The sequence below is a fragment of the Meriones unguiculatus genome, chromosome 2, assembly GCF_030254825.1.
Source record: "Meriones unguiculatus strain TT.TT164.6M chromosome 2, Bangor_MerUng_6.1, whole genome shotgun sequence".
NCBI classification, from domain to species: Eukaryota; Metazoa; Chordata; class Mammalia; order Rodentia; family Muridae; genus Meriones; species Meriones unguiculatus.
The window spans coordinates 13353070-13491152 of NC_083350.1; the positions used below are offsets into that span (position 1 = coordinate 13353070).

A 138083-nucleotide genomic window follows, 5' to 3' on the forward strand; every position below is an offset into this window, starting at 1 on the left:
AAAGTGAGAGAAAGGACCAATCAATCCAGAGGGAGAAGAATTTACAATCACCACACACCCGTGTCTTAACTGTGATGGCCTTACTGATCAACACTCAGTGATGACTTTATCAGAAGGCAGGCAACCACCCTCAGAGGTTGGGGGATAGAGGACTTGTGTGCTTAGAGGGAAAGTAAAGGGTGTGTGCAAGTTAAAATAGAGTTCTCCATAGACGGAAGTTAGTTGATAACTCTTTAAATGGAGGCATTAAGAAGACGCCAGAAATTTCAAAATCTAGAAGCAACTAGCTGACAGTTTGGAGAGTGGTTTCTTTGGGGATGGGAATTTAGGGTAGCAAGAGGCTGTTCTTTTCTATAGACACCCAGCCGTACTTCTTGACTAAGAAGCTTGCTAAACAAGGAAAGTAAGTGTGTTTTTCTCAACAACCCCAAGGCAATTCCGGGTTCCTTTTTGTTTGTTGTAAGGAGAGGAGGGGGCAATGGCCGAATATAATAATTCTTCCAAAGAGGAATTCGGAGGCTGGTAAATGTTCTGAGTCCTTATTTGTCTGATACGGCTTCATTTTACCCTCACACTTGAATGATAATTTATGTTCAAAGCCATTTCTTCTCGGTGCTCTGAAAACATCGCGCCATTATTTTCTTGTATCCAATTTTGCTGATGAGGAGTGTGACAGCAATCCAGTCCTTGTTCCCTCATCTAGCAGGCTAAATGAATGATGTCCCCTCAAAATAAATTCAGGTCCTCACCCAGCACCAGTAAGGATGTGCGCAGGTCAAGAAGTTCTGGAGATGGGATCCTTTAGTACAAGACCTACATCCAACGACCAGCATCTTTGCAGGGAGAAGACAGAAGATAAAGACCCAGCGAAGGCCACATTTGGATAGAGTCAGAAATGGGGCCACTCAGCTACAAGCTAAGGACAGAGGAGCTACCAGAGAAGGGGGAGGGACTGGAAGAGACTCTCAGAGCCTCTGGGAGAGACCATGCACAGCTCCACTTAACACTCTGGCCCTGCTGGGATCATTACAAAGCCCTGCTAGTCACTTTCCTACAGCAGCTCTAGAAAATGAATATGCCACACAAAATACCTATCTATCCATCCACCTAGCTAGCTAGCTAGCTATGGTTTTTCTTATACCTCTAGTATTCCAAAATTTCACAATGAGTCTATGCTTTTGCTTTTTATTAACATTTTCTATCCATGCCCAGGTCCTTTATATCTGAAAAGTACAATCTTTCTTTGGTTCTGCAAATTCTTGACAGTTGACTCTCCCTCTTCCACGGTTTCTCTGTCCCTGTAAAGGGAAGTGTCCTTTATAGTGGCCAGATTTCCCTTCCTGGTCTCCTCTTAGCATTTTCATTGTGTTGCTGAAGAAGTCTTGGTCATTTTGACTGTCCTTATTTCTTCAGCCATGCTCATTTTGCACTTTGATACATTGCTTCTGAGATTTAAAAAAAAGATCAACTACAAAATTGTCCATTTCTGTGATCACTCATTGATTCTTAGTATACAGATTCAAGGCCTCCATAACTTTTACAGAATATTAATTGTCCTTATCATGTTGCTTTCTACTACTATAGCAAATACTTGAGGTAACCAACTTATAAATAGGTTGGTTTGGGTTCATAGTTTTATCAATTGGTCTATTGCTTTGGTCCTCTGTGAAAAGGAGCATACAGAAAAGTAAAGTGATCATTTATGAGTGGGGGGAGGGAAGAGGGGGAGGGAGGGAGAGAGAAAGAGAGAGACTGACTATTGCAGGTAATCCCCCAAAATCTAAGAGTTCCCATGATGTGCCTACTTGTAAAGGTTTCCATAGCAACACGGTGATGTCCGGAACACCTCCACTCAAGTCTGATAGTTGCTGTGTCCTCCTTCCCCTCATGGCCAGGTCCTTCATTTGTTGAGCTCATGATGTCACTTGACAAGGGCTCGGAGCGTCTTGATTGCTCTTTGGTCTTTGAGGAGAGCACCAGAGAACCTGAGTGTTCAGCCTGCTAGAAGGTTAAGGGTACCTCTGGGTGTGCCACTGTATCTGGTCTCTGTGGAGAGCAGCACAAGTGTGTGGCCACCCTCATCTGCCTCAGAGACACTGAGACACATTCCTTCTAGAACTTTCCAAGCCCCAAAGGGACATCCTGTGCCTAGTTCCAAACCTCCCAGTCTCAGGTGTCTATCCCTATGGACATTCGTAGAAAAGGAAAAACAAAATGGACAGGGTCCATTTGCTCTCCCCAGCTTGCCTCTCTGCCTGGTGTCCCCATGAGCCCTTGTCTCCACATACCTCTTCTCTGGGACCTGTAGGCATCACACCTACTGTAGCCTTTTAGTCAATGCAGCCAATGTTGCCCTCTCATCTAAGACTTTGAGTATATCCCAATACTTTGTAAAAAAGTGTTTTCTGTGTTCTTAGGGTTATTGGTTAAAGGATGGGATGTTGGAGTGTGTCTTCCAAACACGATCATCCAGCATCTTGCTTAGTTCCTCTTCACTCTAATCTGAAGAAGGGTCCCACTCTGTCTTCAGATGGTCTCTACTGTTAACTGAAGCCTTGTGGCACCAGGAAGTCTCCTAAACATTCAGCATTTATTATGGTCTGCCTCCAAAATGTGAGCCCTTGCCTGCTGGGCTGGTTAGTCTCTGTCAACTTGACACTAACTTGAATCACCTGGAAAGAGGGAACCTCCACTGAGGTTCTGAAGATGTGCTCATTGGTCATGCCTCCATCAGAATGACCAATGAGCAACTGCCTCCATCAGAATGACCAATGAGCAACTGCCTCCATCAGAATGACCAATGAGCAACTGCCTCAACCAGAATGACCAATGAGCACATCTATGGACTATTTTATTGATTAAGATTGATGTGGGAGGGTGCAGCTCCCCATGGATGGTGCCGTACCTGGGCCAGTGGGCCTGGGCTCGGACAAGCAAAGCAGCTGAGCAAGCCAGGAGTGAGCTGGTAAGCAGCATCCCTCCGTGCTTTCTGCTTTAGTACCTGCCTCCAGTTTCCTGCCCTCGGTTTCTTCAATGATGGATTGTTACCTGGAAGACTAAGATGAAATAAACTCTGTCTCCCATGTCCCTTTTGGTCAGCGTTTCATCACAGCGACAGAGAGCCAAACTAAGGCAGACCCTCAACTGTACTGCTCATATCGGTTAGTTAGAGTTCTTTGTTCCATTGCTTTGTTTCGTTTTGTCAACTTGACACAAGCGACAGTCATTCGGGAAGAGGGAAGCTCAATAGAGGAATTCTGCTATCAGACTGGCATCTTCTTGACTAATGACTGGAGTGGGAGAGCCCAGCCCATTGTAGGTGATCCCACCCAACAGCAGGCGGTTCTAGACTGTATAAGAAAACAAAGTGAGCAACCCCCAGTGAGAAAACCAGTAAGCATATTCCCCATCGTTTCCTCCGGTGCTCTTGCTTAAACCCCTGCCCCACTGTAAGCAGGATATGTAAGCCTAGTAAACCCTTCCATCCTCCAACTTGGTTCTGGTCAGTGTTTTATCACAGAGCAAAGGAATACAGCCTTAAATCGTGGTCCCTGCGTCACATGGCATTTCCAGATAGCAGCCTGTGTAACTGTTAAAGGAGACGAGGTTAGACTGCGTTCTCACTAGGAGTGACTCTTTCTCATAGGACATATGACAATCTGGGAAGACATGTTAGATGATCACAAGGAGGGCAGCAGAGCTATGACAGGGACCCTCCGATGTTAGCAGTGTCTGTCACTACAGGGAGACAATCCCACCCCCGGAGGAATCTGAGCCTTTTCCTACCACCAGGGTCTGCGGGCCATTGCACAGCTCCTGGTCAGTAATGTCAATGATAGTGTAGTACGGTCCCCAAAGACATGAGTGGCCCGGGCAATTTCAGAGAGAAAGGACTTCAAAAGGTGAAGGGCATACATGGCTTTCATGCAGTCACGTCTCTACTGTGTGGCTTCTCAGCCTTGTGGACCTCAGGCCTCACACAAGCCCTTTGTGTGTGCTAACCACCCCTGGAAACCCTGAGCCAGGCTTTACCCAGGTTTGGCCATTCTAGTAGGTAGCCAGGCCCTGGTGGGCTTCTCACTCAGGGGGCGTTTTCAGGGTGTCAAAGTGGGAAAGCCCCTCCTGTCTCCAGGAAGAGAGGAAACAGCAACCCCAGTACCCCGAAGGTCTACTGGGCCGACTTGCCAGCTGGAATTCGTGGGGCAGACCTTCAGGGCACCTACCTGAACACCCTCCCAGGCAGCCAGACGCCCTGACAGACACATGGAGCACCTCTCTCTGGCTCTGGAGCTCCAAGAGGTGCCACGCCTCCACGTTCAGGCAAGAGCTATGAACACGAAGCGTCCTTCTACCCTGCCTGAACTGCTGGGCAAGGCAGGGACATTAGGGAGAGCAGCAGCAGAAGCTGTCTACAACAGCATGAGCAACAGCGACGTCCACACGCCCTCCCTCCACTCCGCCTGTCACGGAACACGGTGGCCTGCCAGCCCCGAGGTTCCCGGCCTTGCTCAAAGCACCTTCCCACCGTTCTGTAACCTCTGACTCCCACTGCTTGCTTCCCCTCTCTCACCTGAGAAGCCCTGTCTGATCCAGACAAACAAGGCTGAGAAACAGAGGCCCCGTGGACCCTTGTCCTGGACGCAGAAGTGGCCAGCCCCAAAGGGGTCGCGGGAGGTCTAGGCCTACTTCCTCGAGGCTCCACCTACCGGTGAGGAACCATAGGCAGGAAGAGACCATGTGGCCAGACTCCAGACCAAGTCCCATCCACGGATCTCTCCGTGTGGTCCGTCCTCCCAGCACACCTGGTCTCCGTCCTGGCCTTGATCTGCGCAGTGACAAATGGACGGCGAAGTCTTAGCTTATGACCGCCCCGGTTTTGAACTCAAATCGCATTTCCCTATTGACCCACAGGACGGCTTTGGAGATCGTTAATCTTCATTTCTGATCGATTTTCTGTCAATATTTCCCTGCCGTGCCCACCAACCTTTCCATCAAGTGGTTAATGAGCTGTAACAGCCCCTTGGATGCACTGGGGGAGTGGGTTTCTGAGAGGCCCTGGAACAACGAGATCTTGTCAAGGACCCAAACAGTTCTCTTGTTTTATTCTGGTGGGTTTGTGAGATCAGATTTTCTCACGGGGGTTCCCGGGCCAGAGAAGAGAGGACCATTCCCTGGTAATCCAAGCAAAGTAAATGGCAACTACCCAAATGAAGCGATACCTAACTGTTTCAATGGGCCGATGGTTCCAGAAGGTTCTGCCAAACAGGAAGTGGTTGGGCCCAGGAGTATGGCGTGGGTACCAAATCCCATCCCGGCATGCCCAGGTTTGGGGGAGGGGGGGATCGAATGGAGAAAAGTTTGAAAACTGCTTTCGTGAGAGGGGAAGCCCAAGTGAGGTGCGACAAGGGTCCTGCTTCAGTCCTGGGAGTTCCGAACCTTAAGACATGAAAAGAGCCCAGCAAGCCAGTGTCAGCCCTGCCACTTTCTCAGCAATCAGATGGAGAGAAGCGTTCCTTTATTTCCACCTTGGAGGGGGTAGCGGTCCAGAGCACACCCTAGGGAAGCCTAAAGGTGCACAAACACAAGGGAATCCATCTGCACCACCCCACACACTCCCCGGGATACCCCCTTCTGCCCTCGCCACTGACAAGGTACAAGTTTCTCTGCAGCCCGCCTGCATGTTAACACGCAGGGCAAACTTCAAGGAAAACATACAGCTGATAAAAATTTAATGCTATATGTAACAAAGCAGAATGAATATTTAATCCGTGCTTTTATGCGAAACCACATAACCAAGCAGCCCCTGGCGGCGGCCCCTCCCGGCGCCCGCGCCTGGCAGCGAAGCAGTTAAGCTGCTGGCAACAAGCAGCTCCTAATAAACACTCGGCTAATTCTGTAGGAAAAGCACTAATTAGAAAAGCAATAATAATCGGTGTAATTGCTCTAAATTACCCTCCTAACAGAGAACAGCGCTCCGAGCCGGGAACGCAGCTGCCGCGCCCAGGCCCGTGCGTCGCCCCGCAGTCTGCGCTCTGCTGCCCCCCGGCGGCCTCCGCGCGCCCCTGCCCGCCTGACCGCAAGCAGACCCGGCGCGAAGCCCGACGCGCGGGCGCCCCCTGGTGCCCGCCCTGCCGCATGAACCCGCGTCTGGACCCTGGATTTTCCTCGCTTCCCCAGGCTGCGGAGCAATAACCACCATCACACTGTTGGAACCCAAAGTCGAGAAGCCAGGGCTAAATTGTGAGTCAAGAAAGGACTTCCACACTGTCCTGCTATTCGGAGCATCGTTTGGGAATGGAGTGGAAACAGAAAAGCCTAAACAGGAGGGAAGAACTGCAGCAAAGATAGAATGCTCTAGTGAGAGGGTTGTGACAGCTCCCCAGAACGCAGACTCCATCAGTATGAGAGCCCCCGATGGGTGGGACTGCTCTCGACCTGGCACAAAATGCACAAGGCTGACGTCATGGTGCATTGGCCAACGCTGAAAGGATCACTTCCAAAATCTGTCCATCCCTGCCGGAAGCCCTCCTGCAACAGCCAGTTTTCAGAGTAAGTATGCATCAGTCGTTTTTAGGCCAAACCACACCACAGGAAGTGGTTGGGCCCAGGAGTATGGCGTGGGTACCAGATCCCATCCCGGCATGCCCAGGTTTCGGGGGGAGCGGGGGTCGAATGGAGAAAAGTTTGAAAGCTGCTTTCGTGAGAGGGAGTCTGCCCAGCACCAGCATACGCACACATACCAGCACGCACGCACAGGCTTGTCTTGCTATGCGCAGATCCTGACGCCTGCAATACCAGTCAATGAATGTTTAATGGGCAAACACCCAGAGCTCACTGGGCATCCAGCTGGAGGCAGAGGACTCCATGTGATCGGGAAGCCAGAACGGAAGCAGCCAGTGGGGCTCAGACAAGAGTTCATGCGCTCTGTCCACCCCGGTCACAGACGAGTCCCCCAGGGGACACGAGCCTCGGCCCACGCAAACTGATGCTGGGGGTTGAAGCTAAGGACTTGGGAGGTCAGAGGGTTTCCGGAGCCCCTCCCCACTGCCAGGAGCACAGGAAATGGTGTACCCCAAAGAAAACCAAAATACTGCTCCCCACCTGCCAAAACTCACATTGCTCTAGTCCCGCAACACAAGAGCACCTTCCCTCACTGCAAAGCAAGCTGAGGGGCAGGAGGGCAGACTGGAAAGGGGCCTGCCTGGCCTCCCTGTGCCCAGCTTTCTGCTACACACATGCACACACACCCCACACACACACGCGCGCATCCACACACACCCACGCACACACACACATGCACACACACACGCACACACTCTCTCTCTCTCCACAAGCCAGAGTCCCGAGAGTCTTACTCGTCTCAGCAGCCCTCAACCTGGGACCTGGCCATTCCTTTGTCTTGAAGAAAACCAGGAAATCAAAGTTGCGGACCAAGGATAGGTCTCCCTCTGCCCCTCCTGAAGGCCAGGCTCCTGGATAAAAACACCCCAAAGCTAGAGGAGTGGTTGATGACTGGCCTTCCTCCAGGAAGCCTTCCCTGACTTACGACAGCTGCAGAACAACTGACACCACACGGTGCAGCCTGAGGACCAGACGGTGTGGGGCCTTTGCCGAGTGACCAAGGACAAGGGGGCCTTATTTTCCTATAAAATGAGGACACGGGTAGTGTTAGCCCCCTTACAGTCATTGGGGGGATTGCCTGACCCTGCCGTACAGTAAGCACTCAATATGCATTTGCTGTTAAAATCGCCCAACTTCTTTAACAGAATCCCCCATGGCGGGTTTGAACAAGCCAAGACATGCCCGAAATCTCCGGGGCCTGATGATGTCCGAGTCCCTTCCGGCTCTGCAAGTCTAGAATTCCGATGCCTCCTTTAACGCGGTGGCCTACAAGCCAACGCGCCTGCCTTTCTCCAGTCCTTTCCCTGCCTTCCGGAAGCTTCCCCCTGCCCTTCCGGTCTGCCGTCAAGAGTGTTCTCCCGGGGAAACTCCACAGAAGTCAGGCCTAGCAGGGCAATGGCCCCCAGCACTCCTCGCCCTCAGCCTCCGCGGCCTTGCCGCCTGTCCCCACGCCGCTCTCTCAGGAACCGCTGGGGCCCGAGGGGTAGCTCACCCTGCAGAGGCTCATGACCAGCTGAAGCGCATGGAAGCAAGGAGACTCTCACCAGGCCAGGGAGTGAGAGACGCTGGGCCTTCCGGCTCCCCAGCTCCCTCTGATGCGTGTCAGCTCAAACTCTCCTACCCTAGGCTGGCAAGGGGGCCTCCACTAGAGGAGGCTGAGAAGGGCTGAAGCTGAGACCAGAAGCTGAGAACACCTCTCTCTCTCTCTCTCTCTCTCTCTCTCTCTCTCTCTCTCTCTCTCTCTCTCCCCCAGAGCCAGCGTGTCTAGGAACACCGCCTCACCCCGTACCTGCAGCCCCCTCCCCGAGTCTCCACAACGGCGCCCTCCTCTCGGGGACCCTACCTCAAGAAACAGCCCCCGCCCACTCCCTCTCCTCCATCACCGTTTCTTCTCACAGGACTTCCTCGCTAGCGGTCCACCTCTCTGTCTTTGTTTTCATTTCCTCCACTGGACGAAGGCTCTAAGAGAGCAGGAACTTCCCTCTCCTGAGCATTGCACCTGGGTGCCATGGTGCCAGACACAAGGGGGGCCGGAAACCAGTCAGAGAATGCTGGGCCTTTTTGGTGGGGTTGTTAAGGACCTTTGCTGCCCGGCCTTTCAGACTGGTGGCCTGTATGAAGGGAGAGAGCACCTCTCCGTCTCCACGATGGAGGGCTCACTGAGGTACCCAGCGTATGGGCTTTCCCTCTCCCCCAACTTTAGGTCCCCACACCCAATTGTTTCTGGCTGACCAAAAGGAGAATTTCGTCTCCAGCTAATTAGCTTTGAATTAGGTGCCCCTCTTCAAGTTAGGAGGCTATCCTTGTCCCGGGGGGAGAGGTGTCTCTGCACACACGTGGCCACCGTTTGACACTACTCTTTTGGGGAAGAGACAAAGGCCTCGGCGGGCCAGCCATTGTCTCTTTGCTGAGTTCACCGTCAGGCTGACACAAAGCTCGGATGAATTCTTCATGACTCCCTGAAAGCCTGGCCCTCCAGGACCCCTCCTGGCTTTGCCCACTGGTGGGTCCTTGAATAGAGAGACATGATCTTTCCCTGAGAACCCACTTTTTTCTGGAATTTAAACAGGGCTACCCTCCCTCCTTCACTCCCTCCTCTCAAAGATGCCAGCTTGAAGGTTGGCGGAAGCCGGAGGTCCCCCGCCCTGGATGAGGCAAGGTCGCTTAACATCCAGAGCGCTTCCCCAGTCGCCCAAGCCAGCATCTGCTGCTCGGGCAGGCTTCTCAACAGACTGTCCCCTCCCTGCTCTAGTAAGGGTCCCTTCTTTCTGTGAGGAAGGGCCTGGAGTGGGCTCCCTGCTTCATCTCCACCATTGCCGGAGTCCTGCGTCCAGGGTTGGCTGGGCCGTGCCGCCCTCTGCCGGTGGGATTCAGGCAGTGCACGGGCTGCGGCGTTCTCCCAGATCCTGACCCCTGCACCTGTGTCCCCACCGCCACCTCCCAGCTAAACTCAAACCCCTTCCTCCGCCCGCCCCTCAAGCCTTCAGAAAGAAGAGGCAGCAGCAGTCTGAAAGGGGGAGGGAGGCAGGCCAAAGCCTGGGGGAGGGGCTGGGATTTGAGTTAATGAGCTATGTATTTTCCTCTCCCTATAATCCACGGTATTTGATGCAGCAGCCAATTTAACTTAGCAGTGGATAATTTGTCATGAGGTTGTTAGGATTCGGAGGGAGACTACATAGGATGAGGAAGGGTAGCAAAGGCAAAACCGGGCCAGGCAGAAGAGGACGCTCTCCCTGGTGCTTCCTAGAAACTGTCGCAGCGGCACACTTCATCCAGGGCGCTACAGTCAGGAGTATGGACGGAGCTAAGGGCGTCTGGCAGCCAAGCCAAGGACGAAGGAGACCCACCCACAGCAGGAGCGACTCCCCTGCCAAGTGTGAGGGAGCCCCTCCCTGAGGACAAGAGCGTGCAACCTCGGGGCCTGGGGTCGTCGTTTCCTGCGCACTGATCAGGTCTGCTGTGAATCTCACATCACATCGATGACTGGATTGGGATGGCTTGATCCACGAACCAAGGCCAGAACTCCACCTAAATCTCCGTGCATCCCAGAGGAAGGCAACACCCAGATCTGGCCTCACATCTGTTACCCTTATGGCCAGAAATCAGAGGGTCCAAGGCAGGAGGTCCTGATAAAGCCACCATTGTGTGGATAAGTTGAGAGCACGCCTGTTCTGGTTTGCCCAGGGCAGTGTCCCAGGTTTAGCCTGCTGTCCAGGGCGATTCTTTGGTTGGTTGGTTGGTTGGTTTGGTTTGGTTTGGTTTGGTTTGGTTTTTCAAGGCAGGGGTTCTCTGTAGCCTTGGCTGTCCTGGATACTCTTTGTAGACCAAGCTGGCCTCAAACTCACAGAGATCCCCCTGCCTCTACCTCCCAAATGCTGGGATTACAGGCGTTCCCCAGGTCAGTTTTTAACGCTACTCCTTTCACATACTAGATCATTCTGTCACAGACAACAAATGTGCTTATCCTCCAGAAGGGGAACTGAGTCCGAGTTAAAGCCACTGCCCACAGATAATCCATGACCTCTCTTAAGGTCTCCTGACAGCCTGCGTGGTTTGGATTTGTTGTTGTTTGTTTGTTTCATTTTGGGGTTTGTTGTTTTGTTGTTGTTTCTTTTTCTTTCTGTTTTGTTTTGTTTCCTGGCTAAGTTAAAGAAGCACTGAGCACCAAGGTCGGACACCTCCAGGTTCTCCTGTCAGGGACCTCCTCCTCCAGGAAGCCCTCTCTGACCTGCAAAAGACACCATCCATACACACCCATCCATAACTGGTTCCTACAGATATGGGACATCCCAACCTTGCAGATAACACTGAAATTGTATTCTCCATCAGCATACAAGTTGGCCAGCACAGAGAGGAAGAGGTGTTGAGATGATGTTTTGCTGACAGTATAGCTGTGAAGACCATTTCACTGCTCCCCCCAACACCTGAACCCCACCAATGTAGGGCACCTCTAAAAGATAATGGCAATGGACCCTGCACATACCTGGTCACTTACACACTATGATCCTGGGCAGGAAGACAGGCAGGCCCTCTCCACCAAGAGCCTGCAAGGATGCTTCTCTGTGCTGGCCCTGTCTCCAGTCCACCCAGAGCTGTGGCCAGCAGACTGCTCTGTTGGCTTCTCCACTTATGGAGAATTTTCTGACTTCCAGGCTTTCTGGGCAGCAACATCAGGGACCGGTGAAGGCAGTAACTGCTCCTCTCTCTTCTCTCTTCTCAAGAGGTGCAAGTGGTTTCCTTCCCCAAGCCTCCCAACTAACAGACCACCCGCCTCCTCTCCCGCTGTAATGACAGTGGAGACTGAGGATCGGCCACTGTCTTCTCGCTGGGATGTAGCGCCATCTAGTGGCCACCTTCAGCCTGGCAGTGCCACGGGTAAAATTTCAGGACAAGAAGGTTTTATGTATGAGGCATTATGTCAGGCCACTAAGAGTACACAGAGCATCACAACACACGCACAACACACGCACATGCACACACATACTCACACACACAACTTATCACATGCTTCTTGTACCTGAAAGTACTTGCTCCCCAGCAGGAAATTTAGCCTAACACAGTGCAACAGAAATAATGCAACACGATGCTCACAGGCACAGTTTCCAAGTAACACTATCCAGGGTTCAACCTGGCACTGCCACTCACAAATTGTGCGGTCCAAGGTCTGTCATCCAGCCCCTGTGAGCCCGGGTGCCTCTCTTGTAACATGGGAGTAATTAAAAGTAAAAATGTCTCTCTCACCCGAAGGTTGTAAAAAATTTCACCACAAGTATTAAACACACTGACGGTGCTTGGCAGGCAAGAAATGGCTTCTAAAGGCATGGTGTTATTACTACTGTTTAAATGATAAAATATTTATTCAAGCTAACTGCTATAAAAATTCAGGGAAAAGGTCAGCCTCGATGGGAACTATACTGAAGACTGTGTTGGGGGAGGCAAGAATTGAACTAACCCTGGGGAAATGCAAGTTGTGTGACTGACCATGTGCCAGGCAATGACTCTTTCAGGCCTCCTCTGAAACAAAGGACTTAAATATAGGGACTTGGGCCAGATAAGCCATTGGGTAATGTCTGCGAGTGATAAATACAGCTGTGCTGTGTGAGGCTGTGAGGATCTGCAGAACAGTCGCTGATCTCAAAGCTACAGTCTGCCTCACATCACAGAGGAGAGATGTTGGGCTTCTGATCTCCTCTGGACCTCCGTAGCAAGCCCAGAACGTGAAGGCCAAGGGCGTTGTTTAGTACGATGTGCCCAGAGGACCGAAATCTCCCGCCTCTATCCCAGCTTGGTTGAGAATGACACCCAGCTGGTGGAACTGTTTGGGAAGGATGAGGTGTGACCTTGTTGGAGAAGGTGTGTCACTGGAAGTCAGCTTTGAGGCTTCAAAAGACTCAGACTATTTCAGTGTGCTCTCTCTCTCTCTCTCTCTCTCTCTCTCCCTTTCTCCCCATCCCCTTCTAGCTCCAGCTCTAGCTCTCTCTAGCTCTAGCTCTCTGTCCTCCTTATGGATAAAGATGTGAGGTGTCAGCTGTTCCTGACTCCATGCCTTCATTTCACCATCATGGACTCTAACCCTCTGAAACCTTAAGCCCAGACTAAACATTTTCTTTTATAAGTTCCCTTGCTCATGGTGTCTTGCCACAACAATAGAAAAGTAACTAAGACAGGACCCAACCCCTGTCACCAAAAAGGAGGTGAGTGTTTGGGAAGGTCAGGTGGTAGATAATGATTAGATGGCGAGTCCAAGCCCAGTCCTCCGAGGCTTCTGCTCTCTGACCCTCACGCTCAAGCACACATGTGCAGACGCAAACACATACAGAGACACACACAGACACACACATATCACCCTGTTGCCTTGTTTGCTTGTTTGTTTGTTTTTACTGTGGGTTCCTGAGCTACTTTTCAATAAGACTCAGAGAAGCCAAGTGCAGAGTAGTATAGAGAGAGGACCCCGAAGCCAGGACTTCCCTTCCAGATTTGGACCAAGACTATGCTCATCCTCTGATAGAGAAGGGCAACTACTCGGATTTCAGAAACTTCTTCAGCCTTCCCTAAGGCCTCACCAGACAAGAAATAAACTCAGAGGCTACAATACATCCACACGCTACCAGGTAGCCCCCCAAATCAGCTACCACTTGCATCTTACTCTTGGGGCTCTGGAGACAGTAAACTATCTTACAGGACCAGATGCCTAAAAGCCAGTCCAGCCCTGCCCCCAGACATCTAGAAGTCACAGATCTCTTTGAGGGCCCCATGAAAGCTATGGCCCTCTCCACAGACACTTGCACTCCCCAGCACGTACAGCCAGTACCATCACACATTCCTAGAACACCTTGTAATACTCAAACATGCCCATAGGCGCCATAGGATCTCTCCTAACTCAGCCCAGCGAGCCTGCCTTGACCTTGGCCATACCCTTGCCATCTATGTAAGCAGCAACCTAGCACCTCCACTCACTGAGCGCAGACCTGTGTTCATCCTGACCAAATCAACAACACACTTGAGCAATGAAGGCAGATTAGCTTGTTCAGAATAGAAGACCAAGCACGAGGAGGGCCTTTGAGGTTTGAGGGACTGTGAGCTGATGGACTGCAGTTCTGAGCCTGACGTGTTTAAAAATCAGTCAACAAGGTTCCTTTTCCCCGCCACTCTCCCACTGTGTCCACAGATCAGGGTAGAGATGGACCAGGAGTACTAAAGAAAGAAGACGAAGGAAGCTTAGACACAAGCACACGGTGCTCCTTTGAACATCCTGGAGGCTGTTCTGAGGTCTCCATGAGCCTGTGAACTAAGAACAGGCACTGTGTCTCAGTGGACATCCCCCCACCCAGGGTGGTGGCGTTACCACAGACAAGTTTGCAAAGTGACCAGGTCCAGGAGAAGGAATAGTAAAAGTCAAGTGTTAATGCCGGGAGCTTCATCAAGGACAAAAGGTTCAGTAGAGCTAGGGAGCCAGGAACCTTAGACATCATCTGTCCTCCTTTCAACACCTTCCATGTCACTCAGGCTGGAACAAGAGTCAGTCATCACTGTGTGCCAGGAGGGTTAACATCTCTCAGGTGCCAACGTCTTGGGGTGTGCTGCTGACAGAGACTCCCACCCTGTCCTTCCAGAGCTGTGCCCGAGAACTGCGGCAGGAGCAGCTGAGGGGAGAGCAGCCTTCCAGCTGGTGCAGGAAGAGCCCATAGCTACATTACTAGTTATCTATGTATGTTGAGAAGAGACTGGACGGATCAAGAAGAGTTCGGGTTAACACAGCAAAGGGACACTGCAGAAGATGAGCAAGAGGGCTTGTATCTGGATATGAGATAACCAGGTAGACAGATAAGAGTAAGGACGGGTCCCTGGGCCAGGGAAGACAGTCTGGCAGTATCTCTTCCTCCCCCAAAAGCCCTTGAGGGACGCATGTAAGGCCTTATTGTCCTCTCATAGTCTTGCTTCTAATGCAGGTAATTGTAGTAGGTTAAATAAAGACAGTTTCAGAGAAAAACTCTGCCTATTTCCAGAGACCACCCATAACAAGACACTAAACATGATGTAACCAAGAAACACTGCAGCTGCCGGTGGTGGCCAGGTCTGCAGCAATAGAGCTACAGGCAGATGATGTAAATGTGAGGGCAACGAGAACACAGTATAATTAACAACACTTGAGACACTGCAAGATCAGAGGGCAGTGACGCTGGCCTAGTTAATCATGGCGGCCAGACAGTCAAGGCCAATAATTATCAAAGCCAGAGTCTGTGACGGACAGTGGGTGGGCAGCTCGTGAACAGTGCCCCATCATCTCTCTGGCTAGGCCAGGACGGCATAGAGAGAGTGTGTAGAACTTCCATTGGCTCGGCGCATGGTCGCCCAGGCAATGAACCCATCAGAATAGAGATTGCCTCAGTCTTTGCTCAGTTTCTTCCTTGGCCCTATTAGAAATCCTAAACAAAGGAGTTTGAAGGCTCTTTTCTCTCCTAGAGATTTTCCCCATGCTACAGAGTTTCTTCCACTTAATTCCTCCCTGTTCTGGTGGTGGTGGTGGTTATCACTGTTACTGAGACAGGGTCTTACTATGGAATCCTGGATGACCTAAAACTCACTATGTAGACAAGGCTGGCCTCAAGGTGCAGAGATCTACTTGCCTCTGCCTCTTGAAAGCTGGGATCAAAGACACGTATCACTGTGACTGGCGAGTTCTGTCGTTTGGAATAAAGCTTGCTACTACTTTGCTCACTCCAGTCAGTCTGTGTGGTCAATCACTATTGGCAGGAGATGATGAGCCCACAGGCATTGTCCTAGATCACTCTTAGATGACCACACCAGGCATTTTAGACCCTCAGGGCGTGCACAGCTGGGCTCTGAAAGGTCCTGTCACACTGAAACCCTGTACTCTAGCATCTTGTCAGGGATAGCAAAACAGTGGAAACAGGCCGTGACAAGACAGGATCCTTCAAGTGTAGTTCAGGAACCATATCAGCAATGATGTAGAGTCCAGAGAACTGAGCTGGAGACACCGAGACAGAACACAGGACATTCTCCACGTCATCACCTTTGTTTTCCACCAGAAAGTCCTGGTCTCCTTCATTGTTGTCCACATCGGGGAGGGGGGTCTCACTAAAATGTGTTCTGAGCAGCTCCATCATAGGGCATGCAGCCCATGGGTTTTCATGCGCATTTTGCATGTTAGGTATTATCCAAGGCACTGTGAGTCTCAAGAACACCAGTTAAAGGAAAACAGTATCTTGTCCTCATTTACACAGGACTGTTTCTTGAACTTAGATTTCTCTTCCAACCCCTTCCCCAGCTTCAGCCTCCTAAGTTTATGGTAGCCTTCTTGTATCTCTCAGAAGTGGACCCAGAGCTTTAAGTCCTGGCCGTGCAGAAGGTCATAGGCTGTCAGCTTCCCTTGGTCTCTCATCCTAGACATAAATAGTTGGCAGAGCGCTCACCCCTGCATCTGTCAATTATGAGCTGAGATGAAAAGAGAAAAGTTTCTAACACAACCTTATGGATGAGTGAGAGTGACTCTTATCAAATGGCATGACAACAGGTATCCAAATAAGCCATTAGAGAGCTGGTTCAGCCTATCTGTAGGTTATGCCTGGTGAATTAATGATGAAATACAAGGAATTATGGGAATACATGGCAGGGTCATCTATCAATCAGATCCCCTGAACTAAAAATATTCACATTCATATTCATAAATGGTGATCAATCCATGTGACAAAACTCCATGATGGCCATTGTCACTTTTCCAACTCACAGCATGATGCTGCTTCAACTGCAGCAACTACATAATGACTTCATTGAGAACAGGCCAATAATACCATGAAACATCAGTTGTCACCATTGTAGCTCTTCTTCACAAACCAATCATTTACAAACGAATCATCGACCGTTCTGCTTCTTCTTTATTTTGTTGTTTTCCTTCTCTGCATGTGTCCCGGGGCTAACATTGAGCTACAATCCTGCCTCAGCCTCACCAGTGCTACATTATAGGCATACACCACCCTGCCTAGCTCTAGGTCCTCTTAAGGGGAAAACACCGGATGGAGTACAGACTTTTCTCCACCTTTCACAGTGATTCTTACCTCCTCAATAGTTTAGGTAGGTGGCAGCTTTGTGCCAGGCACCAGGATACAATAACAACCAACAACAAACATATGCACCCTGTCCTAAAACCTACTGAAACAAAATTAAATTGGGGTCTGGAAAGATGCCTGAGCAGTTAAGAGCACTTGCTGCTCTTGAAAAGAACCGGAGTTTGAGTCCCAACAGTGTCACATCAGGCAATTTACAACCACCTGTAACTCCAGTTTTGGGGCATCTGATGCCCTCTTCTGGCATCCTCAGACAGCTGCACACACATGATGCACATACATACACATAAAAAAGAATTGCACTCATGATTAACCACAGCCAAATGGTAATCATCGCTGTGTTAATATAAAAGAAGGGATCTGAAAGAGGAGGGGATTTTTTTTTCTTGAGAATATGATGCTAAAGCTGAGACCTGGGAAAAGTAAGAAAAGGCAAGGTGGAGAAGAAAGGGAACGGGGCACTCCCAGGGAACAGGTAGGAAAATACGTGGCTGGTGACGGCTGACATGGGGGGCCCAGAAACAGTGGCCACTGGTCTGCCCTGTGCTTTAGAGACACCTCAAAGGTACAGAGCTGGCGAGTCTACAGAGACAGAGGTAGGTAGGTTTGTGACAGCAGTAACCGCAGTGGGGGACATAGTCACTACTGCTATTGTCCATGCTAGGGGGAGCCAGAGCTTACGTTAGGGTGATGAAGATGTTTTAAAATGAACTGTGGCGACTCTGGGAACACAGTAAAACCACAATACTGTGCACTTTCAACGGGCGAGCTGTACCGTATGCCAACTGTATTCCAGTAAAGTGGCTATAGAAAGTGTCAAATCCCATTTACTTAATCTGGAGGAGACAGGGCTGTTGTTTTCTCTAGAGCTCGTGGTTTCAGTTGTTTTCTCTATTTTACCCCATTTGTCTGCTTCTTCCCTCCAATTTGGCTCTCTGCTGCCTCCCTCCTCTCCAGCACCCTTCCCCCTTCCCCCTTCCCCCTTCCCCCTTCCCCCTTCCCCCTTCCCCCTTCCCCCTTCTCCCTTCCCCCTTCCCCCTTCTCCCTTCCCCCATTCCCTTTCTCCTCTCTCTTCCCCATTCCCCTCCCCCTTCCCCTTTTCCTCTTTCCCCTGCCTTTGGGACCCACCTCTAGGTTATGAAAGAGCTCAGGCCTCAGGCAGTGGACATGTGTGCGCTCCAGCCAAGCATGGATTGAGAAGCCTCCACATGACTTCATCCTCAGCCTCGGGGCTACCCCAGCTGTCAAGAGAAAAGGGCATATTAACCCGAGTCCTTCCAGAGCTGCAGATTCCCGAGGCATTAGCTATCTGTGCCGCATAACAAATACGTAAGTTTGTGGCCAAAGACAAAGCTGGTTTGCTCTCAGCCTTTGTACGAGGAGCACATGTGTAAGTTAGCTGGGATGGGGTCAGGGCCTTCCTCAGGCTGAGTGTGTTGTCTGGGTATGTCACCATCTCAAGGCGCACTGGAGGACTCTCCCCCAGGCTGTCACCCACAGCTGCTAATAGGCTTCCTTCCCCTGGGGACTGCTGAGTTCTAGCTTTCAGCTCTGTCACTTGGGCCTCTGTCTCTCATGGCAGCCTACAAGAGGACAGTGAGGCAGGCATAGGGAATGGTTTAGCTTAGGGCCCCATTTGGTTTGGGTTATTCACGTGCACCTTTTGTGGGTAAGGACGCTCTTGGCAGCCCAGTTTCTTCATGTGCACACACTGTATACAGCCCCCACCCCAACAATGAGCTTGGCAACCACAGAGCTCCCTCAAACCCTGATCCGCATCGAGCTGCTCCTAGTCACATCTTGGAATGATGGCATGAGTTTTGCCCATCTCTAGTAATAACCATTTAGACAATTTATATTCAAGCATGCTCCCGATGTGTCTGGGTATGAGGCATAGAAAGGCCAGCCCAGGGGTTGGGTCCGTGCACAGTAGGGCAAAACTGTGTCTTCTAGGAACCTTTTAGGGAGGCTTCTTTGTTTACCATCATATGCCTACACACAGTTAATTAATGCATTAAATTAAAACCAGATGCATTATGGGAAACAGAAAAATTATCAACCAAAATAGAGAACAGGCTAAATCATAGCTTTTAATAGCCAGCCCCTTCTCTTGAATCCCATGAAAGGAAGTCCCATATGCTAATCAGAGGGGCCCTTGGATACTCTCCTGTAGCCTGCTGCTTGACAGTGTCTTCCTCTACAGCCCAAACTACCACTTTGATCTAAAAAAAGCTATCTGGCCTCTTCAACAAATCTGTGTGAGTCCTTACTTTCAATTACTGGGCTAAGAGAACAAGAACTTGGAAACATCCAGCCCAGATCCCAGCCACCAGTAACAGCAGCAAGACCACAGACCCAATCCCTAATAAAGGAGCCAAAAACATTCCATTGCTCTTGTACCTTCCATTCATTGGAGGCAGCTGGTGAAGTGCGGCCCCTCACAGGGACAAGTAAGTAGCCCATGGGAACAGCAGCCGCCGCAGGAGAAGCCCCCTTGCTGAATGAATGCTCTGTCATTCCAATCCAGAGGTTTGGGGATAGACAGAAAATAGGGAGTAGGGGGACACGCTACGGAGGATAACTGTATCTGTAGAATGTTTACACTAAGACAGGGGCTTGGAAGGGGGGTGGGAGCGGTGTGTGGAAGTCACCACAGCTGAGCCAAATGAGAATAAACAACTCTCCTGGCTCTGGGACCACTGACCTTTCTCACTTTTCCACTCTACTTTCTGGGCTCTGGAGAGACAAAAAGTTCAAGCCTTCTGAATATGCGAAGAGTGTTTTATGTACGCACACATGTGATTCTTTGTACCACATGTGTGCTGGTGCCTCAGGAAGCCAGAAGAGGGTCAGTGCCCTGGAACTGGAGTTGCAGACAGTTGTGAGCCACAACAGACAACCGTGTGGTTGTGTGGGTGCTGGGAACTGAACCCAGATCCTCTGCAAAAGCAGCAAGAGTTCTTAATGACTTTCTCCATCCCCTCAAATCGTGTCTTAAAGATGACTTCATCTCCCGTCCCTAAATTTAAGCAGGCAGAGGCTATTTCAAGGCGCTCTCGTTACACACAGCCCTTCAGCTCTGAGTTATGAAAGACTGTCCTCTTAATGCAATTCTGTATTTTATAAAGCTGGCAGGACCGGTGCACCAGGCTTAGCTGGATTTTCCTCCATAAAAGCAAGCTTTCGGGAATACTATCGCTTGCCCATGGTGAGGACATAGATTCCAGGAAGCTGGTTTCAAATGCTAAAAAAAGCACATGAGGCGGCCATTTGCTGGAGTGGGGGGAAGCTAAGAGCCAACTGAGCCTGCTGCTGCTGCTTCAAGCTCACCCACCCCTGCAGAGGTGACTCAGGCTGAAGCTGGACGGACACACACACACACACACACACACACACACACACACATTTGTTGAAAGATGCAGGAGGTAGAAATGCTGATTTTTCATAACAAATGCTTGTATATGGAACTTAAAACTTTTTACCATGCCTGTTAGCACCTTTTAAAAAGCCTCCTTAGAAATTGATCATCTTTGGTCGGTGAAAGATTCCAAAGGAGCCTGAGGCACAGGTCCGGATGGAATCCATGGCTGCTGTGTTCTCTTTGGGCTGATTCTGAGCTGCTCTGAGCATCCAAGGTGAGCTGTAGCCTGGGTGCCCGGCAAGAGCAGGCACCCAGCCTGCTTAGAAGCTCCTGGCTCCTGGGTTGCCGACACCCCAAAGCCACGACCTGGGCACTCAGACACTGAAGGATGCTCCAAAAAGGTGGATCAGATCAAAGCATGGCCCCACTTTTATACAGTGTATGGTGAAGATGGTGGAAATAGTAATGAGAAGAGTGATTTTTTTATTTTAAAATGTATTTAAAATACCAGATATTTCATTGATATTTCCTCCTCCCCTAACTCCTCCCAAATCTTGCCCACCCCCCTAACCATCCAACTTCATGCCATCCCTCAAAAAATGAAAAATTCAAATGAACAAACCAATAGGACTAAAATTACCAAAAAAACTCACTAAAAATAATAATAATTTTTAAAGAAGGAGTCTGTGTGTGTTTCATGTTGGTCAACTTCTCCTGGGCCTGCCTTGGGGTGTGGTTGATTCGCTCAGTGACACTCCACTGGACAAAATCCATTTTCCCTTTCCCAGCAGGTATCACTGCAAACAGATTCTTGGTTAGGGGTGGGACTTTGTGTCCACTTCCTCTTCTCTGCACTGGAATCTTGTCTGACTCGAACCTGTGCAGTCCTTGTGCGTACACGCTGTCACAGACTCTGCAAGTTCACACGTGCTGCTGCTGGGCTGTGTCTGGAAGACGCTGTTTCCTTGCAGGCATCCATGTCTCTGGCTTTCTTCCTCCCCTGCTGCACAGGTCCCTGCGCCTTGGAGGCAGGATTGTGGTAGAGACATCCCGTTTAGGGCTGGGGGCTCCAAAGCCTCCTCTCTGCACACCGTCCAGGAATAGCAACTTCATAATTGGGCTGAATAATAGATTCCAACTTAATTATTAATGTGATTGGAATTAGATCTGCCATCTCATCATTTGCTCTCAGTCTGACCGCTCTGATTTTGCTGTTGTTCTGGTTTGATCAAGTTTGGGGATTGTGCGCCTCTGTTCCCACTTTCCTTCCTGCTTTGCACTGTTTGAGCACACTTTAGAATTTCATGTGAATGTATCCGGTGCCTTTTCAACGTTAACCATTCCCGTCACTTTTAGAGGCTGCTCCAGGGGTTACAGTAGAGGCTTTTGTTTCTCAGGAGTTACTTTCACACTCCTTGTCTAGACATTTTCCAATACTACAGTTGCATTTAGTCCCTTCTTCTACCCCACCCACCGCGGTCTTCAGACCGGTATGCTCATGGGTTAGGGCATTCTTCCGTTTCTGACTGACACAAAACCCACTGCAGCAAACATCCTTGTGCAGATTCTTCACACATTTAACCAAAAATACAAAAGCCTCAATATGATGTCACCTGCGTAGAGACCACGTGTAGTTTAAGTTTGCGTTGCACCCTTCGAAAGATTGTGTTCGACCCCCATGGTCTTCCAAAGCAGCATTTTCACTTGATCCTGTGAGACCGATGACAAAAGACCATACAAGCATTATGCTTTCATTGCTGGATTTATTTCCCTATAAAGATGATGATTATACTGAAAATATTTCACGTATACACTAGAATTGAGCAAATAAGAGAAGAAAGCAAAATTTCTTACTGCTGAAAGGTACAGAAGTTACAAAGAGGGGAGTTGGAGAGCCAGCTCAGCAGTTAGGATCATGGGCTGTCCTTCCAGCGGACCTAGGTTCAATTCCCAGCACCCACATGGCAGTTCACAAACCATCTGTAACTCCAGGTCTTGGGGATCTGACATCCTTTCTGGCTTTCTCAGATGATACATGCTGTGGCGCACGGACATACGTGCAGGCAGAACACCCACACAAATAAAATAAAAATGAATAAATCTTTTTTTTTAAATAAGCCAGGGGAAGGCTGGGGTTGCCCCTGTTGTGCTGGATTAGCACTACTCACATGAGCAATAAACTATCTTATTATCATCATCATAATTTTATTATATCATCATAATGGGACAAGCCAGAGAAATGAGGGCAACAGGCTCACACGAATAAATATGCATGCCTACATACAGCCCTGGCTCTGATTTCTGAGGGGATCAATGATATCCCAATAGTAATGACCCACCAGGTCTGCCAGTGGCCAGTCCTAAACACCAGTCTCCAATAAAAAGAAACAAGGTTCCTTAGAGAAATGGCTGGAGAAGAGAAGATAAAGGATGAACTGAGTGCCTTAAGTTATTAGAAAATAAAGTTCTCTCTCTCTCTGAGTGGGGGGGGGAGTGTATCAAAGGTCAGGTACCACTCTGAAAGTGTTCCTAGAATAACTTTATTGTATTATACCCCAAAGAATAAAATAAATTACTATTAGTCCACTCTGCTACAAATAAATAATTGATTAAGTAAAATAAGAGTTTATAAATATTAGAAAGGAAATGTCAAAGAATATTGTATAAGAATATCCTCTGAATTGAAATTGTTTTCATCATGTCAGGGGGCTTGTTAAGACCCCAAAAGTTCCAAGTTGAAGCCATCCATCCTAGAAGGAGGCTCCTTAAGACTCAGGAGGTAGACAACTGACAAATCCCAAGAAGCCCCTGAAAATTAAAAGATTCACAAGACCCTTCACTCCCAAGGTTATATAAGCAGTAAAAACTACTGGGAGAGAGGAGACTCTGCATCATGTCCATCTGTCTGTAAGTCATCCAAACAGCCTCAGGGCTTTAGCTTTCCTGAGTCATCACCCACGATAGCTTAGGCTCTTTGGTAAGACAGCTACCTTTGACTCATCCATACTCTTACCTAATCCTATAAGTAACCCCAATAAACCTATTGGTTCACCAAGCTAGACGCTAGTAGCATCTGGATTTGGGGGAGGTCTGTTGATGATGCCTGTCTGGGGTAAGCTGTAAATGTTTATTTACATTTCCCAGCAAAAGTCACCCAACAATGTACTGTTGCTCCCAATGGTTCCAGTTAAACTATATTGAATTACACCCCAAGGAATAAAATAAACACCAAAGAGTCCACACTGATGAAACCAAGAGATTGAACAAATAACTGGGGAAGATGGACCACTCTTCCTTTATAAGAATTCCAACTAACAAATGTAGAACAAATAAGGGAACGAGGTCACCATTACATCATCACCACAGCAATGGCTGCGGGTGGGGCTGTGGGTGGGATCCAGCAATAAATACTAAAATTAATGACAAAGGTTTAAGGAAAAACAGGCAGGAGCTTCAAGAAACCTTCCTCAAAACATCTACTAATTCCATGTGAATATGAATGGTCACATTCACAAACTCTGACACATCTCTTTCTGGGAGGCACATTTTTAAATCCCATCCCTTGGAGCATGTGTTGGATTTAGAGAACCTGTTCTAACAAATAGCATAAAAAGGTAACCATCATGGTGGTATAATGGAGCAGCTTAGCTGACACCATCTTCAACAAGTGACGGAAGATAAAATCACCTGCATTAAGGTATCATGACATCATGTGCTCTTTGATGAGAACAATACCTCATTTCTCTACCCCTCTTCCCCAAAACCTATAATCTTGGTCTAATTGTGGGGAAGCATCAGAAAAACCCAAACTGAAGACTGTCCTCCAACATACACGAACAAGACGTGATGCTTAATTTTGAGTGTCAACATGACTAGACTTAGAACCACCAATGAGACCTTCCTCTGGGCATGTCTGGGAGGCACTGCCAGGGAGGTTAAGTGAAGGGAAGACAGGAAGAGGCCGGGGAACATCACAGTTTGGAAGGGACTGAGGAAATCATGAGGATCAGTGCATCGAGGTGTCCAAGGTTGCATCCTGGAACAGAAGGCAAATGTTGGCCTGAGACAGGTGGTCATCTAGGGGATCTGTCAAGTTCGTTCCTGGATCAAGCCAGGGATTGGATGTCAGGGAGAAACACAAAAGTAGCAAAGGAGACGACCCACAGGCTGCAAGCACAGCACACAGAAGGGCAGAAGCAGGGAGAAGGAACGTAACCGATAAGGGAGCAAGGACCTGGAAGGAAGCAGCAGACAGCAACAGCCACAGAGAGAGAAAGGAGAAAGAAAATGACATTTGATTATGGCCGACAAACCGCTCCCATCAGGGTGGGAAGAACCCCAACAGTGGGAATCTACCAGGGGACTCCAGGTTGGTCATTCTGTAGGATCTCAGGATTCTCCTCTTCCCAGACTCCCTGTTGGTCCCGCCTAGGGTGTTCTCTCTTAGAGTGCTGTTTTCCTTCTATGGGGGCTTTTCTTCCAGCTAGCCAATAACAACTGGAGCAGCTGGGTAGTGCACAAGAAGTTATCCCTCTTAAAGAGGACTTCCTTGCTTTCCTAATCAGTCTAAGGTCCCTTGACCCTCCTTTGGAGACAGAAACTGGAAAATCTAAGTTAAGACTTTGCCATTGTCATATTGGCTTGGGTTGCTTAGATCATTAGCTATGTTGATCTCTCTCTTCAGATCGAGGCACTGTGAGACTATAGGTTACTAGTGTTCAGAGACACCAGGTGAGGGATGAAGACAAACTCCCTGTGCTCCACAGCAACTCCTCTATAAATAGGAATTATTTCAGAGTAAATGTTTTTCTCATTCCTCCACCAAGAGTAGATAAGAATGTCCTCTTTGTCCTCTCACCAACACTAGAGATCATTAGCCTTTGAATCTTTACTAGTTTGATGGGTAAAATTTATCTGGCTCTTTTGACACATAATTCATCATTCCGGGAGACCCTAAGCATTTTTCATGTGCATTGTATCTATTTGCATTGTGTATATGTGTTTGTATGTATGTGTGGGTATGTGTGTGAGTGTCTATATGTGTGTGTTGTGAGTGTGTGTGATGTGTGTGTGTGTGACTGTGTATGAGTGTATGAGTGTGTATATGTGTGTGTATGTATATGTGTATATGTATATGTGTATGGGTGCATATGCTTGTATATGTGGATGTATGTGTATGTGTGTGTGTGTTGTCTGTTCAATATATTATCCTTCATTTCTTTAGCATTCCTATTCAGTAATTATTACTCAGCTCATCCACAGCTGTAAAAACTGAGGCTCAGTAGGGCAAGAATCTAACCCCTGAAGTCCCTAGCAGCAAGCAGTGCAGTGAGCTTGAGCCAAGATGCACTCAGCTCCAAGGCCCATGACCCTCCAGTATCCTAGTGAGCTGGGCTTTGGCTCTTTATCATACTCCCCTGCTTTCCAGTACCTCATGGGATGAAGGTCAACTAAATGCTAAAGGTTCCACAGTCAGTCTGGTGGGTTTTACTTAAAACAGAAAGCAAGCAAGGAGTAGAATCGTATCTGTTGGCTCCCGGCCATGGAACCCCTGGCAGGGAGCGGCCTAGGCCACAAAGTCTCTACGTCTGTCCCCACACGCTTGGTGGTGGGAGTCTTCCCAACCTCCCATTACCTCACCCAGCAGCACTGGGGCTGTGTTATTTATTTTGTTTCTCTACAATAAAAGTTTTCTATTTCAGGTCAAGTGTTGGATTGAAAGTTTTAACAAAGACCTTCATTAAACCCTAATTGTATGAAAACAGATGCTACGGTGGCTGCAGAGATGGAGCTGTGGTTAAAAGCATTGGCTACTCTTCCAAGTTCAATTGCCAGCGCCCACATGGCAGCTCACAACTGGCTGTAACTCCAGTTCTGGGGTATCTGGTACTCCCTTTGGCCTCCTTGGGCTCCAGGCACACACTGGTGTGCAGGCAACACATCCATACACAGAAAATAAAATAATAATAATAATTTAAAAACAAGTTTAAAAAGATTTTACAAACGGAAATGGATGCTATGGATTCCTTCTCTTGGTGGTCGTCTGGTACCTCTCTTCTTGGGATTCAAACTCAAGGTCATCTGACATGGGAGAGTTTCCATCTTCCACTTGCTGACTTTCAACCTCTGCAGCCATTGTTCTTGCACTGACATGTTGCGTGTGGTATTTGCATATGTCTTTGTGCTGAATGTGACTGTCTTCCCACTAAGACATGAAACTCTAACCATCAAACAGTCACTTCACTCCAAATATTTAGCAGGCCACTTCAGCACCACCTTGTTGGCACATTCAAGCCACAACTCCAAAGATTCACAAGAACCAACATTTATTGTGCACTTAATGTATGCCATACAGTACTTGGAACTTTCCATAGACTTTGCCATTTAACATCAGCAGCTCCATATTGCAAGTGGGGCACTGAGCAACAGACAGGTATGTTCTTTTACTCAATATCACACAACCAGAAATTGGAAGAGCCAGAGAGTCTGGCTTCAGAGCCTACACGCTCTGTGATGGTCGGTCTATAGGGAGTTTTATTGAATTAGTGCTTTGAGAAATCAGGAAAACCCATTCTAAGAACACGTTGAATCATCAAAAGCGAAAGCCATAAATGTCAGAGGAAGCAACATTGAGAAGAAATTCTCTGAAGCAGCCCACTCTATAGCCTTGTTTCCCAGGCTTTTGTCATCCAGCAGCCATCTCCTCAGCTTGGTTTCAGATAAAAACCTATTCTGTTAGCCACTTAATATCTTTCAAACTGACTCAATTGTTTCTGCTTAAGCAAATTATTTCAAAAGGAAAGTGACCTCATGTCACTATTGTAAATGGAAAGGCAGTATCACTTACTTTAAGTAAATGGTAACCTAAAAATAAATACTATGGAAATGAAACAATGCCAATAAATTGCAGTCAGATGCCCTTGCCTGCCAAAGTACTGAGGCTTGCTAGATCCAAGTCTCTCTTTGCTAAAATGGGAGATTTAGCAAGCCTTAAGAGAGGTAGTTGTGACAGATTTATCAAAGATAATCAGAAGTGCAAGAAAATGAAAGGAATGATTCCCTGCAAATTCAGGCTTTGGGGACAGAAACATCCATGCCCTAGCCCATCACTGAGGGAAATCAGGGCATGAACTCAAGGCAGGAGCCTGGAGGCAGGAGCTGAGGCCTTGGAGGGGTGCTGCTTATTGGCTTGCTCCTCATGGCTTGCTCAGCCTGCTTTCTTAGAGAACCTAGGACTGCCAGCCCAGGGGTAGCACCATTCACAATGGGCTGGGTTGCCCCACATCAATCATTAATTAAGAAAATGTCCCACAGACTTGTCTAGAGGCCAGTTGATGGAGGCAGTTCCTTAATAAATATTCTCTCTTCCCAAATGCCTCTGCCTTGTGTCAAGTTGAAATAAAACTAGCCAACAAAACAAACAAAAGAAGAAAAGGGTCCCAAGAATTACTAGAGAAGGGGGAAATTGGTTGGATGAGAGTGGTCTATGTGGTTTGAAGTTTTTCTTCACTGAACCCTGGTGTTCCACAATCACCTTAGCTATTACATACGTCCACCCAAGCCCAGGTCTTCAGCTGTCCCCAGCCCCTGCCTCCAAAGTCAGCATTAACCCCATAGCTGCTCAAGACACTGTTCCTTTAGAGCTGAGGAAATCAACTCTTTCCCATTTCAGGTCCATTTTATTCTTATGTCCCTGGAGGGCTGCCCTCTGGGATCCATGGATGACAAGTTCTTCAGCCAAAGGGCCTGTGGTGCAGTATGGTACCATTATGGAGGAAAGCACTGATCATGGGCCTCATTTTTCTTCACCAGGGATCTAACAGTCTTACTCTCTGTGCCTTTTCCTTGCGGCACAGGAATCTCCAGTCACGAGCTGGAAGAACTCACAGCCCCAGATTCTGGATGACTATGGCTGTAACTAGCCTGGTGCTGCAGGAATTTCATATCTTAACAGGAACATGTGCCACCTCATCATGAAGGCATACATACGGAAGCCAGTCTCAGCAGCCAACGATGGCCTGACAAGGGTCAGCAAATTGGAGAAGGAAACTCCCAGGTCAAGTGAGCTTGAATTATAGTCTGCGGCAAAAAGAAGACATACATATTTCTTCCTCTAATATTATGGCTCCCGTCTTTGATAATTCAAAATATTTTTAGTTTTTTAAATTTTTAACATTTATTTTTATTTTTTATGTGAATTGGTGTTTTGCGCACATCTGTATCTGCGTGAGAGTGTTGGAGCCCATGAACTGGAGTGACAGACAGTTGCGAGCTGCCATGTGGGTGCTGGGAGTTGAACATGGGTCCTCTGGACGAGCAGCCAGTGTTCTCAACTGCTGAGCCATCTCTCCAGCCCCCAGAGGGTTCTTTGTAATAGAGGGAAGTTCCAATCTTGACAGCTCAGAGATGAGTCACAGGTGGTGGACACCTTCTCTCTAGATCATGGTTTGATTAGGAAAACTTCGCTACAGCTTCTCATACGTGGGTCTAAGTTACTAGACAAGTTTTAGGGAAATGACTGGATGCTGAGGGCTTGGCCCATAGGTAAAAAAATTCCTTGTTAAGCATTATTAGAGGTGGTGATGAGTAAGAAGTTGAAAGATTCAGGTCACTGGATCCATGTCCCTCGCTCTTTCCCCCATACCTGTTTCTCTGCATCCAGGCTTTCATGATCTGAGACACTGGGCTTCAACCATGCTCATTCTCAACCATGACAAACTGGCACCCCTGCAAACCGTGAGCTAGCCAAATAATTCTCTTTAAGTTGTTCTCTGGGTGTTGTGGTCACCGTGATGGAAAAGTAGTTCAATCACTGAGATGGGGGCGGGGTGGCTGAGATGGGGGTGGGGTGGCTGAGATGGGGGCAGGGTGGGCTCCTGGAGCAGGAGGTAGGTGGAAGGCCTGGCCAAGTAGTTGCACTTTTTTTTTTTAACAAAAACATCTTTAAAGCTTCAATTTCGAGCACTGCCTTTTAAGAAGTTCTTTACCAGTTAAAGAACAAGTTTAAGATCTGTGTACATTTCCTATGTTTCCACCTAAGATACGGATCTGCTGTTCATAGAGTCTGGTGAGCCTGACCCAAAAGATGCTAGCATTCAAGCAGCCTCCTCAGACCCATGTGGAAGGAGACCCAGTACTATAGGGAGGATTTCCTTCTTGGATTTTCATCTATTTGCTGTGTGTGCATGCCTGCCCTGTGGAGTTCAGAGGTCAACCTGTGTGAGTTTGTTCTCTCCCTCTACTCTGTTGGTTCAAGGAAACTTGGGTCATTGGCCTGGGTATCGAGTGCCTTTATCTACCTGAACTACCTTGCCAGCCCTAGTTAGGATTCTTAGAACACCCAAAAGAGTGGGTTAAGCCAACCTACCCTTGGCATCTTTTACCATCTCTGCTGACCTCTGATTTCCTTCAGGGTTGGAAAGAACTAGTTGCCAGCTAACCACAACCCACTAGTCTCACTATTAGTGAGAATGCTGAACACAGCAGTACATGGTTTGTTGAGGCCAAACGTGTACAGCTAGAGAGATGGAGACAGGACTGTGTCCTGGATCTCCTGATGCCTGCCCCATCCTTCCCAGGTCTACACACAAATTTCAACCATAGTTATGACCATGTAACATGGGTACAGCTAGACTCCATCACAAAGAACAGCTCCCAGAGGAAGGCACTCAGGACCATACACACCCAAGGAAGTAAGAGATTCCGGCATCAGAAGGCCAAAGCCATTCCATTGGTGTCATAAATTAAGCAGCCAAACATGACAGACTTGTTCTAATTACCTAGAAGGCTGACGGAGTCTGAAGGCTACAGGCTTAAATGGTGGGGTCATGGCGTGTGTCTAGCTTGTTATATGATCTCTGAGAAGTGATAAGTGAAAGTGTTGTTTTTCCCATCTAGGTGAACCTCAGAATTAGACCACCCAGAAAGTGCCTGTGCCATGTCACCCTTCATAGAATACATTCAACACATGTTATCCCCAGCCTGTGATGAAATGCTGACTCACACAGAGAACTTACCCATGCCTGTGGTGTGGACAGAGAAGCCAGGTGTTAGCTTTTTGTTCTCAGGTAATATATGTCCACAGCTCTCAGAGGTTCAGATCCTCAGCCCCTCAGTCGTAAAGTGCTAGATTAGACCTTGTGTGTGCCTGCTAGAGCCACTATAACAAAGTACCAGAGGCAGGGAGCCTCAAACAACAAAAAATACATTTTCTTAGTTCTGAACACTGGAAATTTAAGATCCAGGTGTCTGTCAGCAGGGTGAGAACTTGTTCCAAGTCTCCTCTCTCCTCTCTCCCCTCTCCCCTCTCTCCTCTCTCCCCTCTCCCCTCTCCCCTCTCTCCTCTCTTCCCTCTCCCCTCTCCCCTCTCCCCTCTCCTCTCTCCTCTCTCCTCTCTCCTCTCTCCTCTCCTCTCCTCTCCTCTCCTCTCCTCTCCTCTCCTCTCCTCTCCTCTCCTCTCCTCTCCTCTCCTCTCCTCTCCTCTCCACTCCTCTCCTCTCCTCTCCTGTTCTCCCCTCCCCCACCCCTCTTGGAAGATTTGCCGGTAATCTCAGTATTCCTGGCCGGTGTACCAGGTACCCTATCTTTGCCTCCAACATCACTTTATGTTCCCCTGAACTTGTGTCTGGGTCCCAATTCCCCTTTTGTGTAAAGACATTGGTCACACTGGCTTGAAGCACACCAAATGACCTCATGTTAACTAATCTTCTTTTCAGTGACCTCATTTGCAAATGATGCCTCACTTTCCAAGGTGAAGCACAGGAAACCACCCTACCCTCTGCATCTCTTATCATCTCTCCTGGCCTCCAACCTCCTTCATGGTTAGAAAGAGATAGTCTCCTCACTGTTGCCCTTGCCAGATGCAGCCTTTGTATTTGGGCTTTCCAGCCTCAGGAACCATAAGCCAAATTCTGTTTTTTAAAGTCTAAGGACTGAAAAGATGGCTCTGCTGCTAAAAGTACTAGCCACTCTTCCAGAGGACCATGGTTCAATTCTCAGCACCCACATCCGAGCCAAAATCCAGCCCTAGGGGATCTGCCACACCCTTCTGCAGTTCACAAGCACTGCACAAATGTGGTGCATAGTCAGACATGCAAGCAGAGCATCCATACACATTAGACCAAATTTTAAAAAGTGTCCAGTCTATGATTATTGTTATTGCAATAAAATATAGTGAGAGTATCAATATACCTTTTATAGCCACCTTTTAGTGCATGTTTAAGACTTTCTAAAATGCCACCTGACTGGAAGTTCTTTCCGCTCGTCAGTTCATCTTTGTGACATATTCCTGTTGGTACACACATTTATAGCTCATTCATTCTAGTTGCTATATGCATGGGCAGCTAAATAACTTCTGTGGGGTCTTTTCTTTCTTTTTTTTTTTTCTTTTGTTTTGTTGTTGCAGCTGGCCTTGGAAGAGGATTCTTTCCTACTAAGTTTTCTTGTTCTTCTCAGCAACCTAGAACCAGGATTGAGACACCTGGAATGAGAGGAATATCCTCAAGCATCTGGCTGCTACTGCAGTGGTCTCTGTGGCTTTGCACTCCTACCTAGATACCTGGAAACCCCACCCCCATGCCATTAGAGCTGGTTTTATCAGACCTTTTATAGTTTTGCCAAGCTAACGAGTATGAAATGGTATGTTGATAAGATTTTAATTTGCATTTTTCATTTTCAGCAGGGAAGTTAAGCATTCTTTCATGGCTATATTTAAATGGTCTAGTCCTTAGATATCTCTCCTGGTAAGATTAGATTAAGGGAAAGAGCAGATTAGCTTTAAATTGAGTTGTGGCTCTCAAGAACTCCTACAACTCTTCTGATCCATGGGAAAGAAATCCGGTTACCTGAATTGTCTGCACCAGTTTGCCTTACGGAGGTTAAAAGGTAGAAGGGGAGGGGGGTAGTTCCACCTAGGTAGCTGGAAGCAGCCAGTACCTCTGGTAGTAAACTCTGCTATGGCAGGTGCTGTAAAGTTTAAGAAAATTAATGTCAGCCAGGCTCCATGACACACTGCTGTAATCCCAGGAATTTGGGAAGCTGAGGCAGGAGAATTACAAATTCAAAGCCAGCCTGCGTGTACTACATAGAAAAACTCTGAAAAGAAGGGGAAAAAAGGGAAGGAGGGAAGGAGAGAGAATGAGAGGGAGAAGACAGGGAAGGGGAGAGAGAAGGAAAGACTATCTTGGTTTCAATATTTTATCTTAACTCCTGCTAAATGCTGACATAGCCTGTGGTGCTTTGAATAGATGTGCCTCCTCCCCAACCAGAGATTCCTATGTTTGAATGCTTGACTATAAGAGGAGGCACGATTAGGAGGTGTGGCCTTATTAGAGGAGGTGTGGCCTTATTAGAGGAAGTGTGTCACTGTGGAGGCGGAGCTTTTGTCAAAGCACCCCAGCGTGGTACTCTTCTTGATGCCTGTGGATAAAGATGTAGAACCGTGTCTGCCTGCACACTGCCATGCTTCCCACGATGATGATAATGGACTGAACCTCTGAAACTGTAAGGCAGCCCCAGTTAAACCTTGTTCCTTATGAAGAGTTGCCGTGGTCATGGTGTCTCTTCACAGCAATGAAACCCAGACTAAGACACAGCCCCTGACTAGCTGACTTTTCCCAAGCTGGCTTTACCTAGAGACACATAGAGTCAGTCTGTGAGACCTAAAATAGCATGGCCTGAAACTTCAGGGTGCTCCCGAGCCTGTGGCTCCTGCCCCAGCTAACCTGAGCTTCACACCAGGCTCCTGTCGTTGAGGCTGACACACCAAGTTTTGTTTTGGTTTGCTTTTTAATATTTTCTTCTAAATGCTCATTTAAGAGAAGAAGCAGGAGCCAGGGTAATGGGGCTAGCAAGGACCACTCAGCCTCGGAAAGGCTGTTGCATGATTCCTCATGGCTCCTAGGTCAGAGCTCCAGCTGGAAATGGGGCCTCAGGGGTGTCCATTCACCTGAGGGCACACGGCGCTTTCTTGTTGGTCTTCTCCCAGTCCAGGGCATTGTAAGTGGACAGATGGAGTTTTGGACAGGAAATCTATTCCTCCTGCAGACACAGAGGACTCTCTCAGAGAGAAAAGATTGAAATGATGGTGCCTGCCAGAGCACACCAGGCCTGCCAAGGCCGTCCTCGCTTAGCTGTTGCTCAGAACAGAACTTGGCTTTGACCGAGCCCTAAGCAGAAAGCCAAAGTAAACAATAGCAGGACCCCCTGCCCCACCCAGGCCCTTGCCAGAGTACCTGGTGACTCGGATCTCCCCAGGGAGCTGTCTTTGCAGGAAATGGCCTCAGAGCACAAAGGAAGAGCTATGTGCGGATGAGTCTCAGGAAGGCCTGGTCTCCAGGAAGGAAAAACAGAGACTGGATTAAAATCACAACACTTGGCAACGGGCAGTCGCCATGGCACCAGGCACCTGGTGAGTGACAAGCAGGAAGCGTGCAGGGGAGGGGTGTGTGCTTGGCTGGGTCCAGTCCTTGTTTCTCCCGGCATGTCGGGTGGGACACCTTCTCCAGCCTGGTGGCGGAAACAAAGACAGAACTGGACTCAGGGGTCCTGTCTTCTCCGATACGACAAGATCTTGTGTCTGACTTGCCCAAGCTGATGTACTCCAGCACAGCCTCAGGACAGAATTTTTTTCAATACTATTGCCCAAGGCTTAGCTTTCTAAAGCTTTGTTATAGATGTATGCTGTGTGTGCGTCATCTCCGCTTCCCTCCAGTTCCTCCAGTGTTTCTTCTTCTTCTCAAATGTGTGGGCTCTCTGTCCTTAGTATTGTTACAGGTATAAACAAATAAAGTACGACAAATAAATAAAGGTGTAAGTGCAATCTGCTGAGTCCACTTAGTATCGCTTAACCGCATATTGCTTTACGGCTGACCACTAGGATAATGAATCAGGGGGCTCATCTCTGGAGATGACTGATTCTCCCTCCCCTTGGCAGTCATTAATTGCCTGTGGTGCTTCGCTTAGGGGTGGGGCCACAAGGTTAGTACCATTTCCCTAAACTTTTTTTTTTGGTTCTTTGTGAATTTCACACCATGCACCCCAATCCCACTCATCTTCGCATCTCCTCTAACCCGCCATCTACCCTTCCAACCTCCCCCAAATGGGAAACTATTTTTTTAAATCTCATGGAAACAGTAGTGTGCCATAGTGTGCCCCACAGTATCCTTTGTCCACACATCTTTGCTTGCGAATGTCCATTGCTGTGAGTCATTGCTCTGGCTCAAGGCTTCTGCTACATTATCAGTACTGGAACCTCCCTGGGACTCCTCTCAGACATCCTGCTGTTGCCCTGTGTTGTGGAGATCCTGCAGCTTTGGATCTGCAGGGTGAGCCCCTTCATGCACTCCTGGCAGTTCATAGATGTGATAGATGTCGGGGTGGGCCAACTCCAAGCCCTGGATCTGGGCCTGGGAGGTACCTGAGCTGCCAGCTCTCCCCACCAGGGTGAGCTCGCCAGCTCTGCCCCAGCTAGCTCTTCAAGTGCGGTCAGGGGGCTCCTGCTTTTATGCCCTCAGGGCTGGCCCACCCTTGCCGATACCATCTGGACTAGCTCTACTGTGCTGTCCAGGAGAGGTACAGGGCCCGCTCTCACAAGACTAGCTAGGCACAGTGGCGCATGCTTGCAATCCAAGCACTCAGGGAGGCAGAGGCAGGCCGATCTCTGTGAGTTTGAGGCCAGCCTGGTCTACAAAGTCCGGGACAGACAAGACTACACAGAGAAACCCTGTCTTGAAAGAAAAAAAAAAAGCCAAAAAATAAACAAACAAACAAAAAGTCTAGCATCTTTTAAAACTTATACTTTAGACTTCTTACCATAAGAATAGGGGCCATCTTTGTAGAAAGCCACAGATACCATAATGGCCCAATGAACAATGCAGGCATTCAGTTGGATGCCCTGAAAACCTACCCTGTGTTCTCAAAACTCTTATCTGAGGCCACATGGCTCAGGTCGTCTGGAGAGAATGATGCTACTACATCATCAGGGTCCAGAAAAGCTGCTCACAGCTGGAGAGGGGAGAGTTCAGGACAGGATTTCTGTCCTTTCTCCAATGGCCCCATACACCGGGAACTGAGCACCAGCCCTACCAGGCACTGTGGTGGAGGAATACTACACAACAGAACAAAGTCTCTGCCTCCACACCCACGGTGATGGTGCTGTGTGAGGAAGCTTCTAGAGACTGAGGAGAATGAGGGAAGGAAGGAGGTATGGAGAGACAGCAGACCAAGCAGGCAGGTCTGATAGCTTTCCTGGGAGAGAGGAGCCCTATACAGGTGACCAAAAGAAAGAAGATGAAATGAGGCTCAGGTGGGCCCTGAGGTCTCATCCTCGTCAGGACAGAGCTGGAGGGAGGAGCATACAGAGCTCCAAGAAGCAGCCCCTCACTCTACTCCCTCTACCCACCCCACTGGCAAATTCTTGCTTAGCCAAAACCCCATCTCCTACCCACTTAGGACCCACCCTGAACTCTTTTCTAACCAGCCTTGAGGGTCCTCTGCCCCCCTCGCCCTTCAGCCGTGGCCATGTCAAGGCCTGAATGTGCTTTAAACCCAATCCTGTTCCCTACCTCTCCTTGGCCCTGCACCCAGGCCAGCCCCACTGCTGGGGGACGGTGTTGTCTTTGCTCTGGTCCAGTGAGGCTAATGGAGAAGGGGACACAGGGCTGGCCCTCTTGTTTTGGCCACCCACTCCCGCCACTGTGACCCTCTCCTTCCCACCCACACAGAAAAGTAGGACCAGATTCACCCCAGCCTAGGACTTCCCCTCAGGACCCAACAGTAGGCACCAGGGTGAAGAAGAACACAGGAATCCCAAAAGCCAGGAGCTTCCACAGGAGCACCTCAGCCCTGTTTGGGGGACCTGAGCTACACTGCACACACAGCCAAGAACAGTGTCCCTTCCAGCTCCAAAGTCACTTTTTGGTGGGAAAATATATAATGCATGGTGTATGGCTTGGTATCTCACTGATCTGCCTCCCCGGGAAGGCAGATCCCATCACCCCAAATTTTCACATTATCATCGGGGTCTTCACACCCACATGTTCAGAGAAGAAGAGAGGCTGGGTTGTCAGTCCCCTGCCTCAAGAGCTGACTGTCAGAGATGCGGAGAGGAGCTGGGGCGCACAGGCCCACCCCAATGCGCAATGTCAGATTGATTAACTTCATCATGGTCCTGAGCTCCCTAATGTTTTTCTCTGAAATGTTTCGCCTCTAAACGATCGTGACCCAAGGCAATTTACAGTTACTTCCATTTTTTTTAATGAAGTCTGATTTAATAGTCGGAATGGTTAATGGCCTCGTCTGTCACACATAATAAAACAGAACCTAATTGTGTTTTAAAAAGGCCCTTTTGGTATGAGCAGAAGCAACTTGATTGAATTGTGAGAGGGCTTTGGTGTGCGCTAAGATGGATTCCCAAGGGTGCCGGGCAAGCTCTTGCTGAGTTGCCATTCCATTCTCCCCTCACCCGCCATCATCCTTTCCTCAGCAGGAATGTCCAAACTCCCCAAACCAGTTCAAACCCAAGCTGTCTGCTGGCCTCCTCAGGATGCCCCGGTGCTGCCAGGAATTTACACAGCCTCTCATAATTACAGGCCTTCAGACCATCCCACAGGCAGCAAATGGCCTGTACCCATTTCATACCTGGGAAAACCAAGGCTGTGCTGGCTTGTGCCCAAGTCTCTAGGGTAGTGGTGAGTCAGGGCCTGGGAAGCTGGCCCTCCTGCCCAGCTAGGATCCTGAATAGCCCTCTTTCCCTTGTGGCTGGAGGAGGCCTACAACCAGGCAGGTGTTGCCATGTGTCCTGACCTCTGAGAATCACTGTAGTGAGCCACAGACTCTAAAAACCATGCGGAGAGTACAGCTACCAGAAGCCATTCTCTCAAAAACTCAGAGCTCATTTAAAGGGGCCTGAGAGTTGTTCTGAGATCCTTGAGCAAATTGGTTTCTATAAAATATATAGATGGTGCTCTCCTATGGGAGAGTCACAGAGGCAGGATGGGGCTGCCTCCCTGCCCTGCTACTGCCCCTGATGTCCAAGGACCTCCTGTGTGAACCTAGCCTGGCACATTGACCAGGCACAGCGGTCTGTGAAGACCAGCGGCTCAAGGGAGGTCTGGCTGCCATGGCTCTCCCTGGAATGAGGGACAGTGAACAGCACACTGGGCTCAGGATCCTAGGACAGGACTGCTCCTGGGTTGCTCTCTTCACCAACCTGTCCCGTGTCCGCTGGTGAGTACCTGATGGTGAGGACCAGCCCTGTCTGTAAACACACCTTGGTCCTTTCTGCATCAGTGGACTTGGGAGGGGTCACTTACACACACCTTAGAAGACCATGGGAACATGAAACAGCATCTTGGAAGATAAGATTACCCTTTCCACCCAATAGCTGTGGAGTTACCTAAAACATACCTCCAATTTCAGGGAAATCCTGACTGAGGGTGAACAAGGGCCTGGGCATTCATGGACCCAGCCTGAGGATCTACTGAATACAATAGCTGAAGGACAAAGGAACATGTAAGTCTTTGGCCAGAGGGACTGGTGGCTCAGGGAAGCATCCAGGCATGACAGCAAACTCCCTCTGCACATGGCTGAGCAGAGGCAGTCTACACCTGAGCAAGGCCCCCTCCATTCTCTAACGAGGTGATGAGGGCTGTGCAGAAGGGGAGCCTTGTGATCCCAGGCAGCTACAAGATATGGACACAGAGCAAGAATGGAGCTGTAGTCAGACAAAATGGGGCTGTAGTCAGGGTGGGCCTGAAGTCCATCAGGGTTGGGATGTAGTCAGACACAGTAGGGTGGTAGTCAGTCAGAGTGGGGCTATGGCCAGTCAGAGTGGGGCTATAGTCAGACAAAGTGGGGCCTGGACAATGCAGCTTCCATGATGTGACTTGGACCCTGCTTCTGTCTGGATGGATGTGGAAGGTGAGCAACCTCACAGGACCATCTTCACCCAAGAATATGGGTGCAGTGCAAAGAGCAGAAATCCCACAGCATGCAAGAAGATTGTTTTTCTCCCCTCCCCGCCCTCTCTCTTCAAGATACTTTGGCTGGCTAGAACAAAGGCTTTGCAAGAAAGATTAAAATGAAGGCCAGGCAGTACTCAGTACCCAGGTGGTAGCTCATTTGGGTAAGAATGTGAGGATCTGAGTCTCAATCTGTAAGATGCCAAGTACAAGAACTGTCAGGAGAATGAGTTCCTATTGCTCCAGCACTTGGGAGACAGAGGATCACTGGTGCTTGCTAGTAACTAGCCCAGCCCTAGGCTCACTGAGCGAGTCTGGGAGGCCCTCAGAGAAATAAAGCAGAGGATAGAGCAGGTCACTCCGGAGCATCCTCTGGTCTCTGCACATGCACACACACAGAGGAGGTGGAGACTCTGTCCTAGTTAGGCACAGTGGTGTATGCCTGTAGTCTCAGCTACTCAGGAAGCTGAGGCAAGAGGACTATCTGAGTCTAGGAGTTCAAGACCAGCCAGAGACATCACCTCAAGGCTCCAACACCAAAACAGAACAAAACAAAAACTTAAAAAAGAAAGCCATAAGCTTTGTCTTTTGATGCCAAAAGTTCTGACTGGACACAAGAACATGTCTCCTTGGGGACCTGAGCAGGGAAATGCTTTGTTCCGGCTTGTCTCTGGCACCATCTTCAAAACATAATGTCTCTGGGGGCAAACCTGACATTTCATTTGCTTTCTGTTTCCTTACTTAGCCTCTGATAAACATGCCCTCGGTTTCAGTGTCCTGTTTCCCGTGCCCCTTGGAACCCCCTTGTTGTTTATAACAAGAGCCCCACCACCCCCATACTGTGTACAGACGAAGAAAGATGGCTGAAGAGACCTCCAGACAGGTGGTCTGCATTGCAATTACTGTCGAGGCCAACAGCTCCAGAGCTCAGGTCTGTCATTGATTCCCAAGGATCCTTCATTGAATTCATTGAATCCCAAGGATTCTCAGATCCTTGATTCCCAAGGATCGCTTGTCCCTTCCACCGTGTCCAGAGCACTGGGCTTCGGCTCTTGCCCTGACGATCTTCACTCCAGCACCCAGGCTGACAGAGCAGCCTCCCCTGAGACATGGAAGTCTTGAGCAAAGGCTCAGGGAACACGGCATACTCATGTCCCCTCGCAGGCTCCGGCCTTGCATATTTCTGTGCAAGTTCAGCGCTCAGGGGTGGTGTCATCAGGCAGGTCGAATGGTTTCTCCTCAGAAGGACTGTGCAATGTCTTCGTCCAAGAGTTGGACTCTGGAGGCACCAGCAACCTTCCCCACTTGTCTGGTCTGCTCAGTTCCCTCACGCTTCCATCACTGTTGTGCGTCTTCTCAATGTGTGACACCCCTCCCTTTCGCTCTAGCCAGTTAGAGATTCTTCCTACCCAACCACAATAGGGATGTGTTCACATCCTCAGCAGCAGTTCTCCAGGGAAGGTGCGCGTGCGCGCGCACACACGCGCACACACACACACACACACACACACACACACACACACACACACGCTGTCCTCCTGCTCCCACTGTGCGTTTGTGCTCCATGCTTCCACGCTTGCCCTTATCCCCCACGTCAGCCCCTACTGAGCACGGCAGGCACATCCCACTGCTTTCCATTCTCTGCTGAGTCCTTCTCTGAGAACCAAATGTGTGCTTCCTCCAGAAACCTCACTCATCTGCCTCATTTCTCTCTACAGAGCTCCTTGGAAGCTGTTTCACTGTGCCAAATTCCTCCACTCTCCTTCTGTCTAGATCTATGTCACTCTGGATTTCTGTCCACTGTCCACGGAAACTAGTCCACAATTCTAATCTAACAGTCCTTCGGTTCTTTTCATTTTTACTCACCAGTACTATTTGAGGCTTTCTTTCCTCCATGAAATGGCATCTTAGTATTACTCTCTGTCCTCCAACATCCCAGCACTTGGAAGGCAGAGGCAGGTGGATATCTGTGAGTTCAAGGCCAAGCTGGTCTACAAATCAAATTCCAGAACATCCAGGGCTACACAAAGAAACCCCATCTTGGAAAACACACACACACACACACACACACAGAACAAAACAAAACAACAACAAAAACACCTCAGCTCTGGATTGTGGCCTTCATACTACACCCCATCTGCCATTTTTCTAGTCTTCTGGCTGACTGGATTATTGGCACCTCAATATTTCCAGTGAAAACACAAACATGTTCCCAACTGATCAGCTAGTCTGTTTGCCTCATCTTCAGAGTACATCCTAAGTCTGACTCCTCTTCACTGTCACTACCATTTCATCTTGACCATTTTGGCAAGAGCCCCTCAGCTGAGCTCTCTGCTTCAGAGTGATTCTCTGTGATGAATCAATGTACTTCTTACAGTTCCCCAAGGGCTTGAGATATGGAATGAAATCCGCTGTGTTTACCAAGGCTGACAAGATCTGGTCCATCTCTGCTGTTACTCTTTTTCTCTCAGCTTGCTTCCAGTTACATGCCAGCCATCCCAAAAGTCCTCAGACTCCCTCCTCAGCTGTAGCCTGTACTCTTCCCTCAATCTGGAGTGCTCTCCTGCAGGGCCGCATGGTTTGCTATGATGGGCCTCTGCTCACACGCCCCTCTGTCAGAGAAGTCTTTGCTGACCACTTCTTGGCCTTCTGGCTAAGGTGGAGTACAGCCAAGCCTTTCCTGAGTATTCTCTAGAGAACGGTCTCCTCCCAGTGTCAGCTTACTTGCCCACCCAGCTGATCTATTTGTGCATCGTTTATCACTATGTATATGTCTTCTTCTCCTCCTTCCTCTTCTTCCTTCTTCTCCAAAATAGAACGTAAATTCCAGCACATTGCAACTGTGTGCCACAAAACTCAGGAGCCACCGGGGCAATGGCTCCAGGAAGAGAAACAAGGTCACCGTGGAATACACAGCCCCTTTCCCCTTAGCCCTGTCTCATTCTATTGCAGGAATCAGCTCCGTGTTGGCTTCTCCTCTGGAAGAAGATAGGAAGATAGCCTGGTGACAGCAGCAGCTGTTACCATGAGCCACATCCATTGCTCTTTTGTGCTCTGTTGCATTTCCCTTACATTCTCTTGTGATCAGGTTTTCTCCTCCATTACTGCGCCAGCTAAGGTCCCGTGTGCTCACTGATGACCTCCACCTCCCTTCTTCATCTCACTTGGCCTGTCAGTCATTATCAGGGGCATTTGACCGGCTGACTTACCTGTTCTTCCTCCAACCTGCCGACAGCTCCATCCCCTGGGCTGGTTCCTCCTCACCCTCCCAAGCTTGCCGCAGGGACACCCTTGAGCAGCATGCCCTTTCTCTCTTTATCTAGAACCTTGGCAACCTCAACCATGCCAGGACTTTATACATATGTATCCAGTGTGGCTTATCCCTTACTAACACATTCTTCTCAGCCTGAAAAACTACCTTAGCCAGCTAGAGTTGTGTGACTCTTACACAACACACTCTCTAGTTTTCTGGGCATTTGAACTTTTGTTGACGAAACACATTTTTTCAGGATGTGGAATTCTAGGTTGACATAATTCAGTTAGGTTGTTGTTGTCTTTTAGCACTTGAGAATTCATTGTCTAGAACTTACTTTTGTGATTAGAACCTAGCCATCATGGTCCTGGCATGGCTCTGGTAAGTTAGCTCTGGTAACTTACTTAGCAGTGTAACTGAACGTGCTTAACTATGGCTTATTTGTGCTTGCCTTGATTGGATTTTCTGAGATTCCTAGACCCACAGGATGCTATTTTTGAGGGAACTTGGAAAATTTGAAGAAAGTATTAATTTACTTTTTTCTGCTGATTTGTTCCCCTCTCTTTCTGATATTGCAATTATATGTGGGCTATATCTAATGATCCAGAACAATAAAGTTGTTTTCTTTTTTCAATTACAAATTTTGAATTTATTTTATTATGTTATGGTGTAAATGCTTCATCTGTCTGTGTGTTTATGCACCACCCACTTACCTGGTATTCTCAGATGCCAGAGAGGGCATTGGATCCCCTGGGACTGCGTTTATAGACGGCTGTGAGCTGCTATGTGGACGATGGGATTTGCACCTAAATCCTCTGCAGGCTTTTTATTTGTCTGTATTCTTTGTTTAAATGACTTCAAGTTTGCTGATACTTTCTTTGGTTAACATCTGCCTTGGTTATGGCTACTATTGCTGTGATGAAACACCTTGACCAAAGCTGCTGGGGGAGGGGGCATTATTATCCATATCATGGCTCAGCATGGAAGGAAGTCAGGACAGGAACTCAAACAGGACAGGAGCTGGAGGCAGGAGCTGATGCAGGGACCATGGAAGGGTGTGGCTTACTAGCTTGCTACTCATGGCTTGCTCAGCCTGCTTTTTAGCTGAGGGTTGGCCCCACCCACAATAGGATGGGTCCTCCCCCATCAATCACTAATTAAGAAAATGTCCTACAGGCTTGCTTGTAGTCCAATCTTATGGAGGCTTTTTCTCAATTGAAGCTCCCTCCTCTCTGATTACTATTTTATGTCAAGTTGACATAAAACTAGCAAATACAATGTCTTTTGTTTCTTTGTGAATTTCACCTCATGCCGTTCATCTCTATAAACACTGTCTACCCTTACAACCTCCCCCCAACAAACAAAAACAAAACAAAGCACTAAACAATAATAATAAAATAAAAACAAAACAAAAAATAAACTATCTAACTGTGGAAGCTGTGATGTGTCACAATGTACCACACAACGTACCCTTTCGCCCAAACAGCTTTACCTGCAAAACGTTAGGCCTCTGACTTCTGCTACACTCTCAATACCGGATCTTGACTGGGACTCCTCTCGGATATCCTGTTGTTTCCCTGTGTCATGGAGATCCTGCTGCTTTTATCTGTAGGACCAACCCCTTCACACACTCCAGCAGTTCACAGATGGGGTAGCTGATTGGGGCGGGCCAACTCAAAGCCCTGAATCTGAGCCTGAGTGGTAGCTGAGTTAGTCAGGCTGCCAGCTTTCCTGTGCTCACACCGCCAAGGCAAGCTCTCCAACACTGCCCAGGAGAAGTGCAGGACTGCTCTCCACTGGTGCCCAGGTGAGGGGTAGAGCCACCTCTCCAGTCTGCTGAAGACTGTGAGGGTCAGGGGGGGGGATCTCTCTCGACCCATACCACCTCACAGCTAATGAGGAGCAGGAACAGCTCTTCCAAGCTCACACCTTCTGGCAGGCTCACCAACAATCCTGCTCACCAGGGCCAGCTCTACTGTGCTGCCCTGCCTAGCTGTAGGGCCTGCTCTCCTGAGTGATACCTCAGGCAAGGGGCAGGGCTAGCTTGGTGCAGCCCTCAGATATTACCATGGCCCCAGACAGCAGCCCAGACCAAGCACATCCTCATGGCCTTTGGTGGTAACATAGACCATGGACATCAACACAGACCACTGCTGCTGCAGTGCCTTGGCTGGCAGCAGCCTGAGCCGGGATCTCACCACGGCCTCACTCTCAGCTATAAATCAACTGGTGACTTTCTGGTTTATTTTATAATATTTTTGGTTTCTATAGAGGGAGGAAGAAGCTGGGTATGGTGGTGTAATTCCAACACTTGTGAAGAAGAGGCAAGGGACTGGGAGTTCAAGGTCATTCTTGGCTACATAGTGAACTAAAGGTCAGTATGTTGGATAGCTGGGTTTTGTCCTTCAACTTGACACAAGCTAGAGAAAAAGGAACCCAAATTGAGAAAATGTTCCCATCAGATCAGCCTGCAGGCAAGCCTATAGACCATTTTCTTGACTGATGATTGATGTGGAAGGGCTTAGCACACCGTGGGTGGTGCCATCCTGGACACGAGGTCCCTAGTTGTATAAGAAAGCAGGCTGATTAAGCCATGAGGATCAAGTAAGTAAGCGTTATTCTTCTAAGGCCCCTATACTTGTTCCTGTCTCCAGGTTCCTGCCCTGCTTGGGTTCCTGCCTTGGCTTTCCTCAGTGATGAACTGTGATTGGGACATGTAAGCCAAAAAAAGAAGAGGCTTTTCTCCCTAAATTGCTATGGTGATGGTGTTTTACCACAGCAACAGAAGCTTAACTAAGACAGTGGGCATGGGTGACATAAGTCCCTGTTTTAAAAGGCCAAAACACACACCACTTTTATAATAGTTTCTAAAAAGTATTGTTCTCTTGCTTGTAATTAATCATAGTCTTCCACAATTTTAGATTTGTTTTGATGTTCTACCATGATTACAGTGGGGTTGTGTTTTGAAGGAAAGTGACTGAAGTGATGTCTCTTTCATATTTCACAGCAGAAGGCCATACTGGTTACTGTCCATTGGATTGCCATATCCTTTTATGATCAAAGAATACTTTTTCACTTATAATTGACAAATTATTTGTGCAATTATCTAGATCCCCAACGTGTCTCACCCACTGGTTTTGGTGTTCACTGATGGTTCCAGCCTGAATCAGTTATTGTCATGGTGGTTAGGCAACAGCAAATTCCACGTTTAGTAGCAGGTGTCATTTGTGAGGATGAGATCTCTTTTCTCCTGTTGGAGAGCATTCTAGGGCTTGATATTAATATCAGTTTCTCTGAGATCCGAAGTTATGGATTTTAGATAGAGATTAATAGACTATGGGAGATACTAAGCTCAAATCCGAGGATGGAGGACCCAGTAAACCCGAAAACTTGCTGATAGGACAAAGTTGACACATTCAAGAGCAAACAATAAAGTCAGGGAAACTGGCTTTACATACACAGCACTGTATCCAAGGGGGACCGTGAGGGGTAAGGTCAGAGAACAGCATGTCTAGGTCATGGGGAGCTTGTGGGCCAGGTTGAGGGCCTTTGGCTTCATCTTAGAGGAACAGGAAAAGAATAAAGGTTGTGAGCTGAGCTGATTTGCTTTTTTTGAAAGATTATATTTATCTTACTAATTTTCCATCCCTAGGAGGAGAAAACTTGGCTGAACTAGTTTTTGAATGCCTTGGGTTAAAGAGGGCATATACCCTTAATCATAGCTGGTGTTGTTATACAATGGCATAGCTTTATGGAACGCAATTCTGTAGTAACTCAAAATTGCAAACAATATGGTCCAGCAATTCTACCATGGAGAATTTGTCTTATTTGCATATGCAAAATGACATAAGTATAATGTTACTCAATGAAACATAATTTATAATAGTAAAATACTAGCAACAATATGTGTTTGACAGCAGGGGACTAATTGAATATGTTATAATGAATCCACACAGTGGAATATTATGCAGTTGGCAAAAGAAATGAGTGCATCCTTCACTTGCTAACATGGAATAATTTCTCAGAAAGAATAAACGACCCAGACTACAGAACAATTAGAGCATTTAAGGAGGGATGAAAAGCACAGCTGCCTCTGTGGTCATGAGCGAGATCTTGGTAGGGTATAACATAAACTGGTAATGGTGATTGTTTTGAGGAGGCATAAACAGACTTTAATGGCTACTCTCTTACAGACTTTTCCCATTCTGTTCTCTATAAGTTTATTTCCTAATAAAAAGTTGGCTGAACATTAGAAGAGCTTCTGTCATGTAGGTGGAAAGCAATAAAAGGGAGCGATCATTTGAGGTCCATGTGACACAGCTGATGGAGGCAGAGGGGTAAGTGTCCTGTCCACCATGGACATCTGGTCCTCAAAGAAGCCATCTCAATAAAATAGCCTTGCAGTCCCTCAGACAAAGGCTTTCTCAAGTCCACAGGTAAGTAGTGATGAGGCAGCGAGAAGGAAGCCTTCAGCCTCAGCGTGCCAACCTGGTGCTTGACCCCGTTCTTGTTATTATCATTAAACCCAGTCCACCTGTCCCCACTTCCCAGACCTCCTTCTGTGCTCCAGGGTCTGCAGCCTGGCATCCTCTCCCTCCAGCCATCCTTCTTGCCTGACCCAGCTTTACCTTAGAAACAAGTTAACCCACCACCTCTTTTCTGATACCTCACCCGACTCAGTTCTCTCAAGAACTACCACCAGTGTCTTTCTCATCCCAAATGACCAACCAGGGTGACCCTTCAGATCCCTAGCCCCTCTCTCACATACCCGTGAACATGTTCTCTCATTCACCAGGCTCAAAATGTACGTATCCCACATCTCCACTTCTAACCCAAAGTGGTAACTCTAACCAGTAACAATAATTCGACTTCCCACATGTGAAATACTGTTCACTTCCTCTTTGCTCTGGGTAGGTGTGTAAAGGGAGCGGGAAATCTTAAGTCACCCTTTCCACACCCAGTACTCTTGGCCACATTCTTCCACTGTCCCTGCAGATGCTCAAATCTGGGTCCACATCCTCTGCACCCCATTCTGTCATACTTTTTTTTTCTCGTGCCTCCTCTCACATTCAAGTTAGAAACTCAGGGAGTCCTACTCTTCCCCATGCCTGTCTGCAGGGGGCCAGAGACTCTGGGAGGCACAGATAGGACAATCGACTATGGGAATGGCTGTTTCCGAGCAGGCAGACCGGGATGTTTCTGGGGTAGGCAGCCACTTAGTTTCAGTTCTGAATTCACGTCTCCACTCTGCCTGGGGCTTTGCAGGCCTTCGGGCTCAAAGGCAGATTTATACTTTGGGAGACTTTCTGTGTAGATTTGGACATGTTCCTACACTGACAACACTTTGACCCTGGTGGTACCATCACAATCAAAGTATAACAGAATGGACAGGCTCATTGTGAGAAAGGTAGAAACCATAGACCTCGAGGTGAAAATCACTCCCCATGTGCTCAAGGAAGCATGGGCTCTCAGTCCTTCCCTTGCCTAGTGTTTCACAGAGGGGCCCACAAAGCCACATGGGAGAAATACATAATAAATGCCTTATTGATAACTAAATGTATATGTCCAATGTCATTTCACAATATGTTTATTGCCTTATTCTTCATCAAAATGCAGTTCACTCTTCTGGGCAAAATCTCATACCACATACTACTCTAACACAACACTTCCCTTCCACCTGCAATTCTGAGGTGCTTTCCTTGGATAGCATACATCTTTGATTTATGCTAAATAAGCTTTTCCTATAATACGTCTCAGAAGGCAGCTTATTCTCAAGAGGAATGAGTCCACAAAACAACATGATTATCTACACTTACATTTTTTTGGTTATTTTTAATTTTTTTAGACGTAATTTCTCTAAGTAGTCCTGGAAGAACTGGAACATGCCTTGTCGACTAGGCTGGCCTCTAAGTCCCAGAGATCCTCTCTCCTCTGCCCCCAAGGGCACTGCGCCCAGCTCATTACCCACATTTAAAACTTTATTCCACTCACTCACCAGCTTGTAAGTCCCTCTGGAATCATGATGTGTTGCTCCTGGTGTTTCCCTTATCACCTTGATCCCAGGAAGAAGCCAAAATTACTTCAGTCTCCTGGAGACATTAAGCAGTCCTAAAAGGCTCGAAGCCATACCGCCATTGCCTCTTGCTCCTTTGCATACAATCATGGCCATCCTCCATCATCTTTCACATGACTTCTTAGGTCAGAGAAGCCACCTAATTTATTAAGGTCATGGGAACTTAGTTTGGATGACTCCATTTTGATTTGTTTTTTCCTTTGGGGGGGGTGTTGGGAGGGTGCTGGACTCCAACTCTGTCCAAAGCAGTGGATTTTATCTGCCAGCTTTTAACATATCTGGAACATGAACACCATTCAAGACCACCTACACATTTCTGTGCTCAAAATATTTCTAGGCTTCTCTGTACAAATGATATAAGGGTTTATTTATAAGCCACAAAGAAAGGCACTTTATTTCCACTTTTATTGCCAACACCAAATGACACCGTATATGGCAACCACCTGAAGAAGTTGTGGCTGTTCCAGCATTCTGGTTTCTTGTTCTGGAAAGAAATGCAAAAAAAAAAAAAAAAAAAAAAAAAAATTCAAACCGTATGTGTGTGAGAATAAACTTGCCCAGCTAAGCCATTCCTGTTCTAGAACCTTCTGAGCTTTCCCTTTGCTCCAACCCTCACTTTTTGCCCCATTCCCATCATCCGGCTCACCACGCCCAGAGCCTGTACCTCCTTGTAAGCAGGACTCTCAGCCACGCCTCCCATCCTTCCTGCCCACTCTGGCCATTCTGACTGCTCTCCTGTGACCTCTGTGCTGCATGTGCCTCACTCTCTTAGAATTTGTCCTGGTGGCACCGATGGGAGCAACCAAGGTTCTCCCAAAAGGGAGTTATTTCTCCCACAGGGGCCTGAGACTTACCTATCCTGAAAAAGACTGACCAACTAACACAGTTGATTTAGAACTAAAATTAAAATATCCTCATGCACAAGCATGGCCCCTGATTGAACCCTCATACTTTCTATTAGATTTGAAAATTTTTGTGTGCATATGTGTGGGCGCGGGGTATTGTGTGTGTCATGGTGCACGTGTGGGGGTCCGAAGACAACTTGCAGGAGCAGGTTCCCTTACTATGTGTCTTGTGAATTGAACTCAGGTGGTTAGGCTTTGCAACCTGAGCCATCATGCCAACCTACTCACCACGCCCTTCCAGGACCCTCACTCACACTCTTGCACCATTTTTTCAACTTGGCAGAATTCCCTTATGCCACACGTTGCAGGTCCTGGTTTATCATGCCAAAACAAAGTCTACACCATTTTGTTTTTCTAAAGATGGTGATTACTAACTTCCGTCTTTCTGTTGTAGTCACACTTCTATATCCCAAGTAGTAGAGGGACATGGCGTGCCATTAGGACAGTGGTACAGGCTGGGACGGAGTTCAGTGGGAGAATGATTGCTTAGCATGCACAGGCCTTCATTTTGATCCCTAGCACTATAAAAACAACAAAGCACACACATACAAAGGAAAAGGACCAAGCTGCAGTGGCTGCAGTTTTAAATAACCCATGCGGCCTCTAGCTGCCACTTCTATATGTGCACTGAAGACAAGAATGCAAACCTAGAATGTTTATGTTGGGTCAGTACTTTGACAACCTTTAACATCTCATTTCCTTTTATTTACTCCCCATCTTTTCAGTAAAGGTAAGCCACAAGGCTTAGAGTCATGGGGAAGGAGAGAGTGAATACTGGAGTGGTCATCACAGCCAATACTCAGCGGTGATGGCCAGAGCATTTTTCTTAATATTCTGTTTTCTTTGGGGACATGATTGGTGGCAGTGAAATACTAGGGATAAAATCCAGGACCTTACTCATGTCATGCTAATGTTCCACCAATGAGCCATTAACAAATTTCTTCTGATAATTTTTTACATGTATATGATGTATTGTTTTCATGACTACCCTCTTTTCTTCCCATTCAAGATAGGCCCCTCCCAACAAGCCTCTTTCACACAGCAGTATCTTTATTTATGACTCACTGATTTTAACCAGGATTATCTGTGAAGACAGCTTTGGAACTGGCCATTGGAACCTGATAGGTTCACTGTTGGACCATGCAATAGAATACAATGGCAGTCTCTTCTCTTTGAACACAGTAGCCAATAGTCAACAGGAGTCACCTTTGGAAGAGTAAAGGCATTCCTCACTGATGGTCGCACGGGACTAGAGATCAGCCAGCTTTCCTTGAGTATGTTAAACCACTGAAGAAATGGGGAAGAAAGTGAAATGCTGAGATGGAAGGGAAATCTTTACTACTCTCGTTATGAGATTTTTTTAATGTAATCATTTTTTGAGTTAAATTTTATATTTGCCTAAATATATCTAGATATATATCTAAATATATTTATCTAAATATATACATTATATATATTTATACTTATCTAATATATATTTAATATATCTAATATTTATATAAATATATTTATATATCCAAATATATCTAGATAATATATCATCTGTGCTTTGATTACTATTCTATCGCTGTGAAGAGCCACTATGACTAAGGAAACCCATTAAACAAAAAGCACTTAATTGGGGGTTTGGTTCCAGTTTTAGAGGGTTAGTCCATGATCATCATGGTGGGAAACACATAGTCATGACGCTGGAGCAGTAACTGACAGCTTTACATCCTGATCTGCAGGCAGCAGACAGAGACTCTAGGACTAGCAGGGGCTCATGAAGCCTCTAGGGTCCACCCCAGTGACACACTTCCTCCAAGGCTACACTCCCTAATCCCTTTCAAACAGTTCTACTAGCTGGGGTCCAAGCATTCAAACCTATGAGCCTATGGGGGACATTCTCATCCAAATCACCAGTCTGTGTATTGCATTCATGCAGAGCCTGTGGGCGTCAGAAAAGGGTATCAGATGTCCTGGGACTGGAGTTATACATGGTTATGAACTGCCATGTGGGTGCTAGGAATTGAACTTAAGTCCACTGAAGAGTAGCTGGTGCTCTTAATCACTAAGCCATCTCTTGAGACCCTAATTGTGCAGCTTTGGAAAACATCCAAAACCTAATACCCTAAAAGTACTTTTGGGATAATACAATTGCAATTTTTTTTAAATGACAGATTCTTTCCTAATTATCTGAACAACTTATCAAAACCTTAACTAGAAAGTACCCACAAACATTCTCATGCTATATTAAATCAGTCCAATATTATATATATCTGATGAACTATGCTCAGTGTATCTGAATGCTACTGCTGGCTGAGCGAAGTCTAGTTCACTGTACATTTTGATTTGGACACCTGTAATGGACAAAACATTTTACTCTAAAGACAAGTAGAAAATAAGGTATGCTAAAAATAATCACAAATAACACATTTTATTTCTCATATTTAATTTCAAGCTCCAAATTTAAGTAAAACAACACAGATCTTTTGTAGTTCTTAACCCAAGCTAAAAAAATTACATTTCTATATATCTATGAGGCTTGCTGTTTGGCTATTTTTTTTCCCCTCTTGTGACTGGTAATTTCTTTGCTAAATGGCCTGTGAGGGAAGTGTTAGCCATTTCCTGTTACGCACACACATACCATTAAAGCTGGATAAAAACACACATGAAACAATGGTCTCTCTGGTAGTGGTATTATTGTATTTTATAAAAATAAGAGTATATAGTTTGGAATCAGAAAAACTTTAAAAAACAAAACTCTCACCTACTAGCAGCTAGTTAAAGAACATAAAATATATTGTATTTACAGAAATGTGTCAAAATAAATTATGAAGCTTGCAGGTAGAATGTGGGGCATGGGAGCCCACTTAAACATTTACCGATGTCCTCAGTCCTCTAAAAGTCACAGTGGGCAAGGTTGGGCACAGTATAGGTGATCAACTTAAGGGCTCTGACCTTGGCCCCAGAAGCTAGACTCTTGGTTATATAAAACAGGACACAGGTAACTGAACTTCAAAACACACACACACACACACACACACACACAGAAAATATTCAGCACCAGTGTCAAAAGATTGTACCAATAGCTTTCTTAAGCACTTGCAGCTTCTTCAGTGGACAGAGGTCCAGCAGGCAGCATCTTTGCATGAGGGAAATCCTATACAGGCTCTGGAAGTGGCTTCTCTCCATCAATGAGTCCTTCTGGGTCCAGCAGAGGTGAGAACTCTTCTTGTTTGAAGAGAGCAGTGTATGAACTTCCAGTGACATGGTAACAGCCAGGTACACAGGTAACTGGAAACTTTGAGACAAAAACCACATTGGTTTTAACGGTATTAATTCTGTGCTCTGAATTAAAACACCTGGAATCAAATGAACATTGTTAAGACTCTCTTGAAGTCTCTTCGGTCTCTCCATCTTCCTCTTGGCTGGCCACCATATAGCATCAAATCAAGGGCCTGGCAGAGCGATTTCCAAGGTCCCAACTTTCCACATTCCATGTGAGTTCTCCATGATTTGCTCAACTCTGAAATGTACCACTTTCCACTGTTCCTGATCTCATGCTTACTTCTGACAAGTACTGGTTAGCATGGATCATGCAGACTTGATAAAGGGTGTGGACGGGGCTCAGTTACTGCTGTCCAGCCACAATGCACTAAAGTGACAGAGGACAAAGTACATGGGGGAGTGGCTGATTGAGGCTGAGTGGGCAAGATTGCTCTAGGGTAATCACAGGCCTAGCCCATAAGCAGAACGCTGCTGTACAACTGACGTTTGCTACTGAGGTTTTGTGGTTGCAATGCGTTAGTTTTGTGGTCACAGCTAACTGCTCTGGGTTTTAACTTCTTCCAAGTTTGACATTCAGTTACTACCTCCCTGCATTTTACAGACAATGTAGACTCAGCAACTAGTTCCATCGACTCAATGCACTAAATTCCGCGCTCCAATGCTCACATTTCATCCCTTAACCATCCTCAAGACCAATACTCCACTATGGGAAATGACTGCTGAAATGACTTAATCACAGGAACAGGCACACTCAGACCCCTGAATCTGTCGAATTTATTTCCCATTACACGGGAAATGATAAACAAGGCTTACAACTGTCACAATCTTCCCCCATAGCTGCAGCTGGTGGTCAAGATTTGTTCCGTCAAAGACAGTGACGTTTTTCTTCCAGCATTCCATGCTGTGTTGATTACACAGCTTTTAGATGCCACTTCTTTTGAGAAACACTCAGAGTACTTTGAAGTTATGCAGATCCTCCTACCATGACCTGTAATCCTCACGGGCTTTTACATTCAGACCTTCCCACCCAGACGCTGTGCTAAGCCATGTACATTAGCAACTGCTATTCCTGTCGGCAAATCCACTGTTGAAATGGTCCAACGTAAACAGCAAAAGCTGTGGACACATGAAACACTTTTAACGCTAATATCCCTCACTGGACACCGGACATTTCTGTACCTAGCAAATGTCAGCAATTACATGATAATAGATTTTTCCAAGGGTTTATTACAGGGAGTCAGACTGTAAAAAAGTGGAAGCAGGGCAGAGAATGTTGATATTCTGGCAAATAAAATTGTACCATGCTATACATAAATTGTTAGACATTCTGAGCACCCAAGTTTAGTTCTCCAAAGTCTAGTTAACTTTATTCACCTACATTTGGTTTTACTTACACCTTAAATATTGGGATACAAACAGGATGGGGAGAAGGGTAGAAGAATGAATTAATTACAAATTAAAGTTTGTTAACTCGGCTATATCTCAATAAAGCTGTTAGAAACAAAAAAAAATTTAACTCTTGTCATCTTGAGAAAAGTAATGTTTTTCTGTGTCTCTTGCTTCTCTTACACAGGTAGCCTTTAGAAACAAACAAACAAACAAAAAATCAGGAGCTGGAGAGATGGTTAAGAGCACTGACTGCTCTTCTGGAAGTCCTGAGTTCAATTCCCAGCAACCACATGGTGGCTCATAACCATCTACAATGAGATCTGGTGCCCTCTTCTGTACATGCACACAGAACATTGTAGACATAATAATTAAATCTTAAAGAAAAAAAAATAAAAGGTTTTCCTTTAACAATTTCAGAGCATTGGAAGAAACCACACACAGTGCCTTTCAGGCTGCTGATTCTTTCAGATAAAAGCACTTATTTCTATAAGGTTTAATTCCTTACAAAATGTGTTCATGATTGATCAAGGGTATTCTAAAATGCCACACACAAGCACTTGATTAAAAAGTTGGAATGAGGCTGGGCGTGGTGGCACCTGCCTCCAATCCCAGCACTCAGGAGGCAGAGTAAGACAGATCTCTCCATGTTCTAAGCCATTCTGGTCTACAAATCAAGTTCCAGGACAGCCAGAGCTATTACACAAAGAAATGCTGTCTTGAAAAGCAAAACAAACAAAAAAGTTGGAATGAAGTAACTTAGGTTCTTGGGTAGAACACTTTAATAAAAAAAGGGCAAGCTAGACATTCCTATTAAAATACTTTATTCCAATGGCATAATGGGCTTATTTCAATCATTACTTTTCACTGCAGCCCAAACACTTTTATGCAAATAACCACTTAAGAGTGAGTCACCTATACAAACATGGTATTTACATGATGCAGCATGATTAAACACTGCCAGTAACAAACCAACAAGATCTTCCATGGAAACAACTTACAATTTGAAGGCTGAGGTCCAGCTAGCACGAACCTCTACAGCAGACTGCTGTTAGACAACTGTTAAAAGACAATTTGCTACCATCAAACACACAGACACCACTGGAATTTCAGGGGAGTCCTCTAACACCCTGTAAATGAATGAAAGCCAGCATTTTCACAAGCACAGAAGCTGCTGGTGTGGATGCAGCATTCCACACTCCCAAGCACTCCATCCTCATCTGGCATCCTTACGGGCCTGGCCCTGACTGCTCAGCAGCACAACCGCAGCATGTAACAACATGTAGCCCCACGGCATCTGCCGCCTGCTGTCCAGACTGTTAATAGATTGTTCTCTACGGTACCTTGTGGTTGTCAGTCTCCTGCTTGGCACCTACGCTGGCTGCTTAGTAAGTAATGTCTCCGTTTCTTGCATGTTCACACCCACACAGTGCATGCCAAGACCTCATGCTGACCCACACCAAGTCACTCCCCACACTGAATAAATCCTCGAACAACACACTTACAATGTCCTTCCTGAACCATGTGTTCAGAAGCACCTTTGCTTTCCTCTGGGTTCACATCTCTAATTTTAGAACTTTTTTTTTCTTTAATGTAACATTTTTGAGGCAGAGAAAGCCAATTAAAAAAAAAACAAAAAATCTGCCAGGTTAACAATCTCAAATTCTATTTACATGGTAATTATTATTCAACCCCCTGAGAATCACGCTTGGTCTATTACTGACTTACCGTCAAACTTCGTGAAGTTGGACTCAGTGACCTTGCCTTCTATTAACGCATTTAAGAATGCAAATACTATGGTCCTAATATGTACAAAAAAGCATGAACTTTTCAACAAAACGTTAAAAGGACTTTTTCAAGTATTCACACACCTATTCACAGAAGGGAGTTTTAGATTCCTATTAAATTTTAGGATGACTTGATTGATGAAAACAAGTCTGTCAAACGAAGCTGGAGCCCATGAAATAATGGGAAGGAGCCCCGAGCAGTGGTGGAAGGAAAAGAGGAAGATCTGTACCTAGTACAAGTCTCCTAAGTTCTTAATACTCTGCGTACGGTGTACGAATGGGCACACGTGGAGGTGAGAAGACACCTTTCCAGACTCAGGTCTCTTTTTCTAATTTTATATGGGTTTGGGGGAATCAAGTTCGGGTCTTAGAGATCTGCACAGGAAGGGCCCTTCCCCATTGAGTCCCCTTGCCAGCCACCTCCACATCCCAGTACGTACCTGAAAAGCTAATGCAGTCTTCACCCTACCTCTTGGACTGCAGTGGAAGACATCAGGCTGCTATTGACACTTCTGCTTCATGTACTAAAGGAATCTGGTTTACTCTGAGAAGGAAAAGAGGGATGTGCAAGTGTGAAGAACCCAAACGGTTCTCCATGTCCTGCCACTTCACATGCACAGCAGCATGGTCTCTCCACTGCAGAGAACCAGCACCACAACAGGCTGGTCAGCAGGAGTTTCTAAGGTTGGGAGGGACACTCCACAGTCCGGTTACTTCAAGGGCTGTTGTAGGAAGAATACTAGCAAGTATTTTCCAGACTTTTTATAGTTAGAGTCTATAGCAATTTCAATTGTAACTTGTTTAGGGTTTTCTTCCAATAAGATAAAGTGTTAAACTTAGTAATGTTAAGGCTTTTCAGTGACCTTCAACTTTTGAGGTTCTCTTTTTCTTGATCCTGAAGCTTGGTTAAAATGACCTGACAACCAGTGAGAAAACATACTCAGCCATACAAGTATGGCTCAACCAGGAAGCTTCTCAGTTGCTTCATGATGAACAAGGAACTGTAAGATTAGGTCTCTAGTACTTTTCAAGGCAGCCTTAAAAGACAAGAGCAACAAAAACACAGCTTCGGGGTGGTGTTTTTGTTAAGTGTATTTTCAGGGGAGACATGAATGTCACTATTTTTGTTTAAAACATAAATGCTGCCTATTACTTGTTTGCCACATGCAAACTGAAATTAAAAGATGTAACTGGTACTGCAGTGTTTTGGGTAAGTTGGGCCAACCTGTCTGAGAAAGGGACAAAAATAAAGTCTTTTTTGTACATCACATCAAATCTAAATTAAAAAAAAAAAAGATATACTTCTAAGATCATACCTACATATGCAAAATCTTTTTTTTTTGTATGTACATGATTTAGATAATAGATACGAAAATGTACCACCCCAGGGGGGAAAAAACCAAAACAAAACTGATCCCATAATGACATGAAAAATAACTCAAATATTTCTTTTAATGCTAGGAAAATTGTCCACCTTCCAATTCCAAGGCCAACAGTACTATTAACACAGAGCAAAGGTAGAAAGTGAATGCATATAGAGATGCACACATATCTGTATAAAAATCGACCAGAAATCACAGAACATTTAGCAACATTTTCTTAAGCAGAACTATTTAATACATTAAGTAGGCTAAAATATTTGGTGTGGACAGGAAATAAGTATTCCACAATTTTAACTTGAAACCAGCTGTAACAAAGCCTCAGCTCTCTGTTTAATTTAAAAAAAAAACAAAAAACAAAAAACAAACCACATCATTGTCTGACAATCATTAAGAGAAGGCTTACAGATAATACTTAACACCTCCACCACAGTGCACAGCCATCAGCCACTGAGGACTTCCAGGAACAGGACAGGGTTCACGTCCGCCATACTGCGCAGTGAAGTCCATGGCGTCTTAGAAAACCCCTGGCTCCTGCGCTCAGGCTGGCTGGTAAGCACCTTGAGAGTAGGACATGAGACAGCAAGCAGCTCCAGCTCTATCGGGACACTGATTCCTTTACCTGGTTTTGGCGTTTAGTAATTTTAAGACAACACTCACCAAAAAGAAACACAGTATCACATTCCCGCTTTTTGAGTAGGACAGGTTGGAAAACAGACACCAAAGCATCAAAGACCATGTTTTCCTTTATGAGAGAAGAAATCTGTAATTTCACTGTTTCTGGGTTACAAAAACTTTAAACTTCACCTCATAAGGATACAAAGGACACCTACATGGTTCCCTAATTATCTAACTGCCCCTTTCCCATTACATACTCAACTCCGTTTGCTACTCTTGTTACTGTAGACCTTAGGTTGCATCCAGAGTAATAAGGGATTACAGAGCACATAGGTCAATCCTTGGAAATACTGGAAATGTTGACAGCCATGGGGCAACCAATGCTGTATCAGCTGTGATGACGTTAGCATGAGGATTAATCCTGAAGACACCTAAGGAGGACAACTCTTCTCGGGAAGCCTAGGATTCACTCAAGTCTAGCAGGGAGCGTTGCCCATCTGGGACGCGTGTCCCAGGCAGGATAGGGTAACTGGTCACGGACCATCCCTTAGCATGTCTAGAGAGAATTTCCCAGTACATTTGGGTTTAAGAATAACAGACTTCTGCTAAAAGCTACTTCCTCCAAACTGGTTAAATGGCTAGAAGCCTGGAAATAGCTTAGGGTTAGCTAACTGAGACCAAGCACAATTAGTGGTAGCACACCAGACTTTACCCTGGAGACCCATTTTCAGACGTGACTTCACAAGCTTCCTGCTGTTCAGTTACACAGCACCTTACCATGTGTTGATATTTTCTGAGCTAAGTGAACACCCCAGTTTCTTGTATCACTTTATATCCTTTTAAAATAAGAAAACCTTCAACACCTTCAACACTCCCACATTCTTGTTTCATATATGAAGACAGGTAAGTTTGAAGGTATTTGCAAAGGTCTAGAGCCACACCCCTGTGTACTGTGCTCCAAGGAAGGCCAGCTTTGGGGCGGGAGCCACCAGCAATCTCTGAAACTGTTTGATTTGGTTTCCAAAAAAACTAGTCAGTCAGTCAGTCAGTCAGTCAGTGTGGGTTCTCTTCATTTAGCTCACCTAGAAAGTGCTGAGTGCTACAGATTACTACCACCAATAAAAAGACTCAGACTACTGTCAGGGTCAAGAAAAGCATAAATGGAGCCCAAGGTAAAGCTGTTCTAATGTGTGCCCAATCTGAGTTCTGTGTTTTTCCAATAAATAGGGTGGATCAGTCTGTGCTCAAGTATGTGGGCAAGTTCAGAGGCCAGAGGTTGAAGTCAGGTGTCTTCCAGAAATCGATTTTAAGTTAAACATTCACGCATGTTACCTAGTTGCTAAATGTAACTATTCTCCTGATTTAAATCAACCTCTGTTAAATACCTCTATAAGCCAATAATTGGCTCCACTCCTGAGAGGGGGGACCAGGATGGTCCTTTCACAGCATGTTTCTTTCAGTGGGAGCCGTCCATGAATGTCAACACTGACAGTGGCAGGGCATTTTCTTGGGGACCTTTTCCATGAAGAACAGAGACTTTCATCTCTACAAATGCTCCCCCAAAGGCAACTCTTATGCTACTGACATTGTAAAGGGCACAACTTAATAGTCTTGGATTCATGAAGTTATCTAGTGACTAACACTGTAACCAGCCAGGGAACTTAAAGCCACAGGTAGGAAGTGTAACAGCTGGTTTGAAGGTGGAATAATCAGCGTTTTCCATAACTCCAATGTTTCACCTTTGTTCTTAAATCATTAGACTGTGAATAAGGTTGTCAATAATTATTTCAAATCAGAGACGAGCAAATTCACTTTTGAAGACTTTTTGAGAAGGTAGAATGTCATTTTCTCTCAAAAAAGAAAAATGCCAATGTCCCAATGTACAGAGTTAATGAACAATCTCATGTCTACCATCCCTTTTTCCAAGGAATCCTACATCTCAAGCATTTGTGAAATGTTGGGTCCACTCTAAGATTCACAGGAGCAAGCTGTGACTGTAACACTGAGCTGGTTAGGATACAGAGGCCCCAAGAAGCCTTGAAAAATCCTTTCTGTTGATTACGGCTACGACAAGCCCGTCACCTTAATTTAGGCTAGCATTGAGTATAGGGAGCTTGATCTCATGGCAAAGAGATGTGTTATTCAAGTTATCCTCAGCACTGGGTACACAGTTTAGGGAAGAGGTATATGGATAGCTATATTGATGCCAATGAATTCCCCATGATTCCCCACAGTGCCTAAATATCAGCATACCAGCTGAATGGGTAAGTTAGGACTGGGTAGGTTTCATTTTAAATACACTGACTATGTCACAAGAGGAAAACGTCTACAAATGAAGAATGTCTTTACTGAGATCTGAGACTTAAACAATGTAATCACTCATCACTTTGGATGACCCCATTGTTAAGTTTTTCTGAGGGTGTATATGTGTATACACTCACACACATATACTGAAACTAAAAGGTTTGAGGCAGCTCTCATGTTCATAAGCCAGGTATTATGTCCAAGGTCAAAGACTCTATTCAAGAAATTACACAAACATGAAGCCAGTTCTTATCACAGAAACACTCATGAGATTAACTCAGCATTTTCTGGCTGCAAGAATTGAAACTCAGAAATTATACTTAATCTCCTCAAACAAAAGGTAATCTGAACACGTGAAATAATCAAGCAAGCTTGAAAAGAGAAAAGGAACTAACAGTGGGGACCCATCTTTGGAGACTCTTATTATATGAAGTCTGATACTTTAGAACAGTGGTTCTCAACCAGTGGGTCGTCACCCCTCAAGTGTCAAATGACCCTTTCCCAGCAGCTGCCTTGTAGCCACGGAAAACAGGTATCTACATTATGATTCATAACAGAGGCAAAATTACAGTTATGAAGCAGCAAGGAAATAACTATGGTTGGGAGTCACCACAACACAAGGGACTGAATTAGAGCAGAGAAGCATTAGGAAGGTTGAGAACCACTGAGTGTCCCAAACTGATGGAAATGCTGTTACCATCTAAATTATAATAAATAATATTTGACAATTTGCTACTTGTCAGTCAAAAGAATATTTAACTGGGCAAAATTCCAGAGCCACTTGTACAATTCAAACAGTGGACTAAGGAACAACACTCGCTTGCCTGCAAAGAAGTGCACAGTACTAAGGGGAGAAAGACCTATGTACAAAGAAAAACTATAGCTCATGGGAGTGGGCAAGGCCCAAGGAAGCCTTGGGTTTAGCAAAGTGAGGCAAGTCCTTTAATCCTAGCACTCAAGGAGGCAGAGGCAGGTAGATCTCTGTGAGTTCAAGGCCAGCCTGGTCTATAAAGTGAGTCCAGGACAGCCAAGAATACACAGAGAAACTCTGTCTCAAAAAACCAAAAGTGAAACAAGTAACAATTCTGATATATCAGGACAAAGCCTTAAACCACAGTAGGGGAAAAGGCCCTCGGGTGCCTTGTGAAGAAACACTTAAAGTTGCACAGAGAAGGAGAACACATGAGCAAAATGGAAGGGCCAGCTTAGATTGTCTCCTGCTACTTTACAGCCCACTTCCAGACCAGCTATTTTCTAGCAAAAAAAGATACCTAACAGAATAGCTGTTACTAGTTAACAATCTTAAAAAAAAAAAAGTCTTATAGATACATATGGGCAGCTCTTGGAAGAGGTAGAGAAAACAAATGGGCATCTGCTTTCTTTGATTTCAACTAGCAAGAGCATACTTACCTGATTGCTTTCACTGGAGTTTTAGTCTGGATGAATGGACAACAAAGGCACAACAAAGGTGAAATTAACGAAATGAAGGGGAAAACATGACGGCTTAAAAAACAAATGAGCTACATTAAACTGAATATTGTTTAAGTTAAAAAAAAAACCCTAGATATTAAACAAATGGCAAAATATGTAGAATTCAGATGAATGTACAGAAAGTAGAAGATTTAGCTCTCAAGAAAACACATGCAGATTTCTTCTGGCAAAGTGACAAGCCCTGAAAGCAACAGTAACTCCCACAGGACTAAGCCCAACCTGAGGGCCAGGACAGTCACAGACTCACAGTGGCTGGGTGAACAAAGGCATCAGAGACTATGCTGACTGAGTACATATCATGATGTCTAGTCAGGGTTAACTGCTGTGGCTCAGCAGTTTCCTAGAAGGAAAGTGTCTTTAAGTCAGAGCCCAATTCAGTGGTATTCTAAAGGACTGGCCTAATCCAGCTCAATGTTCTAACATGGTTTAAAAGGTTTTCAAATTCCTGTTGAAGGAAGATGCTAAATAACGTGGATAACTTAAATCAAGACAAATAACCAAGAGGAGGCCCTAGGTACCATGTGGAACAAAAACCATCCCTATAAAAAAGGGGGTAAAGGGAGTATGTGAAAATTAACAAAAACTAGGCCACAGCAGACCAAGTGTAATGCAGGCCACAGCATTTCACTCGAAAGCAAACGTGACCACTGAACACTCTCCACACGAGAGTTCATGCTGTGTCAGTCCATGCTCAATGGTGCAGGTGTCCATTTCACACTGTACAGAAAAGCTACACCTTAACCCAAATCATGGAAATGTGTACTACTGTTGGCATCACTTCGTTTAGCATGTCCTCTGCTCCCAGAACTGTCCCCTGACAGCACAAGTTTTCTAGTCTGTGAACACTTCAATGAGGGGCAGTTTACAGTTATTATCTCCGGCAGGCTCAACAGCAATAACGCCCAGGACATTTGCTCTCTCACCAGATGGGCACCAGAAGGAGTGACAATCAGTGTGCAGCAACAAGTCCACAAGCAAGCAGTGGGGCTCCATACTAGTGAATATTTACATAAAGGAAGTTGTTAAATTAAGTGGCACTGACCTGGTGAAAGAAACCTCTACAACAAAGGTCTGAGGAATAGATTGCAGTGAGATGACAGGAGCAACCTATCACAGAGCAGTGACACCTTCTACAGATTATAATCTGAAGAACAACCTCACCTTCACATAAAGGTGTGTGCACAATTACGATGCCTGATAGTCAATTTCTGAGCCTGAGCCTCTGGGTTTGATATTGTCCCAGCAGTGCTGATCTCCTACGGCTCTTCACATGGCTTACTCCTTCTAGGCCAGGGTTAGCTCAAACATCGCTTTCCCAGATGACTTCCCTCTGCTAACCAGAAGCACCCTGCCATTGTCCACACAGCAACCTGCTTACACACTATGCAGACACATGAATATGCATTAAACGAACTGCTGTCTCAGCAAAGGCAGGTCCCACAGCTATCTTGTTCACCTTCACCCAAAGGTTAAGGAAGTTCACGGCACATTAACAGGTGAACAATATTTGAATAAAAAATTACTATACCAAATTTACATGAACAACACATACACAAATATAGGAAAATGGAAAATACCAAATAGAAAACAACCAAGTGTTGAAAAGCATCAAAATGATACCTTTACATACATGTGAGAATGATCTCAAAGAGTAAGTATCAAAGGTGTCTGTCTGCAAAAATATGAAAATTTACAAAAAGGAGACCAGGAAATATTTTCCATTTATACAGAGTTGCAAACAAGAAAGGAGTCAACACTGGGCATGAGTGTTGTGTGCCGCACAATGGAGGACCAACAGAGCAGCTGGGATCTCCTTACTGCAGAACAGAAAGGTCAGTGAACCACACACTGAGGACTAGTCAAGAAGAGCTCAGACTCCAGGCAACTGCAGGCTAAATATCTGGCTAAAAGGCTTAGCTCCCAATCTTTAAAAATCTGAAATTATATAACATTCCATTCATAAATACATAGAATATACTTTGATGGCCCTATCTGCTGACCATACCTCAGCGTCACTCCACATACAAAAGGTCCACTTTATAATACAACGAGGCAGAAGGTCGGCTGCCTTTACAGAAAGGTACTTTATTATTAGACTGACTTTGGAAGAAGGAAACACATACTGAGATGATTCTAGAATAGCCCTGAAAATAATTATACTGCCACCTGTGCATGTTTTGAGACAAAAGTTAATCAATAGACCAACAGGTTATACAAGTCAGTTATTATCTGCCGAAGTTTGGTTATAAAACAAAAGGACTTACTCTCTGCAAACCTTTACCGGACTCAGGTTTAACTAACTACCCCAGAAGCCATCAGTACAACTTTTTACCAGAGTGATATCACGCTGTACTGTTTTGTATCAACAGAAATGTGATGAAGAGCTTGGAAGTTTCCAGTAAGGTCTCCTTCTAATGCAATTCGGCAGGAAATAAACACAAAGAATGACTGCTAAGATTCACTGGACACATTAAGGTCAAGGATTTCCAAGTTAATCCACTTTTCTTCCCCCAAGAGTTTGTTTATTTTTGGTAAAAGGCAGAAAAATTAGTTTCTACAAGGAAAATCTGCTTCTAAACGATAATTTGAAAATCTTGATATATATATTATATATTAAAAAAGACACAAAAATAACGGAGAAGTGGGAATAACAGATTAGGTACTGTAACTTTATAAAGGCTTGCCTAGACCAAGAAGCAGCACACACACCTCATTTATGCAAACTAAAAATGTATACAAACAGCATAGTACTGCAATACTGGGTCTTGATACATTACCTGTACACATAACTACTACTGTTATTAATAACCTTTGGGACACTGTCTTATGCCCAACAAGACGACATCAAGTCTTTCAGTCTTCTCTTCCCCCTTAGGGGAGGGCATTTCTAAACACTAATTTTCCCATCTAATATTCAAATATAGGAAACAGATTCCACAAGGTGCTTTAACTGATGAGACCTCAAGTGCTGTTTTCGCTCTGGAATTTTTGGCTAGCGAACAGTCCACGGGATCATACACAAACACTACGACGGAAGAGTTGTTGCACGGAGTCTCTGATGAGCCTGACTGGTGGCGGACTCTAGGACATGCTCGAGCATCGCACTGAAGGGGATCCCATCTGAGTTAACACTTTGTCCAACCACTGCAGGGGGCCATTCAGGTGAAGTTCAATCCAGCACGGAGTACTTGTTACTGTCTGCCTCCTGTTTCAAAGAACACAGAATGCAATTAGGAAATCAAAAGGCTGTGTATAACAAAATCTAGTTTAGAATAATTGTTAATTTTGAATGTAGAATTATTAGTTTGAAAATGTTTGATTTTTATTGTTAAAATGATCTAATGAGTTTTGTCCTTTTACAAAATTGTATTTATTTATGTGTAGTACACTTTTGCCTATGAATGCAGGTATACAGAGAGGCCAGAAGGGGTTGGGGGTCGGAGGTCGGGGGTCAGGTCCTTCCTCAATTGTTAACTCGCTTCCTTGAGTCAGGGTCACTCACTGAACCTGAAGCTCCCTCTTCTGCGTGGACCGACTGGGCAGCAAGCTCCTGAAATCCGTCTGCTCCCCAGCCTCCAGGTGGCAATCCCCACCCCAGCCCCGTCCCACGCTGTAGTTGTCAACACACATAGGCATGTCTGACTCTTACGAGTGCTAGGAATTCACATTCAGTCCTTACGCTTGCTCACTTATGAGTCTTAACAACTGAGCCATCTCTCTAGAACTTCATCTTTTTGAAAGACTTACAAAAACACCTTTTCCTTCTGATTTTAAATTATTATACTGATACTGTTATCTACCCATAGCCTCAAATGGGACAAGTATGAGAGAAAATTTAGATACTACTAATGATGAGGCTGGGAGGAGAGAAAAAAACCCAGTAAAGACTGCCCCAAGGAAACTGACACATATGGTCACCATACTTTTCCATGTATCAAATGAAGTCTAATTGGAACAAGATTCAAATTTAAAGTCTGCTGACCCAAGCTGAATCCTTGCCACATAACTAAGACTTGGTGCTGAACTTCCTCTTCTAAGGGACACAACAAGCAACATTCTTGTCAGCCACATCCCTCAGGCTTCTGGTTTAAAAGGTAAAGAAAGTAAAACTTTCTAGCACTGTAACAACGGGGCCCCTGCCTACTGCCCGGATCACAGAACATTTCTGTTACTCTACTCTCAGGCATTGGATTTAGCTCTATTTTATTTGCTACAAACTTAGTCAATACATTTACTTTTGCTTCTTCAACAAGGTGTCCTTCAAACATGATAAAAGGCCATTATCAGCTCTCCATCTTTAAACAATTCATGCCCAATAACATTTAGGATTGTACATTCAAGGAGGTGGAGATGGCTCAGCAGTGAAGAGTATGTACTGCTCTTTTAGAGGACCAAGTTTAGTTCCCAGGACCCATATCTGGCAGTTCATAAAAGCCTGTAACTCCAGCTCTAGGGGATCTAACACCCCCTTCTGGGTTTCACAGGTACCAGCACTCACACAAGCATAGACCCATATATACACAAGACATGCACCTAATTAAAGGCATTGTGAGGGGCACTAAATGTCTAAGCACATACATACTGCTTTTTAGCACGCTGTCATTTAGAATTATTGCCCAGTAGATCCTTGGGTTTTCGGTATGCTCTAGCCAACTTTCAAGTACAGGCACCTGAGTTTATGTGTACAAGAATTTCTGCCATGCCTGCATATATAGTAGGCTGGGAGATACATAACACTAACATCCATGACTAGAGTAATGTAAAGTGAGACCACAGGCGAGGCGAGGGAGCCTATTCAGCTGATCCCATCTCAACTGAACTGTCCCACCTTATTCTACTTCTAATCCAAGTTCTACTCTGCTGTCAAAATTACAGTTTCCATACTGCCCTTTCCTATCACCTGAATCCTGTATATATCTTCTGGAACCTAGCTCCCATGCCACTCCATTCCATCAGGAAGCTTTCCATGAGTACAAAGCAGACACCTCTGGTTTTATAAAATAACATAGCCTTTCAAGGGTACCCTTTCATAGTACTTAACATTCTACATTGTTAAAATGCATGTTTCCATATAATTTAATCCTATCTTCTATAATACCAGCACAGTAATGTTCAAGTTTCTTATCCACAGGCCTCCAACTTTCTTAACTAAGGGTCTCATGTAGCCCAGCATGACCATGAACTCCCAGACACACATCACCACACCTGGTTTGTGTTTCTGAACATTAAATCCAGCACCTCACACAAAACCAACCATCATCCTACACCCTTGCCCTCTTTTATTCTTTTACACAAAAGTCTGTTGAGAACAGACATAAACGAAGTAGAGAAGAAGAAAGGAGACTGAGTAGACGACGAGTCATACCGGTACTCTGCTCCCCAGCCCTTCACAAAGCTCATTCTTATGGTGCACATTCGAGTCAGCTGGTAAACAGCTTCGAAACCCTGGTTAACAGACTGCGCCAACAGAGCAGCGAACTCTTGGTTGTTGAAGATCTTCAGGTTACAGCCTAGAATGGAGTAGTAAAATATAAAAAAGTTATCATTGGAAATAATTCTAAAAGGATCTATGTTTTAGAACGAGCATGCAAATCAGCTCCTAATTCCTAAGGCCATCAGCAACTAGAAAAGTTAATAAAGCAAGCTAATACACACAGGTTTATTTACGTGGCTGGAACCATACCTGGCGGAATTTTACACACTGTTGCAGGGTGCCAGCCGTATCTCTGGTTACAGTTGGGGCTCTGCACAAAGATTGCACTATCACTTAGGCACTCGGCAAAAACTTCCCCACCTATGTAATACAAGCGCACTCCCCTTCCTAAAACAAAATACACATGGTTAGTTTCGGAACACTTGCGCTCCTCAGTGTCCCTGAAAGTCATCTAGGAAATATTCTAAGGTATTCCCATGACTTCTCAGGGCCTTATTTTCCTAATCCGTAATTCTGAAATATACCATAGCATCTTTCCCAAAAATTTTTAACAATTATTTTCAATTTTCAAATTATTGTTCATAAAAATATTTCAACATAGAAAAGTATGTAATAGCGAGACAGCTTCAGACAAGTTACCTGCTGTTTTAAAATTTACTTAAAAACGAGTTAATTTTACAGAAATTCATTAATGTCTGGGCAATTTTTTTTCTTAAGGATCCCACTAAGAAAAGACTCAAAAATATCACATCCACCCGGCTTTGTAAATGCCTACTTTGTAGTGTAATCACACACCAGGTTAAGAGACTTTTCAGATGTAGCTGAAGTAGCAGCTTCAGCCTTTGCTACGCAGCAGAGGACTAACCGATCAAACAGCAGCTGCATGGAGAGCGCAACTGCAGACGCTGGCGTCCTACTGTCTTAAGGCTATGTGCACCTCAACCATGCATTCAGCTGTGAGGAAAAATGAGGTCCAAGTCTGAAGATATACCCAGAGGGCAGTGTGCCTATGCAAGAGTCCTGGATTAACCTCCAGCACAGTGTTGGGTGGCAGGCAGAGCAAGTAAGTACAGCAAGTAAGTAGAAACGTAGACTTTTCAGACTATTCCTTGACCAAATTACAAGATAAACAAATATAAGCTTAAAAAAATGTAAAAGATAATCTAAAATTATAGTCAAGTAAAATTCTGTTGGGAGATATGAAAAAGTACAAAGAAAACTATTAATTTTCTTTAAAATACAAAGGTCTAATTAAAACACACAAACATAGAAAATAAAACCCTATGTGACTGAAGTCAGTGTGGCTGTTCACAGCTTTTATCTGCAGTGGTGTCTGGACTCCTTGATAGCAAGATGAGTCAATGAACAAGACCTGAAAGGTTCACACAGCCGACACACACTCTCCAGTGTTCTCATTCACACTGTCAGCATCGATGTCTGGTAATCAACATCATTTTTCACGAGAGGAAATGGTTAATCTCAAACAGGCAGAACAAAGTTGAAGTTAAAGAAGCAATCTGATGATGCTTGCTATTTGAAGCTCTATACTTTTTCCTCACGAAATACTAAGGTTCCCAGACAATTTAGGTATTTGTAAATTATAATCACGGAAGCTTTCCACATTAGATGTGAAAACTGAGATAAAATGTGTTAATTTTTAAAAAACTTAAAACAAATCTATTAATGCAAACAAGATTTATGAGAAATAACCCTTTTCAAACTTAAATCAGGTGGGAATATTTCATAGTTTGACAAGTTTCTCTAATGTCTGGCACAACAAAGACCTGGCTTCTCACGTAAGATCTACACTTTATCTCAGATTCGAAGTCCCATGTGTTGAGCCCCCAGAATGCTCTGCTTTCTGCTGTAAAGAAGTAGCAGGCAGCACCTTAGAATTATTGGGAAAGCAGTGTCAAGATGCTTTAAGGGACTGTCAGAAATTCCTGTATCATATTTTGAAGCCTCTAATTATATGTAAAATCCTTAGAGGTGGGGGAAATGAAAACAGATCATGACTGAACATGGGACTGCCTTTCTTTCTTTCTTTTTTCTTTTTTTTCTAAAAGAGACTGAGCAAATTAGTTATTTTACCAAAGGACTTCCCACTATCAAGAGTGCCAAATACAGGTAACACTGAAGATAAAAGTTTGCAAATTTGTCACCAAGGTGCTATTAAAGGGACTCACGGATGGAGATGAAAGTGGGCCTTTCCATACAAGCTTTTGATATAATACCAAATACTAAATCGTGAGCAAATTGTATTTTTCCACACAAAGAAAATAAAACATACCTATATGCCTTCTTGTCATTTCTACAGTAGCATTTCGGTTAACGTTGGAGAGCAAACCTAAGCAGAACCTCTCTGAGTTTGACGGATCTGTAAAACCGTCTACAGTGAGCGAGGGCTGCGATGCGTGGAAGGTCTCTCCAACCCTCTGGTTTAGTTCATAATACGCTATTGAACACCAAAATGCGGGTTCCGAGTAAGTAACTGGCTGCAAATCTGAAGTAGAGGAAGAAATGTTGTATGAACAACTCAAGATGAAACAGCGAGAACCATGAACATCCTCCACGCCATAAATCACACCAGATAAAAGTTTTAAAAAAAGTCTCTGACTCATAAAGTTAAGTATGGAGTAATATCAGTTTTAAACAACAACAGAGGAAAACAGACCAGTCTGCTGAATTTGGGTGCATTTCTAAAACATATCTTGATGGTAATTTTAGCAAGGACAAAATATAAAGCTGAGTAAAGAGAAAAGTCAAAAGCCACAGAGAAGAGATACTATAGTGGGAGAATCAAAACATTTCCCTGACATCTGTCTATTCTCATACATGAAAGAAGAAGAGTGAAAGACAAAGTGCAAGTGAAAACCAATTACAGCACCAATAAACACCTTACTATCAGAAAATGAGGACCACATGTAATTCACTTTTGTTGAGATGTACTATAAGAAAGATCACAAGGAAAAACCAAGACAATTTTGCAGAATAAATTCCAAATATGTGGAAGCTGAAGACTACGAAACAGCAGGGTATATGAGGGTTAGAGCAATATGAATGTGATCATATATTTGTGACATAAGTATGTACACTTTTCTACTGACTGCCACTCTAAGATACATCCTAAATAAACACCCGTCAAAACCTTATACAACTTCATAAAGAACAGTTTTAATGACTCAGACTGTCTCATAAATGTCTAACCGTCATGAGAAAGCAGGTAGTACCAACTATAGTATCAGCGTTTCTAAAGACAGTGATCTACACCATCTGAAGCAGTTTACATTTCTCATATATATATATATATATATAAATTTTCTCATATATATAAGTCAGATATATATATATATGAGAGAAAAGTAAACTGATTCAGGTGGTGTAGATATATATATATATACATATATATATATATATATATATATATATATATATATATATATATATATATAAGTAATCTCCACAGACAACTTTCCTTAATGTGGTGAAAACAGATGGAAGTAACAGCAACTCACCCAGGCTGTGATTAACAGGAGAGAGAGTAGTAGGAGACAGTTCAGCTGGAGAGCCTGAATTGGAGAAAGAAAACTGACATTGACATTTCTCCAGAACTTATGATCAAGTAACAAGAAAACGGTTCTGACCTTTTCACCGAAACTAAATACACAATTACATCTCAAGAATTAAAAATATGCAATGACTCTGAGTTTAACTCAGGGGGCTGAAACACACAAGGTACAAAAGGCTAAGCACTGAATAACTTCTTTCTCATGGCATAACTGACTTGTCTTCTTACCCTCTAGGTCCCCCACCTGGAGGAGCCCACTACTGACAGCTGTCTGTGTATCTTTCCAGAAATATTCTATGAAACATATCAGCAAATACACTTTAGTTTGTGTCACTCCCCTTTCATGACAAATAGTAATAGTTCTAAGCATCAGTATGAGGTAAGTCATTAGAAACCTTTTGTGCTGCTATTTCTATACCGTTCAACCTACCTGTAGCAGCCGCAGCCTAACACATCACGGTGCATTGTGGTACCCTGACAACTGATGATTGTTTACTCTAAGAACCAAGACTGCAATGACTGTTCTCAATTGACTAGTCCCAGTTTCTCTAAAAAGAGCTCTTATAAGAAAGTGTCAAGTCTGAGGGTTGGTGCCTATCCAGTTTTGACAGATCCTGGCTAAATTATCACCCACAAGGTTGTAACAGCACGTGTTCCCATTACGACCACCACCACAGTGTAACAACTGACAATAGATGAAAACATGGTCTATCCAAGTGCAGCTTTGAGCTGGGACAGTGGTGCATGCCTTTATCGCACCTCCTAGGAGGCAGAAGCAGAAGACCTGGAGTTTAAGGCCAGCTACAGAGCAAGGTGGAGACCAGAGTGGCAGGTGACAAGAAACTGCGTCTTTTTATTTTATTTTTTTTCAGGCAGGGTCTCTATATGTAGCTCTGGCTGTCCTAAAACTTAATCTTGATCAGGCCTTTTCCGCCTTCTGAGTGCTAGGATTCAAGGTGTGTACCACCATGGCAGAGTAAGAGGCCCTGTCTTAAACAGACATTTTCATTTACGTTTCTCTTAGTTTATGATTATTTATGTTTTATTTCAGTTCTGCTCTTTTGCTGACTCTCCTCTTGCACTGATCATTTACCCATCTGTAGGAGGCTCGGAATATAGTAAGAGATCTGCAGTCTTTTCAGTCAGAGTTGTGGAACATTTGGTCACCTGTTTGGTGATTGGGACTCATATCACAGTCTAATAAAACAGTTTTAACAACAGATTTACCTCTCTGTGCTGTGTTCAGGGTTTTCCCACCAAGCAGGACACCTGGCTTTGCGCTCAAATGGTAAATCACTTATTTAGAACTTCTCCAGCAATCTCAAGTAAGACTTGTAATTAGTCAACAGAGGAGATAGCAATCAGGCTCTATGGCCAGACTTGTGACAACTGAGGTTACATTTTCACAGCACATTCCTTAAGAGTTGAGTAGAGCCTGTGAAATTCCAGCTAACAAATCTAAGAGTTTTCTCTATTTTGTGAGGTTAATGTAAGTTCTTTATTAAAATTAACTTTACGAAATTCTATTTTCTTAGAAAAATATCCAATTTTTTCTGCTTTGCATAAATATCCTCAATCTAATCCAGAAAATATAAGGCACAAATACACAAAATGGGGGAGGGTAGCCACAGATACAAAATTTAAACTACATCTGTTGTAAACGTACTCTTACTACAATCACACATCCCACCAACCCCACGAGAAGCACACTCTCAGGAGCAGGAACCACATGCAGCTCCCAGCTGCAACAATGTGCTGCAACACAGACTAAAGGTGGGCAGAGGCATCACTGTGCACCATTCACACTACAAACAGCATATACGGGACACAGGTAAAAGTGGCAGTCACCACTGTCCTGCTGGGTCAAAGAGAGAGAACTGGAAATCACTATTTTTAAGAAAACAATTGTACTATACAATTAGTTTTGTTTTCGTTCTTCTTTTTTAAAAACTGCTGGCAAATCACAACAAGTACAAATAAGAAAGGTCAAAATATGCTTGGAACAATGATTTGAAATCCATGGTATTTCCTGCAGCAGACATAAACAACTGGAGCTGGGGGAGCTGCTCAATTATTCTTTCTTCTAACTATTAACACATCTAAGAAATACTCAGTAGAAGTAACCAGCAAGCTTGATGTTCTACAGTTCTGTAGGTGTGAAAAAGAAAGGCTCAGTATAAATTTTAAAAGTTGAATCAAGCAAATAATTAACACAATCCTTTTAAAAAATACAGTTTTAAACAACTGATAATTGATCAATGAATCATTCATATTATAAAAGTTGCTGAGGAGTTTGGCCTCCTACAGGCCTTTCATCCATAAGACAGAAAGTGCCTATCTGCACCTAAAGCATCTAGATGTATGCTTTGCTTACAAGTTCACAACTGTTTGCACGGTGAGTGTCTCAAGAAAGGAAGCATTATGAGTTTTTATAAGTGTCAATGCTCACTCCTTGAAATTTAGTCCTACCAAGAGCTGACAAGCTTGTATCTTTTTTGCATTATCATTGTGTGGGTGACACCTGCCAAATTAACAGCTTTAAAAGGAAAACTCTTTTATAATTTTTTGTTTATAAGTAGTACATTCTTATTTTCACCCACTTTTAAATTTAAACCAGTTCCTAGAAGTACCATGCATTTATAAACACCCCAGTTTTGGGATCTACTTTTTATCTTTGAAGGTGACATTAAAACTTCTTTATAAAAAAACAAAACAAAGCGTCCTCAATTTCTTTTTTAGAATATTGTTAGGGTCACAACATAATTGAGAATCAAGTCCAAAGAAGTCTCAGATATCCCTGCCACTGGGCAAGAACTGTTTACCACACTCAGACTGTACTATTATCCAAGTCCACAGTTTACAACAAGGCTCATGCTTGTTTTATTTTCTGTAGGTTTTGACAAGTGTACAATCCACTTCCTTCATTTTTTTTTACTCCATAAATGCAAAGGGCTTTTCCTACTCAATTTTCCTTTCTCTATAACCCCTCAACTCTTCACTATCTTCAGAAGGCTTGCCTTTTTAGCATATGAGACAGCTGGGGTTGGGCAGTATGTACACGGCCTTTACAGATCACCATTTTTCATTTAGTAGTATGTAACTAAGGTTTACATCTTGTCATTTTTTAACCTTATACTAAGCAACATGACACTGTCTCATGAACCACAATTTTTCAACATCTCAGTTACATTCAAATGTTTCAAAATTATGAGTCAAGCACCAAGGTGACATTTTTGTGTGAAGGATGTCAGTTCACCTGAGTAAATACCAAGGAACCAGACTCTGTACTGCTCAATATGATAGTGTACTACGGAGCCACAAATATAAAACAGCAAAACAGAGAGATACATAGACTGAAGGAAGCAAATGAGAACCCAGAACAAAAACCCACCTAGTTACAGCTGTAACAGCCAACAAACACCGCCACACAATGAACTCCCCTACTCATACACACTCACATAATCCTGTACTCATACTCACATACCCACACCACACATGTGCACACACTCACACCTTTGCCCCTGAAGAGTGCACATGCACGCCATGCACACAAACACACACAGGCCTCTCACTCTCTCATCCCCCCAATTTCTTTAACACCCCCTAAAACACATACCCCCTCCCACACCACCCTCCTCACAATCAACACAGAATCTCACAGAATACAGGAATTATGCTGAGGATACAGAAGAGTGGTAATGGGCTTTTAGCACGCATGAGACATTAGGATTGTCTATCACCATAATCAATAAATTGATGAATAGAACTTTTTTCAATCAAAGAACATATATAAACTATATATTCAGTTAACATCCTCCTCAATAGAGAATTATGCATGTATTATTCTGCAATCATAAATAAAAAAAATTGTTATTGTTATTTTAGAAAACTACTGAGTATGACATGTGTGTCGTGGCACGTGGAGTGGGGGCCAGAGACAACCCTGAAACTGCTTGTCGCCTTTCCCCTTCTGTACCTTCCAGGAACAGAACTGGCTTGTAAGAAAAACATAAAGACAAAACTACAGGTTATTTTCCAGTTACTTAATTTTATCCTTTCGTCTCCAATTTTTGTATATGCTAAAAAATATAACATGGCTTGGAATGGTAGTACATGCCTGTAATCTCAGCAATTTCGGAGGCTGATACACAATGGTACCTGTGAGTTTGGGACTAGTCTGGTGGGTTTAAGACCATGATGTGTGATTACTGCCCTGCATGACTGTGATCCAGTCTCAAAGGAAAAAAAAAAAAAAGAGAGAAAGAGAATATATTAAATTACCTATGTGATTCACAAACTATTAAATATAAGCTATTAATATTAGCAATGCATTCTCAAAACCTTATAGTTTTATATTAGCCAATCAATATTTATATAGAAAGTACCAAGAGTTGAACAGCTTAAAACCATTTCCTCTCACAGGTGTCAGCAAGGTCACACTGTCATGGGTTCAGGCCGCACTTCTACTGTGGGGATGTACCCTCATGTAATTCAGCCATTCAAAATGTGGTAAGACATCCGGGTTGTTTCCATTTGTGAAATTATATATATGATGTTTACAACACAAACATTTTTGCCCAAGTGTTAGGTGGACCTGTTTAAATTCTCTTGGGAGTTATTTAATTTTTGAAGGACAACAAATTTTGCTAAAGTGGTTATAACATTCTTATCAGTAATAATGAGTGTTCCAGTCTTTCCACAACTTGACTAATAGTTGTTAAACTCTTCCTCTTGATACAGGAATGTAGAAGTTGAAACACTATTTCACTTGTGATCAGTAACTTTATGTTACTCACTTTCAATGTCATGGTAACGCTACCTACCACAGTGCAACAAGTACTGCTCATTGACAAATACTGAGTGTCAAGGAGACAAACTTGAAAAGTCAAGTGTCATGTGCACTAACATACATAACATGCTATTTCATTAGATTATCATCTATCTTTCTATCTGCCACTCTTACAGCCAGACATAAATATTAGCTGCAGCAGAGACATCTTTCCTGGGTATGGAAGAAGTTAAACAATAGAATTCATATAAAGTCCTCCACTCCCCCCTCCAATGTTCCTCCATTAAAAATAATTTAGACAGGTTGAAATAGTGGCTCATGCTCATGGCAAGAGGATATGAGTTACAGTAGAGAGCAGGCCACACAATGAGCTTTAGGTCAGTTTGGATTACTAACTGTGATGGTCTAAGTAAGACTGGCCCTCATAAGCTCAAGTATCTGAATGCTTAGTCACCAGGGAGTGGCACTATTTACAAGATAAGAAGGATTAGGACATACAGTCTCGTTGCAGGAAATTATCACTGTAGTCTCACTCACTCTCTGCCTATGGATCAGAATGTAGCTCTCAGCTCCTACAGCAGTACCTGCCTGCATGCTATTATGCTCCCACTGTGATGACAATGGACTAAACCTTGCTTACAAGAAACTGTAAGCAAACCCTCAATTTCTTTCATGAGAATTGCCTTGCTTATGACTTCTCTTCACAGCAATAGAACAGTAACTAAGACACTAACTAATCCTTAAGGTAAAACAGATTGAATAAATCACACTGAACAATGACATCAAAGCACTCTCATGAGTACCCTACTTGGCTCCCCTGGGTTATAGAATCTGTTATTTAAGAAACAGCTTAAAACTTTGTGGTATGTAATATTCATTATTTATTATATGTTGAAACTTTCCCAACACTGGATATAATAGCTAATTATCAGAAATTAATCAAATTTAGATCAGGGACAATGTATTTTGTGTTAACAGTTTACTCTAATTCAGAATTCACTATTAAGTTAAAGAAGCACAGAAAAGCTGGTCCCCCTCTTCTAGTCTCAAATCCTTCTTATAAACCAGTTACTAGGGTGACCGTGGTCTTTTATGAAAGGTATTCATTCATGAGACAGCAGCATGGGAGGCATTGAGTACTTCCAAGTTTTCACTTACTCCAGTAAGAGGAATATCTACCAACTGCATAAAGTAGCTCATTTGATAGCTCAGATACTGTCAAGATGGAAGATTTGTTTTGTTTTCTCTAAGTTAAGGTGCCAGCAAACATTACTCTTGAATGCACTGTTTCGCATTGTGATAGGTAGCGGTTGTGTGGGCATGTGCTTTCCACAGTGCACGTGTGGTGGTCTAGAAACAAGTTATGGGAGTTGATTCTCTCCTTCTACTTTGAGGGATCTGAGGATCAAACTCAGGCTGACATAGCTACTCACACCTTTAGCTACTGAGCCATCGTTATAGGCTCCAGAATCTATTCTCGAATATTCTTAATGTGTGGCTGGTTGACTCTAGTGATTTGAGATTACAAAAGGCCAACTCAATGACTGATTACTGAGAAATTAATATTTACCTGTGTCCATACTTTGATTTAACTGCTGATCACTTGTTTCTCCATCTTCACTGATATATCCAGGTGGTGGCGTTTCTATGAAAGAACAAATCAAGTATAGTTGATTTGAGTTCAGCTTTTTCTCCTAGCTACCAAATGCAAGCAACAAATCACTTGGAAACCAAAAAAAGTATGTATCATTATTAAAAGGAAATTGGAATATTATGGGTATATGCATGTGTGTGTATGTATACAAAACATCATTATAAAAGGCAGAACTAGGCTTGCAATTGAGGCTCTAATCCTATCTTACAGGTGAATCCATAAAGATGGCTGGTAACATAATCCAGCTTTCCTGGTATATTTTCTTTAACATTGTTTACCATTTGATTTGTACGTACACATTCTGGGACAACAGCCAAAAACCAAAATCAAAGATGTCCCTCAGCAGGATTCAAAGACATATTAGTGCTACCATTTATTTTTAAACTAGTAGACAACAGGCATGGATGGACAAATAGCCCCAATTTCAGTCTACACTACCCACATAGGGCAAGTTACAGAAGCATGACTCAAGACTGATCTAGCCTGGATTCTACCTGAAAAAGCTCCCACCTTTCCTGCTGGGCTTTCTAACTGCTTAACAGTTCTGAATGCTTGAAACAGAAAATGGACAGAAGTACTCGCTGAAAAATTGCGATTCTAACATCATTTCCTACACATTTTCTGAATAAGACATTTATGTTCAAGAGGTACCTGTATAGCTGAGTAAATTTCAAAGACAATAAAAGCATGCATACAGTTTCATCATTTGTGACTTTAAGGAAAAAAAGTACAAAAGATTTTCAATAGTGTGCCATTTTCAATTTTTAACTGCAACTCAACATAAAAAAAATTCGGACATTATTCAAAGGGGAGAAGGATGGCTTTAATCACAGCATTTAGAAAACAGAGGTAGGAGAATCTCTACAAGTTTGAGAGCAGCCTGAGCTACACAATTAAAAAAAAAAAGTCTTAAACGAACTGCCCCCTAAATTCTCATATAGAAATCAATATATCAAAATGTTTAAAGCTAAATGTTTAAAAGTTATCTTCATATAACCAAACAATAATAAAAATAATTCATACCATTACATTTATTTTAGAGATTAAAACTAAGAAAATTTAAAAAACTAAGCTATGCAACGTAAGAAAATTTAAAAAGCTAAGCTTTGAAACATCAGTTTCAAAGATGGAGAAAGCTCAACTCTAAGACACTTTATCTCATTCTATTTCTTTACTATCATCCATTATTATGTATCTATATTGATAAAAAGAACTTTCAGCATTTTCAAAAATTGTTCAATTCTTTTGAAGGCGGGAGGGACTCTCTGGGCACCTGCAAGCACATGGACACACATGCACATGTATAATTTTAAGTAATAAAAATTTTGAATAAAACTATTTTGAAATGTAACAAAAGTAAATTCTTTGGTTTTGCTATTACTGGGAACTGACAGTGTCCACAAAAACTGGTATATTTCACTTCTAATTTGCTCCTTTATAAAACACTAGCATCTAAATAAAGGTTCTACACACTACGATCCCGGGAGCAGTAGGCGGGATGGCATAGGACAGGGGTGCATTTAAAGCTAGTCTTCTGGTCTGTGATGGTGGTGTATGTCTTTAATCCTAGCACTTGGGAGGCAAAGGCAGGAAGATCTGAGTTTGTGGCCAACCTGGTCTATATAGTAAGTTCCAGGACATCGAGGGCTACACACAGAAACCCTGTCTAAAAGAAAAGAAGAAAGGGGGGAAGGGAGACGTGGAAAGGAGAAAGGGGAAAAAGGGGAAGGGAAGGGAAAGTGAAAAGGAAGGGAAAGGGAAGGGAAGGGGAAAGGAAAGGGAAAAGGAAAAGGGAAAAGGGAAAAGGGAAAGGGAAAGGGGAAAGGAAAGGAAAGACCTAATATCTACTCTTTTGACATACAAAGGAGAACGAGGCAGGCAGAGACTAAGAGACAGTAAAAATCCAGACTACAATTAATTCCTAATTAGTTTCTGTTATTATAAAAGCAAACAAACACTGTTATAAAAGTAACAAAATAGTAGCTATTTTTTCTAGAAAACAGTAAAAACTATAGAGATTGGTATTGAATTGTGAAATATTACTAGGCCACATAAAACAAGACACAAGAGAGAATGTGAGAGACAGTAAAATGGCTCAGCGGGTACAGTATCACCACATAAGCCTGGCAACCAGAGTTCAAGCCCCTGCATTCTTGCAAAGGTGGAAGGGGATAACTGGTCCTACAAAGCTGTCCCCCTCCTTCCATATATGTGCACACATACCCCACACTCTGAAAGCACAGTTTTTACAATAGAGCTTGAGAACCATGGAGTTGAATTCACTCATTTCTCCAGTAGAACGCCCAGAAAAAACACAAATGAGCACCTTCTTGTTTTTAATGTGTTGTTTATCTATAAAACTAAGATGTTCTATTACGAATGTTTATTTGCTGTAGGCATTACCAAATTACACATGGAGAGATGATTATTTACATGTCTGCTTATGACTGTTCTAGAGACGCTTGTCTTAACCATACACTAGGTTTCACTCTGCACCTCTCTCTACTTCAATAGCTATGACAAACCTACTAGGATCTTTTTCCTACTTCTTACAGTACTTTGTTTAAAGCCACTGCAAAATAAAATAAAAAAGTAAACCTTTATCCAAATAAATGTTAAGTGTAACTAGACTCACAATGCACAATACAATTAATTATCCCACAAATGAGACTTTTTCCATCCAAAGTCAAGAACACCCTGAAAATGAAACCACATTTCTAATACTTGGGTGTTTGTTGCAAGACTGCTATTTCCCCAAGTTTTAAGAGACTCTTAAGGCAAAAATACCTGGGATGTAATTACTCTGTGGCTCAATTCCTGCTGGGAAATTAGTGTTTTCTGGAATGGAGTGAGTATAGTCATCCAGAGGCGGCAGTTCTGTTAGAATCTCTGTGTGCCGAGGCACTAATACTGGAGGCAAAACTGCAAGAGTTAAAGAAATCTGAGTTAGTGGCAAGTGTGTAAGGGAAGCTTACTCAAAGTTCTCACAAGGCAGAAGGCAGTAGCTTCACTTTTCAAAGTCTGAGCACAGTTATCTGGTGTTTTGATACTAAGAAATTGACAAATCTCATCATGGATTGTTCACACAATTCACCATTTAAGCTTGCAAATTAATGTCTATTTACTTTGGCAAACAATGTGACCCTGTAATTACTCTAGGAATTTATAAGTTTCCATTAGAAATGATGAGGGAACCCAAAGGTAGTGGCGCAGGCCTTTAATCCCAGCACCAGGGAAGCAGGGGGATGCCAGGCCAGCCTAGTCTAGAATTCCAGGACAGCCAAAGAAAGCTACACAGTGAAATCCTACCTCAGAGAGAGAGAGAGAGAGAGAGAGAAATGGTGAGACAATATCATCACTAACACTAAAGTCAAACTTTTTTTTCTAAAAGCATAGAATTTTTTTTAAAGTTTTAAGTCCATCATTCACCAGAAGTCCTACCACAGAGTCCACCAAATCACTTCAATAAACAAGCCCTTTAAGTGACTCTGAAAGCACTCAGGGTGGGGTGCTGTAAGAGGCCAGTACTACAGGCACATTGGTTGGCTCTCAGAAGACAGCAAATCTGTGGATTCCCGAGATACATACCTTGCTGTCCAAGAGAGTACGCTCCCAAGAAATGGATATGGCCTTTTTCCAAGACAAGTTTGTTTTTTTTCCATAAAAGTTTAAAAAAAAATAAGCAAGCATTTAAAAACCCTACCAAATAATATACTCAATTTAAGGTAGTTTATCAGAAAATTTTACATTAGAATTTCCCAGAGATACAAGGAGTACTAGCCCTCAGTCAGCCTTTTAGTTTAAAACCAGGAAAGCAAAAAAAAAAACAAAAAAAAACAAAAACAAAAAACGAAAAACACAAAAAATCGCCTATAGTTTTCCTACCTGGTGTCTCAACTCTCTGGTAGTGGTAAGGATTTACACATACTTCATCTTTTTTCAGATTAAAAGCATATTCGCAGTTTTCAATTGCTTTGAGCTCATGATGACTGTGAAGGTCCGGCCAGCGCCATAACCGGCAATATATAACATGTGGCAACCCTTTCCGATGTGAAACCTGAAGACGACCATCAAGAGACCTATTCAGAAGCAAGGGGGGGAAAAAGGAGGGCACTTTTAAAAGGAGAGACTAGGTGTCATCAAAGGGCTAAATTAATACACTAAGAGCACAATAAAGGAAACCACAACCATTAAGTTAGCAATAGAGATACCCAGGAGGAATAGTACACTCTGGCTTGGACCTGATCAAGCAAGCAGCAGCACTAGCACCTGTCTCCTATCAGTGTGCATACAACAACTCACATGCCAATGGAAGGCTAGCCTCGTGGGGCAAGCGATATAGAAAATGTCATGTGGTTATACTCGAAAACTTCATCAGCATCCACTTTTAATAAGCTAAATGCTTTCAAAGGCATTAATTCTGAAGGCAACTGGTTGTCAAAAAAAGGAAGTAGTATGAAAATGGTAAGTATCAATGATGCAACAGTAACTAACTCAGACTAACATAACTTATTATTTAAGTGTGACTTCTGGCACCTGAGGCTTACTCATGAGGCTCACACAGAAATGCAGATGGTGATGAAATGGAATGGACAAATACCAATATGCTTAAAAGAAATGAAGTGATTTTTTTAAAAAGGTGACAGAAAAACAAGTTAGCCTACTGTTAATTGTGATGTAAGAGGTTCATCAAATATGTACTAGTATAAAGATGAGATTTTTGATGATAACAAGAAATTTAGGAAAAACTAGTCATGTATCTACTTAAAAATTAGGCCAATAACAAATTTATCTAATCTTGGGCTACAATGAGTATATAGTTATAAAAAGGTCTTATTCATTACGGGACACAATAATTTAAAGATTCAAAACTAAAATTGCATTTACCAAAACATCAGCTGAAACATTGATATATTTTTAATACTGGCAAGCGGATACATTACGTGCTATGCCTTACTCACAGTAAGTTAACATCCTAGGCAAGTTACACTAAGCAACCCAGTCGAGGTCTTCCAAAGCACCACCCTCCCACACGGTCTCTAGGGTCCCATGGAGGGCAGAATATTCACCTGGTTTGTTCAGAGAAGCTGTAAAGGCCTGTTGTATCCCACTGATCTACCGTATTTGGTGTACTCAGTCCCCAAATTTCAGAGCAAGTGCTGTGCATAAATTGAAAAAACAAAAAGTTGATGTGAACATGGAAGCATGGTTATTCAAAATACCATGATGCAAGGCATGGAGAATGTACAGGATACTTCCTTCACCCAGAAAATACACAGAGCTTCACCCATCGTGGGCCAGTGCTGGCCACTATATTTTCTATATGAAGGAAGCCAATAAAATGGAACATGTGACTCCAGATAAGTTATGATTATGTTTTTATATGTGAACACCAATGCTCGCTAACCTAATGAAATCATACCTATAACGACCTCGCCAAACTCCTCTATTCAAAGAGTTCATCCCACGGCATTAGCCCCATTAATAAGGCTTTATTTCATTACTCAGTTTTAAAAAACAGCAATAAAAAACAATTCAATTAAAAATAGCTGTCAACTGGTACTTTTAATATAGAAAAAGTCCCAGCTAAAAGAAACACTTATCATTTGGGTGTGGTAGCGCACACTTATAATTCCAGCACTTGGAAGGGTGGAGGCAGGAGGATCAGTTCATTGCTTGCTTACTCTAAGCCAGGAAATTCAAGGACAGCCTGGTCTATGAGAGCCTGTCTCAAAGTAAATAAGTAAATAAACAATCACATCCACAGTTAAGAGTTCCAGGTTATCTGTTTATAATAACTTCAGAAAGTCCATGTTACTGAAAGCTGTAATTGCTGTCTTGTTACTATGTACAAAGGGCAGAGTAGATAAACTGAAGTCATTCTACTAAAATACAGCTTACATTTTTTTTTCCCCACATCTCTTTCCAGGACATGGACAGGTCAAAGACAATTCACCCTATTTCCCCTGAACTACTATTTCATTTCAAAGTAACTACTAGACTGCAGGCAAAGGGAAGAATTTAAAGGGAAACTTCAGAATGGACCTTTTGATTGCCTTGTATCTTGGCTATGAAGCTGTACTTTTTAAATCAGTCAAACATAATTTCCAATTCCACTTCTCTTGTATTACTGAAGTCAATAAAATTTGAGGAAAAAGGAACATTTCTGACAACTTTTAAAAATATACTGAGTTTCCCATTTGCTCACACTTTGTGAGATAACTGGATCAACAAAGGGCAACAGGAAAGCGCAGGTTTTCCTAAGGCTAAACACGGCAGTGGTTCTCAGCCTTCCTACTGCTGTGACCCTTTAACACAGTCCTCATGTTGTGGTGACCCCCAACCATAAAGGTATTTTCACTGCTACTTTATAACTGTAATTTTGTTCCTGGTAGGAGTAGTAACGTAAGTATCTGTATTTCCTGATAGTCTTAGGCAACCTATGAAAGAGTTGTTCCACGACCCCCTAAAAGGGGTTGCAATCTACATGTTGAGAGCCACTGGTCTAGGGTGACCCAGGGCCCCTTAAAACAGCTAGCCAGCTGCAGGCCACCCTTGATTTAGAGCACACAGTAACTGGAATGAACAGTTGGCAGGAAAGATGAGAAAGGAAAGAGTAGGACAGAGGGACAGACAGAAAAAGGAGGGGGGAAAAGCATGCTTGGAAATTTTCCTAAGCTCCCCTTACATGTTTTAGACAGTCTCACTTTTTAACAGTACATCATCATACTATGAAAAGCAGAAAAAGACAATAAATGAGGATAATTTAGACCTTCCTCTTGTGATTCTGAACTATAATGAATAGTATACATCTGATTCTTTCTTTGAAAAAATAAGAAAAATAACAGCATAATTGGGAGACTATTCTGTCATGGTATTAGGAAGAACATTTCACTCAGGTTCCTCTGAGACCATGAGAATCAGAATTAGGGCACAAAGCACTTAAGCTATACTGTCCTGGGCCTGAAATAAACCAAAGAATAAAGAGCTATGAGCAGGACCGTGAATGGGTCTAGACACAGTGATGTAGGTCTCAGCCTAACCCAGCCTCTGTCATCATGACACCATACATCTCACATCATTCATTTGCTATGTCCCTCAAACTGGAAACATTGTTTAAAAATGTTAATTTTAGCTAGTAACATATTTGCTTGTTTGTTTTACAGTAGCTCAGGCTGGCTTGAAACACACAATCCTGCTTGAGCTCCCAAGTGCTGGAGTTATGGTTACCACACCTAGGCAGAATAACTCTTCAAAACAGACCCACTCTGTAACAACACATACAAAGCAACAAATAAGTATGTGTAATTATTAAAGAAACAACTTTAGCATAACTAAACACAAAAGCACACGATGCCCCTAATTCATAGATTTTACAACCCAGACAAGATTCTCTAAGTAACACTGTAAGAGCCACAAGGAGAAGGCCCAGGAAAGACTAGTCCTACAAGGCTGAGAATTACATCACAAATCCCTGCTGAAAAGCACAGACACAAGAACATACTAACTCAGGGTAGACTCTGTTTCCAGCAAAGTCCAGGAGCTTTAATTAGGTCAGTTTTCCTCAAATCACAGCTCTGACCAACCAAATATAAAAGTATTTAAAGACAAACAGACCAGAAACAAGGCATCTGAAAGGCGTCAACCTGCGGATGCGGAATGGCACACTGGATGAGAGTTGCACTTCTACGACTTTTTACTGGGCAGTCCCCAGCCTGTGACTCAGGACAACTAGAGCCTACGCATGAAACAGCAGTTTAACTGTAAATAAAGGAGCCACAAGGAATTATCTTCTAACAACTATGACCTCTGCCCGGCTCCTTGCCTGACACATGTGGACAAGACTTGTGAGGGTTGACAAAATCGGCACTTGCAACTGCGACGGTAGCCATTACCAACAGCAGAAGTCAAGTCCAGATCAGAAAGCTCCTAGACACCTGCTAAAACAAAAATCAAAACCCTTCAGAAGGGGGGACAACAGAATTCCAAGTTTCTACAATGCTCAGTTTTGCATTACTAGTATACAAAACTAAAAGCCACAGAAACAGGTCGAATGAGAGCTTTAAAGAAATTACTATGAATATGTTCCTGAAATTAATGAACAGATCAGGAGTCTCAATAAATATAGAAATGAATTAAATAGAATATGAAAAAAGGAGCCTGACTGCCAAGGAATAAATGAATGAACTTATACATTAGCAGAAATTAGCCAACCAAGAATAAGAGACTCACAAACAAAATGAAGTCTCAGTAATGTGTGTAGTTACATAAAAAGAAAATAGCAAAATAAGTAAGTAAATAAACAAAACCTGAAATAAATTAATGGCTAAGGGGAAGATGGTTGGAATATTTTCAAGTCTTAAAACATTTTCAACTTAATAAAAAAACTAAATGTAAACACCCAAGAGGCCTGGTCAACACCGAGGAATTTAAACTACTCAACAAGCTAGAACAGGCCACTGTCTTCTATTAGAACCTTCTGGTACAAATCTTTTCCAACTCTGCAAGTTCCTCTCAAGGACCCCGAGGCAGACAATTTCTCTGTAGGCCCAGCCCTACTCCAGAAGCCAGTCACTGACTTGAGCAGGTATCCAGTTAGCACACGAAGGTGTCTACCTACAACAACACCCAGTGACCCTTCTGTTCCCTCCCTACCCCTATATTTCTGCCTGGGTCCCCAATTTTCTTCCTTTAATGCTCAGTCATCTCTATACAAGTCAAAACTGAAATCACACCTTTCCTCCCTGTAGAAACTACAAAATAGCACCCATTCTTACTGCCTTTTTTGGCAGCACCAGGGTAGATTAATCGATTACACACAGAGGCAGCAACACAGCATCTCTTAATAAAGAGTCAAAGCTGGAAGACAATGGACCCTCTTTATACAAGTGAGAGAAAAGAACTTCTAACCTACAAGTCCATAAACAAGCAAAGTAGCCTTTACAAAGAAGTCAAGACACAAATATGTTCTGAGGAACAACAACAAAAACTTAAATCAACTTGTTTCTAACAGACTTTGCAGAAAGTAAATACTTCAGGATAAAGAGAAATTAAAACAAGAAAACCCAGTATCAAGAAAAAAATTAAAAGCTGAGAATATTAAAAGGTAAATGTAAAAGGTGGTATTATTTTCTCATAATTTCTAAGAAACGGAGAGGACGGAGAAAAATTCGTAACCCAAAGAACACAAGGATCTAAGTTTTAGACAACAGTAAATAAGAAGTAATGTAAAAATCAACTCAATGATTACAAAGCTAAAGATGCTTATTATACTCTAAAAAGCAGCCAGAATTAAGACAACTTAAACCTAAAGAAAAAAAACAAAAATAAAAATGAAGTAAGAAAAATAACTCCAAAGAGATTTGACAGAAGAAAATACAAAGATCCAGACATAGTAACAAAAAACAAAGCCCAAATGACATTTAAGTCCAGTCATAGCAACAGTAAATAACTTAACATCAACACACCACCTCCAAGGAAAGGCAAAGGTCACATGAAAACAAAGTATCCATACAAAGAACAGTTGTGATGAAAAGCCACCTCCATAGGCACAATATTTGATAAAGAAAATGGTAGAGTAATATCAGAAACAATGGTTGACAAGACACAGTAAACTGTGCAGGCAGTTTAGGGATGAAGACCCAATTTCTGCCCTTGGAAGGGAAACTGGAAACTTGATCTTGTCCTGGCTGGAAGCCAGAAATGCTACAAGTATTTGGAAATACTGGTCCCTGGTCTGGTTTCTAAGTAATTTAGGGCCTCAACTCTTGAGGAGAATGTTATAAGAATTAATGGCTTTGGGGGACACTGAGAATGGGTCATCCTCCCTAAGTTTCCATTTCCCCATTAACACTAGAACAGCAAGCATCATAACTGCCTCTCCTTAACCTCCTGGTCAAATGAATGGAGTACATGTATCCCTGGGTAGTAATACTTCAAAGATTATAAGAGTACACACTACCGTCTTTTTTCTTTAAGAGTTAATCCAGTTGTTTTTGTCAATTACCTGGTCAGGAGCCCACTTGAGGAAAGCTGATTTACCTAAGGACACGATCAAGAGATGGAAGAAGGGGCTGGAGCTTCTGGCACCTATAGCACCGTAGCTTACAAAGACTTCTCACACAGGCTCCAGAAGGTCAGACAACATCTTTTGAACTCTGTGGGCACACACATAGTACGCACACACATGCAGGCAAAACATTCACACACTAAAACACAAGTAAATATATCTTTGGGGGTAGAAACCATTCCTTTACTGAGTAATGTGCTTGTCATCCCAAGAAACCTTTCTTCCACACAGCCACTTGGAAAGCCTCCATCATGTCGTGCACTCTTCTTCCCTGTTACCTAGTTAAGTGTAACCTTTCCTTCTTTTCTATCTCTTTCTTTTCAGATGCTGGCCAAGCCTGAGCACAGTTTCCTGGGATCCTTGGGGCATTCTCACTTTCTCTGAAGACCCTCTCCCTCTTCCACCTCCATGTGATTGCTTGCCAAAACTGTCTGCTTTCTTTTCTCACAGCTTCTGTTTTTCTGTTTTTTCCCTCTCCCAGGCAATTGCCAGGACAGTTTTCCTCTCCTGGTCTTCTCTGAAATTCTAATAAAATTGCCCTTGAGCTTCCTTCCAAAAATATCTTTAAGTTCTCTCACTGACAAGCCTCAGAATGCAACAGAGGTAGCCCCAATCCCACAATAAGATTATTACCAAAGGGTTTTTTTTGGGGTTTTTTTTCCCCAAAGGCATAAAACACTGACAGTCCTCCTTAGTGAACTGGTTGTCTTCCCTCTCCTTCCTCTCTACTTAAAATAGTGAGGTTAAGTAATGCCTAAAGAGTCACCACACAGAGTATTTTTTCTGCTTCCTATAGAAAACAAAACTGCCATTTACATACACACACACACACACACACACTTTTCCTTTTAGAATGTAAGTGCCTCGAGGACAGGTTAAGGATATTTTCTTTATATTCTAATGTGTCTAGCACACTGTCAAAACTAAATACAGAGCAGAAAAGACAGGGGAGACATTTCAAATCAATAAACACAACAACACATTAAGAAGGCTTCACTGGTCACGTAAATCTTAATGATATTACCTTCTGAGTTTTTTAAAGTACACTGTCTTAGTTAGGGTTTCTATTGCTATGAAGAGACACCATAATCACAGCAAATAAAAAACACTTAATTGGTGCTGGCTTACATTTCCAAGGTTTAGTCCATTATCATCATGGCGGGAAGCATTGTGGCACAAAGGTAGACATGGAGGGAGGCAGCTGAGAGTTCTACATCTCTATCTGTAGGCCTGGCTTGAGTATCTGAGACCTGAAGGTCTGCCCCAAATGGCATACTTCCTCCAAGGCCTCGCCTACTCCAACAGGGTCAAAGCTCTTAATAGTGGCACTCCCTGTGCATCTATGGGGACCATTTTTATTCAAACCATTACATGTAAATTGTGTCATTTTTCAACCTTCTCGAAACCATTCTTCATGCCCCTTTGTCAATTAACTCTTACCCTCATTCACTACTTCCAGGGGTAACTGCCATATTCATTTTTTACCTTAACTTTAGAGTCTTCCAGAGTATTGTATAAATGGAATTAATACACTGTACACTCTCTGAGTTCAGCTCGACTCATGCAGCATGATGACTCTGAGATTCACCAGTTCTTTTTATGTGTGTTTGTTGAGCTTTCATTCTCTGAACAGGTAAGTTTCTTTAGTCATTGTTTTCTGATGGATCCCCAGCCTGTTACCAGACTGTAACTGTTACAAATAAAGTTGCTACAAACATCCAAGCTGTGGAATGCATCCTTTGTAGACAGTTTCACCTACAACTCTGGGGACTTTAAGTAGATGCACGCTTGGCTTTATTGAAAATGGATAGCTCTTCTTCCTGAATAGACAGACCATTTTCAACATCTCTTCCTCATTATGTGAGAGCTCCCAGGACAGTCTATTTAATTATTCTGGTGACAGTTCTGTGCTATTTCCTTACGGTTCCAGTTTCTATTGACTAATGATATCACTCTTCCCTGTCCCTTTCTATCTTTTATGACATATCCAAATCTGTCAATTTAAAACTTAAAGCCACTCATATTTCACTATTTAATACAATTCCTTATAAACTCTTCATAAAATTTTCTTTCAAAATGTTTCACAATTATTTCTCTCCCACTCTACCTCATTCTTTTTTAAAGACTCTTCTGGTGAGCTGCTTCTAACACTAACAGCACAGCTTAATTTTCTCTTGAGATCAGTGCTCTTTAAACAAAGTGCCTACTCCCAAGACAAAATATAAAATGAAGGACTCCCTACGTTTTCTTAGACACGTTTTATAGTTTTAACTCCTGGAGGAGAATGATGATGGACTAGAATTTTCTCAGACGGCATAACAAGAGGTCAAGCTCTTTCTTCCATGTACATATCCAACTGTTTCAAGGCTCACTTTTCAAAGACTCTCCTTTCCCTACTGGACTGCCCCAGCATCATAATTCAAAGCCTCCAACACTGTGTAATATTTCTTCCATTTTAATTTATGAATTTATCGAGCACATGTGCACACATGCATGTTAAACAGTGTACATGTGGAGGTCAGAGGACATCTTGTGAAAGTCATTCTTTTCTTTCACTACATGCTTGAGTCCTGGGGACTGAGCTCAGGTTGCTGTCTTTCAGGCCTGGTGGCAAGCACTTTTACCCACTGTACTGGCTAGTTTTGTGTCAAACTTGACACAAGATACAGTCATCAGAGAGGAAGCAGCCTCAGTTGAGGAAATGCCTCCACGAGATCCAACTGTAAGGCATTTTCTCAATTAGTTGATCAATGGGGAGGGCTCAGCCTACTGTGGGTGGCGACATCCCTGGACTAATGGTCTTGGGTTCTGTAAGAAAGCAGGCTGAGCATGTCAGTAAGCAGCACCCCTCCATGGTTTCTGCATCAACTCCTGTCTCCAGGATCCTGCCCTGTTTGAGTTCCTGCCCTGGCTTCCTTCAAAAATGAACAGCAATATGAAGTGTAAGCCAAATAAATCCTTTCCTCCCCAACTTGCCTTTCAGTCATGGTGTTTGTTCACAGCAACAGAAAACCCAAGACACCCAATAAACCATTTCCACAGCCCTCAAATATGTTTCAATCTATTTTACACAACTTATTTTTTTTTATGCCAATACCACACTGGGAAGTATTCAAGTCTATGAACTTAAAACTACTCAGTGCTTCAATTAGAAACATGATTTATCTGTCAGCTCATCATCTGGCAGTTTCAATGTCTCAAGTTGTGTCTTGGTTGGCCACCTCACAAGGAAGAGACAAGTTTTCTTTCCCTGAAGTTGAGTAATTTAGGGCTGCAAGATAGACCTGGGGGAGTCTGTCTGTGATAGAGACTCTAGGTCTAGTCATGCTCTTCCATCATTAACTTTTGCTTTGGCTGGCTGTAATCAAATGGCACTCTCTGAGCAAGTAAAATCACTTTCTACCCCTTTTGAATCATCCATTTCTTTAATTTTCAGCAGGCTGCCTGCCCTAAGTCTGCCCTGCATAAGTGGTCAGTGAGTGATCTTCAGCACCATTTAAAAACATGTGGAGTTCACTCCTTGCTGGGATTCTGGTCTCACTTTCCAGCGCTGTGTTTGTCCAAAGCTCTGACTTGTGGTACTCCAGACCAGAGACAAAGTAGGCTCTACACTGGGGCTTTGGCTACCCTGCATACTTTGCATGGATAAAAGTGGCTCTCCATTGAAACTTAAGCCACCCTGCACACTTTGTGCAGATAAAAGCAAAACCCACCATACCATTACACTCTCTTCTTCCAACTGGCAATGTTATCTAAAATTTGTCTGTTCTTGTTTCTCTACTACTCATGCTACCTCAGTTCCACGCAGTTAGTTATGTGACAACAGTGTCAGTCTGAGAGGAAGACATACCTGGCTAGGCTGAAAAAAAACCCAAATCTTCCTTTACTTTATTTGATTTCTCTTGGCAAAGCTTTAGAATGTCATGTAGAGAACTGTATTCCTAGGTACTTTAGTTTTATAGATGGAGTTATTTTTCCATTATCACTTCCATTTGTTTGAGCTGGTATTTATACGAATATTATTAGCTTCAGACAGACAATGACTCTGTAAAGGACAGCCTTGCTGAATTTACTCATCTGCTTCTTTCCTAAGCTCATGTCACAGAAAGAATGGTGATCCACTCCATCTTTGTTTTCTGGACTTTTCATTAACTCACTGGACTGATTAGTTCCTCCACTGAAATAATGAACTGAGACACAGAAAAGGTATTTTTGTCTATTTACTAATGTTAGAGAAATTTAGGTCATCTGTAATTAAATGTACGCCATTTCTTTTTTTAAAATGTCCTTAATCAGAGAAAGACTCCAATTTGCCGAAAGTCTGAATGGACTATGAATTTTGTTAAGAGCTTTTGACCTTAACCTTCAGGTTTCTCTGCTATTAATCCAGTGAATTACAATGAGTACATTTTGGAAGTTATACACTCATATTGCACTGTTAGTATAGTACAAATTATACTCAATTAAAATGTATTTCCTCTTACTGCATATCACTTGAGTGCATTCCAACAATTTTTATCTATGTTTCTAACAAACACTAACCTATAAATACCTGCACCCTTCTTTGGTTTGGCACAGCCATTCTTAAGATGTAGAAGGAACCAGAGGGGCAATTGCAATGCTCTGCAATATTTTTCAAAGTTCTGTCACAAAGCTACTTGAGATCCTCCTGGATGTTTTTGCCTTTGAAAACTAACAACATATCTCCCACAAATATACAACACCCTTAGCCATTGAAATTATTTAATATTAAGTCTAAACATGGATTGTGGGACCATTTGAAGTCCTTTGAAAATTATGAACTTTTTACTTAAAAATTACAGCTAATGCTGAAAAGAGTACAAAGATTCTAATAATACAGCATATGGATTTTCTAATTTTATTTTCACATATAGTCCTTAACAATTCAAAAAATAGTATACCAAATGGAAAAAAATCCTAATAAAAATGCATCATTTTTATCTTTCAAATTAGATGCAGAAAAATCTGGGACAGGGATGACAATTAAAAAAATACTCTTGCAAAAGGCAAAGCATACATTTTTGCAATACTTTAATTTGGTTGTAAAGAAATGCTCTTATGGACCTACGAGGTGGCTCATTAGGGAAAGCAGCTTCCAGCCAAGCCAGATGACCTAAGCTCAAACCCTGGAACCCACACTCTGGTGAGAACTAACTTCTGTAAATTTGTCCTCTGACTGCTACATACCTACTCCCCTATTAACAAGTTTTTAAAAATGTTTTATAATATAACAACAAATATTCTAAAATCAGCACACCACCAAGTGGAAACAAACTCCCATTTAGATAGCAACAGTTTTTATATGCAGAGATGAAAATGTTCAGGCAATGTATAGACTATCTTCTACCTACATGTTAATGCAAATCATAATCCACTATGTATAAACAACAGGAAAAAAACTGTTTGTTTGAGACAACGTCTCACTATGTAGCTCAGGCTGGCCTGTACTCACTATGTACACCATGCTGGCTTCCAACTCACAGAGATCCACCTGCCTCAGCCCCTGGAGTGCTAGGATTAAAGGTATGAGCCATCATTTCTGGCTTGAGAAAATTCTTTATAAATTACTTTTTTATTATAAACTTTTGTTTCATATTTCCCTTCCTCAACATAAATAAAAGTAACTTTCCAGTAACACTTCTCCCCCACCTCCAGTATCCTAGCAAAGTTAGGAGAAATTAGATCCCCTGAAATACAGGTAAGAGCCTAAAGGATAGGCTTAAAAGAAAAAGGCCAAGATGACTGATTCAACCAGCATCTAACATGTTTCAAGTCTCATTTCAGCACTTACTGATCAGTTTCTCAAGAGCTTCCAAGTGACACTTCCTACAAGACATAGGACAACCTCCAAGCAGAGCTTCTGGATAAAGTTAAGCCAGGAAGCGGCTCAGTTGGTGAAGTGGCTGTCACTCAAGCACGACAGACTTAAATGTAGATATCAGCACCCAAACGAATAAGCCAGTAACAGCAGCAGACACCTGCAATCCCAATGCTGGAAAGACAGACAGGTCATCCTGCAACGCACTGACTGGCCAAATCATGCTCAATCAGTGAGCTCCAATTCAGTCTCAAAGATAAGGTAGACAGGGACTGTCCTCCACATACTAGAAAACACAGGTGTTTACACACACACACACACACACACACACACACACACACCACAGCAGAATAATGGTAATAGAATGAAATTCCAGTTAAAAATGGTTACAATAAAATAGTCTCTTTCAGTCCAGATATTAAAAGTTGACAAATGCTTTAATGTAGCTATTAAAAATATATCAAGGAAAAGACAAACTAGAAAATTATGATACCTGGAATTCATATAAAAAACTAAAACTGAGGATCACTAAGAAACTTATTAAATATACATATCAACCAGTACTATCTACCACCAAAAATAAATAAATAAATAAAAGATAGGTAACTAGCAAGTGCATCAATAGAAAAATCACAAATTCAAAAGAAAAAAAAAAAAAGAATGCCAAGAGCACAACAGAAGAGACATTTAATTTTAACCCACACATAAGAGGTTTAAAGTAGCATAAGATATTCCAAACTGGTATCTTACTATGTCAATCAACCACTGTACTTTCCACATATGATGATGTCTGTTACAGATCCCTTAAATGTGCTTACTTGTGCTGTCAGTGGCGACCACAGAAGCCTCCAGGTACTACGGACAGGAAGGGAAAGAATGAAACACTACTCTTAGATGCTGTCTTGAATGATTATGATCTTCCTAGAATGTAGTTAGCCATACAGGAATGGTATTGGCAAACTGAAAAGGCTCCAGTTAAAACTGGAAACAGATTAAGGATATTAAAAAAATCAAACTGATTGTCACTACTACTTTAGCTAGTGTGAGTTTCTCCCTGAAGCCAACACAATAAATTATGGCACAAGAAAGAAAATGCTTAAATTAATATTACAGGAGCTGTTTAGTCTAGGCATATTTCATTAATTTTTTATAAAAGAACAAAGGTCCTAAGGCAGGCATGTTTTCAGTGATGAAATAAAAAAAAAAAAAAGAAGTCCTGTGTGGGCTGGGGCAATGGCTCAGTAGGAAAAACACCTGTTGCAAAAGCACGAGGGCCAGAGCTGGAATGCCTAGAAACCACCTAAAACCGAGACACAGTAAGAGCGTCTCTATTCAGAGCCCCTGACAGGAGATGGAGGGCAAAGGCAGGAGCATCCTCAACACTTGTGACCAGCCAGCCTAGCACACACAGTGGAAAAACAACGAAATCTTGTCTCATTCAAGGCAAGGATGTCACCTAAGGCTGTCCTCTAACCTTCACACGAATGCAGTAGTGCACACACCCAGTTCCAAGTCTGAATGCATTATACAAACAAAAGGACTTTAAATGTGTTATAACAGGAAAAACCTAAAAACCATAAATGGAGGCATCTGAAAACCATCAAGGCTCAAAAGCGCCCTTCAAAGTATTTTACAGGATTGTTAACCACAACCCAAGCACTTTCACAGTTTGTAAACAGAACATATAAAAACTGTAATTGTATGCTAAGGCTGATAAAAAGGTATCATTACTTACAACCTCAAAGTTCTACTCCTGATTTTATAGTTTCATTGATCTCATTGGTTTTTACAAATAAACTACATATTTAAATTGAGTTAAATTATATGTAACACACTGATATGTACTAAAACTTTTTTTATGCATGATAGGAAATACCATTTAATGCACACTCTCTTGAAAAACATAAAAGGAAAGCAAAGACATGGAATATAAACAAATAAACCCTACGGCCACTGCTGTATAGCTTACAACTCTCACACTATTTCAATGGGCCAGAGATTGGACTGTGAAACTCACTCTGTATCACCACCTTTCCCACACAAGGAAACACTAAAACAGCAGCCACATCCACTCCCCACGGGTCAGATCTGAATAAGCTAACTCAAAGTCAATAAAAGGCAAATGCAGAGCTTTCCCAGTGTAAGAACATGAGAAATCTTTCACTGTTCCCTTAACTGTTTCCTTAGGATGAAAGACTAAAACAGTGATTACATGATCAAAGCTTAAGCTCGGAAAAACAAACTTTGCATTCTTACATATGTATGTGCAATGTCTATGGCTACTATGACATTGCTATTTTAGTTCCCATGGTAACTTGTTTTTATTTTTTTTATAATTCCATCCCCATCAGAGATTTTAATTTTTACTTTATTTTAATGTAGCTAAAATTACTTAAAGTTTTTTTTCCAAGTCAATTTCCATTCTGATTTTTTAAATATAATTTTTTATTTATTCCATTTTTTTAAAAATATAATTTCCATTTTGATTTTATGACCAAGTTTTCTCCCTTTCCCAAGTCTTAAAAATGCAGAGATACAGAAATTTCCTACATTGTATTAACTGGCCCAGGCTTTAAGGTCTACATAAGTTGCTCTGTGCCATCCATGCCACTGCACATCACGGTAGAAAGGTGACCAGTGCTGTTAGCTGTTCCAGCTTCTAAACCTCTGAGGGAGCTGGAGAGGGGGGTGGGCAGAAGGACAGAAAGTCAGGGCTATCCTAGGCAATTTTAATCTAAGTCTAATATTAGTAGGGCAAAGGGCACAAAAAGAAAACTGCATCAAGTCAACTAAACAGTTATTTTAGGTGTAAATATTTTAAACCAACATATTTTCCACTCTTTGACCTTGTAATTTTAGGCTTGTAATATTTTAAGGTATTTATTTTATTAACACCTGACTTGCAATTTTAAGTGAATGTGATCAAATACATTTTATATCATATTTTAGATAACTGTTTAAACTGGGCTTAGATTACCCACAATACACCTTTTCAACTCTCACCTCCCATCTTTTATACTATATAAATGAGGTGACTGAATTTCAATTAAAATTTATATTTAAGGATATTTAATAGTCAAGAAATGACTAATAATTGACTTATTTTCTACTGAAAAGTTTTAAAACATAAAAAAAAATCAAACTACAATGTAAGAAACTATAGTTTTTTGTGATCAACAACAATCCATACAAACAAATCTACATTTTAGAACAGCACACTAAAGTCACAAGGCCAGTTGAACACCCTGTGCATAACAATAATGACAGATAGGGGCAAGATATGCCCATAGGCACAATAGTGGCATCAATGTAACTAGACAACCAACAGCTTTCTGCTTGGATTTTACAGCCTGTTCCGCAGAAGAAACACAAACCTGATACTGTCAACCTGGCCAACACCTGGCTCATGAGCTCACCAGCTCCAGTTACTACTATTTTACTAAACGAACATAGTATCAAATTTCTATGTCTACACCCATGGAAGAGCGGCACTCTCAACCCTCATCAGACTTTGTCTGCAGTAGACATTGTTCAGCTCTAAGCTGTGTTCAGAGAATCAGTGTTCAGCCACAAAAGGAAGATTGTTATCACACAGACACCCCAAGGCTCAGGAACCAGTGTGGATAAGGGAATGGGAATATTTTAAGAGCTGGAGGTTGGGGAGGACTGGATTAAAAGAGCTGTCTACACATGACAGGACCTGTACAAGACCAAGGTAGTTAACATCCTAGCACAGAGTGGGAAGGGGCTCATAATTCTCCACCCCTATTAAGGAGCGCTACTGGCAGGTGATGGCTTCTGGAAGAGGAAGAATCAATTTTTTAAGGGTGTGGCCCTTGGTGGGTTAAATATACTTAAGTGGATGGCCTGCATCCCTGAGTATCTGGGCAGCACAAACTGGTAATCTTTGATTGGTTAAGAGAACACATTTCAATAATGAAGATCTAAAACATAAAGCCTATAAGCAAAATGGAAAAGAAGGGATGTAACTTGGTGGTAGAGTACTTGGCTAACACATACAGGCTCTATATTTGCTTATTCTCTAGCTCCATTAAAAACAAAACAAAACTGTAAAAATAAACAAAATTAGGCTGCCTTCTGAGTTTTCTAATTTTAAGACTTTTCAACAATTCCCCTTTTCCAAGTCACACTCAAGTACACTGAGAAGTCTACACAGCATGCTCTAGGTCCTTGCTTCCTTCAGGGTCACCCAACATCTCTAGTCCCTCAGCTTACACACTAAGGTTATCTGCTCACTGGCAGTGAGAAATCCTTCACCAATCCTTCCATCCCCAATGCCTACTACCTCCACCCAACAGTGCTACTTCTGTCGAAATTGGTTTCTTCTGACTAGTTTCTACCCTCCAACAAAGACACAAGAACAAGGCTGCCCATAGCTTCCTCTGGACAGAGGTCCCTGGGCATGCTTCTTTCCTCTAAGTACTACTTAAGCTTACCTCCCTTACTAGCAAGCAGTTCAATGGCAAACCCAGTGCATATTAGCTGCACAGGGAGCACTTAAAAATATTTACAAACTAAAATGACACTAACCACACAATAAAAAATTAACAATTAAAGCTTGACTTAATCTGAGCCAATTTTCCAGAGGTCCTGTGGTCTCCACTTCCAAAACACAGGTCAAGTGGCAGTCACCCTGGGCACAGCCGCATTAGTTCTGCATCACCTTGCACTAACAGCCACAGCATTACAGCTGACTTTCACATCTGCAATCACCTTAATACTCACTCCCATGCTAGCTCGCATCTCCCAAGAAAGCATCCAGCAGCACTTCTCCCTCCTCCCCAGCACTTGTCCACTGGCCAGAATATCTTAGTAAATACAAGTTTGTTTTTTTTCTTTAAAATGCAGTTTTAAGAAACAATCCTTATTTGAGCCTTTGTTATTTTGACAAACATTCAAACTTCCTCAGCTTCCTAAAATGCCAAGTGAACTCCTCCCTTTTTATTCTCCCTCCATGTAAGTCCTTCAATGCAGAAAGGCAGGCATTTACTAACTTGGGATCTTGACACTGGCCCCTTCCTCTGCCTTAGAAGACTCCACCTCAGTGAGAGGCACTGCTCCTAGAGATCAGCTCCGACCTTATCAAGCCAAAGCAGCTTCTTTAACTTTCACTCACAGGCTCGCTATGCCATTACTGCACTTGCCTTCTTTGAATTCATTACTACCTCAGATGTTATTTAATGGGTAAATCTCCCTTTGGAAGTTTCTATTTGCTCATTACTGCACCCCCATTTATCTAGGAAACAAGATATGTAAATATGAATACATATACATACCAAGCACCTTATCATCAGATGTAAAAACAAAACAAGAAAAGTAACTTACTTAAGATATGCATGATTCAAAGTAAAAGAAATGCCTAACTAGTCTCTCAAACAAGGGAGAAAACAACCTGCTCCACCTGCGAAGCAGAAAGTCTGGTGTTACTGGGGTCCAGTGTGTACAAGCATCAGCTGTGTGTTTCTCAAAGCTCACTGGAAACAAGTAGAGCCAGCTCTCATCTATGGCACTACCATCACTTAGGGAATTCTGTCTTCTGGACAGACACTATGCTGAACACAAAAGCACTTGAATATGCTTTCAAAACAACTTGTCACAACCCTGTGGTACTTACCTATAGAATGATTAAAATTATATTCAAACATTCAACCTCTTAAGAAACAGGTCCTTCCAGTTTAAGAGGCCAGCCTCTGAGATGAGTTCCAACTACAACACGAATTGAGAGGCTGTCTCACCTACTGTCTTTTCTTAAAAGTGTGTGTCTCACTGGGAGTCAGCAGCCTTTTTAACTATTTACTGATTGACTGAGGCAGGAGGAAACTACTAGCCAACACTTGTCAGCCATAGTTTTGGGTATCTCTGTAACTTCCATTCAATAAATCTTTATTCAGCTTTCAATGAGAGATGAGAATAGCATTCAACTTCGGGTAGCAGAGATAACACAACATATCTCAGTATTTCTTGACTAAAACTCACTACTGAAGAAAATAATCTGTAAAATACATCAGACTTAACAGAACAAAGTAATTGTATTTAATCCTCACTATGCACAGACGACTTGAAGTAAGAAGCACAGCCACTTTCTCCAGGTTCCCTCACCAAGCACAATGCCCCAACCCACTTACCTTGGTATGGTAACACATTTAGTATTGCAATTCTGAGTGGTGATGGCTTTCTCAAGCTCATCTAATCGTCCTGTTTTCTTTAGCTTTTTCACCAGACTTTTCACTGCTTTTTCACACCACTTTTCTTCCTGTCCATTCTGTTCTCCGCCACCTGCTCCTCCAGACCCACCGGCTGATTTTTTCCATCCCAGAAGTCTCTTCACCACTGGCGGAGTAAATGGCAAGATGGACGACATTTTCTTACCAGGCAGGGGTAACAATCCACACTCAGAAACAGCCTGGTAAATCTACCCTAAAAAAGACATTGAAACATTAATTTTAAAACTAATTTGAAAGTGGTGATTTCAATATGCTACCAAATGCAAACGACGGCACGTAACAGAAATTTAAACTCTTCACTTTAATCTGAAGTTCTTTCTATACTGATGAAGATGCTATCTTCACTACTTTAAGTGAACTGTGGCAACAAATCCTTCTGAAAATCATGAAGACTCAAATCTTGGGCAAATACAATTTTGCAATAAAATCTTTGTCAGTCTTGGAAAGGAGCAGGGAGGAGATGAGGGAAGGAGGGTGGGATTGGGAGGGAACGAGGGAGGAGGCTTATGGCTGGGATACAAAATAAATAACCTGTGATTAATATAAAAAATAAAAAATAAATAAAAAAAATCTTTGTCAGTGCTCTGGACAATTTTACTAAAGCCACTTCTCTTTATTCTTAACCTGTGCAAATTAACACTTGGTTAAAATACTTTCACACGACCAAGTTTTTTACATTTTTTAGGACTTAGCAAAAATGGAGGCTTGGAGTTTATATAGTTAAGTGGAAGGATTATTGCCTAATATAAACAGGCTGTGGGTTCAACCATCCCCCCAACGCTGAGGGGTGGGAGAAACTTAAAATATATACAAATCCACTGTTCAAAGTTTTAAATTTTCATTAAGAATAACTAATGAAAGTGAGCAAACGTGGGGGAAAAAAGGCTTTACCTAACCTGTCTGCTTTCGGGAATACCTTTAATTCCACTTATTCTTAAGAGCCATTTTTATCTAATGATGTACACAGTGAAATTAAGCACATTTTCTTCCTACATCAAAGTACCATTCTTTAAAACCTTTCATTTTATGTCAAAGTAACAGGCTTGTAAGAGTAACCATAGCATCAAGTTCAGGTGTTAGAGCATCAATTTCCCTATGGAAAATGATGGGCTATTTCCTTTATATCACTACGTACTTTCCTTTCTCTTACTATGAAAACCACTTGCAGCTGTAATTAAATAATTATGTGCATATTATCTAATGAGATCAGCAGTAAGTTACTATGTAAGCATGTTTTTTTCTGTACACCTTTTTGCATCACCAGAATTAACTTGTCTTTTCATTTGCTTATTTTCTATGTACTTAACCACCACACTTTCTTATTCTATGCCAGTCCCTCAGTTAAAACTTCGGTCAATTGACTACTTTAACTCCACAGCCTCACATCCTAGAGTGTGGTATTCTCCCACTCTGCACTGATCTAACAATACTCTAAGCTGCAGCATTACTACTGTACTGTCCTAGGAACCCCCTTCACCTCTCTGTGAGCTTCCTAATACCATGTCTTCATCTTTTCTACTGCATCTATTGTTTGATGGAGTGTATCATTCCCGAGAAAGAGCTACAGATACCACTAATAATCTGTTGGAACACATTTTTACACAGTATTTACTTTTAGAAAAAGCAATACTTCTCTTGCTTGTAACAATGATTAAAATATGGTATTATCTTAATTTTCCTTAACCAAAAAAAAAAAAAATCAAACCTCAGTTATTTCAACTCTGTAACTTAGTACCCATAAGAAAAAATACAGAGATCCTCTTTTTGATCCTTATCAAAGCCTGGACTCACCTATCACCCATCATTTGCCTGGCTGGTTCAGAAGAAATTTCATCTTATGGTTGTTTTGAGTCCAGGTGTAAAACAGACAATGCAAGTCATCTGGACAGCTTTTCTTCATTGACTCGGGAAGCATCTAGTCTCCACGTGAGTTTACATTCTTAAATTGTTTTTCTTGTGGTGTCACTAACTTATTCTTCTACCCATACAACAGGTTAGCTATGCATACTTTAGATTATATTTCAACCTGCAACAACAGACACTGTGTGGTTTATATCGCATCATTTATCTGTAAGCCTGTACCAGTTTACAGTCTAAGAACTTCCGTCATCCTTTCATACAATATGATCTCCCTTTAATAATCAATGGACAGATCTATTAGGATTGCTTTCTCATTCTATTTCCATTACTAGCTACAGTTCTTTAAAAGGAACTTTGCCTCACTGACTAGGGCTATGTGTTTATCCTAAAACACATTTACTTTATTTAAGCTACATCAGGTTCAGTGCTTAAGTATTTCACTTTAATGTCTCAGTTTCCTGGGGCTGCTGTCATGAATTATCACAAACTTTTATAAGGGCACTTGCCACTGGGTTTGGGGCCCATCAAGAAAATTCAGAACAATCTCAAGATCCATAACTGCGTCTTTTAAAATCCTTTAATCCAAATAAAGTCAGATTCACAGGTGGGAGGAGGGGTAATCCATTTAGTGCACTGTAACTTGGTTTACTTTGCCCCCCTATCAGCCTCTTCAGTCGTAAAAATCATTCCTCTAGTTTTATCTAGTCTGTGAATGTTTTACATCTATAAACACATCAGCATACATCTCTTCCCACACTCCATTCCTACATATGATAAACAGTACTACTCTATAACTAGATTTTTGTACCAACTTAATTTCCCCAGGCCATTTCTTTATCAGTTCATACAGTGAACTTGAAGACAGGCCAAATTAAAGTATCCAAACCAAGCCACAAAGGTGTGTGCAAGGTGGGGATCCCAGAACATCAAGGAAGAAGTGTTAATTATGCTTATTTAATGTCTAGTCTTCCCAATTTGAACTGTCTCAGCATGCTGAGCTGAAGCCAAGAGCAGTTCAGTGGTTAGAGCATTTGCACTCATGGGTGAAGCTTTGAGTTTGATTACCAGCAGTGGAAGGGGGAAACACTGAAACTCACATGGAAACAAACAGACCAATTTTGAGAATGAAGGAAAAAAAATGACCCATATTATCTTATCTCAAGACTTGCAAAAAAAAAAAAAAAAAAAAAACACCAAAACAAAACAAAATTAAAAACCTAAAAACCCTTAGTAATGTTAGAGTAGGCACAAAAGGGAAGGTTCTGATTCTAAAAGTAACAATATGTCTGGAAGAGCCTATGGTTTACAGCCTATTTTCCACTAAGGCACCAAGCTATTCTACTTCACAACTTTCCAATATGTAAACGAGAAGCATCTACCACTTCCTCATATCACTCTTCATGGCTAGGCAGAATCTTTAGCTCTTGGAGAACAGTAGACTACATAACCTTAAAAACGTAAAAAGCAACTATAAATTCCTATAAAGGAAACCATCAAAATTAAAAACTACTTAGGTAAGCAGGCAAGTCACAGACCTGGGAAAACTTTACAATACATAGTATCTGACAAAGGACTATAATTTAGAACATATAAAACTGAAAATCAAAGAAAAAGTTTGTTTAATAAGAGAGGAACAAATTATAAACATTTAATCAAAGAGAATAAAAGAACATACTAGGAGGTGTTTAATACCAACAACTATCAGAAAAATGCAAATTAAAACCAAAATTAAATACCATTTTATGCCACTTCGGATGGGTCTAATTCTTCTGACAGTACCAAGTGTCGGTGAGAACAGAGCACCTTAGTAGCCTACTGCAGCTGTAACGAACTCTCCCACAAGTGTTGTCTTTAAAACGGCACAAATGGTTTAGTATCAAGGTGTAAGGCTGGCTCCTTCTACAGGTTCTCAAACCAAGTTCATTTCCTAGCACTTTTCAGCTGCAGGCCTTTCCTTCCTCCACCTTCTAAGAACAACACTTTAAGCTCATGTCACTCTGCCATTAGTCTATTTCACACTGCCATATCCTTCTGTCATTAAATCTCCCACACATGTCTAGTAAGGACACTTGTGATTACATTTAGGGTTTACCCAGATCATCCACACTAACCAACCCATCTCAAGATCTTAACTGCATTATATCTATAAAGTCCCTTTTGCCATATAAAGTAACACTCACAGGTTCTGGTCACTGGGACCTGTACATATGTGGGGAGCATTTGGTCTACCAGGAAGCAAACTAAACAACCTTGCACTGCTGATACAAGCATAAAGTGACACACTGCCTTCCTAAAGAGACATACACCCACCTACAATACCGTTATACTCTAGAAATACAGTCAAGGAAAAAAAAACCAAATGGGGTCTATGAGTTGAGTTCTATTCCCAGAACCCACACAGTGGAAGAGAACCACTCCTGCAAGTTGTCCTCTTACAAGCCTCCCATACATATGGGCCCTGTCCCAAAATAAAAACATGTAAAACAAGTTCTTCAAAGAACAACAAAACCATGTCCACAAAACAAAACAAACCACCAAAGCACCTGTACAAGCTGAGTATGATACATGCCTGTAATCTCAGCCCTCGGGTGGCTGAGGCAGGAAGATTACAAGCTCAGAGGAAACTTAGGCAAAACTCACTGGTGGACAGGGACAGGGAGGGAGAGAAGCATAAGCGGCTAGAGTGATGGCTCAGTGGTTAACAGCACTTACTCCTCTCATAAAGGGCTCAGGTTCGGTTTCCAGCACCCACCTCAGTAGCTCACAACCACCAGTTCCAGGGGATCTGACACCTCTGGCCTTCATGGGCACCTGTAAGCACATGGTGCACAGAACTTCATGAAGGCACATATCCATAAAGACAAAAAATAATAATATTCATAACCAGAACTGACTGGAACTCATGGTATGAAACTGGAAACTATCAAAACTATTTTAACATTTTAAAATATTATATTCAAACAAGATACTGATCAGAAACAAAGCCAGCAAGCTACTTACACTACACAACATGGGTAAATCTCAAAAGCACCATATATACAGTTTGATCCATTCATGACTTCCCAAACAGACAGAACTAATTTAGTGACTGAAGTCAAAATGACTGTCTCAAAGGCACTGGGGAAAGCAAATGGAAATGCATATGAGAGCACAAAGTACTCTCCTGAGGCAGTAACACTGTTGTCTCTTGTGAGTCACATGTGAGAACACAGCTATTCAAACCCACACAACTGAAAACTTGGATCTATGCATACTTTATCAGATGTGTTATGAATGAAACAGAAATTAATTAACAATCAATTAAAAGAGAAATAGTATCTGAAAAATGTAATAAGAAGCTGATAAATGAGTTAAATAAATGTCTTTAAGGACTTTTCAAAAGCTTCACAACAGCAGTATCCACTAATATTGTAACAAAGGGAAGAAACTAACTCTCCAAAACAGAACAGAACAAAAGATAACAAAAAAAAAAGAAGAAGAAGAAGAAGAGAGCAACAGAACAAGAAAATTTGAACACAGGGAACTTCCCAGAGACTCATACTCCAACCAAGAACTATTCATGGAGATAACCTAGAACCCTGACAATGCAGCCACTTCTGATGAGAACTGATAGACTAAGATCAGAAAGAAGGAGAGGAGGACCTCCCCTATCAGTGGACTTGGGGAGGCACATGCATGCAGAAAGGGGGGGAGAGGGTGGGACCGGGAGGGGAGGAGGGAGGGGCTTATGGGGGGGATACAAAATGAATAAAGTGTAATTAATAAAAGTTAAATAAAAAAAAAAAGAAGAAGAAGAAGCCGCCTCAAGGCGCCTTCCCACAACTTTGCAAGACAGGTCGAGGGAAATTTTGTATTTATTGTTTTGAGGGACAAAACTGACAGCCCAAATAATAAGCAAGACAAACACATTTTAGACAATTGCTATGACTGTCATAACAGAGCTACACTGTAGTAAAAACAAAAAAAGTTAAAGAACATATATATTAAGCATCATCTCAAAAAGCCTTTCCACTTTTTAAAAGACCATTCTCAAATTAGGTAGTCAATGAACACAGGCTGTTGAAAAACAAGTCATGATCAAACTAAAACTCATATTTTTTTTTTCCAATGCAGTTTATTCAGGAACCTTGAACAATCCTCGGACCCAAAAAAAAAAAAATTGCAGAAAGGATCTGAAACAGTATGATTGATTCTGTCTCTCTTCCTTACAGAAAAGTTAAACATTCAATTTATAATCATTTTTAGCCATTCAAATAATATAAATTGAGACCCAACCTGTAGAACTGTTACATAGTCACATAAATATAATGTTTCTTGGCCATGCTTATAAAATGTTTATGTATAAGCTTTGACTCATACTATTTGTAGCTCTACATCTCTAGCGATAATTATATATGAGCGAGTAATCCTGTTAAACCAGAAATCTGTTGTCCTGGTGCCATTAATATTAGTTCTTATTATAATCATCATCATTATTATTATGGTAGCTAATATAGCTGAGTTGTGATAGATAAAGAGAAATTTCATTTCTTTTGTTAGAAGATGCAAAATTGTAAGTCTTCATTGTTGTACTGAAAATATTAAACAATATAAAAAAAAACTCATATTCATATCCCTCAAAAGGAAAAAAAAAAAAGCTAAATGGACCCTCAAAGATGCATTCAGGAGACCCACCCAAGGGTCTCCCAATTTGGCCTCAGGTCCCACTTACGGACATATGGACTCTGTTTAGCAAGGCTGCACTGAACAGCACTGACCGCTTTCAAAGTTTATAGACAGGAAAAAAAAAATGCAAACAGAGCTCATTAGATTCTGGAACTTTCCTTAGCAATACAGCAGACCCAGTGGGCAGGTAGGGTTTGCCCAGCTGGGGAGTTGCAAGGCAATAAAGGAGCAACAATGAGAATGTGACAGGAGCTATTAAACTGTCAACAGGAGCTGACAAATAAAACACGAGCAAGCATTACAATACATCAAGCTTCAATTTGACAAAAAGGCAGACATATAAAACCCCACCAGACACATGATAACCTTCATACCACTAGCAGGAAGCAAAGAAAATATACTTTTGGCCCTGTGAATTCCTACTGTACCATAAAGTATGCTCTAGGGAGGCCAACTGTGTAATGCCATGTGACACAGTCCCTTCCTAGCACAGAGAACATGATTAACTTAACCTTTGGAAGGAAGAGGTGCCATGTAAGTGACACAGAAGTCACTGTTTTGAGCAGAAGTCTCAAAAGAGATAGCTCACAGGTTGAGAGCTCAACATGTCTTCTGAAATCAAGTAACATTTTTGGAGCTAATCATTAGAATGTGAGTATTGGAAGCACTGTGCTAGAACATGAGAGCAGTTAAAGCCAGCACGTTTGTGCTCATCAAAAAGACTGTTAAATCAGTAATTCCAGAGACAATTCATGTGTACTTAATAATGACCAGCTGGATGTGGGTATTTATAATTCAAAGGTATGTGGCACTGCTTCCTGATGCAGGTGGGATGCACAGGTGCATTCAAGACCACTGGGAACACCAGGGGGCAGATCTCCAGAGCCAGGCCCCATCATCAGTTTATAAATACTGTTAAACTAGCAGAGGTGCCAGTGGCACGGACAGGGCCACATCAAATATGGTTAAGTCGTGCTGGAGAGGCCAGACAGGTCACACAGACAGGTGGACCAAGCTTAGCAGACACAACTACAGACCAGTGACCTCAAAACTTGCCTCAAGGAAATCAGCATGTTGTGTTACTGAGAATCTCATCTTTCAGGACAAATCCTTTTCCTGGGTTAATGGCTGATCCACGTGCCTTGTGGAAATTGGCAGAAAAAATTTTAAGACTTTAGCTTAAAAGTTTATATACCTTGGGTTCAAATATTTCACTCACAAAAATTTAGGCTAAAAACAAATGGAAATTAAACTTAACTATCTGTAAAATAGCATGAGAAATTCTCTTTAGTATCAGAAATACCCCAGCAGATTCCTGCTGCACCGTAGTTAGGAGTGAAGACATAAAATGAAAACACCTTAAATTCAAACCTGTTCTGGTTTATCTGAATCACATGACCTATGCTGCCATATATCAGTGTCCTTAATGTACAAGATCAATTATGACCAATCAGGAACCAAGTAAACACTTAGTTACCAACATTAACTTTCCCTATCATGGTAACCAGATTGACTGACATCTCATGTTTTTTTTTTTCATTATGTCATAACATTTTCAGCAATGCTAATTATAATACTGGATGCCCATTTGTTGTATTTTAAATAAAAAGTATTTAACCACTGCTTGAAATACAAATGCATTGAAAAGAAATTGACAAGACATGGCAATTTGTTCCAAGTTGAATACAAATGGAACAAAAAAGAAAACTCCAATTTATAATCATATCACAAAAATCTGAATGAGTCATATATAGAATAAAAATGTTTTCTTCAACAGTATGGCAGCAAGCTCAGACATGGAGTTTTTTATTTTGCTTTCTAACATCTGCAAGAACTAAGTTCAGATGCTACTTGTTTCTAATTCCTGCAATAAATGATGCTTAGATAATGCAGGTTTTGAAACCATAGAAAGACAGCTTTAACGCAAAAGACAGTTTAAAAATCATGTTAGTAAAACTAAGATTCCAAGATTACTCACTGGAAAGTTTCAATTATGTAAGGTCTGACTGTCCTGAGTTTCTAGCTAAGTTTTCTAATCACTGATAATTCTCTAACTTCAGCAAACAGTATTATCTACTACTTTACTGAACTACAAATCCTCTTCTATGCAGTCTTTCAACTGTTCTTTTTTAAACCACTTTTGATGTAAATGAGACCAGAGAATATGCATTCTAAAAAGAAAAATTTCCAAATGACTAGGATGGTTTTTCATCTTTTGATGTTATCTTCTGGAATGCACAAGTTCCATACAAAAACCCTACAGAAGTAAGATCAGAAGTGCTATGAATTTGTGAAGAATGTATCTGTGAATGAAAATGTGGTATTTGCAGTTATTTTGGACTTGATAATAGCCATCAAAATGTCATCTAATTTTTTCCACAAAGGTTTCATACATTTTGCTAAATTTACTCATTCCTCCAACCATCTTTATTATTGAGATGGAATTTAAAAAAAAAAAAAAAAAGGCAGGTTCTGAGTACGGTTCACTGTAGCAGTAGGCTTAACACGTGCTAGCGCCCTGACTGCCATTCCCAGCACCCGGAACACTCCTATCCTTTGACCCACTGTGAAATGTTAGGACTGTGCAATAATCGAATGTAAGGCATGCCAAACACAGTTAACAAACTCCAACATCTTTCTAATCCCGTTCCCCTCCGGGTGCTTCTCAGGGAGAACTAGCCTGCACACCGCTGTTCAGTACAGGTTTCGTCACACCGTAATACCCCAAGTTTTGTACCCTTCACAACCTTATGTTGAACTCACACTCTGGTCAGCTGGCTTTTCTTCACTCAATGTTGCGACTATTTGCACTGACCTGTACATAAATTAAATCTATATCCTAGTTTACTCACTAGGATATAGATATAAAAGAGCAAGCCATCTCATGGCTCAAGCCTTGAGATTCTCCTCTTTTCAGTTACCTGAGTTCCATCTTCGCACTCTTCTGGGTCCTCCAGATATGGTCTGGTGCATACACTTTTCTACACGATGTGAATGCTGTCCTACAGCAAGCACTTTCAAACTCTTTAATGGAGAGTCCCATGGCAAACACACTTGACACTGCAGCCCACCGTGCACTCTGCGCAGTGTCTTCAGAGCCACTTCCCTGTATGCTGTGCTCAGCTATTTCTCTAACGAACCACGACTGAGCAGAGAACCGAGGCAGCAGATCCTGAGACCTACCAGTTTTTAAAACTCAGAAGGAAAAAGGTAGATAACAGGTTCTGGTTCTATGTTTCGAACACTTTAAATAATAAAGCCACCACCTTGAGACATACTATCAGCAAGAAATGGTTGCAGAGAACACAAATGTATCATTTTACCAAGGACTAACGAAAAAGTTATACCAGCTGTCTAACCTCCAGAGAATCACGAGCCTATTCAATTATTACCAACACATGACATTGTCTGGCCCTCCTAATTTTAGTTGTAGGATGGGTTTTATATACAGGGGTTGTGATAAGGACTTTATGGACATCTTTGCCACTGCTGATTGTTCAGGTTATATTCCTAGCAACCCTTTGCTCATATTCACAATCTTTTCTCTTAATTCACGGCATTCACTTATGTATTCAATTACATAACTTTTATGTATCTTTAGCCAGCAAGTGATTCTTGAAGTTATCTGGTGGTATGTATCATTTCTCTCTGTGAGTTCACCCCATGTGGTTCACCTTGTAAGAGTAACACATTTAACCTTTCCTCTCTAGTAGCCTATTTGTATTTACATTTACATGTATCTGTTTTCCCTCCTTGACAAAGATCATGACATACACCAGCACCACAACTTCCAAGTTTTCTCTGACAGTATATAGACACTCTCTCTGTTTCTGGGCTCTTGGGCTTTCTTCTGGGAATGTACACCTCAGGCAGCTACCACTGTACCTTAACCACTAAAGCTCCATGCTACACCTGGATTATCTGCTTCCTACTTGCCTCTCCTGAAGCCTCAGCTGCTGCTTGGGCCACCGAGCCTGCCTGCTGCCACCCCTCCATATGGTGGATGGTGAGACACTCTTTCTTTCTGGATCCATAAACCCTTCTGTATTAGTCAGAAGTCCTTCCTTCTGGAAATTGCCTTGATCGTGGAGTTTTATCACAGCAAAAGGAAAGTAACTAACACAACACAGGTTTATATATAGACATATTTAACTTCTACCATTTTATGTTTTCTAATTTCTATATATTTATTCACTTCCTCCCACCCCTCACTTATAATCATTTTTTTTCATTTCTGTCTACTCATCCTCACTTACTTATCAAACTAGACATTCTATTGCAGTTCTTCAAAGGGTGTCTCCTAAATTTGTTTGAATGGCAAACTTGAACTCATCAGTAGATTATACGTAAAGACAGTCGTCTATTAAAATGCATAATAAAAGTAATTCTGAATTATAAATAATAATAAAGGATACAGATATAGTGTGGTACATACCAAATCCCAGGTACAAAAAGGCTGCAAAAGACCATCTCTTCAGCCTACAAGTTCAAGACCAGTCTAGCACAACATATGCTTCCCTTTAAAAACAAGTGATTTAAAAAGTCTCATAAGAATAGGAAGAATAAGTTAAAAGAGAAAAGAAAATTAGTAAGTGAGAAATAGACAAATATTAATTGTAAATAACTTAGGAACTATTTACTCTAGGTCAGCTGTAGGGGAAGCTAAGAAATATCACGCTAACTGAAACTGGGGGTCAGGAGGAAGAAGATAAAACTAACAGGGCCATGAGAACTGATCCTAGGGAATCTGATCCTCTGTGTAACTCTCCAGCTCTCTATGGGTAATTGCTTCTCTGTCTCACTGTTCTGTGGGGGTACAACAGAAGCCCTGACCAGGAAAATGGCTATGTATATTACTGGAACACAACTATACACTAAAGACTTTCTCAAGCCCTGTCCTCTGTTAGGTTCTGGCTCTTATACATGAGCAGCCAGACTTCTATCTCGTTGGTCAGATTTATAAGACTCTTCAAGAGAGTATCAACCTCAGAGAAAACATACTCACACTAATATTGAGAGCTTATAAACAGCATACTCAGCTCTCTCGCCCATGAAACTTAAAGGAGACATCTCCCACTTCTGTCCAGCTTTCAAAGACTACTTCTTAGTGGAGCACACACTCACTGACTACCTGAAGAAAAATGGCAAAAACAGAAAAGGGGAACTTCAGATAAACTGAGATTACATGGAAGGAAGAAAAATTCAGTCATCAAGAGAGCAATAAGAAGATACAGCAACACTGAAGCAAGAGCAGCATGTGCTCAGAGACAGCAACAGAGAATAAGGAAATCTAAGTGTGGTAGTTCACGAAGGCAGAAATGGGGCAACAGATCAACACACACACATGAAAACTCCCCAAAAGGAGAAAACAAAAACAGCAGAAAAGTGAAGAAAACAGGAGGAGCAGTTCTGAGGTCCAATGTCCAAATAGGAGTTCCAGGAAAGCAAGAAAGTTAATGGCGAGGTAAGGTGCCAAAGAAACCTAGGAAAACCCCCGAAACTAGATAGGTGCTTCCACAGAGAAGGGACCATCACAACTGCAGCACAGCAAATGGTCAAAACCCTCCTAACATCACAGCTGGTGACAGGGAAACCTCACAATGAGGAGGACAAAGCAGGAAGTTGCGGGATTAAAAAAAAAAAAAATAGGCCATACAGATAAAAGGATTAGAATGGCTGTGGTTTTCTCAACACAGCACTAAGTTAACTGAACAATTACTTCCAACCTGAATTTTTACTCTCCCAGAAATGAAGTGACCTTTACTGTAGTCTAATTTAGTGGTATCAGTGCTGTTGAGTGTTTTTTGAAATGCCTCTGCCCTTTTGTACATCTTCAGAGAAATGTCCATTTGAGTCCTTTGCTCATTTTATTAGTTTGTTTTTTTTGTTTTTTTGTTGTTGTTGTTGTTCTAGAATTCTTTACTCTGGATACAAACCTTCATAAGATACACTATTTCCAAATACGATCTCATTTTGAGAATAATCTTTAAATTTTCTTTTCTTTGATGCACAAAAACTTTTAGCTTTCACAAAGTCCATCTTAACTTTTTTATTTGTACTTTTGCCTTTGGTGTCATATTCACAAAACCACTGCCAAATCTCCTGAACTGGCCACTCTCTTCCCTTCTAGTCACGTGTGTCTTTGTAATTATTGTTCTGACTTGGGAATATTAAAAATACTGAAATTTTGTACTAAGTGTTAGAAATCTAAAACTGTGTATCTTATCTTTGAGTCCATCACAATTCAGACTAACCATTTTAAGAGCTGTTGAGCCACACATAGCTAAAGGCTATCATATCAGACTGAACAGTTCCAAAATATGTAAGAATCTAGTAATAATAGGGACATTTATGGAAAGCAAAACTAAGGTAGCAGATAAGGAAAATTACTTTGCACTTCAATTACCTATTTTGTTGCTTTTAATTTTTGTACTATATGCATGACTATTTCCTATGCAAAGAGGTGATTAAATTGCCTTTCTCTAAGACAGAAATTATTGGCCCACTGCTATAAATCTAAGAGACACGGCTGTACAGGTACTCAATGAGGTATCATCCACTGCAGCGCTGTTTCTAGCACCACAAGACTACAGGTTAATGTAAATGTCCACCAACAGAGCTCTGCTGAAACAGATGAGAGTATCACGCACCCTCAGAGGGTAAAGGCACTTGCCACCAAGCCTAATGACCTGAGTCAATCCCAAAACACTTATACAGAAGTAGAACCAATTTCTCTAAGCTGCCCTGTGACCTCCAGAAGCGCATGACATATATATGCATGCACAAGTGCTAATACAGCACACGATTATTTAAAAATGTATAAAAGACAGAATGTTACCATAACCAAAACAAAGGCATTCAATATGTACTGACATAAAGCAATCTACAAGATGGATTTTCAAGTACAATATCTGGCTATATGTGCTAAAACATAGTATTTGTCCAAGTGTGCTTATAGATGGACAGAAGCTTGGTAGCACTATTTGCCTTTGCAAAGACAAGGACTTATAATGTATCCTCTGATTTTCAAGACAGACTAACACATTACTTACATATGTGTCATCTAACTGTGGTTCTAACTGTGGTTGTGGTTGAAGTTTCCTCTGCTTCACCTTCCTGTGCTATAAACTCCAGCTGAAAACTAGGGCTTCTTAGTTCCTCTACAAACTGGAGTTTTTATCTCCCAGAAGCACATGTTTCAGTAACACCTGAATCTTTACTTTTGACTTTCCCTACCATCCTCCCTTTCTCAACATGAGAAACTACGTGGTCTATTTTATCTGACACTTCCGTGTTTGCAACAGGAAAAATGGTCCTAACTTGTGTCTGTTCTGGCACATTTGTTTGTCACCACAAGAAATCTAGAATAGGCATAACAGCATGTATCTTTAATCCAAGCACTGAAAGGCTGAGTTAGGAAGCTCTCAAGTTCCTATCCTGGGCTACACAGGGAGACCACGTCTGGGAAAAGTAAATAAGCAAACAGTACTTGAATAAAGTAGTTCATTACGACAAACAGTGATGAAAGCAGCACAACCATTTGAGAAAAGGCTGTGAAACTTGACATTTCATCTAAGAGAATAAAAGAAAATCTGGCAAGAAAAATACTTGGCAGAAGTTGAAATGGAGAACAGAATAGAAATTAAGCACAGAAAGCAAATGTAGGGCTGCTGAGGTAGCAGCCCTACCATGTAAGAAGCACCAGGTACAAAAGAAAAAAGCCAAATATAATAAATTGTTCCTTTTAAAGCTATGAAAGGAAGAGAAATTTCAAATATCTTCAAATAGTCAAGGAATACAAAATATTCCCTAATACATACCTAAATTTTTACTTCAATAGAAACCACGGCTGGGGAGATAGCTCAGTCTGTATAAGCACTTATGGCACAAGCATGAGCACCTGAATTTGAATCCCCAGCACTCGTGTAAACAGGAAAGCGTGAACCAGCTATGGAGGGATGTAAAACAGAAAGCTCCAGGTTCAATGAAGGAAATACAACGGATGGGTAGAGGAACACACCATATGTCCTTCAGGCTCTGGCCTGGGCACGGGGGCTTACACACGTGCGCATGCATACACACACACAACCTACAAATAAAAAAAAATTGAGAGGGGGCTGCCTATGCAAGCTACATGAACTTAATTCTTCCTACAGAACCTACAAAAGGTAGACAAGAACCAACTCCATAAAACTGTTCTCTGACAGCCACACGGCGCCCATACACACACCATACACACAACAATAGTTAACAATGTTTAAGAGAAACACAAAGGCAAATATGCCAACGACAAACAACTGAGAAGACAATGACGAATGCCAAAGCTCCAATGGAAATATTAGTAAAAAAAAAAAAAAAAAAAATCACTATTTAAGCTGTTGGCAATCTATGTTCAAACACAGCACACTAAGCAGAGAAATACCTCGCCAAGACCTGAAATTTCCTGTGAGCCAAAGAAATCATTGATAAGGAAAGCAATAGTAAGGATTTAGAAAACGAAATCATAAAGCTCAGTGGACATGTCTGCTTAGCAGACTCAAGCCCCACCACCACCTCTCTAAAAACATATACTTAAAACCAGTTTCTCAACTCTCTCAGTAGTAAATTTTTTTTCCAAAGTTTTAAACGAATCAAGAAGGATAATGCCAAACGGAAACACAAGTCAGCCCCATGGAGGATGGTAGGTAATGTGCCTTTTAAAGAGTACAGATAACATTCACATATGCAATTTTTATGGACAGTTACAATCAAATGTGTCTGGGTTTAACCCTTGAAGGAGGCCATTAGTTCAGTGACTATCCACTTCACAAAGGGGTGAGCTCTGTGTAGACAACTTGTTCCCTGCTGGCAGAATTTACACTTTTAATACACTGCATGGAAGCTGAATCTCTATCATCAGCTCATAAGCAGTCAAATTGCCCAGCTCATAAATGCACACCAACACAAGACTGCACATGCCCAAATGCAAGTCAGCAGAGTGCTGTGCACTCTTAATGGCCTTCCCAGTTCCTGAGTTAGTTACTCCTGAAGCATCACCTAGTATCACATCAACTATGTGTAAGGGCTTGTAGGCTGCAAATTCAAGTACATCTAAAGTAGTTGGTGCCAATAGAACTTTCTACAATGGTGAAAGTGGTCTTTACGTGTGATGTCTAATACAGCAGCTGATACCTATAATATAGCCATCAAAAGTTAGATTAAAATTAACAAAAATAATATAAAGTTTAACTTCAGTTCCTCAGCCACATGATCTATATTTCAAGTTCTAAACAGGCATCATAGCTAGCTGCTACCTAACAGATACACAGCCCAGGCTTCACTAAAACTCTTGCTCCTCAAGCAAGCTTCAAAGGCACCCAGGAGCAGAATGCGGTAGGGGTCGAGGAGAGGAGCAGGTAGGGCTTTTGCTGCAGCCCACTCCCCTTCCTATTATTACTACCATTAAAAAAAAAAAAAACAAACTTCATTTTGGATCTCTTCACAGAATATTCTTCCTTCCTGAGTGCATTAAACCTACAACTACCCCACCCAAAAAAGGAAAAGAAGCTGGGTTTTGCAGATAACTCAAAGAAATGCAGGCCTTCCTTCAGATGCAATGAGACAAAAGCTTCTACTTAACATTGCTTTACAGACTTGTAGCCAATTTTGAAATCCCAGATTTTCAAAATCTGTGAATCTAGAAAATCAGTAACCATTTCACATTAAGTTCCAAATTTTAACAATTGAGATATTGCTCAGGATTTCTTCATGGGTACAATTGTAAAGACAGAATGTCTACAGGGGCTAGGAAGCTAGAAAGGAAATGGGGGAGATGAGTTGGTAGAGAGGATTAACAGAACTAATGATGTATGAAAGAGTCATATGGAAACCTACTATTTTATAAGCCAATTTAAAAATAAATCAAAAGAATTCGAAGGAAGGCACTCTGCACACGCGGATAATGCTGCTCCTGAAAGTCAAGTCATTAAATGAAATCCCCCATGCCAGGCTACGGATACCTTTCCATGAGTTGTTATCAGGGAGATAGCATCCTTAGTCCCTGCAAAACAAAACAACAAAAAACAGGCTATTGCCATTTCTCTTCACTGACGACCAGAACTAGATGATTCCTCCACTGCCAAAGACATTACACACTTCATTTCAGCACATGAAGAAATTAAGCTATAACCAAGCTGGAAGCTTCCACCTGGAAGCTAGTTTTTCTAGTATTGAAAATGAGAGAAAAATCATCAACTGTTTGACCTAACTGTAAGTCTTGCAAACTGTCATCCTGCCAGACAACATGTGCCCACAGGTGCAATAGTGGCATGACAGTTACAGAGATAACCAAGTGCTTCCTAGTACTGTTAGCCTGGCCCAAAGCCAATGACCAGACAGGTCACAGACCATGAAGGAGAACCCACTACTGCAGCTAAATGGGCAAGGCATCAAACTGTCTTCTCAATACTTAAGAAACTAGCTTCTGCAGTGAGTCAGTGAGCAGATGATGGTTAATTCAGAGACCATAACCCATTAAAGTGCTCAGAACAAGAGATCTACTAAGTATTCAGACCTAAACAGGACATCTATTTCATCTTCCTCAAAAGCTCAAGGAACATCAATGGAAGAGGGAACAACAAATTTAAGAGCCAAATAGAAAGGAATGCTGTGAAACTTTGTTTTCTAGCCATAATGACTACTGCAACCAGGAACTTTCTGCTGCACAAGACTGGTCCCATCAAGATTCCATTATGGAGAGAGAAGAGGCTCATAAAGCCCCAGAACTAAAAGCAGTCAATGGTGCTAGGTAGAGGGGAGTCCTATTTCTCAGGGGCAGTCACTATTAAGTTATTCTTTTCCAAGAAATAACCCACAATCCATGCTCATGCAAGCATCCCTAATAAAAACAATGGTTACCAACCATTGGTAACCAATGGTCAACCAACCAACCAACCAACCAACCAACCAAACAAACAAAACAACTAAAGTGGAACAGGACCTGTTACGAAGGGTTTTGATGAGAGGTGAAGGGGAATAAGAAAGGATTACCAGGGGGTTATTTTCAAAGAATACTATACTTTTATAAAACTTTAAAAGACTATTTTAAAAAGCAAACATAAAGACACACCAAATCAACAAGCAACTGTCCTAGGAGCAGATTCAGTTAAAACGAAACAAAACCACTGAACTCGAGAACCACTCAGAAATGCACAGACAACACAATCACTCACTCTAACCTGTCTGGCCAAACTACAGCAATGTCGAAATCCAACTGGTTTGGCAAAATTATAATTTTCCTGAATCAAATTACTGAAGTGAATTAAGAACCATGTTTAACAACATAAATCTAGACTGCCTTATTAGATGTCACCAAAAATTACATAATGGAGTGGATCCAAATAATCAAAGTCATCAGGCATAGTGGCTTTATACCTGTAATCTCAGCACTTGGGAGGCTGAATCGGGTGAAGTGATGCATTCAAGGTCACTGGAAAGTTTTGAGGCCAGTTTGAGAAACTCTGATCTACAGAGAGCCTGTCTCAGTAAGTAATGTTTTCCCCCAAAATCAAAACAAGAAACCCTGACCAGAGTTCAGTGAACTGTTCACATTTGCTCTATCCAGGAAATTTCTATCATACTATCTGTAAAAGCTCAAGTGAATTTTTTCACCTGATAACAAGAGGTTAACAAAAAGATGGCTTCTGTCAAGTGTGATCCAGCACCATATCTCTAAGGACACCTTTCTTGAGTGGTGGCTAGCAGAAAGACTTTTCAGTCTGAACTCAGAGCTCTCTTATTCTCTCATCAAGTCCTTGGCTACAGCACAATGCTCTCTAGCCTGTTGGTTAATCATCCTGAATAATCATCTAGTATATTAAGTAGATAATAGGGTCTTAAAAAGGCTTTTCCCAGACCAAATTTAAGCTAACTGATGAACATTTATTGCTAAGCTTTCAGGTCTGGTCCTGCTCTGAATGGCCCCAGACATGCTAGTCAAGCTTTGGGCACTTGCTTTGTGTCTTGAAGATTATCTCTATTATCCTCTCTAGGCTATTATCTGTTTTCTTTTAACAAAGGACAGTAAGCTAAAAGTTCCCCCATCATCCTATCTATCCCCACCACACCCTGTTAAGCATCCCACACTACCACAGTCTACTAGTTTCAATCTACTGTGGATTTAGATACCAGATAACGTTGTGAAAAACATTTTAAACAAATACCAACAGGTTCTAACTAAGACCTGAAAGGATCCCCTATGCTTTACGGTACACTTGGACAATTAGGCTGAAGGACTGGTTACTCAATGTCCACTTCTCATCAACATTTATAAGAGATCAGGGGTAATAGTGCTGGCAAATCATCTACATTAAGAAGAGCCCAAGTAACTAACTAAAGAACAAGAACATTAAATTGGGAGAACCTGTCTCAAAGAATGTTCTCAACCCTCTAGTCTTATAATAATCTTAACAGTAAAAGTTACCTTTTCCACTTTTAGTAAGAAAACCAAGACTTGAGAGTTTAAGCAATAAGCCAAATATCAGCCTAGGTCATTGATTCCAAACTCCAAAGCCATTCCACTACCTGACTTTATTTTTTGTTTAACTACTTGCATACAATATTCCTTTCACTGGAACCCAAATGACTCAAGTTCCTTTCTTTCTTTAACCACTTTCTTTAACTACACGGCATTGGTTAATCAAACTGAAACCAAATTAAGCTTAGCAACTGTACATCTATTCAACAAGGATGTTTCTCAAAGATTAGCTATATCTTCCGTTTAAACGAACTACAAAAAGTGGCAGACAGTAACCTTACCCCAACTAAGAGATTGTTCTTAGTGACACAGGAGCTAACACACCCCATCTCCCCTAGTGCCATCCTTTACACTTGATAGAAGGCATTTCAAGTATACTTCAGAAACTGACTTTGAATGAATTGGTTGAATGCTCAAGCTCCTCAATTTAAACTAACATAATTAGTCTTGTTACTCTGGGGCCCTGGCCATGAGAGACATGGGGTCCTTTCCAAATTCCACTGAAGAGTGTGACAAGCCACAAAAAGTTTGTTGTGTAAGTGAGCAAGTGTTACTTGTCCAATAAAGTGACACTGAATTCTTTATAGTCAGTTTCTGATACACCTTTGCAATACTCAGTGGAAAACGTTTTTGCACTTACAGAAACCAAGGGCCTAAAATGTCTCTTCTGCTTCTATTCAGACAAAGCATCTAGAAAGATATGACTCTCTCCACCCCCTAAAAAAGATTCTTGTCCCAAGAATATGAATAAACCTCCATCTGCCAGACTGCACTATATACAGCTCCTGCATGCATTACAAAAGCACCTGTATAAAAAAAGGCTGCTGCAAACACGGCTTCTGGAGTCCAGAGCATTAAACCAAGCACAAAGGAAACAGATAGGCCCAAAAGTCAAATCTAAAAACTCAAATGGTAATTAAGCACTAGTCCACACAGCTAAACTGAGTTAAGTTCGCTAGTTTGTTCACTCACAGTGCCCCTGATGCCAATTACTGAGATTGCAGCAACATTCTGTTATCTGTATATCAAAATGAAAAGGGACCTCTTGCTCTCCTAAATTAGTAACACCTCTGTCCACAAGAAGTAAAGGGTTGTATACAAAACCATTCCCAATATTCCTATGGAGAGTTAAAATATAACCAAGCCTAACAGGCCACAAACAGGAAATTACTCCGTAGTTTCTCCCAAGACTTAATTTATGAACCATACAGATTGCATAGCTATTTAGTGATAAGTACCTTGGAACCCTAAAAACCAAACTTTGTCGAACACCTACAAGATGAAATCACTTTAGGTGTAGCTACAAGCTTTAAGAGCAGGGTCTTGATAGGGAACACAAGTGATGTCTGTAATCACATTAGAGTAATTAAGCCTGGACAGTGAGCACCCTTCAACTTCATTAAGTCAATTGGATTTTAACATTAAGCATGTAAGTGGGCACTCACTTTAGAACTGTCCAAAGATCGGAACAATTTTTCCTATTATCACAAGTTAAGTTTATGCAAAAACAAAGAAACTTTAAATATAACATGTTATTTTATGAATTTAAAATAAACACTGCCAAATGACCTAATATATATAAAAAAAAATCTTTATGGAGTTGTTTCATAGTTAAATGGGAAGGGAAAAAAAACCTTAAAACTATAATACATTTGCTTCTCCCATGTCTGGATTCCATCTGCTTCACTAACTCATGAATTGAAACTATTCCAACTTCGTTTTAGCTACTTAACACTTCTCTGTAAAGGGGAAAATTGCTTTTCCAGGGATCAAAGTAAACTAATAGGAAAGAGATTTCCAGCATGGCAGCAAATGTATTCTTGTGTTAGGCTCAAGAGAAACATCCTTTCTATCAGTGTTATGGGGTCAATTAAGATGAAATTAGAAAACAATAAGATTTTGGAAATTGAAATTCTAGGGAACCATTTTTGAAAAGATCATCTTCAGGTAAATTTGCCTGGTTATTCGTTTATTTACATATGTTGTATTAGTTTAAAACATCACTATTTGGAATATTCCAACAAGGTTTGACATTAAAGCGAAATGCTGTTGCTGAATTATCTTCACTTGGGCAGGTTTTTAAAAAAATACTGGGCTGACAACAAACAGGTAGCATTTGCCTTTAAGGGCGAAAGGAAAAAGTAACAAAACCAACCTCGATTTCTGTTTTTCTTTTGTTTAGGTTTAACACGCAAGGATAAGAGGACAAAAGTACCTGGCCCAAGGACAGTATCCCTAGAAGAAAATAATCCAAGCACTAACTATGAAAACCAAGCCTGAAAGACGTGCGATCAATTAACATGCCTCCTAAAGGCGTGTGATTAGAAACTAATAGGCTGCACCCACCGAACAACTTTCCCAAGTGCGGGGAGGATGAGCCCCGCAGTCTCAGCCAGCAGCATGTTTGAGTACACACAGCTATTGGGACCCCGCGACTCTCATGGTTAACAAAGGCCACAGGAAAGGAAGATGGGAGAAAGAAAAAAAAAAAAGAAAAGGAAAAAGTGGAAGCAAAGTACCACACACCCCTAACTCGGCTCCGGGGCCCTTCTGCATCGCAAACCGCGAGTGCGGCCGCGCACCCGGGCTGGAGCGGGCCGCAGCCGGGCTGGGCGGGGCGGGGGCTCGCGGCCCTGCCCACGACGCCGACCCCGGCCCGCGCGCCACGGCCCGCCACGGCCCGCCACACCCCACCCGGTGGCCACGTGATCCGGCCCCGCACACCCCTGCCCGGTGCCCCGGGCGCCCCGGCTTTACCTGCGCCCGGCGCCGGGTCCCGCCCCGTCCGAGCCGGGGCCCCCGGACCTTTTGTTCCTTCCTCTTCCGACGGGCTCCGCGCCGCCGGAGGAGTGGGCGCGCGCAGGCGGAACTGCGCCGCGGGCCCCCGCCCCGCCCCCAGGCCCGCGCTCGCCGCGGCCGGCGGCCGGCTGAGGAGGGAGGGAGGGAGGGAGGGCGCCGCCCGCTCCGCTCCGCGCGTCCCCGCGCCCCGGCGCCGCCCGCGCCCCGCGCCGCCGCCCTCCGCCCCGGCGGCAGCCGCCGCGCACCTACCTCCGGGCGGCTCGCTCGGCGCTCGCGAGCTGCAGGCTGGCGAGCTGCACCTCCGCCACCGCGCGCGCTAGCCCCGCCTCCCTCCCCGAGCCGCGGGCCCCGCCGATTCGCCGGCGCAGCCCCGGGCTGGCACCCTGCCGCCCGCTGATTGGCGCCCGCGGCCGCCCGTTAGGCGTGAGGCACGCCGGCCGAGCGGGGCGCGCACGGAAGACGGAGGGAGCGCGGCGGGGACGGAAGGAGGCCGGGCGCCGCGGGCAGGGCCGGGGGCCGAGCGGGGCGCGGGCGGGCGCGGGCCGCCGCCTCCCGCCTCCGGCCCGACCGGCGGCGCGCGCGGCCAATCAGCGGACGGGGTGCCCGGGGTGTGAGCGCCGCGTCGGGGGCCTGGGATCGGAAGGGAGACGTCGCTCGCTGATTGGTCCCGCCTTCCCCGTCGAGCGTGAGGCGAGGCGCGGCCGGGCGGGGTGGCACGCCCGCGGTTGCGCCTGAGTTCTTGTCCGGCGCGCTCCCACGGGGCTCGTGGTGGATCGCGGAAGGCCGCGCAGCCTGCCACGCCCGCAGACCCCCGCCCTGACGCCTCTGGGTGGAGCGCCGCGGCGGAGCGCGCGCCCACCTCCGTCGTGAGGCCGGGATGGACACGTGCTCGGGCCCGGGCCCGCCCCCAGCAGGGTCGAAGCCTCTAGGCCAGCAGAGCCTTGCCGAAGCCTGAGCGCTGGCCGCGGAGGGGCGCGCCCTATGCAAATGAGGGGGCGGGGCCCGCGCTTGGGAGCGGGGGCGGGCGGCGAAAACCGCGGAGCGAGGGTTCTTGTCTGTGTGGTTGGTGGTAGGGCCTGGCAGCTCCTGGGTGTTTTTCTCCAACCGGAACCTTGGCTTCTTCTGAAGTAGAATTACTAATGGTACATGTTTCGATTGCTCGTCGTGAAGTGTGAGCACCTAGCACGGTGCTCCTTCGTTTGCTAGATTCTCCTTAGCTCATTTTACCTTCACTATGCCCCTGTTTCGAGGCCCCAACTTTTCACCTTTATCTATTAAGAAGCTAGTTCCCAAACTTACGACTACCCACAGTGTTGTGACCAGGTTCATCGTTAATCTTGATTTTAATTCAACCCCAGCAGATGAAATAATCACCTTTAGTATTGAGTACCTGTGTTCGGGTAATAAACCTAAATTTGAAATGTCTCTGAGGTGTTTAGTGGTAAAGACAGTAGCAGAGTCCAGTTTCCTTGCCCGTTTGTTGTGCTCACGTATTCCTACCTACCTCTTCATAGATTTCCTAGGAGATTGAAGATAATCAAACAAGCCTCAGTACAAAACAGTCCAGGACTGCCAACCAAGCAGTTAACAGTGAAGCATTCGCTCTTGTCAGATGTGAGGGCATCAGAGGGGCCTTTGTGTGGCCCTTGAGTTATTTGGTCATTCCTCGAGACTTGAGGGTTATTTAAATAGGCTTTCAAAATTTCCACCACTATTCTCATGGGAAAAATGAGGAGTACCTGATATAAACGAGCCATCGTTTTGAATGCAGCTGTAATCCAAATGCAAGGCCTTTGACAAAGTGGTGCTCAACTTACACAGTTATAAATAAAAACTTACATGTTATAGACTGATGTAGTTACAAAGAAATCATAAATGTAAACATGAGAACTTTGAAACTAAAGTCGAGGATCATTAATTTCCCTTTGCTTATGAACAGATATTGATGTCGACATGAACTTAGCAGAAATTCACCTTCTGGGACTCTAGGGTGGTTTCTTCTGCTCACAGTTGTGGAGGCAGGCCACACAATCCCTGTGTTAACAGTCTGTAGGCAGAGACAGATCGAGCATTTGACTGGCCCACACTAGGTCCTGATTTTAACCCCTAGCACTATCAAAATGAAAGTTAAGTTCGAGCACCACTTAGGGAGTGTTCTTGTCTCAACCTTCCAAGTCACCTGGGAGTGTGGTTAAGGCAAATGATGCTCAAATTGGAAGTAGGAAAACTGGTTCTGACTTGCCATCCTCCTTTATACCGATAGAAATCAGCAGCTGTAATACCGAATGCCCTGTTGAAAGTGGTCTTGGATCAGACAAAAGCTGTGTGATTCATATGTGGGTTTGAGTGTCCACATGAGCAGTTGGCATGGGGAGGGGAAAGCAGGGCTGATTAGTTTCTAGAAGAACATGCTTACTGAATTAAACCATCTCTCCAAAGTGTCAGACTTTGAGATCATAACTCCTCTATTTAGAAAGCCTTCCAAGATCTAGACTCTGGGGCAGTGGTTCTCAGTCTTCCTAATGCTATGACACTTTAATTCAGTTCTTCATGTTGTGGTGACCCCCAACCGCAAAGTTATTTGTGTTGCTACTTTACAACGGAAATTTTTCTACTGTTATGAATTGTGATATAAATATTTTTGGAGCTAAAGGTTTCCCAAAGGGGTCACAACCAACAGGTTGAGAATCACTGTGTTGGAGGTTCTAGAAGATTGAAGACAGGAATAGAGGTCGCCTGGCTACTAATGCAGTCTCCATGGGCTCAGTTAGAAATGCATCTAAACCAAAGTGGGTCAAGACAAGCTAAAGGCACATGGAGCAAGGATTGCCATGGCAACAGTCAGCTTAGAAATCCACTAGGGTACCTGAAGATCTAGAAGGAGGTCCCTCTTGTATAAGTTATATTGAATGAGTCTGCTTTTTTAGATGACTGGACAGCAAGTTTAACCCTTCATTACTCATTCCACTCTAAAATCAAGCCTAAATCATCTCAAAGTGCATTAAAAAAAAAAAAAACATAAGAAAATAAAAGCTATTTCTGGAAAAAGCCTGAGAGTCATGAGTTTTAAAAAAAAAAAACTAAATTTCATTGTCCATTTTTCTATAGTTTGGTTGTTGGTTTTTTTGTTTTGTTTTGTTTTTTTTTTTTTTTTTTTTTTTTTTTTTTTTTTATCTATGCATTAGCTTTTCCAAAGACCCAACTCATGGTTGTTGTCTGTGTGTAAATCTATAAATCCCTTCTGGTCTACTCAGACCAAAGTTATATTACCTGTGTGCTTTCTTTGTTAATGCTGATTTCCATACATATCATGACTACCTGGATTAATGTTTTGATTGATGATTTATTCTTATAATAATGGGAGTTTCTTAACTTCTCATATGTGCTTACTTTGTCTCTACATCCAGATTGTAAACTCCTAAATGTCAGAACAGTTGCCTCCCAGTTAACTTTTCACACCCTTACCAACATGCCTGTAAGTGATGGTAGGGAAAAACAGTGTTTCTATAGCAGGAAAGTGGCATGTGTATCTCTGTTCTGCATTGTCCTGTTGGTGCCATCCTGCTTTGTAGTTCTGTATGTAACTGTTGAGTTTACTGGACATTTGTTTGCTTGTCCTGGTAAACGAAGTAGCAAGGAACCATAGTTATTTAAAACTCGGACAGTATTGGCTGAATGAGATAACGTGAGACAGAGTCACAGAGGACTGTAAGTGGTTACATTTAGTAAACATTAGAGGCTGTGCAGCAGCTGGATTGATGTTTCCATAGGGTGAGTCTTCAGGCTTTAAATGAGTGTGCATTGAGATGTTTACACATACCCACGCACACCAGAGACAGAACTCATTTACATGTAAATGAAGGACCTTCATTTACATGTTCAGTTTTGCTAGAAAGATCTTAATATCTAATGGGAAATGCTAAAGACAGCCACAGGGATATGAAAGGAAAACATTAAATTCAACAGGTGTTCATCAGGCATTTTTATGTACCTACCATAAAAGTATTGGCTGACTATTCTCATTCTTTGGGACAGTCTTTGAGAATTAGAGGTTATAAGACAAACTGACTTTTGAAAGAGAAAGCTGGTGCCTACCTAGAGTGTTCACCCCTACGGCTAGTGTTCTTGGTATGGGAGAGTATTCTGCATGCTATGTTTGGTAGCATGCAGAGAAATGTAGACACCAAGCCAGCTACAAACCCTCTGATCTACAATGGTGTGCTGTCTGTAAGATATGCTACTGCAAAGGTGGCACAAAACTTGTAGGAGTAACCAACCAGGATCTGATTTGACTGAAGGCCCACTCCACAAGATGGAATCTATACCCAACATGCCTGGGTGACCAAGAATCTGAGACTACATAGCCCAGGACCCAGGGGGAACTAAGTATTACTGTTCTGCTAAAGAAATGTAGTAATAAAATGACTCCTAATGACGTTCTGCTATACTCATAGGTGCCTTGCTCAGCCATCATCATCTGCTATAAGCTTCCTCTTATAGCGGATGGGAACAAATACAGAGCTCCACAGCCAAAAACATGCAAATTTTGAGAGAACTTGGAACACTCAGCCCTACACAGGATGTCTCCATCAAATCCCTCCCCTAAGGGTCCAGGGAACACTGAGGAAGAAGAGGCAGAAAGAGTGTAAGAGGCCTTCCAAGTCAACAGACATGAACTCACAGACACACACATGAACTCACAGGTGCTCAGGCAGCATGCACAGAGCCTGCATGGGTCTGTACCAGAAGGGGTTCTAGAGCTGCCAGGAGAAGTAGACACATTTTCCCCATCCCTGACAGAAGGAAACAAACTGCTCTTAAGGGTAGGCTGTACACCCAGGGGTAGAGGGCCAGCAAAAATGAACTTACTGGCATCACTAGAGGCTTCCTCACATCTGTCAGGGCGATTTTTTATCTTTTTAAATTATCATTCTCTCTCTTTCTCTTTTATACATACACACCTTACAGATCCCTTGTGTATAAACTATGGCTTCCAGTTTTGTGTTTTTATGAGATTCCTAAGTGGGTGAGTGAACACGTGTCTCTTTGTCTATTTCTGATTTGTGCCTTTCCTTGGGTTCTTTTCCTTCTTTTGTTGGCTTTGTCCTATTCCAGTTTGTTTTTTAAATTTATTTTATTATAATCCTTTAGAGGCCCGTTTGTTTTCTGATGAGAGACAGAAAGGGGGTAGATCCAGATGGGAGGGGGGAGGGGAAATCATAATTAGTATGAGAAAAAAAATATTTTCAATAAAAGGAAAAAAGTAAGACATAGAGGTAGGGTTTTGAGAATTAGAGATTATAAAACAAATCGACTTTGGTTGAGAGAAAAAATAGTATGGTAAAACAAGTTGTGTTTCCCATTATTCTTATTTACATATTTAAATCCACAAATAATTATTAGATTAAGTGGTCATTAGAAAACTTATAAATAATTGTTGAAATGTTGCTTGGAAATTACAGTAGATTCAGTACATTGAACATTCCTATAAAGGCACTTGAACATTATCAAAGATCTACATCTAAACAAAAGCCAACATCTAAACCCTGGGAGAACAATATACAAATTATTTAAAGTTCTTTGTGAAGGAGAAGAATATGCTAGTCAGATGTCAACAATAGGGCCTTATGCCTCAGTTATAATAGTCTGTGTGACCATATTATCTGAGCCAGGCTGCTGCCAAGTAGATAAGTGTATGAAGGTAGAATACTCGTGGGAAGTCAGTCATCTTAAGTGTACTTGCTCGGATGAAGACTGAAGAGCTTAACATGGCTAACTGTAGTTGACAATAGATACATAATCAGTGTCCCAATGACAGAATTAATGGGATTCAATTGTTTGTCCTTATTGTAAACAGTCCTTAGCTATGAAAAAGGCATTTTGCTAGATAATCTTGTACTAGCTGATGGGGGGGGGGGAATCAAATGTAATTAATGGTAGAAAAGAACCAGTTATTGTTGGGTCCTAAACACTGCAACGATATGTTTCAGGCTACATAGAGACTTCCTGTCAGCTCTTTCTTGTCTTTGTGTAACCTGCTTTAATGTTCTTACTCATCCAGGAAGGAAACTGAGACCCAGGCTTCCCCAGAGTTCTGTGAACTCAGTGCTATGATCACTGGCATACCTTCATTTTTTTCTCTGGTTTTGTTCACTAACTCTTCTGTCCCCCAGACCTATGCTGCCAAACAACTTAAGTCTTCTAATTACCATACATTCTTTGCATGTACCCTCACATGCTAATTCTCGGTGAAAATAGAGGCCAATTTTATGCCCTCACCTAAATCCCTATCGACAAATGCATTTGTTTTTAATATATGTTTTAGATAATTCTGCAGAAGTCTTGCTTCTCTTTCTAGGGGATTTTTTTTCCTTCTGCTCCCACTGCCCTCCACTACCCAGCCTATGTTAGAATCTCTCCCCATGAAAACATTTCACACCAAAGTCACACTCCAGTCGTGTTATGGTTTTGTTGCTGTTTAAAACTCTTATCACTATCTGGAATCATCATGTCCATTTGCAGACTGATATATCTTTTGTCACCCTCCCTCTGATGTAAGCTCTACATGACCAGGAACCATATCTGCTGTGTCACTACAGTGTCCTTATTCATGCCTGTCTGGTTCACATATTACCAGACTTTGATACTTTTTGGGTTCTTTTTCTTCCACCCTTCTCCACCCCTTTTCTTCTTTCCTTTCAACCCTCTAACACTAGATAGGAGAGAAAGAAGGATACAAAGGAAAGGTTAGAGATCCCTGAATAAAGTCAGGAGTCAGAAAAGGGGTGACATTATTCTTAGACTACTTACTAATGATTAGAGGTGTTAGGGTTTTGGGGAAAGTTTGATCCTCACCATCAGGATATCTGATTTCTTATTATTGTTTCTTCTTTGCTCACTACTTAACAAACAACAACCAACAGCAATCAACAGCAACCAACAACCCACACCACCTCTCCAAGGCGTAGCATTCACACACTCCCTGAAAAATCCCAGAATTCCAAATGTCACAATCACAGAAACTGTCTGCAGCTGGCAAAATCACACCTTCACCAGAGCATCAAGCAAACCATAGTCAGCTGCTGAAAAGCAACCCCATAACCCCACACCTGGGATTAAAACAACATATTATTCCAATGTTTCTGTGTTTTTTAAAGAAACCAAAATTCCAAAATTGTCACTACAACTTGCAGTATCCAATTTTTATATACATACTGATCCTCATTTTTTAATGTATAGGTAATTTTACTCAAGTTCACTCAGACTCAGTATAGCAAAACTAAGCTTATTAAGTTTTACCCTTACTATGTGTGTCTTAGATCAGTTCCCTAGGAAACAGAGCCCAAGACAAGGTATAAGTCTTGGTGCTTTGTTTAGGAGATATTAATCCAGGGGGCATCAGTAGTGAGATGAATAGCCAAGAAATGCTTGAAGAACAATGCATTGTGATAGTATTATACTAACAATGATCTAGGATCAACCTGGAAGAAATAACCAGCTTCCTTTTCAGAGATGCAACAACCTGGCCATACAGGGCATCTCCAAGTAAGCAGGATGGGAAAGTCGTGCCTTGAAACATTGGAAGAAGAAAGGGACTTTATATGCAGTTGGCCAAAGTCCATCCCATAGTGAGTTAATTTTCCTTTAGGTACCAGCTGTGTTATCCATGTCTTTTCAACAGCAACCTAGAAAGCCAGGATCCATGGCCTAGAGTCTAGAAGTAGCAGAAAGAAACCAGATGCCTAAAGCTGATTGGTCTCAGCAAGTGAATCATAAAGGGCTTGTGTTGGTGTATGGGATGGAGCAAAATACTAGGTCCTAAGAGATCTGAGAATATATCAAACTGAGATTGATACATAATCACTGGTACTGAAGTAAAAATAGGCCAGCTTTGCTTTATATGTGGCATTATAGCTAGCTGCTACCACAATAAGCACTAATTGTTTGTTTGTTAAATAAGGGAATGTATGAATGACCTTACCACTTACTCACTATGCTTGGAATCCTTAGAGTCATCCATGATCTGCCTCCTTTCATAACTCCTACATACCGCAATAAAAGCAAAACTCCTCTTGGCTCTGCTACCTCCTTAGTCTTTCTCAAACCCAGTGTTCCTCTTCAGGCTCTCTGCTTTGGTTCTCACTGTCATTGTGGAGTGAAAATGCTGCTGTAACTCCTTAACTTCCTGACACTAATCTTACTCCAGTTCATTCTCACCCTTGCTGCCAGGCTTTTTATGAAATTAGTATATTGTCTAAACATAAGTCCGATGTTACTACCATATTTTCCAGGATGAAACTACGATTCTTTAGCACAATTTAGAAGATGTCTTACAGTGTGTAAGCAGGACCTTTAGACTGGTCACCCGTGGACTTCGATGTGTGCTCTACTTCACAGCAAGGGTTGGACAGTAGGGAGCTGACATTTAGGGGCTTCTTGTCATCGGGATCTGCTTCTCTCCAGCAGATAGTAGGAACTCTGCAAACAAATGAAATATGGTTAAGTACTAGGGACCATTCAAGTGAGAAATGCCTACCACTTCAGCTTTTCATCCCTGTAACAAAATACCTCAGTCACCCAAGAGGAAAGCTTTATTTTTGCCAAAGATGTGAGAGGCTTTAGTCCATGTCATGTGGCCCTTTCTGAGTTTGTGGTGAGGCCCGGCATCGTAGTGAGGAGCACTTGAGGCAAAGCTGCTCACCGCATGGCAGCAGGAAAGCAAAAGGAAAAGGAGCAGTTGGTTAGAAAGGGGCAGGGACAAGATCTCACCTTCATGAGTATACCCTCTGTGACCTCCTTCATCCAGCTGGGCTACCTGAAGTTTCCATCATCCTAATAGTCCATTATTTATGGCCACACCATTGCATCAATCCACTGAAGTGAAAGATGCCATCATCAGTCACTTGCCCCACCAAAGCCCCATTTCCAAATAAGACTGCTGCTGCACTGGGGATCAAGTCTTGAATATATAAGCTTTGGGTTGATATGTCAGACACGCAGCATCTGGTCTGGCTTGTTCTCAAAGGCACTCAACAAGTAAGTTGGACATCCTCCTGTGCCAGGTTGTCTTTGAGGCACAAAGAATACAAAAAAAAAAAAAGTCATACTTAGGATACAGCTGGGATCACAAGATGAAAAAATCACAATCAAGGACATGGAGAAATTGAAACCCTCATATTCTGTGGCTGGGAATGTGAAATAGTGCAGTCACTGTTGAAAGAAATCTGGCAGTTGCCTGATGATTGAACAAAATTAATAAGAAACCCAGAGGTTTTATTTCTAGGTATATACCCATGAAAACTGGCAATATATATTCAATATACAGAAACCAGTACAGTGTTTACTGTGGCAATAGTCCAGGAGTCAACAACTGTGTGCATAAGCACAAATGGCAGAGCTGCAAAAAGGAATGAAGTATTTGAGACATATTATAATATGAACGAATCTTGAAACTTGAAACCTTATTCTAGCTGCAAAAAGCAAGTCATAAATGCCACATGCCATTTGATTCCATTTACATTAATCATTCAAACCATGTAAATCTGCACACACAGTAGCTTAGTCGTGCAAGGTCTGACATGGAGAGAGCGGAAGAGAGTGTTTTTATTCATGGTTACCAGATGTCTCTGATAATGAAATTGATTAGATTGTGATTGTTATAGTTTGAGCCTAAAATGTAGGCCACAGGCTCACGTGTTTCAGCGCTCAGTCACCAGCAAACTGCACTGTCTAGAAGGATGTAGAACACTTTGGACAGGGAGCCTCACTGGTAGGGGAGAGCTGGAGGTTTGCAGGCAAGCTTCCCTTATGACTCGGCCCTCTGTTTCCAGATCTGCTGAGATGTCACAAGCCACAGTACTATCTCCCAGCACCATGCACAGCATGCTTTCTCTGCAGCAATGGACTGGGTCTCCCAAACCGTGAGCCAAAACAAACCTCTCCTCCCTGAAATTTCTTTTCTGGGGATTTGGTCACTGAAGTAAAATGACTCATCCAATGGTTGTGGTTGTGGGTTTGGTGAGTGCATTAGGATTGTTGACTTGTGCAGTGATGGAGCAAATGTGTACAGACAGCAAAAAGTTGACATGGAAGCAACACAGTGCAGGTTTCTCTCATGCTTACCTTATTCCTCCGGATGGGCGAGAGTCCTTCCTCCTTCACCCAGTTCTCTTTATCAGTATGTGTTTCTTATCCTCCCTCCTTCATCTTTCCCTCAAGAGTGAGAGCTTGGAGGTAGGCTCTGTCTTTGAACTTTGTCTCTCCAGGCTTAGTTGGGGCCTGGCACACAGTAGGTGGACAGTGGCTGGAGCATGAACAAAGAAGAGAACAGAACTGGAGCTGCATCTCGTCCCCCAACTCAGACCCTGCCCACCACAACCAACTACTATGACGCTGGAGGTGTAGGCTTCCTGCTTGCAGCAGCTAGCCAAAGAGAAGGGGCACTAAACATTCCACGCTTCTCAGGTGTGTTCTCTACACGTTTACATTTTATGCCGAACCCTTGCTGTTTCGATTGTACTATAGCTTGTGAATCTTCTTTTCACTCACCTCATCTTCCCAGGTTCATCTTGCAGTATCAGTTTTGCTGGCATCTTTAGCATCCTGTAACAGTGACTGCTCACCATTGGTTGCTGGTATTGACTGGGGCTTTCTGTTCTGTACACATAAGATTTCCCAGATGAGGAAGCACAAAATAAAATTCATTTTAAAATATGTTTTCACGCATATTCAGTTTTGTTTTTTGTTTTGTTTTTAGCAAATAAACTCTACTACTTTTGCTTTGTGTGGAGAGATGAGAAAGCCCTGAATGAATGAAAGCCTGAGTAGGTGTGCTGCTGTCATGGGCACAACCATGCCAAGGACTCTAACACCTCAAACACATGGGAAGATGGCAAAGGCCCCTGCCACTGGGTGAGGGTCAGAGGGAGGGCAAAGCCTTCCTCCGATCTGTGGACAGATGGCAACAGTGCGTGCGCAAAATGCCCACCATAGCTTTCTCCTGCTGATATTTACAGCCCGAAGGCTTCTCCCCTGCAAGACGACTGAGATTGGCTAAACCTGTATCCTTTACCCAGCTCTACACCATAAGCCCTGCCTGTTGTTTATCCGTGTGTAATAGCCCTACCCTTTTGTTTAGCTGTGTGCAACAATCCACCTTCCTGTTTAACTGCATATAATAAACACCCCCAGCTTCCAGGGTGCTGAGGTTTCTCCATTAGAGAGCCTAGTCCACCTGATCCCAGCTTCTCTAGTCACGTGTCTGTGTGTGTCTTTTCTTCATTTCCTTACCACCCCAGTCAGATGAATCCCTGAAGCCAGGCAAAGGACAGAGGGATGGTTTGGCTGACTTTAGTTTAAGCAGGGTTTTGCAGTGTGACTTAGGCTAGCCTCCTGAGGCATCTGCCAGCCATTTCCTGGGAGAACCAATGTGCACCAAATGCCTAGCTTCTATGATGCTTTAAAACATAAACAGCTGTATTGATATTTATTTCACTTGCTATAAAACCTAATCATTTCAAATGTTTAATTCTATGATTTTTGCCACATCACAGAGCTATCTCCCACAGTTTCATATTTTCATCAAATCCATACTGTGAACATTCAGTCCTCAACTTTGGTTATTTGCTTTTTTCACTTTTGTGAAGTTGTCTATTCTGAATGGTTTATGTAAGCGGGGTCATGTGGTATGGAGGTGGGTGGGTATATACGGCTTCCTTCACTTGGAATAATATTTTCAAGGTCAATTTTTCTTATTGTGTGTCCTTTTTATAACCAAATAATATTTGATTACAAAGGCCAAATTTTTCCAAACCATCATGACTTTCAGGGTTTTTCCACCTTTTGTTTCTCATGAAAAAGGCTGCTCTGAGAGTTCATGTATGTTCTCTACTGACTTTTTTTTTTTCAATAATAAAGATCAAACTCAAGGCCAATGCTAGACAAACACCATACTTCAGAGCTCTGTTCCCATTCTTCTACCACTTTTAAAGTAGTAATTATGCTAGGAAATGCTCCAACCCTTGTGATGATACCTTCTGATAAGTATGATACCCAGGACATTGCCATGTTTTTGTAATAGGTCAAGTATGGATATTAGTAGCTCATTGATATAATAGTAGTGCATGACTCTGTGTGTGTGTGTGTGTGTGTGTTACATATATACATACACACCAGTACACCAACCTAATGTTTGCTCATGTTCACCAAACAATTGTCTAGTTAATGGCATTTCAATGACTTGCACTAAAAGATGCCAAGGAACCATGTTGCCCTCCCTGGCTTATTTAGCTAATGTTTTTGAAAGCCTGTTCTGTATTGGGCTGTGCAGTCTATTGGGACGTCGAAGAGCAGGGCATGGTTCCTGTCCGTCAAGGACATGTCATTCTGTTAGAAGAGACAGTTCACCTGGTCTTGTTGGTAAGGACAGGCAAACAGCAGCTCCATCAAACTAAAGTGAGCCAAGGAAAGATCCAGCTAAACACATACACAAAGACCCAGACATGAGGTGTGTGTCTGGATAGAAGGAAAGAATGTAGAGAGAAGCTGAACAAAGAGGGACCCTGTTGTTAAGGGGCTTGACTTCCCTTAAGAGAAATTCTTCTGCTTGAGGCGGAGGTGAAAGTGTGAGAAGAATTAAGCATTCACTGAGTGCTTGGGCCTTGGAGACAAACACCAGGAAGGAATTCATGGATTGTTTACGTCACTGTCTTCATATCAGAATCAAGTGTATCTGTCTCTTTTTAATTTTATTTATCTTTATTTCATGTGCATTGGTGTCTTGCCTGCATGTATGTCTATGTGAGAGTGTCAGATCATGAAGTCACAGACAGTTGTGAACTACGATGTGGGTGCTGGGATTTGAAACCAGGTCCTCTGGAAGAGCAGTCAGTGCCCTTAACCACTGAGCCATCTCTCCAGTTCATGTGTTTGTCTCTTAATCATAGCTTTCATTTGGTTCCAACTCACTATGCTTTTTAGTTTTTCAAGGCAGGGGTTTTTTGTATAGCCCTGTCTGTGATGGGATGTGCTCTATAGACCAGGCTGGCCTTGAAGTCATGTATATCCACCTGCCTCTGCCTCCTGAGAGCTGGGACTAAAGGTGTGCGCCATCACACCTGACAACTTACTATGTTTTAGTGATTTAATTTTATTATTTAACAAGTATATGAATGAATCCTCTGAACTCTGAGGCTACAGAGTATTACTAGTGCTTAGGGCTTACTATGGAATAAGGATTGAATAGTAAAGTTGGTGATATGTGGACAAAGGAAAAAATATTTTTATGTGATAGCTTTAATGAATTGCTTCTTCCAAAGAATAGGTACCAAAAAAAATGACTTGAAGACTCAGCCCTTGTACCTGTCATTAGCACACTCATCTACATGTGATGTTATATGTACTGTGCATACAGCACACAGGTAGGCACTATAGCACGCTATGCTTTTAGAACAATGCTGCTTTTACCACATATAAAATACATATACGGTGGTACTATATAACATCTCTGTACTGGTTTTGTTGTTGTTGTTGTTTTTTTTTTTTTTTTACTATATATGAGGTTTTTTTGTTTGTTTTTTGTTGTTGTTGTTGTTTTATGGTGCCAAGGGCCTCTTGCCTACTGCAAGCACCCTACCACTGAGCTAACCTCCAGCCCTTCCCACTACATTGCTTAACCCAAGGGCACTTCAGGCCCTTAACTGCTTTTTGGAAATCTATCTTCTCATTGAGCTCAGGAAATAACCATGAAAGGATAAAAAGTAAGACTGTGTGGGCTAGGGAGAAGCCTCAGTATGTAAGAATGCTTGCTCTGGAGGCTTGAAGACCTGAGGTCCAATCCCAGTACCCACGTAGAAAGCTCGGTGTAGCCACATGTGCCTGAAACCCCAACACTGGGAGGCTGAGACAAGAGCACCCCAGAAGCTTGATGGCCAGGTAGTCTAAACAAAGTGGCAGGCTTCAGGTTGGGTGAGAGATCCTCTTTCAAGGGAAGAGGGCAGAGAGAGAGCAAGCAAGTGAAGGAGAGGGAGCGAGGGAGAGAGAGAAGATAGATTGACACTGAGTCTGGTGTATGTGTGTGTGTGTGTGTGTGTGTGTGTACCCACCCATTGGGACATGCACCCACACTCACAGAAACATTCCACACAATAAGCAATGTGCCATACAATGAATAATGAAGAATACAAAGGAGAGTAAGGTACTATGAAGCTCCTTGATAAACTTCCAGTTCAACTAGTAATATAGGAAGTGTCAGGGAGGAAGACGGTCAACATCTGTCATCTGCTATTAATGTTCAAGGTTCATTCCTGTGTGTGTCTGTTTGCTAAACATTTTTTTTAATTGCTGCATAGTATTGTATCATATGACATATTACAGTTTGTTTATTTGCCAGTCGATCAATGTGTGGATTGTCCCCATTTCGTTTTGTTTTTGTTTGTTTGTTTTTAACTCTTGAACAAAGCAGCTATGAACATTTACAAGGAAGAAGCTGCTTCCACAAAAGTGACCATATCGGCCGTCCATATCCCAGCTTGCCTTCACATTTCCAACACCAATACATGTTGGTTTCTTGTATCAAGCTGCAGTTTTAAACCTAAGAGTTTCCTGTTGATGTATTTATTACATGTATATGTATTTTTACACGGACATATGTTTTCACTCTTGGGTAAACATGAAATAGAGCACTGGTGGGTCCAAGGAGTTTAAAGCTCACTTGTCATGTTTAATTTTGTAAAAGCCCATGAAGAAGATACTTTTATCCTGAATCACAAAAGTCCCCAGAGAGGTCAAGCAATCTGCCCAAGATCAGTAAACATTTCTGATGAGAGTGAAGACAGACATCCACACCAGGCACAGACACACGAGCCGCCACCCAGTTCAGCAAAGCAGCAGTGGGTTGGCGCCTCAGGCACCTGACTATCATGGGTCTCTTCTGCATGCCCATTGTGGTTCTGCAGAAGCTGGTACAAAGCACTGCTGAGACCAAAGCTATGGCTGGAATCATCCGGACACATCTGCACTCACATGTCAAGTGATGCTGCCTGTGGGCCAGTGTATCTGTACACAGTCTTCCCGTATCATTTTGTAAAAGAGCTTGGGAATAGAGAAATGGGACAATCCAATGAAGGGGAATACTGCTGTAAAGAAGATCATTCTGTTTGGTTGCTTGATGTGTGTATGTCTGTCCTGGAACAAGTGTGTCCACATGTATGCATGCCTGTGGAACAAGCAGAGTTCAGAGAACAGCCTTGTGGAGTTGCTTCTCTCATTCCAACATTATGCGGGCCCCAGGTGATAGACTTCAGTTGGTTTTCAAGGCACGTGCCTTTACCAACTGATCCGTCTCCCCTTCCCTGAGGGAAGACTTTAGCAATAATATGGAACAGGCAAGGAGTGATCTGGTAGGAAAGGAGAACTGATGGTGTAGGAGAAGGAGTGCACAGGACTAGAAGTTGTCCTGGAATTAAGGGGAAGGAACCAGTGCATGATGGGCTAAGAGCAGCTTTGGTGGTTCCGTGCCGCATATGTTCTCAGCGAGAGCAGCACTGGCTTTTAATCACACAGAGTACGTATGCATGCGGTCTATTAACAGGCCTTCCCTGGCACACATGTGTACACACAATTAAAAATGAAATCTTTTGGAGAAAAAGTTTATTTATCTTAAAGAAGTAGGAAGAATTTTCTTTGTGAGAAGAAAGAAATAGGCAGCTAATTGTTTATTCACTCTGGTTGCCTAGAAGCTCATAGGCAAACGTAGAGGCCATATCCTGGTTAGTCTTTATCATCAACTTGACACAGCTTAGCAAACTTATTTGAAGAATTGCCTCAGTCAGACTGACCAGTGGCCATGTCTATAGGGCAGTGGTTCTCAACCTGTGGGTCATGATCTCCATGCATATCAGATATCCTGCATATCAGATAGTTATCACTTATAACAGTAGCAAAATTACAGTTATGATGTAGGAACAAAATAATTTTATGATCAAGGGTCACCATGACATGAGGAAAATGTATTGCGAAGGTTGAGAACCACTGTGGGGGGCTTTGTCTTGATTGATGATTAAGGTAGGAAGGTCTAGCCCACTTGGGGTGGCATCATCTCTAGGCAAATGGTCCTGGGATAAGTAAGAAAGCTAGCTGAGCACAAGAGAGAAAGCTGGCGAGTAAAGAGAGTTCCTCTGCGGACTCTGCCTCAATTCCTGCCTTCAAGTCTCTGCTATGAGTTCCTGCCCTGACTTTCTTTAATGTTGGAGTGTGGCCTGTAAGTCAAACACTGAAATAAAACCTTTCCTCCCTGAGCTGCTTTTGGTCATGGTTTTTATCACAGCAACAGAAAAGCAAAGTAAGATGGACCAGCATGTAGAGCCTTGTACTCGGTATACACGAATGTGGAATTTCATATTTCTTAGACTTTAATATTTATGTTTTACCATTTAACACCTTACTTATATTTTACTGTTTTATTGTATGTTTTACAACATGTCTTTATTTATGGAATATAGAAAAGTATACATATTAATATTCACCCTAAAGAACATCTCTCTGGAACATCATCCTTCACTATAAAAATATGGAATTAAAATTTTTGCTTTAGCTGGTTGTTGGTGGTGCACACCTTTAATCCCAGTACTCAGGAGACAGAGGCAGGCAGATTTCTGAGTTTGAGGCCAGCCTGGTCTACAGAGTGAGTTCAAGGATAGCTGAGGCTACACAAAGAAATCCTGTCTTGAATAACCAAAATGTGTGTGTGTGTGTGTGTGTGTGTGTGTTGCTTTGTCTGAGGCTTGGTGAGACAGAGGGTAAGATGCAAGGAGGTGAGGGATCAAGGAACCGAGAGACCAAGGTCAAAAGTGAACCTGCCACATAAAGAGTGATCAATATTTCCTGAGGGTTAGCCAAAGAGAAAGACCAGTCTTCATCCATTGATCAGTGGATACAGAGGGGAGTGTCCAGTGATCAGTCAATCAATGAATAAAGAAGGGCTTTTTCTCTTTTGCTGCATCTTACAGTCCTTTAGAGCCATCTGTGTTGTTCCAGAGAGAGAAACCAGTTAGGGAACACAGAGTCGGAGATGGAGATGAGGAGGGAAGAGAATCCTGGCGCTGTGAGACTTCTCCAGGGAGATAGTAAGTTCTGAAGCTCCACTGCCTTCATTCTAAAGCATGGAAGTGGAGGATGACAGGAGAAAATGAACCTGCCTAGTTTCAAAAGCCTAGTTTCTAAAGCCTAATCCAGAATCAAACACAAAGTTTAGGAAGTAAATAGGGCAAAAACCACAGCTGCCTGGGTTCCTGGACTCTAGGCAGCATCCATAGTGAGTTTAGCTCCTGCAGGGTGACAGAAGCCAAATGGCCACACGTTGGGTGGTGTGCTGAAGCTAAGAATACTTTACCTGAATACAGAAAGACACTTAAGAACACTGTTATTGAATTAGGTGTTAGACTGCCGATTTGAGAAAAGCAGGAGGGAAAGTCTGGAAGATAAGAGATGGGAACACAGCCAATAGCCAAGAACTACAGGACCCTGCTGGCCCTCCACCTCCGTCGGAAGCCCCAGAAGCACCTTATATGGCAGCGGGAAGCACTGATTCCATATGAGCTGCAGGGTGCAGTGCAGAGAAACTCACCTGCTGGGTAGTAAATAGAGTTAAACTAAAAGCAAAAGAAATAAACGCCCCTCTCAAAACGAGCTAACACACTCAAATTATTAAAAGGCATTTGAAGAAAGCAATGGTAACCAGCAACTGAAATATAAATTTGCTCCATTAGAAAGGAATTGCAGAACTAGGCTGGGAAAGACCAAAGAAAGTATGCCCGAAAAAGAAAATCCTTTTTTGGTCTACTCTGCACCTGTCTGAGCCATCTATCCCAGCTCTTCCTCTTAGGTTGTATTTTGAAACAGGGTCTTGATAAGGGTGGTTCTTTTACTTTGTATTTTCAAACAGGATATCACTTTGGAGTTATGATTTTCCTGCCTCCCAAGTAAGCAGGGTTACAGGCCCAACTTAAAATCTACTATAAAAGACAAATTACAAAACAGATCTTTTATACTCAGAAATAACAATATGCATGACAAATTTTTATTAAGAGAAATGGCAATAAACATGTAAAAGTTGATACTAAATGTTTAATAGTTCATAACCAGACACTGTTGAAGA

The 138083-nt window shown here is 42.9% G+C and overlaps 1 protein-coding gene across 7 annotated transcripts; it reads right to left on the reverse strand.

The window, feature by feature from the left end:
- Nucleotides 1-56135: 56135 nt before the first annotated feature.
- Nucleotides 56136-120448, reverse strand: Smad2 (SMAD family member 2). Of its 7 annotated transcripts, XM_060377029.1 has the most exons (12): nt 109622-109749; nt 109052-109134; nt 97993-98284; nt 81008-81097; nt 79824-80017; nt 78726-78860; nt 75855-75929; nt 69443-69496; nt 68218-68430; nt 66177-66314; nt 65859-66003; nt 56136-63698 (listed from the first exon to the last, which is right to left on the reverse strand). In XM_060377029.1, the coding sequence occupies exons 3-12, from the start codon at nt 98226-98228 to the stop codon at nt 63575-63577; spliced, it is 1404 nt and encodes a 467-aa protein (XP_060233012.1). In that variant the 5' UTR covers nt 98229-98284; nt 109052-109134; nt 109622-109749; the 3' UTR covers nt 56136-63574. The 7 variants fall into 7 exon arrangements, with proteins under 7 accessions (XP_060233012.1, XP_060233009.1, XP_060233010.1 ...); XM_060377026.1 differs by lacking the exons at nt 109052-109134; nt 109622-109749 and adding an exon at nt 120179-120444; XM_060377027.1 differs by lacking the exons at nt 109052-109134; nt 109622-109749 and adding an exon at nt 119888-120026.
- Nucleotides 120449-138083: the final 17635 nt, after the last annotated feature.

What these genes read in the sequence shown, in the direction of transcription:
- Smad2 (XM_060377026.1), bottom strand. Translation starts at nt 98,228, where the DNA reads ATGTCGTCCATCTTGCCATTTACTCCGCCAGTGGTGAAGAGACTTCTG. An exon ending in CCAGAGAGTTGAGACACCAG is followed by an intron (nt 78,861 to 79,823) that starts GTAGGAAAACTA and finishes TAACTCTTGCAG; the next exon opens with TTTTGCCTCCAGTATTAGTG. An exon ending in ACAGAGTAATTACATCCCAG is followed by an intron (nt 75,930 to 78,725) that starts GTATTTTTGCCT and finishes GTTCTTTCATAG; the next exon opens with AAACGCCACCACCTGGATAT.